This window comes from Siphateles boraxobius, unplaced genomic scaffold (assembly GCF_051911475.1).
Source record: "Siphateles boraxobius isolate OS27281-9 unplaced genomic scaffold, OSU_SipBor_1 19, whole genome shotgun sequence".
Lineage (NCBI taxonomy): Eukaryota > Metazoa > Chordata > Actinopteri > Cypriniformes > Leuciscidae > Siphateles > Siphateles boraxobius.
The window spans coordinates 3,926,789-4,069,804 of NW_027508799.1; the positions used below are offsets into that span (position 1 = coordinate 3,926,789).

The window sequence follows — 143,016 nt, forward strand, 5'->3', positions numbered from 1 at the left end:
TAATATATGTGGAATAAAACGAGATTGAAATTAAATAAAGCCCTTAAAGTGTTTTACCTGAGCCTCGTCGGAGAAACTGCTTCCAGTGTCAGATGGCTGTGACAACACTGAAGGGGCAGGGGCAAGTTGGTGTCCTTCTCTAGTTGATGTGGATGGCTCAGCCAGTGACCTACAGCCATTGATACATCAGCCAGTGATGCTGGGGACTGAGGCTGAGGCAAAGATGAGGGGCTGTTTGCGAGATCATGGCAGGGGTCATTCTCGTACAGCACTGGAACTGTGATGTCCTCCGTGATCTCTTCCTCAAACCCCTCATCTTGCAGGTCTTGGTCATCAATTTCCTCCACCAGCCTGTCTTCATCCTCTGGGTTCTGGAGCACTGGAGTCAGTGTTTTGCCAGTCTGGCTGTAAAGGTACTCTATTCCTAGCAATTCACCTACGAGAATAAAAGGGGAAAAAATATGTCTTAATATTTTGTCTAGTACATTTAAGGCTAAATTGATACTTAGTAGAGTATTACAAAATAACAAATTAATGAATGTCTTGCCTGTATATGCTCCAGGAGGGCGATAGCGCTCATCCCAGGGCTTCCCAAAGACTGTCTTGCTAAGCTGGTCCACAACCTCTCTCATGGCACTGCCATATGACCGGATGGAGGACGCTCCTTTTATGGCAACTTCCATCCGGTCATCATTCCAACGCATCAAGCCCTCAAGGAGATAGGCTTGAAAATGCGCATCACTGGCACTGGTTCCTAAAAGTAAAAAAAAAAAAAAAAAAAGGGTTTTATATGTCACATATGTACAATATATTTACTACACATGAGGTGCTATGAAGTAGCTGGTTACATGTAATAGAGTTATGTAATTACATAAAAAAAATATTGTCATTATAACCAGAGTTATTAGTGATTTGTGAGGCAAGACAGCTTTGTCAATGCTTTTATGACATCAGAAAAGAACTGTAAAAGTGTGACATTTATTAATGTGACATTAATTTAACGTAATGGAAGCAGTTACAGTGCTTATATTTTTTTACAGAAAAATTACTAATCCATATGTATGTAATACCTGGAATAAAACGGTTCAGGTGGAGGTGGAATGACTCCAAGGAGGTAGAGCCTCGAGCATACCTGTAGCAGCACAGCTCCACACCGCCTTTCTTCAGTGTCCCCTTCTTTATGTAGAGCGGAAAGTGCTCTGGGTCTTGGATACACTGTACATGCTTCCGCTGTTCTTTCCATATCTGCTGGATCCGTTCATGGTTCAGAAGTGGAACTCCCAGAGTATCCTTCCCGTCCGCACTGTCAAACTGATCAATCAGTGACCCAATCAATATGGTGGTCTCCTCCTCCCCCCTGGTCCTCCTCCGGCAGTGCAGTGCCAACTCCCTCCGGTTAATGCGAGCACTGACCGCCTTTTCTGAGATGTAGCCAGTCTTCTTTGCTGCCAGCTCACCCTCCTTTGCACGGCGAAGAGCAGCCACATCCTCTGAATCCCACTGGAATATGGACATGGATAGACGTGCCATGAAGATCCCATAGAGCGGATGAGCCTCTGTCGTGACACCTGCAGCAAATCGCCGCATGAAATGCCAGATGTCCAGGCGCACTTCAAGCTCATCCCACTCCGAAAACATGGCCTTCACCTGAGACTGGCCGTGTTGACTGCAGCAATCTCTGTCCACGTACATCACCTTTGGGGATGCCTCTCCTGCCTCTCGGTAGCGTTTCATTAGGCCAGCTGCCATGGGGTCCAGTGCATGTCCCTCGGCGGCTGTTAGGACAGAGACAAGGACTTGGCCGTGTTCGTTACCAACATTTGTGCACCAGGCAGCTGTTCCTGAAGCAGCACCGGCAAGTTTTTTTGTGACCTATTGAAGAAAAAAAAGATTTTTAAAAACAAAACAAAATAAAAACTCATAACTGTGCATTATGTACACACACACACACATATCCATATCTGGACAATTTCTGGATATAAACAGGGCTGTGATACCTTTTTTGTGGAGTCCATCTTGAGAACAGAGCCAAATACAGATGTTATTTTGGCCTTGACCTCGTCCAGTCGCCCCAGAACATCCCTGGCGTACACAGCTAACAGCCACTTATTATTATTATTATTATTATTATTAGACTTTATTGTCCACCTTGGTGGAAATTTGTCTTTGACTTCTCCAAACATATATGCATCAGTGACACAACAGTTAAAATGACAAAATACACACAGTTTAAAAGTATGACACTACCACCGTCAACATACAACAACAGAAAATGGAAAGCAGCGCAGCCGATTAGAAGTTATATAAAACACAAAGACGCTTTCAGTTTAAATTAAGTTCCTGTATGGCATGGGGAATAAAGGATCTCTTATAAATGTTCCGGCTCGCCCTTGGGACCCTGAATCTACGGCCAGATGGGAGCAACTCAAACTCTGAGTTGAGTGGGTGTAGGGTGTCTGCTGATATCTGTCTGGCCTTCCTGAGTACCGCCCTATCATACACATCCCCAAGCTGCCTTTGTGACTTGCCAATCACCTTCCCTGCAATATTAACAATTTTGGAAAGCTTGTTTTTGTCTTTCACATTCAGATTGCCATACCAAGCTGTTATATTGAACTGTAAAATGCTTTCTACCAGACCCCTATATGCCATCTCAAGAATGTGTTGACTGACCTTGAAGCTCCTCAGCTTTCTAATTAAAAACAATCGCTGGTTAGCTCTCTTAAAAATACTCTCTGAGTTAACATTAAAACTTAAAGTGCAATCAATGATTGTACCCAAGTACTTAAAATTTTCCACTACTTCCACAGGCCGGCTGTTAAGTACAACAGGGGTGATGTTACTGGCCCCTCTTGGTTTCGTTCGTATTATAAGTTCTTTTGTTTTAGTCACATTAATTTCCAGTTTAACAGTCTGACACCAGTCCTGCAGTAAAGTGACTTGGCTAAAATAAGCTTCCTCATGTGCTGCATTATTTTCTGTGAGAAGTCCTACCAAGGCCATGTCATCAGCATACTTAAGTAAACTAACATTGGTGCTGTGCACAGTCATGTCATTTATATAGATTGAAAACAACAGAGGTGACAACACGCAGCCTTGTGGTGCTCCAGTATTTATGACAAGCTCATCTGATACCCCTTTTCCACCAAGGCAGAGCTGGTGCTGGTTCGGAGCCAGAGCCTAGTTTCAATTCGGTTCTTTGGTTTTCCACACGCAAAGCACCAGCTCCGAACCAGGAAAAGTGGTTCTTAAGTAGCACCAAATCATTGCTGGTCTAGAACAGAGCCAAGTAAGAACCACTTGCGTCAGGGGCTGGGGGCGGGGTTACCGTGACCAACAAGACGAATAGAAACTTGTGACCGCCATTTTTAAATAGCAGCTAGTCGAGCTAATAGCAGCTCGATTATAAATATCCGTCTATGTAAGTTACGGCGAGCTGCACAAACGCGTTGGACTCCGATGTATTTTGTAAACCCATGAGCATCCATAGTATTGCAACGTCCGTTATTGTTGATGGCTTGTTCGAGATGCATCGGAGCGGCGCGGACCGATCGGAGCTGCGGGAGTGTTTGGAGAACATACGACTCCTTGTGCTTTTAGATCGCTATCGCAGTGCTTTGATGTCATGCGGAGATCGATCTGCGAGAAGCCGATGCATCTCGAACAAGCCTGGCGTACTGTTTGGCGCTACCGCACTAGCGTTGCTGGGCAACATGAGACGTATACAGTGACGTAAGATCTGGCTCTGTTGTGGCTCTCTAGCCGGTGGAAAGGCAAATCGGTTCTTATTAAGCTCGTCAGTCGAACCCACTCTGAACCAGCTTTGGCTCTGGCTCTGAACCAGCACCCGGTTCTTGTTGGTGGAAAAGGGGTATGAGTAGACCCCATTCATTAAGACTCTCTGAGGGCAGTCAGTTAATAAACTTCTAATCCAGTGAATGAGCCCACCATTCACATTCATCCTATGAAGTTGTTCTAAAAGAATATCAATTTGCATAGTATTAAAAGCAGATGTAAAATCAATAAAAAGAACCCGAGCAAGTGAATTTGGTTGTTGCAGATGTTTAGCTATTTGATTTACAAGAGTAAGAGTTGCGTCCTCTGTGCCCCTGTGTGACCTATAGGCAAATTGAAGGGGGTCAAGTTGATTCCCAACAGAAGCCATAAGATGGGTGCTGACCACTCTCTCCATACACTTGGCTAAGAGTGGAGTGAGTGCCACCGGTCTAAAGTCTCCAAGGTCTGTAGCCCTAGAGACCTTAGGCACAGGTATTATTGTGGACTTCTTCCATACGTTTGGAAAAACACCACAATTCAGCAAAATTTGGAACAGCTGAGTAAGAACCCCTTTAAGCTGTTGAGAGCATACCTTTAGCACCCTTCCTTGGAGGCCATCAGGCCCAGGGGCTTTGTTTGGTCTGATTTTAGAGAGACACATGGCTACTTCTTCTTCAGAAAGCTGTATATGTTCATAACTACCAATCTGATCACAGGTAATATTGCACCCTATTTTTGGGTCTCTCACATCGTATCTTCCATAGAAAATGTTTAATCATTAACAAATTTGCCACAATCTGCCACGTTTACACTTTGTTTTTTTCTTTCCCTACCCATTATTGTATTTAATCCCTCCCATGCTTGTTTTGCATTGCCTGTACAAAATCTTTGCTCAACCTTATTCTTAAAATCTATTTTTGCTGTAAAAGCTTTACGCTTGAAATCCTTCTCTTTCTCCTTTACTAAGTCAGCTTCTCCTCTCAAAAATGCAGCCCTTTTCTCATTCAGACACATTTTAAGATCCTTTGAGAGCCATGGCTTGTTATTACTAAACACTTGAACTATCTTGGAAGTGATAACAGTTTCTTCACAGAACTTGATATAGCATGTGATTGTGTCTGTCAATTCGTGATGATCAGAGCATGCGTCAAAAAACATGCGCCAATCTGTAGAGTCAAAACAATCTCTTAGCTCCTCCTCCCCATCCTCAGTCCATTGACGTACAGTTTTCAGGAGTGGTTTTTCACGCCTGACTTTCTGTCTGTATGTTGGAAGGAGATGAATGACATTGTGATCGGACTTACCAAGAGGAGGGCGACTCACTGCCTTATATGCGTCTGGGATGTTACCGAAGCACTGATCCAGTATGCGAGTGGAGTGAGTGGGCGTGGTGACATACTGCTGCAGAGTGGGTAGATGAGGTGACAGCTGACATGTGTTGAAATCCCCCAAAATAAACACCAGCTGATCTGCTGATCGGGAGAGAGCAGCATTGAAGCTGTCGGTTTTATTTCCGCAGCTTCTTTGTTATTAGGCCCTGGGACATAAACAAGAATAATGGTGATTTGCCCAAACTCCCGCGGAAGGTAAAACGGCCTGATAGATACAGACAGCAGCTCCTAGTCTCTAGTGCACACTCTCTTGAGTACTTTGAATTGTGAAGCCCAAGCGCTGTCAATAAACATACAGAGTCCTCCCCCGATGGATTTTTGAGATGACACCTTATCACGATCTGCTCTTATAACTGTAAATCCCTCCATATCAATGCAAGTGCTGTCCTCGTGAAGCCATGTCTCTGTGAAGCAGAGCAAATTACTCCTCCGAAAATCCTCATCAAATCGGAGACGTGTTGTGATCTCATCCAGTTTATTATTTAATGATCTGACGTTTGACAGAGTTATGATGGGAAGCGGGTGTCTGTTTCCTCGCCTTCTCAACCTGTTACGAACGCCCCCCCTCGAGCCTCTTTTTTTCGTTTTCCTACCTTGGGCTTTTCCATGAGGGGTTGATGATACGTGATTTAAGTCCACAGACACAGCTTTATTCCTTAGGGCAAGAAGAAATTCCCTCGAGTATGTAATCAGTGGCGACGTTCGTTCACTTCCTTCATTGTTCCCGGCTAGGGCAAAGTTCTCTCTAACGACAGCATATAGGATAAAAAAGATCACCACTGTGCGCAAGTAATCCATTTCCATGTTGCTTAACTCAAGGACGTGAACAAAACAAAAGTTTACAACACGATTAACGCCAAAAATTCACAAACAACAAACAAACGAACGGAGAAGCACAGGGTCAGCAGCCGTGCCGCGCCCCCTAGTTCCACTTAGGTTTAGGAAGGGCAGGTAAAAGGGGAGGCTTAGCAAACACAGGAGGCTGCACAAGGGAGGACCTTGTGAATGGTTCACAGGCAGTCAGGTACTGCAGGACACGCTGTGTCCATGCCTCACTGTGTTGTTCCATCAGCTTCTTGTAGAGCTGAGTCACACTGTTGCCCAGTGTCCTCTCCCTCATCATCCTCACCACCCGGTTGTCACATGAGTATCTAAAGAAACAACAGTATAATCATGCAAATGCTTTGGTTGGAAAAAATAACACAAATAAAAGCGCCTGATAATGAATGATTGTCATTATGAATTACCTGTATGTCAGCAAAGCTGGAAACTGACTGCGGTGGCCCATATCCAGCTGTCCTAAGATGTCCTCATTCCAAGCTGGATACTTCTTTTTGCAGCGTTTGCACTCCAGATACTCAGTGGCAAGGTCATACCACCCATCAATGTCCAAGACCTTGCGCACGGTACGGTAAAGTCCTGCCGCTGTAAGTCTGTGCTTACCACAGTCTGGGCGAACGCAGACAAGAGGAAACAACCACATCTTTAGCGGCATCCATAAGAAAATGGGCCGACAGAAGAAGAGGTCAGGTGAGGCGGGTGGCTGGGTGTTTATTAAAGGGGGCTGAGGAGGATACCACCAAAGCTTCAGCTGGGACACTATTTCTGGCTTTTCGGTTCGCATGTTGGCCTTAAACAGTGTGTTCCGGATCCACTCATGCTGGAAAGGTGGAAGATGATCTCTCCAGTGACTAGGAAGCTCAGCTGGTGGCTGATGATGAGGAAGAGCTGGTGTCTGTGCTGTTTCCGCTGATGGAGACGGACCGGCACAGGCCTCTGAGTGAACAGTAACATAAACAATATAAGGATGACTGTTATTTGATAGTAATATGCCATAAATTCAGTCCACAAACAGCCGGCGAAGCAGTAATTTTAAACAAGTATTAATAATAATTATGATTATATTTAGGAATAACAGTGAAGAAAATGGTATTAGTGTCAAGAAGCAAAGAACACAGTGTACACTTTATTGATGTAAGGAATATGGGATCAATATAGCTCTTTGAGAATGAGGATTAGATGGAATGAAAGAAGGAAAATGAGTCGTGATGAATTCAGTAAAAAAAAGTATGATGCCCACAGACATGAAGCATGCACACAGACACAATAAGGAAAAACTGTTCCTCTAATTATTAGAACAATGAATCTCCACCATCCTGTCTGCTCAGGTTGAGTGAGTGAGAAGAGCAAGCGGTGTGAAAAAGTTATCCAGTGATTGTTTAGCAACAGGTAAGTTCGGAAACGCAAATATATACACTGACACCTTTGGACATCCTTAAGGTTTGGAAGAAGTGCACTCAAAGAATGCCTCCCGCTTGAGGCATGATGTCACATAATTCTGTATTGTAAACAAAAAATATTTTAAAATGTTTATTTATTTTCAAAAATAATGATTCTCAGTGGGTTTCCACAAAACATTCTTATAATATTTGCATTTGTGTCATATGCCACACCTGTATTTAGCTGTGCTTCACATTGTGATGCAGCAAATACCAGCTCCTCATCATCATCTTCAGCAGTGGGAATGGAAGTGCCTGGAGCACAAATGTTAAAACTATTACTGTGATCAATACATGGAGACAAACATATGTAAGATGTTGCTTACTTACCAGTAGCGAAAAGCTGCTTTGGGACCAAATGTTTGGCTGGGGGTTCTGCTGCCGGAGGAGGTAAAGTGGACTGCAGTAATGGATCTGGAAACAACAAGTGGACAAGTTTGCCATGACGATAAATGAATACATGTAGAACTGCTGTAGGGAAAATTCTATATCTACACTCCTACTCACAGGGTTTAACTGGTGACATTAGTTTTTCTGCCAGCTGTGAAGGTGACAAATGTTTGCCACGCGCCAACAGTGCTTTCACAGTGGCGGTCTGCTGTAAACCAGTTTGGATGGCTGTAGGTGGACGTGCAGAGGCACTAGAGGTTGCAGGTGGACGTGCAGAGGTACTGGAGGCTGCAGGTGGACGTGCAGGCTGATGTACACTGGTGCCCATATCAGAAGCCCGTCTTTTCAGGACATACGCCTTGAAAATGGCCATGTTAGTGTTGGGCCTGGCATCTGCCTTAACCAAGTACCTGATGAGGGATTCGGCCTCATTGCTCTGGTCTTCATAAACATCCTTCATGGACCGGCCCTGAAAGTCACCAAACTCCACCATCAAGCAGCCCTGGTCTCCAGTTGCCCGGGCTTCTGCTTGCATTTCCTGCTTCCTCTTATACTTCTCTACTTCTTCTGCCATCTCTCTAATATGAGAAGTGTACTGTAGGAACAGTTGTTTATTTTCTGACAGGGGGGTTGTCTGCGCTTTCTCACTGGAAATTATGAGCACCAAATACACTGCGTACCCCAGAGAGTTTTCCAGGAGCCATCTAAATCTCTGACCCTGGTACATCCCAAACTGAAGTTTGCAGTGAGCCAGTACTAAAAACTGGTCACTGGGATCTCCATCGTTTGTGCAGACAAAAGTACTTGCCTCTGCCAGCACCTCCTCCTTCGATTTGGCCCTTCCAGACACCACATTTTGAAGTTGCTTCGCCTCCGCCGATGGCGCCATGAGGAGACGGTTTGATGTTGCTGACTGGCGACGAAAAACGGGGTATGCGTACATTTTCTGAAATGAAAATCAGAAAGAGACTATTACCTCTGTCAATCTAAAAGATACCTGTATGTTAAGTGTGTTACAATAATTTAGCAAACTACACAGCAGGACTTAAATCATGTTTTTCAGGCATTTTGGGTGACAATATGGAAAGAAATTATATGAAATATTAGATATTATTATGAAAATCTTGGCAATTACTACTAACTCCCATTATTACACTTCTTTTTTCATTACATGTTGCCCCAATAATACATTAATATGCAAATTAGATACATAGATACATTGTATAAAATGGGAAAACCCGCTTATGGCCATTTTACACACATATTGCATAAAGCAAAATGGAAGTCTATATCAAATCATTCTGTTATCTTTTATAACATAGTTGGGAATCATCTTCATACAAAGTTTGGTATATAAAATCCTGAAACCTAAACAATTTCAGGATATAAAACACTGATATAATTAAGCTATATCCTCCTGAGACCAAAAAAAGTTTAGTTAATTTAGTATTATGTGTGTCATTACATTGTTTAGAGCATAAGAAAGTTTTTTGCAAAAAGGTTTTTTTTTTTAATAATGTTCATATAGGTTATACTATGTCTTCTGTAGAGGACACTAGGACTCATTTTTTATTATTATTTTATTTAAAGACATGAATAGGCAAAAACAATGGTTTTTTTTTAGATCACGTCTTTTTAAATAAAATAATAATAAAAAAATGAGTCCTAGTAGTGTCCTATACAGAAGACATAGTATAACCTATATGAACATTATAAAAATAAAAATAAACATTTTTGCAAAAAACTTTCTTATGCTCTAAACAATGTAATGACACACAAAATACTAAATTATTAACTAAACTTTTTTTGGTCTCAGGAGGATATAGCTTAATTAGCGGCCGGCTAATTAACTTAACAGTAGCTACATGTTTTCTTTTCTGTATTTTATCATGGGAAAAGTTACAGGTTCACAGGTACTGAAGTAAACCTGTAATATACACGCTAGCTAGCTATATTGGCATGTCTAATTTTCCAAAAATACACAATGTATATGAATAAATATTAAACGATTATACAGTAATGAAGAATAGCCTTACCTGTTGCAAAGATGACAATAATAGGAGCCGCTGATTGGTCAAAAGTACGTCACAGAAGAGAAACACGATTGGTCAAAAGTAAGCCACAGGAGAGAAACGCGATTGGTCAAAAGTAAGCCACAGGAGAGAAACGCGATTGGTCAAAAGTAAGCCACAGCAGAGAAACGCGATTGGTCAAAAGTAAGCCACAGGAGAGAAACGCGATTGGTCAAAAGTAAGCCACAGGAGAGAAACGCGATTGGTCAAAAGTAAGCCACAGGAGAGAAACGCGATTGGTCAAAAGTAAGCCACAGCAGAGAAACGCGATTGGCTCACGTGGGCTTACTTTGGGCTTACTTTAGCTCAATCGGTAGGAAGCAGCAAGCGCAAGCGAGAGGTAGCGGGATCGATGCCTGCATTCTCCAGTGCTGTCCATCCTTTTTACGCCCCCCTTCAAGGGGCACTACCTAGATGAGCTCTTGCGGCTCAGTGCTGCCGAAAAAGTTTTTTCGAACGAGGTACTGCACACATTCCTGGCAAAAGCAGGTCCCACCGAGATTTGAACTCGGATCGCTGGATTCAGAGCCCAGAGTGCAAACCATTACACCGTGGAACCTTGGCGTGTGTCAACTTTTCCCATGAGCAGCAGAGATTTAAGTCATTGAGTCCAAAAGCACGATAGCAAGGAGCAAATGAAGCCTTTGCTTTTTAAGCCCATGTTTCCCCAATTCCGACTCTGTTTGAGAGTGCCAATTTCACTTTCACGTCAGCAGTTGCGCATCACCTCTGTTTTTTCCCACCCTTCCGCAAATAACCTGAAATGGTTCTACCGAGATTGGAACTTGGATCGCTGGATTCAAAGCCCAAAGTGCTAACCATTACACCATGGAACCAACACTCCCTGATAGCTGGCTGTCTGAGAGGCAGATAGCGATGAGGCTAGGTGGAATCAGGTAGACTAAAAGAGGCGGACGTGGTTCCTCTGCCGAAACCCGGGATATAAATATCCTGGTTGCCCTAATCAGGCTGAAGAGATTAAAAGCAAAGCCTAATAATGGGCTCGTCCGGGACTTGAACCCTAAGCGAGAATCATACCCCTATACCAATGAGCCGAAACATACATCCTCCCTGCTGCTGCCGGGCCGCAAACATTTCAGCTTGCATGGCTTAAAGCGCAATTTTTTGATTAAATCTACAATTAAAAGGTAGCCAGTGCAAAGTTTCCAGCACAGAGGAAATGCGGCCTCTTTTTTTGTGGTCATTGGAAATCACGCTGCAGCACCTGCACACGAATAATGAGAAGCTTACTTACAGGAGCCTGGTCTGCAACACTGGACCCAGTTGATGTTGCAGGAGCAGAGGCAGCACTTGGCTGGACAGAAGGCTGTGGAGGAGACTGCAGAGGAGGCTGAACAGGGCGCAGAGGAGGAGACTGCAGAGGAGGCTGGGCAGGGCGCAGAGGAGGAGACTGCAGAGGAGGCTGGGCAGGGCGCAGAGGAGGAGACTGCAGAGGAGGCTGGGCAGGGCGCAGAGGAGGAGACTGCAGAGGAGGCTGGGCAGGGCGCTGCAGTCCTGTGGGTGGCTGTAGTGAGGATGGTCCTGGTGCAGAGGGACAGGGGTTGAAGGCCTTGCTGGAAAGATGGAAGTTGCTCTTTCCAGTGGACAGGAAGCTCTGCAGGCGACTGGGACACCTGGCCAGGGGTCCACAATGCTGGAGGAGCAGGATAAGGGGCAGGAGCAGGGGCAGTAGCACGAGCCGGGGCAGGAGCAGGGCCTCTCGAGCCTGCAGTGGCTGGAGCGTAAAAAAACACAACAAAATTATCTTATTGTTTTAGACTTTCACTGCATGACTTTCTCAGCTCTGCTGGACAGCTACTGCGATTACAAGGTTTACTGCAAAGCATGTATGATTAGTAGAGAGATGACAAGATGATGAAAAGATGGAAGGAAGCAGTGAAAATCATCCTGTTTTTCATCCAAGCACCATTAGAAGAAATACAAGAAGAAAAAAAGATGGGATCAGCCAAGTGTGAAGCGAAGCAGACCAAACACTACAACAGCCACTTATTCCAAGGGGAGTAAGGGAACCCAGGCTGTTCGTGGTATTTTGCCCATTCATTTAAGTTGCCATTGTCAGCACCGACACTTCGAGGTCCGCGTGCTCGAAATGGACGTCACGAGCTGCTTATTCAGCGGTGCCGTGTCACTTTTCCAAAATCGCATATAAAGTGGCCGAGATTAGCATATATTACCATAGGCTCTCTGTGGACGCCTCTGGGGGTGCCATTGCACCGCATGGGAGTCCACCAAGTGCTTTTGGGGTCCGCCAACTACCTACTCTTCACCATAGTCCTCCTCAGTACCACGAAGTGCCTATTTTGACCCCTAACCACCTATTTTCTTCTTCATTGCCACGAAGTGCCTATGGGGTCCCCTAACCACCTAAACTTCACCATAGTCTTCCTCAGTGCCACGAAGTGCCTATTTTGACCCCTAACCACCTATTTTCTTCTTCATTGCCACGAAGTGCCTATGGGGTCCCCTAACCACCTAAACTTCACCGTAGTCTTCCTCAGTACCACGAAGTGCCTATTTTGACCCCTAACCACCTATTTTCTTCTCCATTGCCACAAAGTGCCTATGGGGTCCCCTAACCACCTAAACTTCACCGTAGTCTTCCTCAGTACCACGAAGTGCCTATTTTGACCCCTAACCACCTATTTTCTTCTCCATTGCCACGAAGTGCCTATGGGGTCCCTCGACCACCTAAACTTCACCGTAGTCTTCCTCGGTACCACAAAGTGCCTATTTTGACCCCTAACCACCTGTTTTTTGTCTCAAGTCACTGTGTCTCTAACTCTGAGCCGAAAAGTCACAGGGCCTCGAAATTCGGCGTGAGGGTAGCCCAGCGGGCCCCGGGGCGAGATCCTTAGTTTCAAGGTTCTACGTGGTTCCCAAGTGTGCGTTTCGGCGGTTCGGCCTGATCCACACATGGTTCAGCTTTCTCCATCCCCCAGGGTCTTTCTGGGCCCCAGTGACAGCAGGCAGATCAAGTTTGGGGCCGCCAGGGCCCCCGGGGGCCGAACGGCAAAGCGTCCCACGTACAACTTATCCCATTGATTTTCATAGGTGTTCTGTGGACATTGGGCCACAAGTGGTTTTTTTGTGTGACTAGACGCTCCCCTCTCTGTGTGCCTTCCGGGGCCGAGTGACGCAGCTTTCCAAGAAGTTTCATGCCCCTAGCACCTCCAGGGGCCGAACGAGGTTCAGTGACACGTGCAACTTATTCAATGCGATTTCACAGGTACTTGGTGGACGGTGGTCCGATCGGCCCGAAATTGACACGTACGTCCCGTCACGGGCCCCTGGGACGGGTTCTAGAGTTCCGCGTCCCTCTGACCTTTTTTCGCGCTAATTGGCCACCAACAGCCCCATGGAATAAGTTGCACGTGGGACGTCAAAAAAACAGGGGCCAAAAGGGGTCGAAAGGTCGCAGCGGCCCCAAATTCGGCACGACGGTTGTCCGGGGGCCCCCGGTTCTAGATCACGGGTTTGGTGGTTCTAGATCGGTTCTAAGTATGTGTTTCAGCAAAACGGTTCGAAGGAAACGCCCGACCGGCCCGAAACAGACATATGCGTCCCTTCACGGGCCCCGGGGACGGGTTCTAGAGTTCCGTGCCCAAAACTGCTCGTTTGGCCGAAAAAAGCCCCCCTTGACCTGGAAGCGCCTGTGAAGTTTAAACTGAATAAGTTGCACGTGGGAGGGCGGAAATACAGGGGTCGAAAGGTCGCACCGCCTCCAAATTCGCCGCCCTGGTAGTCGAGGGGCCCCCGGTTCTAGATCCCGGATCGCAGGGTTCTAGATCGGTTCCAAGCGTATCATTTTTTAGTGCAAAAATCTCCTCACTTTGGTTCTACTGAGCATATGTCTTTCTGTGTGTGCAAGAGGGCTGCCATTAATTGGGCCATGTGCTCGGTGAAGGGTGGACAGAAAGGTCCGATCGGCCCGAAACTGACGTATGCGTCCCGTCACGGGCCCCTGGGGCGGGTTCTAGAGTTCCGTGTCCCTCTGACCTTTTTTCACGCTAATTGGCCAGCAACAGCCCCATGGAATAAGTTGCACGTGGGACGTCAAAAAAACAGGGGCCAAAAGGGGTCGAAAGGTCGCAGCGGCCCCAAATTCGGCGCGGCGGTGGTCCGGGGGCCCCCGGTTCTAGATCACGGATTTGGTGGTTCTGGATCGGTTCTAAGTATGTGTTTCAGCCAAACGGTTTGAAGGAAACGCCCGATCGGCCCGAAACCGACACACGCGTCTCGTCACGGGCCCCGGGGACGGGTTCTAGAGTTCCGCGTCCCTCTGACCTTTTTTGGCGCAAATTGGCCACGAACAGCCCAGTGGAATAAGTTGCACGTGGGACGTCAAAAAAACAGGGGCCAAAAGGGGTCGGAAGGTCGCTGCGACCCCAAACTCGACACGGCGGTGGTCCGGGGGCCCAAGGTTCTAGATCCCGGGTCGCAGGGTTCTAGATCGGTTCCGAGTGTGTTTTCAGTTTGACCCTTCAAGAGGGAATGCCAGTCTATGAGCTGACTATGAGTGCAAGTGGCCTTTGAAGAGAAACTTGAACAAATTTGGAAAAAAAATTAGCTCTGAGTTCTAGAGACTCGTCCTCCTGATATGTCGTTCGGGGGCCCGAGGGGGCCCGGCACGCAGTGTTTGGGGCCCGTGGGACCTCCGGGGGCCGAACAGGGGCCACTGACACGTGTGACTTATCCCATTCATTTTCACAAGTGTTTGGTGGACGTGTGACAGAAAGGTCCGATCGGCCCGAAACTGCAAATGCGTCCCGTCACGGGCCCCTGGGACGGATTCTAGAGTTCCGCGTCCCTCTGACCTTTTTTGGCGCAAATTGGCCACCAACAGCCCAGTGGAATAAGTTGCACGTGGGACGTCAAAAAAACAGGGGCCAAAAGGGGTCGGAAGGTCGCTGCGACCCCAAACTCGACACGGCGGTGGTCCGGGGGCCCACGGTTCTATATCCCGGGTCGCAGGGTTCTAGATCGGTTCCGAGTGTGTTTTCGGTTTGACCCTTCAAGAGGGAATGTCAGTCTATGAGCTCACTATGAGTGCAAGTGACCTTTGAAGAGAAACTTGAACAAGGGTTGAAAAAAAATTAGCCCTGAGTTCTAGAGACCCGTCCTCCTGATATGTCGTTCGGGGGCCCGAGGGGGCCCGGCACGCAGTGTTTGAGGCCCGTGGGACCTCCGGGGGCCGAACAGGGGCCACTGACACGTGCGACTTATCCCATTCATTTTCACAGGTGTTTGGTGGCCGTGTGACAAAAAGGTCCGATCGGCCCGAAACTGACGTATGCGTCCCGTCACGGGCCCCTGGGACGGGTTCTAGAGTTCCGCGTCCCTCTGACCATTTTCACGCTAATTGGCCACCAACAGCCCCATGGAATAAGTTGCACGTGGGACGTCAAAAAAACAGGGGCCAAAAGGGGTCGAAAGGTCGCAGCGGCCCCAAATTCGGCACGGCGGGGGCCCGGGGGCCCCCGGTTCTAGATCGCGGATTTGGTGGTTCTAGATCGGTTCTAAGTATGTGTTTCAGCCAAACGGTTCGAAGGAAACGCCCGATCGGCCCGAAACCGACATATGCGTCCCTTCACGGGCCCCGGGGACGGGTTCTAGAGTTCCGTGCCCAAAACTGCCCGTTTGGCCGAAAAAAGCCCCCCTTGACCTGGAAGAGCCTGTGAAGTTTGAACTGAATAAGTTGCACGTGGGAGGGCGGAAATACAGGGGTCGAAAGGTCGCACCGCCTCCAAATTCGCCGCCCTGGTAGTCGGGGGGCCCCCGGTTCTAGATCCCGGATCGCAGGGTTCTAGATCGGTTCCGAGCGTATCATTTTTTAGTGCAAAAATCTCCTCACTTTGGTTCTACTGAGCATATGTCTTTCTGTGTGTGCAAGAGGGCTGCCATTAATTGGACCATGTGCTCGGTGAAGGGTGGACAGAAAGGTCCGATCGGCCCGAAACTGACGTATGCGTCCCGTCACGGGGCCCTGGGACGGGTTCTAGAGTTCCGCGTCCCTCTGACCATTTTTCACGCTAATTGGCCACCAACAGCCCCATGGAATAAGTTGCACGTGGGACGTCAAAAAAACAGGGGCCAAAAGGGGTCGAAAGGTCGCAGCGGCCCCAAATTCGGCACGGCGGGGGCCCGGGGGCCCCCGGTTCTAGATCGCGGATTTGGTGGTTCTAGATCGGTTCTAAGTATGTGTTTCAGCCAAACGGTTCGAAGGAAACGCCCGATCGGCCCGAAACCGACATATGCGTCCCTTCACGGGCCCCGGGGACGGGTTCTAGAGTTCCGTGCCCAAAACTGCCCGTTTGGCCGAAAAAAGCCCCCCTTGACCTGGAAGAGCCTGTGAAGTTTGAACTGAATAAGTTGCACGTGGGAGGGCGGAAATACAGGGGTCGAAAGGTCGCACCGCCTCCAAATTCGCCGCCCTGGTAGTCGGGGGGCCCCCGGTTCTAGATCCCGGATCGCAGGGTTCTAGATCGGTTCCGAGCGTATCATTTTTTAGTGCAAAAATCTCCTCACTTTGGTTCTACTGAGCATATGTCTTTCTGTGTGTGCAAGAGGGCTGCCATTAATTGGACCATGTGCTCGGTGAAGGGTGGACAGAAAGGTCCGATCGGCCCGAAACTGACGTATGCGTCCCGTCACGGGGCCCTGGGACGGGTTCTAGAGTTCCGCGACCCTCTGACCTTTTTTCACGCTAATTGGCCACCAACAGCCCCATGGAATAAGTTGCACGTGGGACGTCAAAAAAACAGGGGCCAAAAGGGGTCGAAAGGTCGCAGCGGCCCCAAATTCGGCACGGCGGGGGTCCGAGGGCCCCCGGTTCTAGATCACGGATTTGGTGGTTCTAGGTCGGTTCTAAGTATGTGTTTCAGCCAAACGGTTTGAAGGAAACGCCCGATCGCCCCGAAACCGACACACGCGTCTCGTCACGGGCCCCGGGGACGGGTTCTAGAGTTCCGCGTCCCTCTGACCTTTTTTGGCGCTTATTGGCCACCAACAGCCCCATGGAATAAGTTGCACGTGGGACGTCAAATAAACAGTCTCCTAAGGGGTCAAAAGGTCGTAGGACCTCGAGATTCGTCACGGACGACCGCCACGGGCCCCCGAATCGGGCCCCAGAGTATCGTGGCTCTAGATGCTTCCTGAGCCTAGTAGGCCCTCTAATCCTAACTGCTGAATTAACCCTAGCAGACACATGCTCCCATAGAGATCAATGGGAGACAGAGAGGTGCATAAAAAATAGCTAAAAATAAACTTGGCATGTCTCGACCTAGCCCGCTCGGTCTGTCGCAGAGGGCCACGCGACGCAACTTTATGCCGAGTTTGGGGCCCCTCGGACCCCCGGGGGCCGCGCGGGAGCCACTGACACGTGCAACTTATCCCATTCATTTTCATAGGCGTTGGGTGGACATCCGCACGTAACGGTCCCAATAGCTCCGAATGGCTCCAATTTGAAATCTGTGGCCCCTCAGGGTCCCCTCAGACGGTCCGCAAAGACTGGGGTCCGTAGTACCCCGTTAAGTGCGTTAGAGTCAAAAACAGCATCCCACCTGTAACCTATTTGACTGGTGCCCTAAATGCTGTCCGTGGACAGTCCATTTTTAGGCTAATTATGCATAATTAATAGCTTTAATGTACATCAGTGTGTTGTATTGTGGCCCCTGTGTGGTGTACAGTAGGTTTCACCTAATAAAACCACTGTAATTATGAAATATGACCTATTAATGCATTGACCACGGGCTGCCTATTTGGACCCCGTCAAATAAGTTGCAGGTGGGACTTCACCACATGTGATGAAATCGCCTAATCTTTACGGGGATTCACCCGCTGAAAATGTCTAAGTAAAAAACAGCATCCCACCTGTAGCTTATTCGACAGGGTCCAAATAGGCTGTTCATGGACAGTCCATTCGTGATCACATATGCGGTCAGTGGGACGAATAGGCTCTCTGTGGTCAGTGGTCAGTGGGCAGGGCCACGGGCTGTCACTTACATTGGCCGTGGACAAACAGGCCATTCAAATAAGTTGCAGGTGGGATGCTGTTTTATATTTTGATGTCATGACTGATAAAAATGAATAAAATTGATTAAATATCAATTTTACGTTCATCTCTGGGCCCCCCTGAGCGATTTGCAGCCTTCAGAACCCCGAAATTCCACTGTCCACGAACAGCCTAAATTTTTGAATGGGATAGATTGTACGTGGGACGTCCAGATCTCAGCCTCTGGACACAATTTGGAGCTGAAACCTGCGCTCCTGCACTCATCTGGACGTGCCCAGACAGTGCTGTGAATTTCAGGGAGTTTGGAGAAACTTGAAAATCCGACCCAAAAAATCTCAAAGATTTTGAGATTTTTTGGGTCGGATTTTCAAGTTTCTCCAATCTCTTTGAAATTCACACCATGGGCAGGGCATGTCCAGATGAGAACAGGAGCGCAGGTTTCATCTCCAAATTGTGTCCAGAGGCTGAGATCTGGACGTCCCACCTGCAACTTATCCCATTCAAAAATTTAGGCTGTTCGTGGACAGTGGAATTTCGGGGTTCTGAAGGCTGCAAATCGCTCAGTGGGGCCCATAGATTATCGTAAAATTGATATTTAATTATTTTTATGCATTTTTTAATCAATCATGACATTAAAATATAGAAAAGATCCCACCTGTAACTTATTCAACAGGGTCCAAATAGGCTGTTCGTGGACAGTCCATTTTTAAGCTAATTATGCATATTTAATAGCTTTAATGTACATCAGTGTGTTGTGTTGTGTCCCCAGTGTGGTTTACAGTAGGTCTGACCACATAAAACCACTGTAATTATGAATTATGACCTATTAATGCATTGACCACGGACAGCCTATTTGGACCCCGTCAAATAAGTTACAGGTGGGCCCTTACTTTGCCCACCTGTAACTTATTTGACAGGTTCCAAATAGGCTGTCTGTGGATAGTCCATTTTCAGTGGGCCCTTACTTTGCCCACCTGTAACTTATTTGACAGGGTCCAAATAGGCTGTTCGTGGACAGTCCATTCGTGGTCACATAGGCGGTCACATAGTGGGACGAATAGGCTGTCCGTGGTCAGTGGGCAGGGCCACGGGCTGTCACTTAGATTGGCCATGGACGAACAGGCCGTTCGTGGTCACTAGGCGGTCAGTGGGACGAATAGGCTGTCCATGGTCACTGGGCAGGGCCACGGGCTGTCACTTAGATTGGCCATGGACGAACAGGCCGTTCGTGGTCACTAGGCGGTCAGTGGGACGAATAGGCTGTCCATGGTCACTGGGCAGGGCCACGGGCTGTCACTTAGATTGGCCATGGACGAACAGGCCGTTCGTGGTCACTAGGCGGTCAGTGGGACGAATAGGTTGTCCATGGTCACTGGGCAGGGCCACGGGCTGTCACTTAGATTGGCCATGGACGAACAGGCCGTTCGTGGTCACATAGGCGGTCAGTGGGACGAATAGGCTGTCCATGGTCAGTGGGCAGGGCCACGGGCTGTCACTTAGATTGGCCGTGGACCTAACAGGCCGTTCGTGGTCACATAGGCAGTCAGTGGGATGAATAGGCTGTTCGTGGTCACATAGGCGGTCAGTGGGATGAATAGGCTGTCCGTGGTCAGTGGGCAGGGCCACGGGCTGTCACTTAGATTGGCCGTGGACGAACAGGCCGTTCGTGGTCACATAGGCGGTCAGTGGGACGAACAGGCTGTCCATGGTCACTGGGCAGGGCCACGGGCTGTCACTTAGATTGGCCGTGGACCTAACAGGCCGTTCGTCGTCACATAGGCAGTCAGTGGGACGAACAGGCCGTTCGTGGTCACATAGGCGGTCAGTGGGACGAATAGGCTGTCCATGGTCAGTGGGCAGGGCCACGGGCTGTCACTTAGATTGGCCGTGGACCTAACAGGCCGTTCGTGGTCACATAGGCAGTCAGTGGGATGAATAGGCTGTTCGTGGTCACATAGGCGGTCAGTGGGATGAATAGGCTGTCCGTGGTCAGTGGGCAGGGCCACGGGCTGTCACTTAGATTGGCCGTGGACGAACAGGCCGTTCGTGGTCACATAGGCGGTCAGTGGGACGAACAGGCTGTCCATGGTCACTGGGCAGGGCCACGGGCTGTCACTTAGATTGGCCGTGGACCTAACAGGCCGTTCGTCGTCACATAGGCAGTCAGTGGGACGAACAGGCCGTTCGTGGTCACATAGGCGGTCAGTGGGACGAATAGGCTGTCCATGGTCAGTGGGCAGGGCCACGGGCTGTCACTTAGATTGGCCGTGGACGAACAGGCCGTTCGTGGTCACACAGGCTGTCAGTGGGATGAATAGGCTGTTCGTGGTCACATATGCGGTCAGTGGGATGAATAGGCTGTTCGTGGTCACATAGGCGGTCAGTGGGATGAATAGGCTGTACGTGGTCAGTGGGCAGGGCCACGGGCTGTCATTTAGATTGGCCGTGGACGAACAGGCCGTTCGTGGTCAAATAGGCGGTCAGTGGGACGAATAGGCTGTCCATGGTCAGTGGGCAGGGCCACATGCTGTCACTTAGATTGGCCGTGGACCTAACAGGCCGTTCGTGGTCACATAGGCAGTCAGTGGGATGAAGAGGCTGTTCGTGGTCACATAGGCGGTCAGTGGGATGAATAGGCTGTCCATGGTCACTGGGCAGGGCCACGGGCTGTCACTTAGATTGGCCGTGGACCTAACAGGCCGTTCGTTGTCACATAGGCAGTCAGTGGGACGAACAGGCCGTTCGTGGTCACATAGGCGGTCAGTGGGACGAATAGGCTGTCCGTGGTCAGTGGGCAGGGCCACGGGCTGTCACTTAGATTGGCCGTGGACGAACAGGCCGTTCGTGGTCACACAGGCTGTCAGTGGGATGAATAGGCTGTTCGTGGTCACATATGCGGTCAGTGGGATGAATAGGCTGTTCGTGGTCACATAGGTGGTCAGTGGGATGAATAGGCTGTTCGTGGTCACATAGGCGGTCAGTGGGATGAATAGGCTGTACGTGGTCAGTGGGCAGGGCCACGGGCTGTCATTTAGATTGGCCGTGGACGAACAGGCCGTTCGTGGTCACATAGGCTGTCAGTGGGACGAATAGGCTGTCCTTGGTCACTGAGCAGGGCCACGGGCTGTCATTTAGATTGGCCGTGGACGAACAGGCCGTTCGTGGTCACACAGGCGGTCAGTGGGACGAATAGGCTGTCCGTGGTCACACAGGCGGTCATGGGGACGAATAGGCCGTTCGTGGTCACATAGGTGGTCAGTGGGATGAATAGGCTGTTCGTGGTCACACAGGCGGTCAGGGGGACGAATAGGCCGTTCGTGGTCACATAGGTGGTCGGTGGGATGAATAGGCTGTTCGTGGTCACACAGGCGGTCAGGGGGACGAATAGGCCGTTCGTGGTCACATAGGTGGTCGGTGGGATGAATAGGCCGTTCGTGGTCACACAGGCGGTCAGGGGGACGAATAGGCCGTTCGTGGTCACATAGGTGGTCGGTGGGATGAATAGGCCGTTCGTGGTCACATAGGTGGTTATGGGGACGAATAGGCTGTTCGTGTCAGTGGGCGGGGCCCCGCGCCGTCACTTTGGTTGGCCGTGGGCGAAAAGGCCGTTCGTGGTCACACAGGCGGTAAGGGGGACGAATAGGCTGTTCGTGTCAGTGGGCGTGGTCAGGGGGCGGTCCCAGGCTGTTCGCAGGTCACAGGTGGGACGAACGGGCGCTTCGTGGTCGGTGGGTGTGGTCAGGGAATTGCGCGAAAAGGCGGTCAGGGGGATGCGCGTGCGCTCCGTGGACGCCCGCCCGCAACCTGTTCGGCGCGCGTCGGATCGACTGCGGGTGGTCGGCGAGTCGCCCCCTTATGGCCGATGCCCGGATTGCGAGCGAGGGGGCCGGATTTCGTCGTCCTCCCGCGGGGCCCCCGAGGCCCCCGGGCACGAGGCGACGCCTCTGGCCCGCCCCGTCGGGCCCCCCCTGCGGCCTGGCGCCGTCGGCCGGGCCCCGAAAAATCATCTAGGGGGCGTCGCGCGGGGGTCCACTAACCTCCTACCACGAACTACCTTTTAAGCTGTCCGCGGACCCCTTCCCTAACGTGGTGGCCTAAAGAGAGTGGGGGAAGTTTGAGATGACAAGAATGAGCTAGTCAATGATTACGATAAAAAATGAAATAAAACCTTTTACATACACCTTTAAATTATCCTTTTTCCTTTGAGGATGTTCACTCAAAGAGTGAATGTAGATTGACACCTGAGAAGTGCCATTCCTCTGTGTTGTGAAATAAAATAATATGTCATTTAAAAAATAACTGTTTTGTTTTATTTGTAATTGTTTGTAAAATATTGTTTAAGATTTACATACCTTGAGGAAGTTGTTCCTCAGCTTGCGAGGCTACAGTTGCCATCTCCAGGTCATCTTCCTCCTCAAAAAAATCCGTAGCAGCAGAGTCTGTAAAATAACATAAAACACTAAGCACATGTCACCAACACACTTGTATGCGTTAAGTGATACTCACCACATGTAAAGAGCTGTCTCCGGACTGCGGACTCAGACGCAGGTGGTACACGTGGTCCTGCAGCTGTTGAACACGTATTTTCGTTAGACATATATACTGCATAATATATACTGTAATGATTTTAAAGCTTGCAAATCACTTACAGGGTTTGGCTGGAGACAAAATCTTTTGTGCCAGCTGTGAAGCAGATAAATGCTTCCCCCACGCCAACAGGGCCTTCACATTGGTCGCCAGCAGTGGGCTGTTCTTAGTGGCAGTAGGTGGAGGAGGAACAGACACAGTGGCAGTGGGCACAGCAGCAGTGAGGACAGATGCAGTGGGCAAAGTGGTGGTGGGCACGTGGGCTAGAGCCTGCCTCTTCAGCACGTATGGTTTGAAAATATCTTTTTTATTCTTATAATTTGTAGTATTATGTTTCATGTTGTATTTGTATATGTCCACTGGAAGCCTCAGTACCAAAACAAATTCCTTGTGTGTGCAAGCACACTTGGCAATAAAGCTCTTTCTGATTCTGATTCTGATTCTGATTCTGAAAAGGGCCATATTGGTGTTAGGCCTGGCCTTTGCCTTCTTCAGGTAGGTGATGAGAGCCTGGGCCTCCTTGCTTGGGTCCTCATACACCTCCTTCATTGACCTACCCTTAAAATCCCCAAACTCCACCATCAGACATCCAGAGTCTCCTGTCCTCTGGGCCTCCTGCAGCATGACCTGGTTTTTTCTGATACACCTCTACAGCCTCGCCTACCTCCCTGATCTGCGAGGTGTATCTGAGGAACAGGTGTTTGTTGTCCGACAGCGGGTTGTCCCTTTCCTCCTCCCCCAAAACGCTGCTGACCAGATAGCAGGCATACCACAGTGAGTTCTTCAGCAGCCACAGGAACCTCTGACCCTGGTGTTTCCCAAACTGGATCTTGCAGTGAGCCAGAACCAGGAACTGGTCTCCAGGATTCCCTCCATTCTGCCTCACAAAGGCAGTGGCCTCAGCCAGGACCTCCTCTTTACACCTGGCCCTCCCTGCCAACACGATCTTCCTCCTATTGGCCTCCTCAGTTGGCCCCATAAGGAGTCGACCCTCAGAGGTTCTTCGTAAAACCGGGTATGCATACATAATCTGAAAGGACACAGGCATAAACAGAACGTTACATAGCTGTCATATTCCAACTGAAAGTATTTTACTACAGCATTTTTTTATGTAATTAATTATTATAATATTATAATAATTAATGATTATTATTATTATGAGCATAAGCATTATTGTTTTTTATACAACTGTGAATCACTTTGAATTGCCTTGTGTACAAATTGTAATTAGTGTGATGAACTAATTAATAAGAAAATAAATAACACTTCTTGGTACAATCTTGCTGGTATCATGCCATGCTTAAATCGTTTTGTTTTGTTTAGCTTTTGTGGCAGAGATTACTAAGAAACACCAAATATAACATAAAGGCGTTTATGACAATTCATAATAATATGATCATCAAACAGATCTAAAACTTAAAATGGTATATCAAATCGTTTTGGTATATCTTTTATAACATAGTTGAGAATCATTTGTTGAAACAAAAAAACACTTGTTTTTGCCTATTCATGTATTTTTAAATATGTATAACATAGTATTTAAAAAGATAACATAAATATGTATACTGGTGTATAACATAGTATAGTATAACATATATGAATTCAACTTTTTTTTTAAAGGTTTTAGTAAAAATCTCCTTGTGCTCAAAATAATGTAATGAATGACACAAAAAATACTAAATTAACAACAACAAAAAAAATGGTTTAAGGAGGATATAGCTTAATTAGCGGTCGGCTAATTATCTTGACAGTAGTGGCATGTTTTTTACTGTATATCATGGTAAAGTTGCAGGTTCACATGTACAGAAGAAAACGTGTGCTATTACACGCTAGCTAGCTTTATTGGCATGTTTAATTGTCTAAAAACAAACACTGTTTATTAATAAATAATGATCGATTATACAGTCGTGAAGAATAGACTTACCTGTTGCAAAGATGACGATAATTACTACTGATGACGACTACTTTCTGCTCAGCTACTGTTCGGACGCTCTCGCTTACTGCTCCGCGCTTTGCTCTATCGCTTTTATATTTCTATAATTTATCTCCTTTTATCACCTAATTTTAACTTCAGCAAATCAGCACAGTGCTCAAACGCTTGGATTACTACAAAAAAAAAAAGCAGAATTATTTTATTCGACCAGCCTCCCACTGAAAGCTTACATTCCGGGGAAGAAAAAACACAACTGCCTACATTCATAAGGATAAGAAAATGCCTCCTCTGGAATCTACTTGCTGCTCCAACTGCCACAGACTTTTACAAAGGATTGCAATTCTTGAAACAAAGTTAATTGCGGGACCACCAAACCAGACGGAACACACAACAGAGCTTTGTCATGGACGTCCTCAGCATACTGCCGGTGAGTCCTATGAATCTAGTGCTTCTCGACAGGCCATACTGAGTGTAGAGAAACAAGCCGATCGTTTTACTAATCGATGGCACAAACAGGGTGCGAGACCCAAAGGCACTCGAGACATCAGATTGTCACGAGCATCACATATTACTGCAGTAGCATCCTCTACCCCAGATACGGCTCTGACAAGGACTGCAAACACTGGTCTCCTACCACCGCCTATACATCTTGAGAACAGATTTGAAGTATTAATGAATGAGGAATCCCCAAATTTGATGAATGTGATCGCACACAGACAGAATCAGCCAGTAGCTAACACTGATGCTAACTGGGGCTCAAGGTCGAGCAGACAGCGGCACTCAGCTCACAGTGCAGCCGAGCCCAGGACTCTGATAGTGGGTGACTCCGTAATCAGAAACATTAATAGCAGGGATACAACAACGTGCTGCCTTCCACAAGCAACAACTTCTGATGTAAACAGGGAACTTCAGAACATTCTGATGAAACATAAGACTGCAAATCGACTCATCATTCATGTGGGGAAGAATGATATTCATAAAGAGCAGTCGGAACTTCTTAAAAAGGATTTCAATGAACTTTTTGAAACACTTAAAAGACTGAAAGTTCAAACATTCATCAGTGGACCACTCCCAGCAAGAGGAACAAACAGGTTTTCACGGTTGCTTGGGCTTAATACATGGCTGCAAAAAACCTGCAATATAAAAGGAGTGAACTTTATTGACAACTTCAATCTTTTCTGGAGTCAAAGGCAACTGTTTCAACAGGATGGCCACCACCCAAACAAACTTGGTTCAAGAGTGCTAAAGGACAATATCTACTTCTCCCTCCGTCATCCTTCTGCAATGTGTGCCAATCCACTCAACCTGAATGGCACACACACACCTGGATACAGTATGAATGACCACAGGATTTCACTTCAGCACCTGCATGGACATGCGGTTGACACATCACACAAGGACAGTGATAACACCACTCAGCCACAACAACCTCTGCTCACGGACACAATCTCAGCTGAGCCCTGCCCACAGAGCTCACCACAGACAGACTGTGACATACCAGCACTGCTCCAAGATACAGCACCCATAGACGACTTTCTGGAAAACAGCCAGGGAAACCAGGACAGCATATTACAGCCTCCAATAACACCAGAGCAAAAATCCCTCTCACCGGAAACATTATCACTCTCTCCAGCATCTCCACTTCTGTGCTTCTCAGAGAAAATGGAACAACTGGTGCATGCTGGAACTAGACTATCCCACTCTTTTGCTGCGAGCCCCCAGATACCAACCAAAAAAACGCCAGGCCCCACAACCACCAAAGCCTGCGGGCCCAGCTCGCCCTCCCCCTCCTCCTGTGAGAGATCTTTGGCCTCAAATGGTAAATTAGCTCAAATGGTAGAGCGCTTGCTTAGCATGCGAGAGGTAGCGGGAATGATGCCTGCATTCTCCAGGGCTGTCCATCCTTTTTACGCCCCCCCTTCAAGGGGCACTACCTAGATGAGCTCTTGCGGCTCAGTGCTGCCGAAAAAGTTTTTTTGAACGAGGTACTGCACACATTCCTGGAAAAGCAGGTCCCACCGAGATTTGAACTCGGATCGCTGGATTCAGAGCCAAGAGTGCTAACCATTACACGATGGAACCTTGGCGTGTGTAAACTTTTCCCATGAGCAGCAGAGATTTAAGTCATTGAGTCCAGAAGCACGATAGCAAGGAGCAAATGAAGCCTTTGCTTTTAAGCCCATGTTTCCCCGATTCCGACTCGGTTTGAGAGTGCCAATTTCACCGCCACGTCAGCAGTTGCGCATCACCTCTGTTTTTTCCCTACCTTCCACAAAGAACCTAAAAAGGTTCCACCGAGATTTGAACTCGGATCGCTGGAGTCAAAACGCAATTTTTTGATTAAATCTACAATTAAAAGGTAGCCAGTGCAAAGTTGCCAGCACAGAGGAAATGCGGCCTGTTTTTTTGTGGTCATTGGAAATCACGCTGCAGCACCTGCACACGTGCTAGGGATCGCGCCTCGTCTTTGTCTTTGAGAGCGATGGACACCTCTTCTCCATCATCGAGGGGAGTTAGCTCAAATGGTAGAGCGCTCGCTTAGCATGTGAGAGGTAGCGGGATCGATGCCTGCATTCTCCAGTGCTGTCCATCCTTTTTACGCCCCCCTTCAAGGGGCACTACCTAGATGAGCTCTTGCGGCTCACTGCTGTCGAAAAAGTTTTTTTGAACGAGGTACTGCACACATTCCTGGCAAAAGCAGTGAAGCAAATTTATTTGCTGTGAAGCAAATAAATGCTTCCCCCGCGCCAACAGGGCCTTCACATTGGTCGCCAGCAGTGGCCTGTTCTTAGTGGCAGTAGGTGGAGGAGGAACAGTCACAGTGGCAGTGGGCACAGCAGCAGTGAGGACAGATGCAGTGGGCACAGTGGTGGTGGGCACGTGGGCTAGAGCCTGCCTCTTCAGCACGTATGCTTTGAAAAGGGCCATATTGGTGTTAGGCCTGGCCTTTGCCTTCTTCAGGTAGGTGATGAGAGCCTGGGCCTCCTTGCTTGGGTCCTCATACACCTCCTTCATTGACCTACCCTTAAAATCCCCAAACTCCACCATCAGACATCCAGAGTCTCCTGTCCTCTGGGCCTCCTGCAGCATGACCTGTTTTTTTCTGATACACCTCTACAGCCTCGCCTACCTCCCTGATCTGCGAGGTGTATCTGAGGAACAGGTGTTTGTTGTCCGACAGCGGGTTATCCCTCTCCTCCTCCCCCAAAACGCTGCTGACCAGATAGCAGGCATACCCCAGTGAGTTCTCCAGCAGTCACAGGAACCTCTGACCCTGGTGTTTCCCAAACTGGATCTTGCAGTGAGCCAGAACCAGGAACTGGTCTCCAGGATTCCCTCCATTCTGCCTCAAAAAGGCAGTGGCCTCAGCCAGGACCTCCTCCTTACACCTGGCCCTCCCTGCCAACACGATCTTCCTCCTATTGGCCTCCTCAGTTGGCCCCATAAGGAGTCGACCCTCAGAGGTTCTTCGTAAAACCGGGTATGCATACATAATCTGAAAGGACACAGGCATAAACAGAACGTTACATAGCTGTCATATTCCAACTGAAAGTATTTTGCTACAGCATTTGTTTTTTATGTAATTAATTATTATAATATTATAATAATTAATGAATATTATTATTATTATTATGAGCATAAGCATTATTGTTTTTTATACAACTGTGAATCACTATGAATTGCCTTGTGTACAAATTGTAAATAGTGTGATGAACTTATTAATAAGAAAATAAATAACACTTGTTGGTACAATCTTGCTGGTATCATGCCATGCTTAAATCGTTTTATTTTGTTTAGCTTTTGTGGCAGAGATTACTAAGAAACACCAAATATTACATAAAGGCGTTTATGACAATTCATAATAATATGATCATCAAACAGATCTAAAACTTAAAATGGTATATCAAATCGTTTTGGTATATCTTTTATAACATAGTTGAGAGTCATTTGTTGATACAAAAAAACACTTGTTTTTGCCTATTCATGTATTTTTAAATATGTATAACATAGTATTTAAAAAGATAACATAAATATGTATACTGGTGTATAACATAGTATAGTATAACATATATGAATTAAACTTTTTTTTTAAAAGGTTTTAGTAAACATCTTCTTGTGCTCAAAATAATGTAATGAATGACAAAAATGAGGATGGAGGAATCGAATGAAAGCTTTTTTATACATTGGAATACTTGATCACTCGAGCGTCACTTCATAGCGTCATCAGCAGCGCTCAAAGGATCTGCCCTCATGTTGTTGCAGTTTGTTTATTTAAGAAATTCATAATAAATAATAATAAAGCAAGATACCCTGTTGAAATATGTGTAATGTGTGGTTTATATAAACTGCAAAGGTAAAGTACACTTTAAAACAGATTGTGACCGATGTGAAGGGGGAGGAGAATGTATACGTGCGTCACGTTTAGTCAATAAAACCCTTCCGCATAGGATACACCTGTGTATCCTCGCTCATGACTCCTCTGAAAGCCTCCTCACTCCTCGATCCTCGCCTCCTCGCGGTGCAATTAGAGAATTGAGATGTCCTTCAAGATGGCTGAGCTCGATCGGTTTCCGGGTCATAGGATGGAGGACAGAGGAACGAGGAGACGAGGAGGGATATTGAGAAGCAGCCTATGTTTCCCCAATTCCGACTCGGTTTGAGAGTGCCAATTTCACCGCCACGTCAGCAGTTGCGCATCACCTCTGTTTTTTCCCTCCCTTCCGCGAAGAACCTAAAAAATGTTCTACCGAGATTTGAACTCGGATCGCTGGATTCAAAGCCCAGAGTGCTAACCATTACACCATGGAACCAACACACCCTCCCAGCAGTCTGTCTGAGAGGCAGATAGCGATGAGGCTAGGTGGAATCAGGTAGCCTAAAGGAGGCGGGCGTGGTTCCTCTGCCGAAACCCGAGATTGAACCAGGGACCTTTAGATCTTCAGTCTAACACTCTCCCAACTGAGCTATTTCGGCCAGATACTCGTGCTGTTTAGCCTGGCAAATGAAGGTCCCACCGAGATTTGAATTCGGATCACTGGATTCAGAGCCCAGAGTGCTAACCCTTACACCATGGAACCTCGGCGTGTGTCAACTTTTCCCATGAGGTGCAGAGATTTAAGTCATTCAGTCCAGAAGCGCGATAGCAAGGAGCAAAAGAAGCCTTTGCCTTTTAAGCCCATGTTTCCCCAATTCCGACTCGGTTTGAGAGTGCCAATTTCACCGCCACGTCAGCAGTTGCGCATCACCTCTGTTTTTCCCCTCCCTTCCGCAAAGATCCTAAAAAGGTTCCACCGAGATTTGAACTCGGATCGCTGGATTCAAAGCCCAGAGTGCTAACCATTACACCATGAAACCAAAACACCCTGCTAACTGGCTGTCTGAGAGGTGGAATAAGGTAGACTAAAAGAGGCGGAGGTTGTTCCTCTGCCGAAACCCGGGATTGAACCAGGGACCTTTAGATCTTCAGTCTAACGCTCTCCCAACTGAGCTATTTCGGCCAGGTACTTGTGTGGTTTAGCCAGCATGCAAGTATGGGAGACCGCCCGTCATTTTCGAGAAGAGCAGAACGAAGGTCACAGAGAGAAAATGAGTGGCCCGTACGGGGATCGAACCCGCGACCTTGGCGTTATTAGCACCACGCTCTAACCAACTGAGCTAACCGGCCTCTCTCTGGCACATTTTATCCCCAATTGCTCAGAAATATCCTGGTTGCCCTAATCAGGCTGAAGAGATTAAAAGCAAAGCCTAATAATGGGCTCGTCCGGGATTTGAACCCGGGACATCTCGCACCCTAAGCGAGAATCATACCCCTAGACCAACGAGCCGAAACATACATCCTCCGTGCTGCTGTCGGGCCCCAAACATTTCAGCTTCCATGGCTTAAAGCGCAATTTTCTTATTAAATCAACAATTAAAAGGTAGCCGGTGCAAAGTTTCCAGCACAGAGGAAATGGGGCCTCTTTTTTTGTGGTCATTGGAAATCACGCTGCAGGACCTGCACACGAATAATGAGAATCTTACTTACAGGAGCCTGGTCTGCAACACTGGACCCAGTTGATGTTGCAGGAGCAGAGGCAGCACTTGGCTGGACAGAAGGCTGTGTAGGAGACTGCAGAGGAGGCTGAGCAGGGCGCAGAGTAGGAGACTGCAGAGGAGGCTGGGCAGGGCGCAGAGGAGGAGACTGCAGAGGAGGCTGGGCAGGGTGCACAGGAGGAGACTGCAGAGGAGGCTGGGCAGGGTGCAGAGGAGGAGACTGCAGAGGAGGCTGGGCAGGGCGCTGCAGTCCTGTGGGTGGCTGTAGTGAGGATGGTCCTGGTGCAAAAGGACAGGGGTTGAAAGCCTTGCTGGAAAGATGGGAGATGCTCTTTCCAGTGGACAGGAAGCTCTGCAGGCGACTGGGACACCTGGCCAGGGGTCCACAATGCTGGAGGAGCAGGATAAGGGGCAGGAGCAGGGGCAGTAGCACGAGCCGGGCAGGAGCAGGGCCTCTCGAGCCTGCAGTGGCTGGAGAAAAAAGAAAAAACTTACCCACTTACAGGGTATGGCTGGAGACAAAATCTTTTGTGCCAGCTGTGAAGCAAATAATTGCTTCCCCCGCGCCAACAGGGCCTTCACATTGGTCGCCAGCAGTGGGCTGTTCTTAGTGGCAGTAGGTGGAGGAGGAACAGACACAGTGGCAGTGGGCACAGCAGCAGTGAGGACAGATGCAGTGGGCACAGTGGCGGTGGGCACGTGGGCTGGAGCCTGCCTCTTCAGCACGTATGCTTTGAAAAGGGCCATATTGGTGTTAGGCCCGGCCTTTGCCTTCTTCAGGTAGGTGATGAGAGCCTGGGCCTCCTTGCTTGGGTCCTCATACACCTCCATTATTGACCTACCCTTAAAATCCCCAAACTCCACCATCAGACACCAAGAGTCTCCTGTCCTCTGGGCCTCCTGCAGCATGGCCTGTTTTTTTCTGATACACCTCTACAGCCTCGCCTACCTCCCTGATCTGCGAGGTGTATCTGAGGAACAGGTGTTTGTTGTCCGACAGCGGGTTGTCCCTCTCCTCCTCCCCCAAAATGCTGCTGACCAGATAGCAGGCATACCACAGTGAGTTCTTCAGCAGCCACAGGAACCTCTGACCCTGGTGTTTCCCAAACTGGATCTTGCAGTGAGCCAGAACCAGGAACTGGTCTCCAGGATTCCCTCCATTCTGCCTCACAAAGGCAGTGGCCTCAGCCAGGACCTCCTCTTTACACCTGGCCCTCCCTGCCAACACGATCTTCCTCCTATTGGCCTCCTCAGTTGGCCCCATAAGGAGTCGACCCTCAGAGGTTCTTCGTAAAACCGGGTATGCATACATAATCTGAAAGGACACAGGCATAAACAGAACGTTACATAGCTGTCATATTCCAACTGAAAGTATTTTACTACAGCATTTTTTTAATGTAATTAATTATTATAATATTATAATAATTAATGATTATTATTATTATGAGCATAAGCATTATTGTTTTTTATACAACTGTGAATCACTTTGAATTGCCTTGTGTACAAATTGTAAATAGTGTGATGAACTAATTAATAAGAAAATAAATAACACTTCTTGGTACAATTTTGCTGGTATCATGCCATGCTTAAATCGTTTTGTTTTGTTTAGCTTTTGTGGCAGAGATTACTAAGAAACACCAAATATAACATAAAGGCGTTTATGACAATTCATAATAATATGATCATCAAACAGATCTAAAACTTAAAATGGTATATCAAATCGTTTTGGTATATCTTTTATAACATAGTTGAGAATCATTTGTTGAAACAAAAAAACACTTGTTTTTGCCTATTCATGTCTTTTTAAATATGTATAACATAGTATTTAAAAAGATAACATAAATATGTATACTGGTGTATAACATAGTATAGTATAACATATATGAATTAAACTTTTTTTTTAAAAGGTTTTAGTAAAAATCTTCTTGTGCTCAAAATAATGTAATGAATGACACAAAAAATACTACATTAACAACAACAAAAAAATGGTTTAAGGAGGATATAGCTTAATTAGCGGTCGGCTAATTATCTTGACCGTAGTGACATGTTTTTTACTGTATATCATGGTAAAGTTGCAGGTTCACATGTACAGAAGAAAACGTGTGCTATTACACGCTAGCTGGCTTTATTGCCATGTTTAATTGTCTAAAAACAAACACTGTTTATGAATAAATAATGATCGATTATAGAGTCGTGAAGAATAGACTTACCTGTTGCAAAGATTGCAAAGATGACGATAATAACAGCGGTCGCCGATTGGTCAAAAGTAGGCCACAGGAGCAGAGCCAGGAGAGAAACGCGATTGGTCAAAAGTAAGCCACAGGAGAGAAAGGCGATTGGTCAAAAGTAAGCCACAGGAGAGAAACACGATTGGTCAAAAGTAAGCCACAGGAGAGAACGCGATTGGTCAAAAGTAAGCCACAGCAGAGAAACACAATTGGCTCACGTGGGCTTACTTTGGGCTTACTTTGGCTCAATCGGTAGTAAGCAGTAGGCGCAAGCAAGAGGTAGTGGGATCGATGCCTGCATTCTCCAGTGCTGTCCATCCTTTTTACGCCCCACTTCAAGGGGCACTACCTAGATGAGCTCTTGCGGCTCAGTGCTGCCGAAAAAGTTTTTCCGAACGAGGTACTGCACACATTCCTGGCAAAAGCAGGTCCCACCGAGATTTGAACTCGGATCGCTGGATTCAGAGCCCAGAGTGCTAACCATTACAACATGGAACCTTGGCGTGTGTCAACTTTTCCCATGAGCAGCAGAGATTTAAGTCATTGAGTCCAGAAGCACGATAGCAAGGATTTAAGTCATTGAGTCCAGAAGCACGATAGCAAGGAGCAAATGAAGCCTTTGCTTTTTAAGCCCATGTTTCCCCAATTCAGACTCGGTTTGAGAGTACCAATTTCACCGCCACGTCAGCAGTTGCGCATCACCTCTGTTTTTTCCCTCCCTTCCGCAAAGAACCTAAAAAGGTTCCACCGAGATTTGAACTCGGATCGCTGGATTCAAAGCGCAATTTTTTGATTAAATCTACAATTAAAAGGTAGCCAGTGAAAAGTTGCCAGCACAGAGGAAATGCGGCCTGTTTTTTTGTGGTCATGGAAATCACGCTGCAGCACCTGCACACGTGCTAGGGATCGCGCCTCGTCTTTGTCTTTGAGAGCGATGGACACCTTCTCTCCATCATCGAGGGGAATTAGCTCAAATGGTAGAGCGCTTGCTTAGCATGCGAGAGGTAGCGGGATCGATGCCTGCATTCTCCAGTGCTATCCATCCTTTTTACGCCCCCCTTCAAGGGGCACTACCTAGATGAGCTCTTGCGGCTCTGTGCTGCCGAAAAAGTTTTTTCGAACGAGGTACTGCACACATTCCTGGCAAAAGCAGGTGCCACCGAGATTTGAACTCGGATCGCTGGATTCAAAGCCCAGAGTCCTAACCATTACATCATGGAACGAACACACCCTGCTAGCTGGCTGTCTGAGAGTCAGATAGCGATGAGGCTAGGTGGAATCAGGTAGATAGGAGCTGGCGTTTGGTCAATGGACCGCCTCGACTAAGAGAGGCGGACGTGGTTCCCCTGCCAAAAGCAGGGATTGAACCAGGTACCTTTAGATCTTCAGTCTAACGCTCTCCCAACTGAGCTATTTCGTCCAGGTTCTTGTGCACTTTAGTCACTGAGAGAAAATGAGTTGCCCGTACGGGGATCAAACCCTTGACCTTGGTGCTATTAGCACCACGCTCTAACCAACTGAGCTAACCGGCCTCTCTCTGGCTCTTTTTATCCCCAATTTCTCAGAAATATCCTGGTTGCCCTAATAAGGCTGAAGAGATTAAAGCAAAGCCTGAAAATGGGCTCGTCCGGGATTTGAACCCGGGACCTCTCGCACCCTAAGCGAGAATCATACCCCTATACCAACGAGCCGAAACATACATCCTCCCTGCTGCTGCCGGGCCGAAAACATTTCAGCTTGCATGGCCCAAAGCGCAATATTTTAATTAAATCTACAATTAAAAGGTAGCCAGTGCAAAGTTGCCAGCAGGAAAATGCTGCCTCTTTTTTGTGGTCATTGGAAATCACGCTGCAGCACCTGCACACGTGCTAGGGATCGCGCCTCGTCTTTGTCTTTGAGAGCGATGGACACCTCCTCTCCATCATCGAGGGGAATTAGTTAAAATGGTAGAGCGCTCACTTAGCATGCGAGAGGTAGTGGGATCGATGCCTACATTCTCCAGGGCTGTCCATCCTTTTTACGCCCCCTTTCAAGGGGCACTACGTAGAGAAACACAATTGGCTCACGTGGGCTTACTTTGGGCTTACTTTGGCTCAATCGGTAGTAAGCAGTAGGCGCAAGCGAGAGGTAGTGGGATCGATGCCTGCATTCTCCAGTGCTGTCCATCCTTTTTACGCCCCACTTCAAGGGGCACTACCTAGATGAGGGGTTACAAGGTTTACTGCAAAGCATGTATGATTAGTAGAGAGATGACATGATGATGAAAAGATGGAAGGAAGCAGTGAAAATCATCCTGTTTTTCATCCAAGCACCATTAGAAGAAATACAAGAAGAAAAAAAGATGGGATCAGCCAAGTGTGAAGCGAAGCAGACCAAACACTACAACAGCCACTTATTCCAAGGGGAGTGGGAGATGACAAGAATGAGCTTTAGTCAGTGATTACGATAAAAAATGAAATAAAACCTTTTACATACACCTTTAAATTATCTTTTTTCCTTTGAGGATGTTCACTCAAAGAGTGAATGTAGATTGACACCTGAGAAGTGCCATTCCTCTGTGTTGTGAAATAAAATAATATGTCATTTAAAAAATACTGTTTTGTTTTATTTGTAATTGTTTGTAAAATATTGTTTAAGATTTACATACCTTGAGGAAGTTGTTCCTCAGCTTGCGAGGCTACAGTTGCCATCTCCAGGTCATCTTCCTCCTCAAAAAAATCCGTAGCAGCAGAGTCTGTAAAATAACATAAAACACTAAGCACATGTCACCAACACACTTGTATGCGTTAAGTGATACTCACCACATGTAAAGAGCTGTCTCCGGGCTGCGGACTCAGACGCAGGATGTACACGTGGTCCTGCAGCTGTTGAACACGTATTTTCGTTAGACATATATACTGCATAATATATACTGTAATGATTTTAAAGCTTGCAAATCACTTACAGGGTTTGGCTGGAGCCAAAATCTTTTGTGCCAGCTGTGAAGCAAATAAATGCTTCCCCCGCGCCAACAGGGCCTTCACATTGGTCGCCAGCAGTGGCCTGTTCTTAGTGGCAGTAGGTGGAGGAGGAACAGACACAGTGGCAGTGGGCACAGCAGCAGTGAGGACAGATGCAGTGGGCACAGTGGTGGTGGGCACGTGGGCTGGAGCCTGCCTCTTCAGCACGTATGCTTTGAAAAGGGCCATATTGGTGTTAGGCCTGGCCTTTGCCTTCTTCAGGTAGGTGATGAGAGCCTGGGCCTCCTTGCTTGGGTCCTCATATACCTCCTTCATTGACCTACCCTTAAAATCCCCAAACTCCACCATCAGACATCCAGAGTCTCCTGTCCTCTGGGCCTCCTGCAGCATGGCCTGTTTTATATGATACACCTCCACAGCCTCGCCTACCTCCCTGATCTGCGAGGTGTATCTGAGGAACAGGTGTATGTTGTCCGACAGCGGGTTGTCCCTCTCCTCCTCCCCCAAAATGCTGCTGACCAGATTGCAGGCATACCCCAGTGAGTTCTCCAGCAGCCACAGGAACCTCTGACCCTGGTGTTTCCCAGACTGGATCTTGCAGTGAGCCAGAACAAGGAACTGGTCTCCAGGATTCCCTCCATTCTGCCTCACAAAGGCAGTGGCCTCAGCCAGGACCTCCTCCTTACACCTGGCCCTCCCTGCCAACACGATCTTCCTCCTATTGGCCTCCTCAGTTGGCCCCATAAGGAGTCGACCCTCAGAGGTTCTTCGTAAAACCGGGTATGCATACATAATCTGAAAGGACACAGGCATAAACAGAACGTTACATAGCTGTCATATTCCAACTGAAAGTATTTTACTACAGCATTTCTTTTTTATGTAATTAATTATTATAATATTATAATAATTAATGATTATTATTATTATGAGCATAAGCATTATTGTTTTTATACAACTGTGAATCACTTTGAATTGCCTTGTGTACAAATTGTAAATAGTGTGATGAACTTATTAATAAGAAAATAAATAACACTTCTTGGTACAATCTTGCTGGTATCATGCCATGCTTAAATCGTTTTGTTTTGTTTAGCTTTTGTGGCAGAGATTACTAAAAAACACCAAATATAACATAAAGGCGTTTATGACAATTCATAATAATATGATCATCAAACAGATCTAAAACTTAAAATGGTATATCAAATCGTTTTGGTATATCTTTTATAACATAGTTGAGAATCATTTGTTGAAACAAAAAAACACTTGTTTTTGCCTATTCATGTCTTTTTAAATATGTATAACATAGTATTTAAAAAGATAACATAAATATGTATACTGGTGTATAACATAGTATAGTATAACATATATGAATTAAACTTTTTTTTTTAAAGGTTTTAGTAAAAATCTTCTTGTGCTCAAAATAATGTAATGAATGACACAAAAAAATACTAAATTAACAACAACAAAAAAATGGTTTAAGGAGGATATAGCTTAATTAGCGGTCGGCTAATTATCTTGACAGTAGTGGCATGTTTTTTACTGTATATCATGGTAAAGTTGCAGGTTCACATGTACAGAAGAAAATGTGTGCTATTACACGCTAGCTAGCTTTATTGGCATGTTTAATTGTCTAAAAACAAACACTGTTTATGAATAAATAATGATCGATTATACAGTCGTGAAGAATAGACTTACCTGTTGCAAAGATGACGATAATTACTACTGATGACGACTACTTCCTGCTCAGCTACTGTTCGGACGCTCTCGCTTACTGCTCCGCGCTTTGCTCCATCGCTTTTATATTTCTATATTTTATCTCCTTTTATCACCTTATGTTAACTTCAGCAAATCAGCACGGTGCTCAAACGCTTGGATTACTACAAAAAAAAGCAGAATTATTTTATTCGACCAGCCTCCCACTGAAAGCTTACATTCCGGGGAAGAGAAAACACAACTGCCTACATTCATAAGGATAAGAAAATGCCTCCTCTGGAATCTACTTGCTGCTCCAACTGCCACAGACTTTTACAAAGGATTGCAATTCTTGAAACAAAGTTAATTGCGGGACCACCAAACCAGACGGAACACACAACAGAACTTCGTCATGGACGTCCTCAGCATACAGCCGGTGAGTCCCATGAATCTAGTGCTTCTCGACAGGCCATACTGAGTGTAGAGAAACAAGCCGATCGTTTTACTAATCGATGGCACAAACAGGGTGCGAAACCCAAAGGCACTCGAGACATCAGATTGTCATCAGACATCCTCTACCCCAAATACGGCTCTGACAAGGACTGCAAACACTGGTCTCCTACCACCGCCTGTCCATCTTGAGAACAGATTTGAAGTATTAATGAATGAGGAATCCCCAAATTTGATGAATGTGATCGCACACAGACAGAATCAGCCAGTAGCTAACACTGATGCTAACTGGGGCTCAAGGTCGAGCAGACAGCGGCACTCAGCTCACAGTGCAGCCGAGCCCAGGACTCTGATAGTGGGCGACTCCGTAATCAGAAACATTAATAGCAGGGATACAACAACGTGCTGCCTTCCACAAGCAACAACTTCTTATGTAAACAGGGAACTTCAGAACATTCTGATGAAACATAAGACTGCAAATCGACTCATCATTCATGTGGGGAAGAATGATATTCATAAAGAGCAGTTGGAACTTCTTAAAAAGGATTTCAATGAACTTTTTGAAACACTTAAAAGACTTAAAGTTCAAACATTCATCAGTGGACCACTCCCAGCAAGAGGAACAAACAGGTTTTCATGGTTGCTTGGGCTTAATACATGGCTGCAAAAAACCTGCAATATAAAAGGAGTGAACTTTATTGACAACTTCAATCTTTTCTGGAGTCAGAGGCAACTGTTTCAACAGGATGGCCACCACCCAAACAAACTTGGTTCAAGAGTGCTAAAGGACAATATCTACTTCTCCCTCCGTCATCCTTCTGCAATGTGTGCCAATCCACTCAACCTGAATGGCACACACACACCTGGATACAGTATGAATGACCACAGGATTTCACTTCAGCACCTGCATGGGCATGCGGTTGACACATCACACAAGGACAGTGATAACACCACTCAGCCACAACAACCTCTGCTCACGGACACAATCTCAGCTGAGCCCTGCCCACAGAGCTCACCACAGACAGACTGTGACATACCAGCACTGCTCCAAGATACAGCACCCATAGACGACTTTCTGGAAAACAGCCAGGGAAACCAGGACAGCATATTACAGCCTCCAATAACACCAGAGCAAAAATCCCTCTCACCGGAAACATTATCACTCTCTCCAGCATCTCCACTTCTGTGCTTCTCAGAGAAAATGGAACAACTGGTGCATGCTGGAACTAGACTATCCCACTCTTTTGCTGCGAGCCCCCAGATACCAACCAAAAAAACGCCAGGCCCCACAACCACCAAAGCCTGCGGGCCCAGCTCGCCCTCCCCCTCCTCCTGTGAGAGCTCTTCAGCCTCAAATGGTAAATTAGCTCAAATGGTAGAGCGCTTGCTTAGCATGCGAGAGGTAGCGGGATCGATGCCTGCATTCTCCAGGGCTGTCCATCCTTTTTACGCCCCCCCTTCAAGGGGCACTACCTAGATGAGCTCTTGCGGCTCAGTGCTGCCGAAAAAGTTTTTTTGAACGAGGTACTGCACACATTCCTGGGAAAGCAGGTCCCACCGAGATTTGAACTCGGATCGCTGGATTCAGAGCCAAGAGTGCTAACCATTACACCATGGAACCTTGGCGTGTGTCAACTTTTCCCATGAGCAGCAGAGATTTAAGTCATTGAGTCCAGAAGCACGATAGCAAGGAGCAAATGAAGCCTTTGCTTTTTAAGCCCATGTTTCCCCGATTCCGACTCGGTTTGAGAGTCCCAATTTCACCGCCACGTCAGCAGTTGCGCATCACCTCTGTTTTTTCCCTCCTTTCCACAAAGAACCTAAAAAGGTTCCACCGAGATTTGAACTCGGATCGCTGGAGTCAAAGCGCAATTTTTTGATTAAATCTACAATTAAAAGGTAGCCAGTGCAAAGTTGCCAGCACAGAGGAAATGCGGCCTGTTTTTTTGTGGTCATTGGAAATCACGCTGCAGCACCTGCACACGTGCTAGGGATCGCGCCTCGTCTTTGTCTTTGAGAGCGATGGACACCTTCTCTCCATTATCGAGGGGAATTAGCTCAAATGGTAGAGCGCTCGCTTAGCATGCGAGAGGTAGCGGGATCGATGCCTGCATTCTCCAGTGCTGTCCATCGTTTTTACGCCCCCCTTCAAGGGGCACTACCTAGATGAGCTCTTGCGGCTCACTGCTGCCGAAAATGTTTTTTCGAACGAGGTACTGCACACATTCCTGGCAAATGCAGGTCCCACCGAGATTTGAACTCGGATCGCTGGATTCAAAGCCCAGAGTGCTAACCATTACACCATGGAACAAACACAACCTGATAGCTGGCTGTCTGAGAGGCAGATAGCGATGAGGCTAGGTGGAATCAGGTAGATAAGAGCTGGCGTTTGGTCAATAGACCGCCTCGACTAAGAGAGGCGGACGTGGTTCTTCTGCCGAAACCCGGGATTTAACCAGGGACCTTTAGATCTTCAGTCTAACGCTCTCCCAACTGAGCTATTTCGGCCAGGTACTTGTGCGGTTTAGCCTGCAGGTATGTCTGGGAGACCGCCAGTCATTTTCGAGAAGAGCAGAGCGAAGGTCCCAGAGAGAAAATGAGTTGCCCGTATGGGGATCGAACCCTTGACCATGGCACTATTAGCACCACGCTCTAACCAACTGAGCTAACCGGCCTCTCTCTGGCTCATTTTATCCCCAATTTCTCAGAAATATCCTAGTTGCCCTATTCAGGCTGAAGAGATTAAAAGCAAAGCGTGATAATGGGCTCGTCCAGGATTTGAACCCGGGACCTCTCGCACACTAAGCGAGAATCATACCCCTAGACCAACGAGCCTAAACATACGCCCTCCCTGCTGCTGCCGGGCCGAAAACATTTCAGCTTGCATGGCTTAAAGTGCAATATTTTAATTAAATCTACAATTAAAAGGTAGCCAGTGCAAAGTTGCGAGCACAGAGGATATGCGGCCTCTTTTTTGTGGTCATTGGAAATCACGCTGCAGCACCTGCACACGTGCTAGGGATCGCGCCTCGTCTTTGTCTTTGAGAGCGATGGACACCTCTCCTCCATCATCAAGGGGAATTAGCTCAAATGGTAGAGCGCTCGCTTAGCATGCGAGAGGTAGCGGGATCGATGCCTGCATTCTCCAGTGCTGTCCATCCTTTTTACGCCCCCCTTCAAGGGGCACTACCTAGATGAGCTCTTGCGGCTCAGTGCTGCCGAAAATGTTTTTTCGAACGAGGTACTGCACACATTCCTGGCAAAAGCAGGTCCCACCGAGATTTGAACTCGGATCGCTGGATTCAGAGCCCAGAGTGCAAACTATTACACCGTGGAACCTTGGCGTGTGTCAACTTTTCCCATGAGCAGCAGAGATTTAAGTCATTGAGTCCAAAAGCACGATAGCAAGGAGCAAATGAAGCCTTTGCTCTTTAAGCCCATGTTTCCCCAATTCCGACTCTGTTTGAGAGTGCCAATTTCACTGCCACGTCAGCAGTTGCGCATCACCTCTGTTTTTTCCCACCCTTCCGCAAAGAACCTGAAAAGGTTCTACCGAGATTGGAACTTGGATCGCTGGATTCAAAGCCCAAAGTGCTAACCAGTACACCATGGAACCAACACTTACTGATAGCTGGCTGTCTGAGAGGCAGATAGCGATGAGGCTAGGTGGAATCAGGTAGACTAAAAGAGGCGGACGTGGTTCCTCTGCCGAAACCCGGGATATAAATATCCTGGTTGCCCTAATCAGGCTGAAGAGATTAAAAGCAAAGCCTAATAATGGGCTCGTCCGGGATTTGAACCCTGGACCTCGCGCACCCTAAGCGAGAATCTTACCCCTAGACCAACGAGCCGAAACATACATCCTCCTTGCTGCTGCCGGGCCGGAAACATTTCAGCTTCCATGGCTTAAAGCGCAATTTTTTGATTAAATCTACAATTAAAAGGTAGCCGGTGCAAAGTTTCCAGCACAGAGGAAATGCGGCCTCTTTTTTTGTGGTCATTGGAAATCACGCTGCAGGACCTGCACACGAATAATGAGAAGCTTACTTACTGGAGCCTGGTCTGCAACACTGGACCCAGTTGATGTTGCAGGAGCAGAGGCAGCACTTGGCTGGACAGAAGCCTGTGGAGGAGGCTGCAGAGGAGGCTGAGCAGGGCGCAGAGGAGGAGACTGCAGAGGAGGCTGGGCAGGGCGCAGAGGAGGAGACTGCAGAGGAGGCTGGGCAGGGCGCAGAGGAGGAGACTGCAGAGGAGGCTGGGCAGGGCGCAGAGGAGGAGACTGCAGAGGAGGCTGGGCAGGGCGCTGCAGTCCTGTGGGTGGCTGTAGTGAGGATGGTCCTGGTGCAGAGGGACAGGGGTTGAAGGCCTTGCTGGAAAGATGGGAGTTGCTCTTTCCAGTGGACAGGAAGCTCTGCAGGCGACTGGTACACCTGGCCAGGGGTCCACAATGCTGGAGGAGCAGGATAAGGGGCAGGAGCAGGGGCAGTAGCACGAGCCGGGGCAGGAGCAGGGCCTCTCGAGCCTGCAGTGGCTGGAGAAAAAAGAAAAAACTTACCCGCTTACAGGGTTTGGCTGGAGACAAAATCTTTTGTGCCAGCTGTGAAGCAAATAAATGCTTCCCCTGCGCCAACAGGGCCTTCACATTGGTCGCCAGCAGTGGCCTGTTCTTAGTGGCAGTAGGTGGAGGAGGAACAGACACAGTGGCAGTGGGCACAGCAGCAGTGAGGACAGATGCAGTGGGCACAGTGGTGGTGGGCACGTGGGCTAGAGCCTGCCTCTTCAGCACGTATGCTTTGAAAAGGGCCATATTGTTGTTAGGCCTGGCCTTTGCCTTCTTCAGGTAGGTGATGAGAGCCTGGGCCTCCTTGCTTGGGTCCTCATACACCTCCTTCATTGACCTACCCTTAAAATCCCCAAACTCCACCATCAGACATCCAGAGTCTCCTGTCCTCTGGGCCTCCTGCAGCATGACCTGTTTTTTTCTGATACACCTCTACAGCCTCGCCTACCTCCCTGATCTGCGAGGTGTATCTGAGGAACAGGTGTTTGTTGTCCGACAGCGGGTTGTCCCTCTCCTCCTCCCCCAAAACGCTGCTGACCAGATAGCAGGCATACCCCAGTGAGTTCTCCAGCAGCCACAGGAACCTCTGACCCTGGTGTTTCCCAAACTGGATCTTGCAGTGAGCCAGAACCAGGAACTGGTCTCCAGGATTCCCTCCATTCTGCCTCAAAAAGGCAGTGGCCTCAGCCAGGACCTCCTCCTTACACCTGGCCCTCCCTGCCAACCCGATCTTCCTCCTATTGGCCTCCTCAGTTGGCCCCATAAGGAGTCGACCCTCAGAGGTTCTTCGTAAAACCGGGTATGCATACATAATCTGAAAGGACACAGGCATAAACAGAACGTTACATAGCTGTCATATTCCAACTGAAAGTATTTTGCTACAGCATTTGTTTTTTATGTAATTAATTATTATAATATTATAATAATTAATGAATATTATTATTATTATTATGAGCATAAGCATTATTGATTTTTATACAACTGTGAATCACTTTGAATTGCCTTGTGTACAAATTGTAAATAGTGTGATGAACTAATTAATAAGAAAATAAATAACACTTCTTGGTACAATCTTGCTGGTATCATGCCATGCTTAAATCGTTTTGTTTTGTTTAGCTTTTGTGGCAGAGATTACTAAGAAACACCAAATATAACATAAAGGCGTTTATGACAATTCATAATAATATGATCATCAAACAGATCTAAAACTTAAAATGGTATATCAAATCGTTTTGGTATATCTTTTATAACATAGTTGAGAATCATTTGTTGAAACAAAAAAACACTTGTTTTTGCCTATTCATGTCTTTTTAAATATGTATAACATAGTATTTAAAAAGATAACATAAATATGTATACTGGTGTATAACATAGTATAGTATAACATATATGAATTAAACTTTTTTTTTAAAAGGTTTTAGTAAAAATCTTCTTGTGCTCAAAATAATGTAATGAATGACAAACAATGAGGATGGAGGAATCGAATGAAAGCTTTTTTATACATTGGAATACTTGATCACTCGAGCGTCACTTCATAGCGTCATCAGCAGCGCTCAAAGGATCTGCCCTCATGTTGTTGCAGTTTGTTTATTTAAGAAATTCATAATAAATAATAATAAAGCGAGATACCCTGTTGAAATATGTGTAATGTGTGGTTTATATAAACTGCAAAGGTAAAGTATACTTTAAAACAGATTGTGACCGATGTGAAGGGGGAGGAGAATGTATACGTGCGTCACGTTTAGTCAATAAAACACTTCCGCATAGGATACACCTTTGTATCCTCGCTCATGACTCCTCTGAAAGCCTCCTCACTCCTCGATCCTCGCCTCCTCGCGGTGCAATTAGAGAATTGAGATGTCCTTCAAGATGGCTGAGCTCGATCGGTTTCCGGGTCATAGGATGGAGGACAGAGGAACGAGGAGACGAGGAGGGATATTGAGAAGCACCCTATGTTTCCCCAATTCCGACTCGGTTTGAGAGTGCCAATTTCACCGCCACGTCAGCAGTTGCGCATCACCTCTGTTTTTTCCCTCCCTTCCGCGAAGAACCTAAAAAATGTTCTACCGAGATTTGAACTCGGATCGCTGGATTCAAATCCCAGAGTGCTAACCATTACACCATGGAACCAACACCCTCCCAGCTGTCTGTCTGAGAGGCAGATAGCGATGAGGCTAGGTGGAATCAGGTAGCCTAAAGGAGGCGGGCGTGGCTCCTCTGCCGAAACCCGAGATTGAACCAGGGACCTTTAGATCTTCAGTCTAACACTCTCCCAACTGAGCTATTTCGGCCAGGTACTTGTGCTGTTTAGCCTGGGATATGAAGGTCCCACCGAGATTTGAATTCGGATCACTGGATTCAGAGCCCAGAGTGCTAACCCTTACACCATGGAACCTCGGCGTGTGTCAACTTTTCCCATGTGGTGCAGAGATTTAAGTCGCACCCTAAGCGAGAATCATACCCCTAGACCAACGAGCAAACATTTCAGATTCCATGGCTTAAAGCGCAATTTTTTGATTAAATCAACAATTAAAAGGTAGCCAGTGCAAAGTTTCCAGCACAGAGGAAATGGGGCCTCTTTTTTTGTGGTCATTGGAAATCACGCTGCAGGACCTGCACACGAATAATGAGAAGCTTACTTACAGGAGCCTGGTCTGCAACACTGGACCCAGTTGATGTTGCAGGAGCAGAGGCAGCACTTGGCTGGACAGAAGGCTGTGGAGGAGACTGCAGAGGAGGCTGAGCAGGGCGCAGAGGAGGAGACTGCAGAGGAGGCTGGGCAGGGCGGAGAGGAGGAGACTGCAGAGGAGGCTGGGCAGGGTGCAGAGGAGGAGACTGCAGAGGAGGCTGGGCAGGGCGCTGCAGTCCTGTGGGTGGCTGTAGTGAGGATGGTCTTGGTGCAGAGGGACAGGGGTTGAAAGCCTTGCTGGAAAGATGGGAGTTGCTCTTTCCAGTGGACAGGAAGCTCTGCAGGCGACTGGGACACCTGGCCAGGGGTCCACAATGCTGGAGGAGCAGGATAAGGGGCAGGAGCAGGGGCAGTAGCACGAGCCGGGGCAGGAGCAGGGCCTCTCGAGCCTGCAGTGGCTGGAGAAAAAAGAAAAAAACTTACCCACTTACAGGGTTTGGCTGGAGACAAAATCTTTTGTGCCAGCTGTGAAGCAAATAAATGCTTCCCCCGCGCCAACAGGGCCTTCACATTGGTCGCCAGCAGTGGGCTGTTCTTAGTGGCAGTAGGTGGAGGAGGAACAGACACAGTGTCAGTGGGCACAGCAGCAGTGAGGACAGATGCAGTGGGCACAGTGGTGGTGGGCACGTGGGCTGGAGCCTGCCTCTTCAGCACGTATGCTTTGAAAAGGGCCATATTGGTGTTAGGCCCGGCCTTTGCCTTGTTCTGGTAGGTGATGAGAGCCTGGGCCTCCTTGCTTGGGTCCTCATACACCTCCTTTATTGACCTACCCTTAAAATCCCCAAACTCCACCATCAGACACCAAGAGTCTCCTGTCCTGTGGGCATCCTGCAGCATGGCCTGTTTTTTTCTGATACACCTCTACAGCCTCGCCTACCTCCCTGATCTGCGAGGTGTATCTGAGGAACAGGTGTTTGTTGTCCGACAGCGGGTTGTCCCTCTCCTCCTCCCCCAAAATGCTGCTGACCAGATAGCAGGCATACCACAGTGAGTTCTTCAGCAGCCACAGGAACCTCTGACCCTGGTGTTTCCCAAACTGGATCTTGCAGTGAGCCAGAACCAGGAACTGGTCTCCAGGATTCCCTCCATTCTGCCTCACAAAGGCAGTGGCCTCAGCCAAGACCTCCTCTTTACACCTGGCCCTCCCTGCCAACACGATCTTCCTCCTATTGGCCTCCTCAGTTGGCCCCATAAGGAGTCGACCCTCAGAGGTTCTTCGTAAAACCGGGTATGCATACATAATCTGAAAGGACACAGGCATAAACAGAACGTTACATAGCTGTCATATTCCAACTGAAAGTATTTTACTACAGCATTTCTTTTTTATGTAATTAATTATTATAATATTATAATAATTAATGATTATTATTATTTTGAGCATAAGCATTATTGTTTTTTATACAACTGTGAATCACTTTGAATTGCCTTGTGTACAAATTGTAAATAGTGTGATGAACTAATTAATAAGAAAATAAATAACACTTCTTGGTACAATCTTGCTGGTATCATGCCATGCTTAAATCGTTTTGTTTTGTTTAGCTTTTGTGGCAGAGATTACTAAGAAACACCAAATATAACATAAATGCGTTTATGACAATTCATAATAATATGATCATCAAACAGATCTAAAACTTAAAATGGTATATCAAATCGTTTTGGTATATCTTTTATAACATAGTTGAGAATCATTTGTTGAAACTAAAAAACACTTGTTTTTGCCTATTCATGTCTTTTTAAATATGTATAACATAGTATTTAAAAAGATAACATAAATATGTATACTGGTGTATAACAGTATAGTATAACATATATGAATTAAACTTTTTTTTTAAAGGTTTTAGTAAAAATCTTCTTGTGCTCAAAATAATGTAATGAATGACAAAAATGAGGATGGAGGAATCGAATGAAAGCTTTTTTATACATTGGAATACTTGATCACTCGAGCGTCACTTCATAGCGTCATCAGCAGCGCTCAAAGGATCTGCCCTCATGTTGTTGCAGTTTGTTTATTTAAGAAATTCATAATAAATAATAATAAAGCAAGATACCCTGTTGAAATATGTGTAATGTGTGGTTTATATAAACTGCAAAGGTAAAGTATACTTTAAAACAGATTGTGACCGATGTGAAGGGGGAGGAGAATGTATACGTGCGTCACGTTTAGTCAATAAAACACTTCCGCATAGGATACACCTGTGTATCCTCGCTCATGACTCCTCTGAAAGCCTCCTCACTCCTCGATCCTCGCCTCCTCGCGGTGCAATTCGATAATTGAGATGTCCTTCAAGATGGCTGAGCTCGATCGGTTTCCGGGTCATAGGATGGAGGACAGAGGAACGAGGAGACGAGGAGGGATATTGAGAAGCACCCTATGTTTCCCCAATTCCGACTCGGTTTGAGAGTGCCAATTTCACCGCCACGTCAGCAGTTGCGCATCACCTCTGTTTTTTCCCTCCCTTCCGCGAAGAACCTAAAAAGGTTCTACCGAGATTTGAACTCGGATCGCTGGATTCAAAGCCCAGAGTGCTAACTATTACACCATGGAACCAACACACCCTCCCAGCTGTCTGTCTGAGAGGCAGATAGCGATGAGGCTAGGTGGAATCAGGTAGCCTAAAGGAGGCGGGCGTGGTTCCTCTGCCGAAACCCGAGATTGAACCAGGGACCTTTAGATCTTCAGTCTAACACTCTCCCAACTGAGCTATTTCGGCCAGGTACTTGTGCTGTTTAGCCTGGCAAATGAAGGTCCCACCGAGATTTGAATTCGGATCACTGGATTCAGAGCCCAGAGTGCGAACCCTTACACCATGGAACCTCGGCGTGTGTCAACTTTTCCCATGTGGTGCAGAGATGTAAGCAGGGGTGGTAAAAGTACTCAAAAATTATACTCGAGTAAAAGTATATATACCTAAATAAAAAATTACTCCAGTAAAAGTAGAAAGTCCTCCATTCAAACATCACTTGAGTAAAAGTACAAAAGTATCCGATTTAAAACGTATTTAAGTACCGAAAGTAAAAAGTAAATATTCAAACTATAAATATAAATAATTAAACAGATCAATTGTTTTGGGAGTGATATGCAATGTTTTAATTGAACAAATTATTAGATACTGCAATTAAGAATTTGTTAGATTTGCAATCATAAGAGACAATGAAGCACCTTGCATCAATTCTAAACAATTTCATTAAGTTTAGTGACAGCATATTATGGTGCAATGACTGGTAGGCCATTCTTTGATACAAATTTTACAATTTCAATTCAATTATTGTGGTTTGATTCCGATCTTGATTCAATATAGATTCATTTTCATAAATATTTGGTACAGTAGATGCATGTTAATTTTTAAATTAAGAAAATCTCACCTAATTCTGTAAACATAGGCTACAGAGAGCCCTGTCAGCTGGTATTATTACATGTTAAAAATACATGTGATTTTTATTATAATAACAACTTTATAATATTTTAATGATATAAGTAAAAAATATAATAAATATATAGTGCACATATTTAGCAAAATACTAATTTATACTAATATTAAATATATTATAAAATACAAATTTTTCTAGCAAACTAACGTGCTATGGTCATTAAATGTTTTTTTTTTTTTCTGAGGTAAATGTAACGTTATGTAATATATTGTTCTCCAGCTGTTTTACTGACCTCTTCCTGCGGTTGAAAAACACTGATTTATTGATATTATGTATAAGGTATATACATTTCGGTAAGTTGTACTGTATCTTTCAACACAGGCTACCTATTATTGTTCATTTGCTTTTATTTACAATTAACTAGTAGTAAAGAGATTAACGGCACCCCATAGCAGGCGCTAGCTATCTGTCACGTCACATTTAAAAGCTCCAAAATGGTATTTATTGTTTGAATTTCGTAATAAAATTGACAGAATCTGAGAGCTGAGAATTTATTTCATATCAAAAGTAACCCACTCTGTCCTGTCTGTCGGTGTCAATGTCCTCTTTGCTTCGCGATTTTTCTCTGCGTGAGAAAATGGATGTGTGTCGTGAGAGCGTGTGGAAAGTGTCAATTGCGTGAGTCTCACACTGAATGAGTGAGAGTTGGCAGCTCTGCAATAGACATGTTCCATAACATTAGCTGCATCAAACAGAAGATGTGCAAGATACAAGGGATCTCAGGATCATTGCTGGGCAGAGCTGCACCTTCACCTGTTTCTGCGGTCATCTTCCACAATGGCGAACTGACTGCTAATGAGAGTGTATGCTTGCAAAGAGCTCGTGCGTTTTTTTTTTCAAAATAAAACCAAGTTTTTCATTGGTTTGGAAAGCCAGTGTATTAAATACTTGGAGCGAGCATTGGGAAATGTAACGGAGTAAAAAGTAAACTTTGTCTTTAATATTGTAGTGGAGTAAGAGTAAAAGTAGATGCAAATAAAACATACTCAAGTAAAGTACAGATCCCCGAAAAAAATACTTAAGTAAAGTAACGAAGTATTTCTACTTCGTTACTTACCACCACTGGATGTAAGTCATTCAGTCCAGAAGCGCGATAGCAAGGAGCAAAAGAAGCCTTTGCTTTTTAAGCCCATGTTTCCCCAATTCCGACTTGGTTTGAGAGTGCCAATTTCACCGCCACGTCAGCAGTTGCGCATCACCTCTGTTTTTCCCCTCCCTAACGCTCTCCCAACTGAGCTATTTCAGCCAGGTACTTGTGCGGTTTAGCCAGCATGGATGTATGGGAGACCGCCCGTCATTTTCGAGAAGAGCAGAGCGAAGGTCACAGAGAGAAAATCAGTGGCCCGTACGGGGATCGAACCCGCGACCTTGGCGTTATTAGCACCACGCTCTAACCAACTGAGCTAACCGGCCTCTCTCTGGCACATTTTATCCCCAATTGCTCAGAGATATCCTGGTTGCCCTAATCAGGCTGAAGAGATTAACAGCAAAGCCTAATAATGGGCTCGTCCGGGATTTGAACCCGGGACCTCTCGCACCCTAAGCGAGAATCATACACTTAGACCAACGAGCCGAAATATACATCCTCCCTGCTGCTGTCGGGCCGCAAACATTTCAGCTTCCATGGCTTAAAGCGCAATTTTTTGATTAAATCAACAATTAAAAGGTAGCCAGTGCAAAGTTTCCAGCACAGAGGAAATGGGGCCTCTTTTTTTGTGGTCATTGGAAATCACGCTGCAGGACCTGCACACGAATAATGAGAAGCTTACTTACAGGAGCCTGGTCTGCAACACTGGACCCAGTTGATGTTGCAGGAGCAGAGGCAGCACTTGGCTGGACAGAAGGCTGTGGAGGAGACTGCAGAGGAGGCTGAACAGGGCGCAGAGGAGGAGACTGCAGAGGAGGCTGGGCAGGGCGCAGAGGAGGAGACTGCAGAGGAGGCTGGGCAGGGCGCAGAGGAGGAGACTGCAGAGGAGGCTGGGCAGGGTGCAGAGGAGGAGACTGCAGAGGAGGCTGGGCAGGGCGCTGCAGTCCTGTGGGTGGCTGTAGTGAGGATGGTCTTGGTGCAGAGGGACAGGGGTTGAAAGCCTTGCTGGAAAGATGGGAGTTGCTCTTTCCAGTGGACAGGAAGCTCTGCAGGTGACTGGGACACCTGGCCAGGGGTCCACAATGCTGGAGGAGCAGGATAAGGGGCAGGAGCAGGGGCAGTAGCATGAGCCGGGGCAGGAGCAGGGCCTCTCGAGCCTGCAGTGGCTGGAGAAAAAAGAAAAAACTTACCCACTTACTGGGTTTGGCTGGAGACAAAATCTTTTGTGCCAGCTGTGAAGCATATAAATGCTTCCCCCGCGCCAACAGGGCCTTCACATTGGTCGCCAGCAGTGGGCTGTTCTTTGTGGCAGTAGGTGGAGGAGGAACAGACACAGTGGCAGTGGGCACAGCAGCAGTGAGGACAGATGCAGTGGGCACAGTGGTGGTGGGCACATGGGCTGGAGCCTGCCTCTTCAGCACGTATGCTTTGAAAAGGGCCATATTGGTGTTAGGCCTGGCCTTTGCCTTCTTCAGGTAGGTGATGAGAGCCTGGGCCTCCTTGCTTGGGTTCTCATACACCTCCTTCATTGACCTACCCTTAAAATCCCCAAACTCCACCATCAGACATCCAGAGTCTCCTGTCCTCTGGGCCTCCTGCAGCATGGCCTGTTTTATATGATACACCTCCACAGCCTCGCCTACCTCCCTGATCTGCGAGGTGTATCTGAGGAACAGGTGTTGGTTGTCAGACAGCGGGTTGTCCCTCTCCTCCTCCCCCAAAATGCTGCTGACCAGATAGCAGGCATACCCCAGTGAGTTCTCCAGCAGCCACAGGAACCTCTGACCCTGGTGTTTCCCAAACTGGATCTTGCATTGAGCCAGAACCAGGAACTGGTCTCCAGGATTCCCTCCATTCTGCCTCACAAAGGCAGTGGCCTCAGCCAGGACCTCCTCCTTACACCTGGCCCTCCCTGCCAACACGATCTTCCTCCTATTGGCCTCCTCAGTTGGCCCCATAAGGAGTCGACCCTCAGAGGTTCTTCGTAAAACCGGGTATGCATACATAATCTGAAAGGACACAGGCATAAACAGAACGTTACATAGCTGTCATATTCCAACTGAAAGTATTTTACTACAGCATTTCTTTTATGTAATTAATTATTATAATATTATAATAATTAATGATTATTATTATTATGAGCATAAGCATTATTGTTTTTTATACAACTGTGAATCACTTTGAATTGCCTTGTGTACAAATTGTAAATAGTGTGATGAACTTATTAATAAGAAAATAAATAACACTTCTTGGTACAATCTTGCTGGTATCATGCCATGTATCATGTATCATGGTAAAGTTGCAGGTTCACATGTACAGAAGAAAACGTGTGCTATTACTCGCTAGCTAGCTTTATTGGCATGTTTAATTGTCTAAAAACAAACACTGTTTATTAATAAATAATGATCGATTATACAGTCGTGAAGAATAGACTTACCTGTTGCAAAGATGACGATAATTACTACTGATGACGACTACTTCCTGCTCAGCTACTGTTCGGACGCTCTCGCTTACTGCTCCGCGCTTTGCTCTATCGCTTTTATATTTCTATATTTTATCTCCTTTTATCACCTAATTTTAACTTCAGCAAATCAGCACAGTGCTCAAACGCTTGGATTACTACAAAAAAAAAGCAGAATTATTTTATTCGACCAGCCTCCCACTGAAAGCTTACATTCCGGGGAAGAGAAAACACAACTGCCTACATTCATAAGGATAAGAAAATGCCTCCTCTGGAATCTACTTGCTGCTCCAACTGCCACAGACTTTTACAAAGGATTGCAATTCTTGAAACAAAGTTAATTGCGGGACCACCAAACCAGACGGAACACACAACAGAGCTTCGTCATGGACGTCCTCAGCATACAGCCGGTGAGTCCCATGAATCTAGTGCTTCTCGACCGGCCATACTGAGTGTAGAGAAACAAGCCGATCGTTTTACTAATCGATGGCACAAACAGGGTGCGAGACCCAAAGGCACTCGAGACATCAGATTGTCACGAGCATCACATATTACTGCAGTAGCATCCTTTACCCCAGATACGGCTCTGACAAGGACTGCAAACACTGGTCTCCTACCACCGCCTATACATCTTGAGAACAGATTTGAAGTATTAATGAATGAGGAATCCCCAAATTTGATGAATGTGATCGCACACAGACAGAATCAGCCAGTAGCTAACACTGATGCTAACTGGGGCTCAAGGTCGAGCAGACAGCGGCACTCAGCTCACAGTGCAGCCGAGCCCAGGACTCTGATAGTGGGCGACTCCGTAATCAGAAACATTAATAGCAGGGATACAACAACGTGCTGCCTTCCACAAGCAACAACTTCTGATGTAAACAGGGAACTTCAGAACATTCTGATGAAACATAAGACTGCAAATCGACTCATCATTCATGTGGGGAAGAATGATATTCATAAAGAGCAGTCGGAACTTCTTAAAAAGGATTTCAATGAACTTTTTGAAACACTTAAAAGACTGAAAGTTCAAACATTCATCAGTGGACCACTCCCAGCAAGAGGAACAAACAGGTTTTCACGGTTGCTTGGGCTTAATACATGGCTGCAAAAAACCTGCAATATAAAAGGAGTGAACTTTATTGACAACTTCAATCTTTTCTGGAGTCAGAGGCAACTGTTTCAACAGGATGGCCACCACCCAAACAAACTTGGTTCAAGAGTGCTAAAGGACAATATCTACTTCTCCCTCTGTCATCCTTCTGCAATGTGTGCCAATCCACTCAACCTGAATGGCACACACACACCTGGATACAGTATGAATGACCACAGGACATGCGGTTGACACATCACACAAGGACAGTGATAACACCACTCAGCCACAACAACCTCTGCTCACGGACACAATCTCAGCTGAGCCCTGCCCACAGAGCTCACCACAGACAGACTGTGACATACCAGCACTGCTCCAAGATACAGCACCCATAGACAACTTTCTGGAAAACAGCCAGGGAAACCAGGACAGCATATTACAGCCTCCAATAACACCAGAGCAAAAATCCCTCTCACCGGAAACATTATCACTCTCTCCAGCATCTCCACTTCTGTGCTTCTCAGAGAAAATGGAACAACTGGTGCATGCTGGAACTAGACTATCCCACTCTTTTGCTGCGAGCTCCCAGATACCAACCAAAAAACGCCAGGCCCCACAACCACCAAAGCCTGCGGGCCCAGCTCGCCCTCCCCCTCCCCCTCCCCCTCCCCCTCCCCCTCCCCCTCCTCCTCCTCCTCCCCCTCCTCCTGTGAGAGCTCTTCGGCCTCTGCCACAGTGCCAGGGCCCACACCCTCCTCCAGCGGCTCGAGGTGAACCAAAAACAACTGATACCAGCTCTCAGTGATATGTGTCGGGTCCCCGCTATGATAACAATAACTTTCTCAAATGTTTACAGAACAAGCGGGAACCCAGTGTGCCTGTATCTTTTTCTATTGCTGTTTGATTACATGATAGAAAGTCTAAGGCCTTCAAAAGCCGTACAGGAAACCCATCTAATCTGGTGCCTATTACACGATATACCAAGATTGCTGTGGGGACAAAAAGTAAGACGGTTAAGTTAGCACTTTTAAACATCCGCTCACTTAAAAATAAATCACTTTTAGTCAACGACTTAATAACCACATACAACCTGGATTTTATGTTGCTAAATGAAACTTGGCTAGAAGAAAGTTGCAGTGCAACAGTCCTCAATGAAACAGCCCCTCCTAACTTTACTTGTATGAGTGTCTGCAGAGCTGTCAGAAGAGGCGGAGGTTTAGCTGCTCTTTATAAAGATGTCTATCAATGTAAGCAAATATCATTTGGGAATTACCCGTCTTTCGAGTATCTGGGTATTGTGTTAAAAGGTGCTCCACGCATTTTACTTATCATTGTTTACAGGCCTCCAAAATACTCCCCAGCTTTTGCTGAGAACTTAACAGAACTGTTATCAACAATTTCCTCAGAGTTTGACTGCTTTGCCATTGCTGGAGATTTAACATTCACATAGATAATGCAGAAAACAATATGGCAAAAGAAATCAAAACTGTTTTAAAAACTTTTGATCTGACTCAGCATGTACATGGACCCACACATAATCGTGGACACACTCTAGATTTACTTATCAGTAAGGGTCTAAACATTTCATCAATTGTTATTAAGGATGTAGCACTGTCTGATCATTTTTGTATTTTCTTTGATATATTGATCTCTCCTGCCATTGAAGCTAGATCTGTGTCTGTCAAGAAGAGATGCTTAAATGAGAACACTAGTGTACTATTTATGAAGGCTATATCTTTAACACCAAGCATATCTGCTGACTCTGTTGATTTTCTCCTTGATTCTTTTAACTCAAAAGTTAAGAGTGTAATTGATGATATTGCTCCTGTGAAACTCAGGAAGAAGAGTGTCAGACAAAAAGCACCTTGGAGAAACTCAACAGCAGTGGAAAATATGAAAAGACAATGCAGAAAAGCAGAGCGCATGTGGCGGAAGACAAAACTTGTAGTCCATTATAACATCTACAAAGACAGCATCCATGCTTTCAATAAGGAACTAAGCAAAGCTAGACAGACTTTTTCTCGAATATTATAAACAGCAATATAAACAACACGCGCACTCTTTTTGCTACTGTAGAGAGACTGACAACCCCCCCAAGCCAGATTCCCAGTGAAATGCTCTCAGTGAGAAAGTGCAGTGAGTTTACTTCTTTCTTCTCTGAGAAAATCAATAATATCAGAAAGGTGATCAGCTCATCCTTGAGTTGCGCTGGGGTCAGGCAGATCAGACAACAGCACGAGAAAGTAGCCACTATGTCTGATTTCGAAGAAATTGATGGCAAAATTTTTGAAGAAACCGTACAGCAACTAAAAACATCAACCTGCGCCCTTGACGCACTTCCCACATCTTTTTTCAAAAATGTGTTACACAGCTTAGAAGCAGATCTCCTGGAAGTGGTAAATGCCTCACTTCTCTCTGGGAGTTTTCCGACCTCCCTGAAAACTGCTGTCGTCAAGCCCCTCCTGAAAAAGAGCAATCTGGATAAGACCATATTAAACAACTATAGACCGATATCAAATCTTCCTTTCATAGGCAAGATCATTGAAAAAGTTGTCTTCAATCAGCTGAACAAATTCTTAAGCTCGAATGGATACTTTGACCATTTTCAATCTGGTTTCCGACCGCACCACAGTACAGAGGCCGCGCTCATAAAGATAATAAATGATATTCGCTTAAATACTGATACAGGCAAATTATCAGTGCTGGTACTACTCGACCTCAGTGCTGCATTTGACACTGTCGATCACAAAATACTTCTTGACAGGCTGGAAAACTGGGTCGGGCTTTCTGGGATAGTCCTAAAATGGTTCAGGTCATACTTAGGAGGCAGAGGTTATTATGTGAGTATAGGAGACCATAAGTCTGAGTGGACATCCATGACATGCGGAGTCCCTCAAGGCTCAATTCTTGCGCCACTCCTATTCAACCTGTACATGCTCCCAATGAGCCAAATAATGAGAAAGAACCAAATCGCTTACCATAGCTATGCAGACGACACAGCTCTACTTATCCCTATCGCCTAACGATTACAGCCCCATTGACTCCCTTTGCCAATGCATTGATGAAGTAAACAATTGGATGTGCCAAAACTTTCTTCAGTTAAACAAATACAAAACTGAAGTCATTGCGTTTGGAAACAAAGATGGGTGTGTCTCTAGAGTCAGACCTTAGTTTCAGTAGTCATGTCAAAGGAATAACTAAATCAGCATATTATCACCTGAAAAATATTGCAAGAATTAGATGCTTTGTTTCCAGTCAAGACTTAGAAAAACTTGTGCATGCTTTCATCACCAGTAGGGTGGATTATTGTAATGGGCTTCTCACTGGCCTTCCCAAAAAGACCATAAGACAGTTGCAGCTCATACAGAACGCTGCTGCTAGGATTCTGAGCAGAACCAGAAAATATGAACACATCACACCAGTCCTCAGGTCTTTACACTGGCTGCCAGTTACATTTAGGATTGATTTTAAAGTATTATTACTGGTATATAAATCATTCAATGGCCTAGGATATGCTCAGTGAATATAAACCCAACAGATCACTCAGATCATTAGGATCACATCGGCTAGAAATACCAAGGGTTCACTCTAAGCATGGCGAGTCTGCTTTTAGCTACTATGCCAGCCGCAGCTGGAACCAGCTTCCAGAAGAGATCAGATGTGTTCCTACAGTAGTCACATTCAAATCCAGACTCAAAACACATCTGTTTAACTGTGCATTTACGGAATGAGCACTGTGCCACTGTTCGTCCGACTGTTTGCACTGTATTTTATTTTATGTTTTAATTATTCTGATTTCATTTGATTATTTCTGTATTTTATCTTTTATTCCAAACTGTTTTAATTATTCTGATTTCTTTTGATTATTTTAATTTCTTCTATGTAAAGCACTTTGAATTACCATTGTGTATGAAATGTGCTATATAAATAAACTTGCCTTGCCTTGCCTTGCCTAATAATAGCGGTCGCCGATTGGTCAAAAGTAAGCCACAGGAGCAGAGCCAGGAGAGAAACGCGATTGGTCAAAAGTAAGCCACAGGAGAGAAAGGCGATTGGTCAAAAGTAAGCCACAGGAGAGAAACACGATTGGTCAAAAGTAAGCCACAGGAGAGAACGCGATTGGTCAAAAGTAAGCCACAGCAGAGAAACACGATTGGCTCACGTGGGCTTACTTTGGGCTTAATTTGGCTCAATCGGTAGGAAGCAGTAGGCGCAAGGGAGAGGTAGTGGGATCGATGCCTGCATTCTCCAGTGCTGTCCATCCTTTTTACGCCCCCCTTCAAGGGGCACTACCTATATGAGCTCTTGCGGCTCAGTGCTGCCGAAAAAGTTTTTTCGAACGAGGTACTGCACACATTCCTGGCAAAAGCAGGTCCCACCGAGATTTGAACTCGGATCGCTGGATTCAGAGCCCAGAGTGCTAACCATTACACCATGGAACCTTGGCGTGTGTCAACTTTTCCCATGAGCAGCAGGATTTAAGTCATTGAGTCCAGAAGCACGATAGCAAGGATTTAAGTCATTGAGTCCAGAAGCACGATAGCAAGGAGCAAATGAAGCCTTTGCTTTTTAAGCCCATGTTTCCCCAATTCCGACTCGGTTTGAGAGTGCCAATTTCACCGCCACGTCAGCAGTTGCGCATCACCTCTGTTTTTTCCCTCCCTTCCGCAAAGCACCTAAAAAGGTTCCACCGAGATTTGAACTCGGATCGCTGGATTCAAAGCACAATTTTTTGATTAAATCTACAATTAAAAGGTAGCCAGTGCAAAGTTGCCAGCAGAGAGGAAATGCGTCCTGTTTTTTTGTGGTCATTGGAAATCACGCTGCAGCACCTGCACACGTGCTAGGGATCGCGCATCGTCTTTGTCTTTGAGAGCGATGGACACCTTCTCTCCATCATCGAGGGGAATTAGCTCAAATGGTAGAGCGCTTGCTTAGCATGCGAGAAGTAGCAGGATCGATGCCTGCATTCTCCAGGGCTGTCCATCCTTTTTGCACCCCCCCTTCAAGGGGCACTACCTAGATGAGCTCTTGCGGCTCAGTGCTGCCGAAAAAGTTTTTTTGAACGAGGTACTGCACACATTCCTGGAAAAGCAGGTCCCACCGAGATTTGAACTCGGATCGCCGGATTCAAAGCCCAGAGTGCTAACCATTACACCATGGAACAAACACACCCTGATAGCTGGCTGTCTGAGAGGCAGATAGCGATGAGGTTAGGTGGAATCAGGTAGATAAGAGCTGGCATTTGGTCAATAGACCGCCTCGACTCAGAGAGGCGGACGTGGTTCCTCTGCCGAAACCCGGGATTGAACCAGGGCCCTTTAGATCTTCAGTCTAACGCTCTCCCGACTGAGCTATTTCGGCCAGGTAGTTGTGAGGTCTAGCCAGCAGCCATGTCTGGGACACCGCCAGTCATTTTCGAGAAGAGCAGAGCGAAGGTCCCAGAGAGAAAATGAGTTGCCCGTACTGGGATTGAACCCTTGACCTTGGCACTATTAGCACCACGCTCTAACCAACTGAGCTAACCGGCCTCTCTCTGGCTCATTTTATCCCCAATTTCTCAGAAATATCCTGGTTGCCCTAATCAGACTGGAGAGATTAAAAGCAAAGCCTGATAATGGGCTCGTCCGGGATTTGAACCCGGGACCTCTCGGGATTCAAGAGATTTAAGTCATTGAGTCCAAAAGCACGATAGCAAGGAGCAAATGAAGCCTTTGCTTTTTAAGCCCATGTTTCCCCAATTCCGACTCGGTTTGAGAGTGCCAATTTCACCGCCACGTCAGCAGTTGCGCATCACCTCTGTTTCTTCCCTCCCTTCCGCAAAGAACCTAAAAAGGTTCCACCGAGATTTGAACTCGGATTTCTGGATTCAAAGCCCAGAGTGCTTATCATTACACCATGGAACCAACACACTCTGCTAGCTGGCTGTCTGAGAGGCAGATAGCGATGAGGCTAGGTGGAATCAGGTAGACTAAAAGAGGCGGACGTGGTTCCTCTGCCGAAACCCGGTATTGAACCAGGGACCTTTAGATCTTCATTCTAACGCTCTCCCAACTGAGCTATTTCAGCCAGATACTTGTATGGTTTAGCCAGCAGCGATGTCTGGGAGACCGCCCGTCATTTTCGAGAAGAGCAGAGCGAAGGTCCCAGAGAGAAAATGAGTGGCCCGTACGGGGATGAAAACCCGCCACCTTGGCGTTATTAGCACCACGCTCTAAGCAACTGAGCTAACCGGCCTCTCTATCTGGCACATTTTATCCCCAATTGCTCACAAATATCCTGGTTGCCCTAATCAGGCTGAAGAGATTAAAAGCAAAGCCTAATAATGGGCTCGTCTGGGATTTGAACCCGGGACCTCTCGCACCCTAAGCGAGAATCATACCCCTAGACCAACGAGCCGAAACATACATCCTCCCTGCTGCTGCCGGGCCGCAAACATTTCAGCTTCCATGGCTTAAAGCGCAATTTTTTGATTAAATCTACTATTAAAAGGTAGCCAGTGCAAAGTTTCCAGCACAGAGGAAATGCGGCCTCTTTTTTTGTGGTCATTGGAAATCACGCTGCAGGACCTGCACACGAATAATGAGAAGCTTACTTACAGGAGCCTGGTCTGCAACACTGGACCCAGTTGATGTTGCAGGAGCAGAGGCAGCACTTGGCTGGACAGAAGGCTGTGGAGGAGACTGCAGAGGAGGCTGAGCAGGGCGCAGAGGAGGAGACTGCAGAGGGGCTGGGCAGGGCGCAGAGGAGGAGACTGCAGAGGAGGCTGGGCAGGCCGCAGAGGAGGAGACTGCAGAGGAGGCTGGGCAGGGCGCTGCAGTCCTGTGGGTGGCTGTAGTGAGGATGGTCCTGGTGCAGAGGGACAGGGGTTGAAGGCCTTGCTGGAAAGATTGGAGTTGCTCTTTCCAGTGGACAGGAAGCTCTGCAGGCGACTGGGACACCTGGCCAGGGGTCCACAATGCTGGAGGAGCAGGATCAGGGGCAGGAGCAGGGGCAGTAGCACGAGCCGGGGCAGGAGCAGGGCCTCTCGAGCCTGCAGTGGCTGGAGAAAAAAGAAAAACTTACCCACTTACAGGGTTTGGCTGGAGACTAAATCTTTTGTGCCAGCTGTGAAGCAAATAAATGCTTCCCCGCGCCAACAGGGCCTACACATTGGTCGCCAGCAGTGGCCTGTTCTTAGTGGCAGTAGGTGGAGGAGGAACAGACACAGTGGCAGTGGGCACAGCATCAGTGAGGACAGATGCAGTGGGCACAGTGGTGGTGGGCACGTGGGCTGGAGTAATGTATATAATAATGTAATGAATGACACAAAAAAATACTAAATTAACAACAACAAAAAAATGGTTTAAGGAGGATATAGCTTAATTAGCGGTCGGCTAATTATCTTGACAGTAGTGGCATGTTTTTTACTGTATATCATGGTAAAGTTGCAGGTTCACATGTACAGAATAAAACGTGTGCTATTACACGCTAGCTAGCTTTATTGGCATGTTTAATTGTCCAAAAACAAACACTGTTTATGAATGAATAATGATCGATTATACAGTCGTGTAGAATAGACTTACCTGTTGGAAAGATTGCAAAGATGACGATAATAATAGCGGTCGCCGATTGGTCAAAAGTAAGCCACAGGAGCAGAGCCAGGAGAGAAACGCGATTGGTCAAAAGTAAGCCACAGGAGAGAAAGGCGATTGGTCAAAAGTAAGCCACAGGAGAGAAAAACGATTGGTCAAAAGTAAGCCACAGGAGAGAACGCGATTGGTCAAAAGTAAGCCACAGCAGAGAAACACGATTGGCTCACGTGGGCTTACTTTGGGCTTACTTTGGCTCAATCGGTAGGAAGCAGTAGGCGCAAGCGAGAGGTAGTGGGATCGATGCCTGCATTCTCCAGTGCTGTCCATCCTTTTTACGCCCCCCTTCAAGGGGCACTACCTAGATGAGCTCTTGCGGCTCAGTGCTGCCGAAAATGTTTTTTCGAACGAGGTACTGCACACATTCCTGGCAAATGCAGGTCCCACCGAGATTTGAACTCGGATCTACAATTAAAAGGTAGCCAGTGATCGCACCTCGTCTTTGTCTTTGAGAGCGATGGACACCTCCTCTCCATCATCGAGGGGAATTAGCTCAAATGGTAGAGCGCTCGCTTAGCATGCGAGAGGTAGCGGGATTGATGCCTGCATTCTCCAGTGCTGTCCGTCCTTTTTACGCCCCCCTTCAAGAGGCACTACCTAGATGAGCTCTTGCGGCTCAGTGCTGCCGAAAAAGTTTTTTCGAACGAGGTACTGCACACATTCCTGGCAAAAGCAGGTCCCACCGAGATTTGAACTCGGATCGCTGGATTCAGAGCCAAGAGTGCAAACCATTACACCATGGAACCTTGGCGTGTGTCAACTTTTCCCATGAGCAGGAGAGATTTAAGTCATTGAGTCCAAAAGCACGATAGCAAGGAGCAAATGAAGCCTTTGCTTTTTAAGCCCATGTTTCCCCAATTCCGACTCTGTTTGAGATTGCCAATTTCACTGCCACGTCAGCAGTTGCGCATCACCTCTGCTTTTTCCCACCCTTCCGCAAAGAACCTAAAAAGGTTCTACCGAGATTGGAACTTGGATCGCTGGATTCAAAGCCCAAAGTGCTAACCATTACACCATGGAACCAACACTTCCTGATAGCTGGCTGTCTGAGAGGCAGATAGGTATGAGGCTAGGTGGAATCAGGTAGACTAAAAGAGGCGGACGTGGTTCCTCTGCCGAAACCTGGGATATAAATATCCTGGTTGCCCTAATCAGGCTGAAGAGATTAAAAGCAAAGCCTAATAATGGGCTCATCCGGGATTTGAACCAGGGACCTCTCGCACCCTAAGCGAGAATCATACCCCTATACCAATGAGCCGAAACATACATCCTCCCTGCTGCTGCCGAGCCGCAAACATTTCAGCTTGCATGGCTTAAAGCGCAATTTTTTGATTAAATCTACAATTAAAAGGTAGCCAGTGCAAAGTTTCCAGCACAGAGGAAATGCGGCCTCTTTTTTTGTGGTCATTGGAAATCACGCTGCAGCACCTGCACACGAATAATGAGAAGCTTACTTACAGGAGCCTGGTCTGCAACACTGGACCCAGTTGATGTTGCAGGAGCAGAGGCAGCACTTGGCTGGACAGAAGGCTGTGGAGGAGACTGCAGAGGAGGCTGAACAGGGCGCAGAGGAGGAGACTGCAGAGGAGGCTGGGCAGGGCGCAGAGGAGGAGACTGCAGAGGAGGCTGGGCAGGGCGCTGCAGTCCTGTGGGTGGCTGTAGTGAGGATGGTCCTGGTGCAGAGGGACAGGGGTTGAAGGCCTTGCTGGAAAGATGGAAGTTGCTCTTTCCAGTGGACAGGAAGCTCTGCAGGCGACTGGGACACCTGGCCAGGGGTCCACAATGCTGGTGGAGCAGGATAAGGGGCCGGAGCAGGGGCAGTAGCACGAGCCGGGGCAGGAGCAGGGCCTCTCGAGCCTGCAGTGGCTGGAGCGTAAAAAAACACAACAAAATTATCTTATTGTTTTAGACTTTCACTGCATGACTTTCTCAGCTCTGCTGGACAGCTACTGCGATTACAAGGTTTACTGCAAAGCATGTATGATTAGTAGAGAGATGACAAGATGATGAAAAGATGGAAGGAAGCAGTGAAAATCATCCCGTTTTTCATCCAAGCACCATTAGAAGAAATACAAGAAGAAAAAAAGATGGGATCAGCCAAGTGTGAAGCGAAGCAGACCAAACACTACAACAGCCACTTATTCCAAGGGGAGTGGGGGAAGTGTGAGATGACAAGAATGAGCTTTAGTCAATGATTACGATAAAAAATGAAATAAAACCTTTTACATACACCTTTAAATTATCTTTTTTCCTTTGAGGATGTTCACTCAAAGAGTGAATGTAGATTGACACCTGAGAAGTGCCATTCCTCTGTGTTGTGAAATAAAATAATATGTCATTTAAAAAATACTGTTTTGTTTTATTTGTAATTGTTTGTAAAATATTGGTTAAGATTTACATACCTTGATGAAGTTGTTCCTCAGCTTGCGAGGCTACAGTTGCCATCTCCAGGTCATCTTCCTCCTCAAAAAAATCCGTAGCAGCAGAGTCTGTAAAATAACATAAAACACTAAGCACATGTCACCAACACACTTGTATGCGTTAAGTGATACTCACCACATGTAAAGAGCTGTCTCCGGGCTGTGGACTCAGACGCAGGTGGTACACGTGGTCCTGCAGCTGTTGAACACGTATTTTCGTTAGACATATATACTGCATAATATATACTGTAATGATTTTAAAGCTTGCAAATCACTTACAGGGTTTGGCTGGAGACAAAATCTTTTGTGCCAGCTGTGAAGCAGATAAATGCTTCCCCCACGCCAACAGGGCCTTCACATTGGTCGCCAGCAGTGGGCTGTTCTTAGTGGCAGTAGGTGGAGGAGGAACAGACACAGTGGCAGTGGGCACAGCAGCAGTGAGGACAGATGCAGTGAGCACAGTGGTGGTGGGCACGTGGGCTAGAGCCTGCCTCTTCAGCACGTATGGTTTGAAAAGGGCCATATTGGTGTTAGGCCTGGCCTTTGCCTTCTTCAGGTAGGTGATGAGAGCCTGGGCCTCCTTGCTTGGGTCCTCATACACCTCCTTCATTGACCTACCCTTAAAATCCCCAAACTCCACCATCAGACATCCAGAGTCTCCTGTCCTCTGGGCCTCCTGCAGCATGACCTGTTTTTTTCTGATACACCTCTACAGCCTCGCCTACCTCCCTGATCTGCGAGGTGTATCTGAGGAACAGGTGTTTGTTGTCCGACAGCGGGTTGTCCCTCTCCTCCTCCCCCAAAACGCTGCTGACCAGATAGCAGGCATACCACAGTGAGTTCTTCAGCAGCCACAGGAACCTCTGACCCTGGTGTTTCCCAAACTGGATCTTGCAGTGAGCCAGAACCAGGAACTGGTCTCCAGGATTCCCTCCATTCTGCCTCACAAAGGCAGTGGCCTCAGCCAGGACCTCCTCTTTACACCTGGCCCTCCCTGCCAACACGATCTTCCTCCTATTGGCCTCCTCAGTTGGCCCCATAAGGAGTCGACCCTCAGAGGTTCTTCGTAAAACCGGGTATGCATACATAATCTGAAAGGACACAGGCATAAACAGAACGTTACATAGCTGTCATATTCCAACTGAAAGTATTTTACTACAGCATTTTTTTATGTAATTAATTATTATAATATTATAATAATTAATGATTATTATTATTATGAGCATAAGCATTATTGTTTTTTATACAACTGTGAATCACTTTGAATTGCCTTGTGTACAAATTGTAAATAGTGTGATGAACTAATTAATAAGAAAATAAATAACACTTCTTGGTACAATCTTGCTGGTATCATGCCATGCTTAAATCGTTTTGTTTTGTTTAGCTTTTGTGGCAGAGATTACTAAGAAACACCAAATATAACATAAAGGCGTTTATGACAATTCATAATAATATGATCATCAAACAGATCTAAAACTTAAAATGGTATATCAAATCGTTTTGGTATATCTTTTATAACATAGTTGAGAATCATTTGTTGAAACAAAAAAAACACTTGTATTTGCCTATTCATGTCTTTTTAAATATGTATAACATAGTATTTAAAAAGTTAACATAAATATGAATACTGGTGTATAACATAGTATAGTATAACATATATGAATTAAACTTTTTTTTTAAAGGTTTTAGTAAAAATCTTCTTGTGCTCAAAATAATGTAATGAATGACAAAAATGAGGATGGAGGAATCGAATGAAAGCTTTTTTATACATTGGAATACTTGATCACTCGAGCGTCACTTCATAGCGTCATCAGCAGCGCTCACAGGATCTGCCCTCATGTTGTTGCAGTTTGTTTATTTAAGAAATTCATAATAAATAATAATAAAGCAAGATACCCTGTTGAAATATGTGTAATGTGTGGTTTATATAAACTGCAAAGGTAAAGTATACTTTAAAACAGATTGTGACCGATGTGAAGGGGGAGGAGAATGTATACGTGCGTCACGTTTAGTCAATAAAACACTTCCGCATAGGATACACCTGTGTATCCTCGTTAATGACTCCTCTGAAAGCCTCCTCACTCCTCGATCCTCGCCTCCTCGCGGTGCAATTAGATAATTGAGATGTCCTTCAAGATGGCTGAGCTCGATCGGTTTCCGGGTCATAGGATGGAGGACAGAGGAACGAGGAGACGAGGAGGGATATTGAGAAGCACCCTATGTTTCCCCAATTCCGACTCGGTTTGAGAGTGCCAATTTCACCGCCACGTCAGCAGTTGCGCATCACCTCTGTTTTTTCCCTCCCTTCCGCGAAGAACCTAAAAAGGTTCTACCGAGATTTGAACTCGGATCGCTGGATTCAAAGCCCAGAGTGCTAACCATTACACCATGGAACCAACACACCCTCCCAGCTGTCTGTCTGAGAGTCAGATAGCGATGAGGCTAGGTGGAATCAGGTAGCCTAAAGGAGGCGGGCGTGGTTCCTCTGCCGAAACCCGAGATTGAACCAGGGACCTTTAGATCTTCAGTCTAACATTCTCCCAACTGAGCTATTTCGGCCAGGTACTTGTGCTGTTTAGCCTGGCAAATGAAGGTCCCACCGAGATTTGAATTCGGATCACTGGATTCAGAGCCCAGAGTGCGAACCCTTACACCATGGAACCTCGGCGTGTGTCAACTTTTCCCATGTGGTGCAGAGATGTAAGTCATTCAGTCCAGAAGCGCGATAGCAAGGAGCAAAAGAAGCCTTTGCTTTTTAAGCCCATGTTTCCCCAATTCCGACTCGGTTTGAGAGTGCCAATTTCACCGCCACGTCAGCAGTTGCGCATCACCTCTGTTTTTCCCCTCCCTTCCGCAAAGATCCTAAAAGGTTCCACCGAGATTTTAACTCGAATCGCTGGATTCAAAGCCCAGAGTGCTAACTATTACACCATGGAACCAAAACACCCTGCTAACTGGCTGTCTGAGAGGTGGAATCAGGTAGACTAAAAGAGGCGGAGGTTGTTCCTCTGCCGAAACCCGGGATTGAACCAGGGACCTTTAAATCTTCAGTCTAACGCTCTCCCAACTGAGCTATTTCTGCCAGGTACTTGTGTGGTTTAGCCAGCATGGATGTATGGGAGACCGCCCGTCATTTTCGAGAAGACACAGCGAAGGTCACAGAGAGAAAATCAGTGGCCCGTACGGGGATGGAACCCGCGACCTTGGCGTTATTAGCACCACGCTCTAACCAACTGAGCTAACCGGCCTCTCTCTGGCACATTTTATCCCCAATTGCTCAGAGATATCCTGGTTGCCCTAATCAGGCTGAAGAGATTAACAGCAAAGCCTAATAATGGGCTCGTCCGGGATTTGAACCCGGGACCTCTCGCACCCTAAGCGAGAATCATACCCCTAGACCAACGAGCCGAAATATACATCCTCCCTGCTGCTGTCGGGCCGCAAACATTTCAGCTTCCATGGCTTAAAGCGCAATTTTTTGAATAAATCAACAATTAAAAGGTAGCCAGTGCAAAGTTTCCAGCACAGAGGAAATGGGGCCTCTTTTTTTGTGGTCATTGGAAATCACGCTGCAGGACCTGCACACGAATAATGAGAAGCTTACTTACAGGAGCCTGGTCTGCAACACTGGACCCAGTTGATGTTGCAGGAGCAGAGGCAGCACTTGGCTGGACAGAAGGCTGTGGAGGAGACTGCAGAGGAGGCTGAGCAGGGCGCAGAGGAGGAGACAGCAGAGGAGGCTGGGCAGGGCGCAGAGGAGGAGACTGCAGAGGAGGCTGGGCAGGGCGCAGAGGAGGAGACTGCAGAGGAGGCTGGGCAGGGTGCAGAGGAGGAGACTGCAGAGGAGGCTGGGCAGGGCGCTGCAGTCCTGTGGGTGGCTGTAGTGAGGATGGTCTTGGTGCAGAGGGACAGGGGTTGAAAGCCTTGCTGGAAAGATGGGAGTTGCTCTTTCCAGTCGACAGGAAGCTCTGCAGGCGACTGGGACACCTGGCCAGGGGTCCACAATGCTGGAGGAGCAGGATAAGGGGCAGGAGCAGGGGCAGTAGCACGAGCCGGGGCAGGAGCAGGGCCTCTCGAGCCTGCAGTGGCTGGAGAAAAAAGAAAAAACTTACCCACTTACAGGGTTTGGCTGGAGACAAAATCTTTTGTGCCAGCTGTGAAGCAAATAAATGCTTCCCCCGCGCCAACAGGGCCTTCACATTGGTCGCCAGCAGTGGGCTGTTCTTAGTGGCAGTAGGTGGAGGAGGAACAGACACAGTGGCAGTGGGCACAGCAGCAGTGAGGACAGATGCAGTGGGCACAGTGGCGGTGGGCACGTGGGCTGGAGCCTGCCTCTTCAGCACGTATGGTTTGAAAAGGGCCATATTGGTGTTAGGCCCGGCCTTTGCCTTCTTCAGGTAGGTGATGAGAGCCTGGACCTCCTTGCTTGGGTCCTCATACACCTCCTTTATTGACCTACCCTTAAAATCCCCAAACTCCACCATCAGACACCAAGAGTCTCCTGTCCTGTGGGCATCCTGCAGCATGGCCTGTTTTTTTCTGATACACCTCTACAGCCTCGCCTACCTCCCTGATCTGCGAGGTGTATCTGAGGAACAGGTGTTTGTTGTCCGACAGCGGGTTGTCCCTCTCCTCCTCCCCCAAAATGCTGCTGACCAGATAGCCGGCATACCACAGTGAGTTCTTCAGCAGCCACAGGAACCTCTGACCCTGGTGTTTCCCAAACTGGATCTTGCAGTGAGCCAGAACCAGGAACTGGTCTCCAGGATTCCCTCCATTCTGCCTCACAAAGGCAGTGGCCTCAGCCAAGACCTCCTCTTTACACCTGGCCCTCCCTGCCAACACGATCTTCCTCCTATTGGCCTCCTCAGTTGGCCCCATAAGGAGTCGACCCTCAGAGGTTCTTCGTAAAACCGGGTATGCATACATAATCTGAAAGGACACAGGCATAAACAGAACGTTACATAGCTGTCATATTCCAACTGAAAGTATTTTACTACAGCATTTTTTTTATGTAATTAATTATTATAATATTATAATAATTAATGATTATTATTATTATGAGCATAAGCATTATTGTTTTTTATACAACTGTGAATCACTTTGAATTGCCTTGTGTACAAATTGTAAATAGTGTGATGAACTAATTAATAAGAAAATAAATAACACTTCTTGGTACAATCTTGCTGGTATCATGCCATGCTTAAATCGTTTTGTTTTGTTTAGCTTTTGTGGCAGAGATTACTAAGAAACACCAAATATAACATAAAGGCGTTTATGACAATTCATAATAATATGATCATCAAACAGATCTAAAACTTAAAATGGTATATCAAATCGTTTTGGTATATCTTTTATAACATAGTTGAGAATCATTTGTTGAAACAAAAAAACACTTGTTTTTGCCTATTCATGTCTTTTTAAATATGTATAACATAGTATTTAAAAAGATAACATAAATATGTATACTGGTGTATAACATAGTATAGTATAACATATATGAATTAAACTTTTTTTTTTAAAGGTTTTAGTAAAAATCTTCTTGTGCTCAAAATAATGTAATGAATGACAAAAATGAGGATGGAGGAATCGAATGAAAGCTTTTTTATACATTGGAATACTTGATCACTCGAGCGTCACTTCATAGCGTCATCAGCAGCGCTCAAAGGATCTGCCCTCATGTTGTTGCAGTTTGTTTATTTAAGAAATTCATAATAAATAATAATAAAGCAAGATACCCTGTTGAAATATGTGTAATGTGTGGTTTATATAAACTGCAAAGGTAAAGTATACTTTAAAACAGATTGTGACCGATGTGAAGGGGGAGGAGAATGTATACGTGCGTCACGTTTAGTCAATAAAACACTTCCGCATAGGATACACCTGTGTATCCTCGCTCATGACTCCTCTGAAAGCCTCCTCACTCCTCGATCCTCGCCTCCTCGCGGTGCAATTAGATAATTGAGATGTCCTTCAAGATGGCTGAGCTCGATCGGTTTCCGGGTCATAGGATGGAGGACAGAGGAACGAGGAGACGAGGAGGGATATTGAGAAGCACCCTATGTTTCCCCAATTCCGACTCGGTTTGAGAGTGCCAATTTCACCGCCACGTCAGCAGTTGCGCATCACCTCTGTTTTTTCCCTCCCTTCCGCGAAGAACCTAAAAAGGTTCTACCGAGATTTGAACTCGGATCGCTGGATTCAAAGCCCAGAGTGCTAACCATTACACCATGGAACCAACACACCCTCCCAGCTGTCTGTCTGAGAGGCAGATAGCGATGAGGCTAGGTGGAATCAGGTAGCCTAAAGGAGGCGGGCGTGGTTCCTCTGCCGAAACCCGAGATTGAACCAGGGACCTTTAGATCTTCAGTCTAACACTCTCCCAACTGAGCTATTTCGGCCAGGTACTTGTGCTGTTTAGCCTGGCAAATGAAGGTCCCACCGAGATTTGAATTCGGATCACTGGATTCAGAGCCCAGAGTGCGAACCCTTACACCATGGAACCTCGGCGTGTGTCAACTTTTCCCATGTGGTGCAGAGATGTAAGTCATTCAGTCCAGAAGCGCGATAGCAAGGAGCAAAAGAAGCCTTTGCTTTTTAAGCCCATGTTTCCCCAATTCCGACTCGGTTTGAGAGTGCCAATTTCACCGCCACGTCAGCAGTTGCGCATCACCTCTGTTTTTCCCCTCCCTTCCGCAAAGATCCTAAAAAGGTTCCACCGAGATTTTAACTCGAATCGCTGGATTCAAAGCCCAGAGTGCTAACTATTACACCATGGAACCAAAACACCCTGCTAACTGGCTGTCTGAGAGGTGGAATCAGGTAGACTAAAAGCGGCGGAGTTTGTTCCTCTGCCGAAACCCGGGATTGAACCAGGGACCTTTAAAACTTCAGTCTAACGCTCTCCCAACTGAGCTATTTCGGCCAGGTACTTGTGTGGTTTAGCCAGCATGGATGTATGGGAGACCGCACGTCATTTTCGAGAAGAGCAGAGCGAAGGTCACAGAGAGAAAATCAGTGGCCCGTACGGGGATCGAACCCGCGACCTTGGCGTTATTAGCACCACGCTCTAACCAACTGAGCTAACCGGCCTCTCTCTGGCACATTTTATCCCCAATTGCTCAGAGATATCCTGGTTGCCCTAATCAGGCTGAAGAGATTAACAGCAAAGCCTAATTATGGGCTCGTCCGGGATTCGAACCCGGGACCTCTCGCACCCTAAGCGAGAATCATACCCCTAGACCAACGAGCCGAAATATACATCCTCCCTGCTGCTGTCGGGCCGCAAACATTTCAGCTTCCATGGCTTAAAGCGCAATTTTTTGATTAAATCAACAATTAAAAGGTAGCCAGTGCAAAGTTTCCAGCACAGAGGAAATGGGGCCTCTTTTTTTGTGGTCATTGGAAATCACGCTGCAGGACCTGCACACGAATAATGAGAAGCTTACTTACAGGAGCCTGGTCTGCAACACTGGACCCAGTTGATGTTGCAGGAGCAGAGGCAGCACTTGGCTGGACAGAAGGCTGTGGAGGAGACTGCAGAGGAGGCTGAGCAGGGCGCAGAGGAGGAGACTGCTGAGGAGGCTGGGCAGGGCGCAGAGGAGGAGACTGCAGAGGAGGCTGGGCAGGGCGCAGAGGAGGAGACTGCAGAGGAGGCTGGGCAGGGTGCAGAGGAGGAGACTGCAGAGGAGGCTGGGCAGGGCGCTGCAGTCCTGTGGGTGGCTGTAGTGAGGATGGTCTTGGTGCAGAGGGACAGGGGTTGAAAGCCTTGCTGGAAAGATGGGAGTTGCTCTTTCCAGTGGACAGGAAGCTCTGCAGGCGACTGGGACACCTGGCCAGGGGTACACAATGCTGGAGGAGCAGGATAAGGGGCAGGAGCAGGGGCAGTAGCACGAGCCGGGGCAGGAGCAGGGCCTCTCGAGCCTGCAGTAGCTGGAGAAAAAAGAAAAAACGTACCCACTTACAGGGTTTGGCTGGAGACAAAATCTTTTGTGCCAGCTGTGAAGCAAATAAATGCTTCCCCCGCGCCAACAGGGCCTTCACATTGGTCGCCAGCAGTGGGCTGTTCTTAGTGGCAGTAGGTGGAGGAGGAACAGACACAGTGGCAGTGGGCACAGCAGCAGTGAGGACAGATGCAGTGGGCACAGTGGCGGTGGGCACGTGGGCTGGAGCCTGCCTCTTCAGCACGTATGTTTTGAAAAGGGCCATATTGGTGTTAGGCCCGGCCTTTGCCTTCTTCAGGTAGGTGATGAGAGCCTGGGCCTCCTTGCTTGGGTCCTCATACACCTCCTTTATTGACCTACCCTTAAAATCCCCAAAATCCACCATCACACACCAAGAGTATCCTGTCCTGTGGGCATCCTGCAGCATGGCCTGTTTTTTTCTGATACACCTCTACAGCCTCGCCTACCTCCCTGATCTGCGAGGTGTATCTGAGGAACAGGTGTTTGTTGTCCGACAGCGGGTTGTCCCTCTCCTCCTCCCCCAAAATGCTGCTGACCAGATAGCAGGCATAATCTGAAAGGACACAGGCATAAACAGAACGTTACATAGCTGTCATATTCCAACTGAAAGTATTTTACTACAGCATTTTTTTAATGTAATTAATTATTATAATATTATAATAATTAATGATTATTATTATTATGAGCATAAGCATTATTGTTTTTTATACAACTGTGAATCACTTTGAATTGCCTTGTGTACAAATTGTAAATAGTGTGATGAACTAATTAATAAGAAAATAAATAACACTTCTTGGTACAATCTTGCTGGTATCATGCCATGCTAAACTTTTTTTTTCAAGGTTTTAGTAAAAATCTTCTTGTGCTCAAAATAATGTAATGAATGACACAAAAAATACTAAATTAACAACAACAAAAAATGGTTTAAGGAGGATATAGCTTAATTAGCGGTCGGCTAATTATCTTGACAGTAGTGACAATTTTTTTTACTGTATATCATGGTAAAGTTGCAGGTTCACATGTACAGAGGAAAACGTGTGCTATTACACGCTAGCTGGCTTTATTGCCATGTTTAATTGTCTAAAAACAAACACTGTTTATGAATAAATAATGATCGATTATAGAGTCGTGAAGAATAGACTTACCTGTTGCAAAGATTGCAAAGATGACGATAATAACAGCGGTCGCCGATTGGTCAAAAGTAAGCCACAGGAGCAGAGCCAGGAGAGAAACGCGATTGGTCAAAAGTAAGCCACAGGAGAGAAAGGCGATTGGTCAAAAGTAAGCCACAGGAGAGAACACGATTGGTCAAAAGTAAGCCACAGCAGAGAAACACAATTGGCTCACGTGGGCTTACTTTGGGCTTACTTTGGCTCAATCGGTAGGAAGCAGTAGGTGCAAGCGAGAGGTAGTGGGATCGATGCCTGCATTCTCCAGTGCTGTCCATCCTTTTTACGCCCCGCTTCAAGGGGCACTACCTAGATGAGCTCTTGCGGCTCAGTGCTGCCGAAAAAGTTTTTTCGAACGAGGTACTGCACACATTCCTGGCAAAAGCAGGTCCCACCGAGATTTGAACTCGGATCGCTGGATTCAGGGCCCAGAGTGCTAACCATTACACGATGGAACTTTGGCGTGTGTCAACTTTTCCCATGAGCAGCAGAGATTTAAGTCATTGAGTCCAGAAGCACGATAGCAAGGATTTAAGTCATTGAGTCCAGAAGCACGATAGCAAGGAGCAAATGAAGCCTTTGCTTTTTAAGCCCATGTTTCCCCAATTCCGACTCGGTTTGAGAGTGCCAATTTCACCGCCACGTCAGCAGTTGCGCATCACCTCTGTTTTTTCCCTCCCTTCCGCAAATAACCTAAAAAGTTTCCACCGAGATTTGAACTCAGATTTCTGGATTCAAAGCCCAGAGTGCTAATCATTACACCATGGAACCAACACACTCTGCTAGCTGGCTGTCTGAGAGGCAGATAGCGATGAGGCTAGGTGGAATCAGGTAGACTAAAAGAGGCGGACGTGGTTCCTCTGCCGAAACCCGGTATTGAAACAGGGACCTTTAGATCTTCAGTCTAACGCTCTCCCAACTGAGCTATTTCGGCCAGATACTTGTATGGTTTAGCCAGCAGGGATGTCTGGGAGACCGCCCGTCATTTTCGAGAAGAGCAGAGCGAAGGTCCCAGAGAGAAAATGAGTGGCCCGTACGGGGATGAAAACCCGCCACCTTGGCGTTATTAGCACCACGCTCTAAGCAACTGAGCTAACCGGCCTCTCTCTGGCACATTTTATCCCCAATTTCTCACAAATATCCTGGTTGCCCTAATCAGGCTGAAGAGATTAAAAGCAAAGCCTAATAATGGGCTCGTCTGGGATTTGAGCCCGGGACCTCTCGCACCCTAAGCGAGAATCATACCCCTAGACCAACGAGCCGAAACATACATCCTCCCTGCTGCTGCCGGGCCGCAAACATTTCAGCTTCCATGGCTTAAAGCGCAATTTTTTGATTAAATCTACTATTAAAAGGTAGCCAGTGCAAAGTTTCCAGCACAGAGGAAATGCGGCCTCTTTTTTTGTGGTCATTGGAAATCACGCTGCAGGACCTGCACACGAATAATGAGAAGCTTACTTACAGGAGCCTGGTCTGCAACACTGGACCCAGTTGATGTTGCAGGAGCAGAGGCAGCACTTGGCTGGACAGAAGGCTGTGGAGGAGACTGCAGAGGAGGCTGAGCAGGGCGCAGAGGAGGAGACTGCAGAGGGGCTGGGCAGGGCGCAGAGGAGGAGACTGCAGAGGAGGCTGGGCAGGCCGCAGAGGAGGAGACTGCAGAGGAGGCTGGGCAGGGCGCTGCAGTCCTGTGGGTGGCTGTAGTGAGGATGGTCCTGGTGCAGAGGGACAGGGGTTGAAGGCCTTGCTGGAAAGATTGGAGTTGCTCTTTCCAGTGGACAGGAAGCTCTGCAGGCGACTGGGACACCTGGCCAGGGGTCCACAATGCTGGAGGAGCAGGATAAGGGGCAGGAGCAGGGGCAGTAGCACGAGCCGGGGCAGGAGCAGGGCCTCTCGAGCCTGCAGTGGCTGGAGAAAAAAGAAAAAACTTACCCACTTACAGGGTTTGGCTGGAGACAAAATCTTTTGTGCCAGCTGTGAAGCAAATAAATGCTTCCCCCGCGCCAACAGGGCCTACACATTGGTCGCCAGCAGTGGCCTGTTCTTAGTGGCAGTAGGTGGAGGAGGAACAGACACAGTGGCAGTGGGCACAGCATCAGTGAGGACAGATGCAGTGGGCACAGTGGTGGTGGGCACGTGGGCTGGAGTAATGTATATAATAATGTAATGAATGACACAAAAAAATACTAAATTACCAACAACAAAAAAATGGTTTAAGGAGGATATAGCTTAATTAGCGGTCGGCTAATTATCTTGACAGTAGTGGCATGTTTTTTACTGTATATCATGGTAAAGTTGCAGGTTCACATGTACAGAATAAAACGTGTGCTATTACACGCTAGCTAGCTTTATTGGCATGTTTAATTGTCCAAAAACAAACACTGTTTATGAATGAATAATGATCGATTATACAGTCGTGAAGAATAGACTTACCTGTTGCAAAGATTGAAAAGATGACGATAATAATAGCGGTCACCGATTGGTCAAAAGTAAGCCACAGGAGCAGAGCCAGGAGAGAAACGCGATTGGTCAAAAGTAAGCCACAGGAGAGAAAGGCGATTGGTCAAAAGTAAGCCACAGGAGAGAAAAACGATTGGTCAAAAGTAAGCCACAGGAGAGAACACGATTGGTCAAAAGTAAGCCACAGCAGAGAAACACGATTGGCTCACGTGGGCTTACTTTGGGCTTACTTTGGCTCAATCGGTAGGAAGCTGTAGGCGCAAGCGAGAGGTAGTGGGATCGATGCCTGCATTCTCCAGTGCTGTCCATCCTTTTTACGCCCCCCTTCAAGGGGCACTACCTAGATGAGCTCTTACGGCTCAGTGCTGCCGAAAATGTTTTTTCGAACGAGGTACTGCACACATTCCTGGCAAATGCAGGTCCCACCGAGATTTGAACTCGGATCTACAATTAAAAGGTAGCCAGTGATCGCACCTCATCTTTGTCTTTGAGAGCGATGGACACCTCCTCTCCATCATCGAGGGGAATTAGCTCAAATGGTAGAGCGCTCGCTTAGCATGCGAGAGGTAGCGGGATCGATGCCTGCATTCTCCAGTGCTGTCCATCCTTTTTACGCCCCCTTTCAAGAGGCACTACCTAGATGAGCTCTTCCGGCTCAGTGCTGCCGAAAATGTTTTTTCGAACGAGGTACTGCACACATTCCTGGCAAAAGCAGGTCCCACCGAGATTTGAACTCGGATCGCTGGATTCAGAGCCAAGAGTGCAAACCATTACACCATGGAACCTTGGCGTGTGTCAACTTTTCCCATGAGCAGCAGAGATTTAAGTCATTGAGTCCAAAAGCACGATAGCAAGGAGCAAATGAAGCCTTTGCTTTTTAAGCCCATGTTTCCCCAATTCCGACTCTGTTTGAGATTGCCAATTTCACTGCCACGTCAGCAGTTGCGCATCACCTCTGCTTTTTCCCACCCTTCCGCAAAGAACCTAAAAAGGTTCTACCGAGATTGGAACTTGGATCGCTGGATTCAAAGCCCAAAGTGCTAACCATTACACCATGGAACCAACACTTCCTGAGAGCTGGCTGTCTGAGAGGCAGATAGCGATGAGGCTAGGTGGAATCAGGTAGACTAAAAGAGGCGGACGTGGTTCCTCTGCCGAAACCCGGGATATAAATATCCTGGTTGCCCTAATCAGGCTGAAGAGATTAAAAGCAAAGCCTAATAATGGGCTCATCCGGGATTTGAACCGGTGGACAGGAAGCTCTGCAGGCGACTGGGACACCTGGCCAGGGGTCCACAATGCTGGAGGAGCAGGATAAGGGGCAGGAGCAGGGGCAGTAGCACGAGCCGGGGCAGGAGCAGGGCCTCTCGAGCCTGCAGTGGCTGGAGCGTAAAAAAACACAACAAAATTATCTTATTGTTTTAGACTTTCACTGCATGACTTTCTCAGCTCTGCTGGACAGCTACTGCGATTACAAGGTTTACTGCAAAGCATGTATGATTAGTAGAGAGATGACATGATGATGAAAAGATGGAAGGAAGCAGTGAAAATCATCCTGTTTTTCATCCAAGCACCATTAGAAGAAATACAAGAAGAAAAAAAGATGGGATCAGCCAAGTGTGAAGCGAAGCAGACCAAACACTACAACAGCCACTTATTCCAAGGGGAGGGGGGGAAGTGTGAGATGACAAGAATGAGCTTTAGTCAGTGATTACGATAAAAAATGAAATAAAACCTTTTACATACACCTTTAAATTATCTTTTTTCCTTTGAGGATGTTCACTCAAAGAGTGAATGTAGATTGACACCTGAGAAGTGCCATTCCTCTGTGTTGTGAAATAAAATAATATGTCATTTAAAAAATACTGTTTTGTTTTATTTGTAATTGTTTGTAAAATATTGTTTAAGATTTACATACCTTGAGGAAGTTGTTCCTCAGCTTGTGAGGCTACAGTTGCCATCTCCAGGTCATCTTCCTCCTCAAAAAAATCCGTAGCAGCAGAGTCTGTAAAATAACATAAAACACTAAGCACATGTCACCAACACACTTGTATGCGTTAAGTGATACTCACCACATGTAAAGAGCTGTCTCCGGGCTGCGGACTCAGACGCAGGATGTACACGTGGTCCTGCAGCTGTTGAACACGTATTTTCGTTAGACATATATACTGCATAATATATATATACTGTATTGATTTTAAAGCTTGCAAATCACTTACAGGGTTTGGCTGGAGCCAAAATCTTTTGTGCCAGCTGTGAAGCAAATAAATGCTTCCCCCGCGCCAACAGGGCCTTCACATTGGTCGCCAGCAGTGGCCTGTTCTTAGTGGCATTAGGTGGAGGAGGAACAGACACAGTGGCAGTGGGCACAGCAGCAGTGAGGACAGATGCAGTGGGCACAGTGGTGGTGGGCACGTGGGCTGGAGCCTGCCTCTTCAGCACGTATGCTTTGAAAAGGGCCATATTGGTGTTAGGCCTGGCCTTTGCCTTCTTCAGGTAGGTGATGAGAGCCTGGGCCTCCTTGCTTGGGTCCTCATACACCTCCATCATTGACCTACCCTTAAAATCCCCGAACTCCACCATCAGACATCCAGAGTCTCCTGTCCTCTGGGCCTCCTGCAGCATGGCCTGTTTTATATTATACACCTCCACAGCCTCGCCTACCTCCCTGATCTGCGAGGTGTATCTGAGGAACAGGTGTTTGTTGTCCGACAGCGGGTTGTCCCTCTCCTCCTCCCCCAAAATGCTGCTGACCAGATAGCAGGCATACCCCAGTGAGTTCTCCAGCAGCCACAGGAACCTCTGACCCTGGTGTTTCCCAAACTGGATCTTGCATTGAGCCAGAACCAGGAACTGGTCTCCAGGATTCCCTCCATTCTGCCTCACAAAGGCAGTGGCCTCAGCCAGGACCTCCTCCTTACACCTGGCCCTCCCTGCCAACACGATCTCCCTCCTATTGGCTTCCTCAGTTGGCCCCATAAGGAGTCGACCCTCAGAGGTTCTTCGTAAAACCGGGTATGCATACATAATCTGAAAGGACACAGGCATAAACAGAACGTTACATAGCTGTCATATTCCAACTGAAAGTATTTTACTACAGCATTTCTTTTTTATGTAATTAATTATTATAATATTATAATAATTAATGAATATTATAATTATTATTATGAGCATAAGCATTATTGTTTTTTATACAACTGTGAATCACTTTGAATTGCCTTTTGTACAAATTGTAAATAGTGTGATGAACTTATTAATAAGAAAATCAATAACACTTCTTGGTACAATCTTGCTGGTATCATGCCATGCTTAAATCGTTTTGTTTTGTTTAGCTTGTGGCAGAGATTACTAAGAAACACCAAATATAACATAAAGGCGTTTATGACAATTCATAATAATATGATCATCAAACAGATCTAAAACTTAAAATGGTATATCAAATCGTTTTGGTATATCTTTTATAACATAGTTGAGAATCATTTGTTGAAACAAAAAAACACTTGTTTTTGCCTATTCATGTCTTTTTAAATATGTATAACATAGTATTTAAAAAGATAACATAAATATGTATACTGGTGTATAACATAGTATAGTATAACATATATGAATTAAACTTTTTTTTTAAAGGTTTTAGTAAAAATCTTCTTGTGCTCAAAATAATGTAATGAATGACACAAAAAAATACTAAATTAACAACAACAAAAAAATGGTTTAAGGAGGATATAGCTTAATTAGCGGTCGGCTAATTATCTTGACAGTAGTGGCATGTTTTTTACTGTATATCATGGTAAAGTTGCAGGTTCACATGTACAGAAGAAAACGTGTGCTATTACACGCTAGCTAGCTTTATTGGCATGTTTAATTGTCTAAAAACAAACACTGTTTATGAATAAATAATGATCGATTATACAGTCGTGAAGAATAGACTTACCTGTTGCAAAGATGACGATAATTACTACTGATGACGACTACTTCCTGCTCAGCTACTGTTCGGACGCTCTCGCTTACTGCTCCGCGCTTTGCTCTATCGCTTTTATATTTCTATAATTTATCTCCTTTTATCATCAGCATAATTTTAACTTCAGCAAATCAGCACAGTGCTCAAACGCTTGGATTACTACAAAAAAAAGCAGAATTATTTTATTCGACCAGCCTCCCACTGAAAGCTTACATTCCGGGGAAGAGAAAACACAACTGCCTACATTCATAAGGATAAGAAAATGCCTCCTCTGGAATCTACTTGCTGCTCCAACTGCCACAGACTTTTACAAAGGATTGCAATTCTTGAAACAAAGTTAATTGCGGGACCACCAAACCAGACGGAACACACAACAGAGTTTCGTCATGGACGTCCTCAGCATACAGCCGGTGAGTCCCATGAATCTAGTGCTTCTCGACAGGCCATACTGAGTGTAGAGAAACAAGCCGATCGTTTTACTAATCGATGGCACAAACAGGGTGCGAGACCCAAAGGCACTCGAGACATCAGATTGTCACGAGCATCACATATTACTGCAGTAGCATCCTCTACCCCAGATACGGCTCTGACAAGGACTGCAAACACTGGTCTCCTACCACCGCCTATACATCTTGAGAACAGATTTGAAGTATTAATGAATGAGGAATCCCCAAATTTGATGAATGTGATCGCACACAGACAGAATCAGCCAGTAGCTAACACTGATGCTAACTGGGGCTCAAGGTCGAGCAGACAGCGGCACTCAGCTCACAGTGCAGCCGAGCCCAGGACTCTGATAGTGGGCGACTCCGTAATCAGAAGCATTAATAGCAGGGATACAACAACGTGCTGCCTTCCACAAGCAACAACTTCTGATGTAAACAGGGAACTTCAGAACATTCTGATGAAACATAAGACTGCAAATCGACTCATCATTCATGTGGGGAAGAATGATATTCATAAAGAGCAGTCGGAACTTCTTAAAAAGGATTTCAATGAACTTTTTGAAACACTTAAAAGACTGAAAGTTCAAACATTCATCAGTGGACCACTCCCAGCAAGAGGAACAAACAGGTTTTCACGGTTGCTTGGGCTTAATACATGGCTGCAAAAAACCTGCAATATAAAAGGAGTGAACTTTATTGACAACTTCAATCTTTTCTGGAGTCAGAGGCAACTGTTTCAACAGGATGGCCACCACCCAAACAAACTTGGTTCAAGAGTGCTAAAGGACAATATCTACTTCTCCCTCCGTCATCCTTCTGCAATGTGTGCCAATCCACTCAACCAGAATGGCACACACACACCTGGATACAGTATGAATGACCACAGGATTTCATTTCAGCACCTGAATGGACATGCGGTTGACACATCACACAAGGACAGTGATAACACCACTCAGCCACAACAACCTCTGCTCACGGACACAATCTCAGCTGAGCCCTGCCCACAGAGCTCACCACAGACAGACTGTGACATACCAGCACTGCTCCAAGATACAGCACCCATAGACGACTTTCTGGAAAACAGCCAGGGAAACCAGGACAGCATATTACAGCCTCCAATAACACCAGAGCAAAAATCCCTCTCACCGGAAACATTACCACTCTCTCCAGCATCTCCACTTCTGTGCTTCTCAGAGAAAATGGAACAACTGGTGCATGCTGGAACTAGACTATCCCACTCTTTTGCTGCGAGCCCCCAGATACCAACCAAAAAACGCCAGGCCCCACAACCACCAAAGCCTGCGGGCCCAGCTCGCCCTCCCCCTCCTCCTGTGAGAGCTCTTCGGCCTCTGCCACAGCGCCAGGGCCCACACCCTCCTCCAGCGGCTCGAGGTGAACCAAAAACAACTGATACCAGCTCTCAGTGATATGTGTCGGGTCCCCGCTATGATAACAATAACTTTCTCAAATGTTTACAGAACAAGCGGGAACCCAGTGTGCCTGTATCTTTTTCTATTGCTGTTTGATTACATGATAGAAAGTCTAAGGCCTTCAAAAGCCGTACAGCAAACCCATCTAGTCTGGTGCCTATTACACGACATACCAAGATTGCTGTGGGGACAAAAAGTAAGACTGTTAAGTTAGCACTTTTAAACATCCGCTCACTTAAAAATAAATCACTTTTAGTCAACGACTTAATAACCACATACAACCTGGATTTTATGTTGCTAAATGAAACTTGGCTAGAAGAAAGTTGCAGTGCAACAGTCCTCAATGAAACAGCCCCTCCTAACTTTACTTTTATGAGTGTCTGCAGAGCTGTCAGAAGAGGCGGAGGTTTAGCTGCTCTTTATAAAGATGTCTATCAATGTAAGCAAATATCATTTGGGAATTACCCGTCTTTCGAGTATCTGGGTATTGTGTTAAAAGGTGCTCCACGCAATTTACTTATCATTGTTTACAGGCCTCCAAAATACTCTCCAGCTTTTGCTGAGAACTTAACAGAACTGTTATCAACAATTTCCTCAGAGTTTGACTGCTTTGCCATTGCTGGAGATTTTAACATTCACATAGATAATGCAGAAAACAATATGGCAAAAGAAATCAAAACTGTTTTAAAAACTTTTGATCTGACTCAGCATGTACATGGACCCACACATAATCGTGGACACACTCTAGATTTACTTATCAGTAAGGGTCTAAACATTTCATCAATTGTTATTAAGGATGTAGCACTGTCTGATCATTTTTGTATTTTCTTTGATATATTGATCTCTCCTGCCATTGAAGCTAGATCTGTGTCTGTCAAGAAGAGATGCTTAAATGAGAACACTAGTGTACTATTTATGAAGGCTATATCTTTAACACCAAGCATATCTGCTGACTCTGTTGATTTTCTCCTTGATTCTTTTAACTCAAAAGTTAAGAGTGTAATTGATGATATTGCTCCTGTGAAAGTCAGGAAGAAGAGTGGCAGACAAAAAGCACCTTGGAGAAACTCAACAGCAGTGCAAAATATGAAAAGACAATGGAGAAAAGCAGAGCGCATGTGGCGGAAGACAAAACTTGTAGTCCATTATAACATCTACAAAGACAGCATCCATGCTTTCAATAAGGAACTAAGCAAAGCTAGACAGGCTTTTTTCTCGAATATTATAAACAGCAATATAAACAACACGCGCACTCTTTTTGCTACTGTAGAGAGACTGACAACCCCCCCAAGCCAGATTCCCAGTGAAATGCTCTCAGTGAGAAAGTGCAGTGAGTTTACTTCTTTCTTCTTGGAGAAAATCAATAATATCAGAAAGGTGATCAGCTCATCCTTGAGTTGCGCTGGGGTCAGGCAGATCAGACAACAGCACGAGAAAGTAGCCACTATGTCTGATTTCGAAGAAATTGATGGCAAAATTTTGGAAGAAACCGTACAGCAACTAAAAACATCAACCTGCGCCCTTGACGCACTTCCCACATCTTTTTTCAAAAATGTGTTACACAGCTTAGAAGCAGATCTCCTGGAAGTGGTAAATGCCTCACTTCTCTCTGGGAGTTTTCCGACCTCCCTGAAAACTGCTGTCGTCAAGCCCCTCCTGAAAAAGAGCAATCTGGATAAGACCATATTAAACAACTATAGACCGATATCAAATCTTCCTTTCATAGGCAAGATCATTGAAAAAGTTGTCTTCAATCAGCTGATCAAATTCTTACGCTCGAATGGATACTTTGACCATTTTCACTCTGGTTTCCGACCGCACCACAGTACAGAGACCGCGCTCATAAAGATAATAAATGATATTCGCTTAAATACTGATACAGGCTAATTATCAGTGCTGGTACTACTCGACCTCAGTACTGCATTTGACACTGTCGATCACAAAATACTTCTTGACAGGCTGGAAAACTGGGTCGGGCTTTCTGGGATAGTCCTAAAATGGTTCAGGTCATACTTACGAGGCAGAGGTTATTATGTGAGTATTGGAGACCATAAGTCTGAGTGGACATCCATGACATGCGGAGTCCCTCAAGGCTCAATTCTTGCGCCACTCCTATTCAACCTGTACATGCTCCCAATGAGCCAAATAATGAGAAAGAACCAAATCGCTTACCATAGCTATGCAGACGACACACAGCTCTACTTATCCCTATCGCCTAACGATTACAGCCCCATTGACTCCCTTTGCCAATGCATTGATGAAGTAAACAATTGGATGTGCCAAAACTTTCTTCAGTTAAACAAATACAAAACTGAAGTCATTGCGTTTGGAAACAAAGATGAAGTTCTCAAGGTGAAAGCATACCTTCAGTCTAGGGGTCAAACAACTAAAAATCAAGTCAGGAATCTGGGTGTGTCTCTAGAGTCAGACCTTAGTTTCAGTAGTCATGTCAAAGCAATAACTAAATCAGCATATTATCACCTGAAAAATATTGCAAGAATTAGATGCTTTGTTTCCTGTCAAGACTTAGAAAAACTTGTGCATGCTTTCATCACCAGTAGGGTGGATTATTGTAATGGACTTCTCACTGGCCTTCCCAAAAAGACCATAAGACAGTTGCAGCTCATACAGAACGCTGCTGCTAGGATTCTGAGCAGAACCAGAAAATATGAACACATCACACCAGTCCTCAGGTCTTTACACTGGCTGCCAGTTACATTTAGGATTGATTTTAAAGTATTATTACTGGTATATAAATCATTCAATGGCCTAGGACCTCAATACATTCCAGATATGCTCAGTGAATATAAACCCAACAGATCACTCAGATCATTAGGATCACATCGGCTAGAAATACCAAGGGTTCACTCTAAGCATGGCGAGTCTGCTTTTAGCTACTATGCCAGCCGCAGCTGGAACCAGCTTCCAGAAGAGATCAGATGTGCTCCTACAGTAGTCACATTCAAATCCAGACTCAAAACACATCTGTTTAACTGTGCATTTACTGAATGAGCACTGTGCCACTGTTCGTCCGACTGTTTGCACTGTATTTTATTTTATGTTTTAATTATTCTGATTTAATTTGATTATTTCTGTATTTTATCTTTTATTCCAAACTGTTTTAATTATTCTGATTTCTTTTGATTGTTTTAATTTCTTCTATGTAAAGCACTTTGAATTACCATTGTGTATGAAATGTGCTATATAAATAAACTTGCATTGCCTTGCCTTGCCTAATAATAGCGGTCGCCGATTGGTCAAAAGTAAGCCACAGGAGCAGAGCCAGGAGAGAAATGCGATTGGTCAAAAGTAAGCCAAAGGAGAGAAAGGCGATTGGTCAAAAGTAAGCCACAGGAGAGAAACACGATTGGTCAAAAGTAAGCCACAGGAGAGAACGCGATTGGTCAAAAGTAAGCCACAGCAGAGAAACACGATTGGCTCACGTGGGCTTACTTTGGGCTTACTTTGGCTCAATCGGTAGGAAGCAGTAGGCGCAAGTGAGAGGTAGTGGGATCGATGCCTGCATTCTCCAGTGCTGTCCATCCTTTTTACGCCCCCCTTCAAGGGGCACTACCTAGATGAGCTCTTGCGGCTCAGTGCTGCCGAAAAAGTTTTTTCAAACGAGGTACTGCACACATTCCTGGCAAAAGCAGGTCCCACCGAGATTTGAACTCAGATCGCTGGATTCAGAGCCCAGAGTGCTAACCATTACACCATGGAACCTTGGCGTGTGTCAACTTTTCCCATGAGCAGCAGGATTTAAGTCATTGAGTCCAGAAGCACGATAGCAAGGATTTAAGTCATTGAGTCCAGAAGCACGATAGCAAGAAGCAGATGAAGCCTTTGCTTTTTAAGCCCATGTTTCCCCAATTCCGACTCGGAATTGAGAGTGCCAATTTCACCGCCACGTCAGCAGTTGCGCATCACCTCTGTTTTTTCCCTCCCTTCCGCAAAGAACCTAAAAAGGTTTCACCGAGATTTGAACTCGGATCGCTGGATTCAAAGCGCAATTTTTTGATTAAATCTACAATTAAAAGGTAGCCAGTGCAAAGTTGCCAGCAGAGAGGAAATGCGTCCTGTTTTTTTGTGGTCATTGGAAATCACGCTGCAGCACCTGCACACGTGCTAGGGATCGCGCCTCGTCTTTGTCTTTGAGAGCGATGGACACCTTCTCTCCATCATCGAGGGAAATTAGCTCAAATGGTAGAGCGCTTGCTGCGCAAAAGAAGGGGCCCAATCTTTGCGCCCCCGCACACAAGCCAAAAAGACGCGAAAAACGAGAACTTGCCCACAAATTTCCCCTGCAACATTATTAGGGCTATATTCCTGTGCGTTATGAAGGAGTTTTAGTCACATTTGAAACAAGTCACCCTCCGCGGGCTGGATTCGAACCCGTGTTCTGCGTGTGATCAACTGCGCCTGCGTCTTCATTTATCTATGACATCATTATATTGATTTATATTTTTGTTGTGTGTATTATTATTATTTTTAAATATTGCACATTACATGTAGTTGATTATTTAATAAAATGAATAAAAATGGAGGGATATGATTTGATTGACATGATTTATCAGATTTGTTTTAAGACACTTCAAATGTTTTATTAAATGTTTTTTTTTGTGTATATTATTTTTTAAAAATTGCATATTACATGTTGTTTATGATTGAATAAAATGAATACAAATGTTTCTTCAAATATGTGTGTTTTTTGTGAGGGATATGATTTGATTGATATGATTTATTAGATTACTTTAAGACACTTTAAATGTTTTATTAAAATGAATACACACAAATATTTCAATGACACTTAAAATGTTTTATTAAAATGAATACACAAATATTTCAATGACACTTTAAATGTAAAAAAACAAATATTAAAATGAATACACACAAATAATGAAATGAGTACACAGACACAAACACACATATATACATATATATATATATATATATATATAGGACAATATGAAAGACTGGGTGGAACCATGTACAGTAATATATACAAAATATATACAGGAAAAAAGCAAATTGTTTATTGAGGAGGTGGAGTTTGGCTTGTATTTTGCTGGCGCTGTTCTGCCAACCAGTCATCTAAAGATTTTCCATTTGAGGCACGCAAGCAAAATGTGGCATTACCATATCGGCTATGGCCAAACTCTTTGGTTTTGGGCTGCCCACATTTGCTGCACATGTTAAAGGTTACCCCTCGCACATACTTCCTCTTATGCACTCCGCTTTCCGTCTCCTGGGCCCGCCGGCGCCTGTTCCTCTGGGTGTAACGGGCTGGGCCTGCACCGGATGTTGAAGCACCAGAAGGTGGAATCACCATTGACACGGTCATGTCTGGGTTAAGGACTAGTGACAATGACCCAGGTGCTGAAATGGGCTGCACAACTCCTGATGCTGTGGGGGCATTTGCAATGGGGCACACCATGGTGGTGGCAGCAGCAGGCCGTCGACCTGGTCGCAGAAGAGGAGCCTGTCCTTCTCGATTTGGCGGAAGGGTAAATGTATGTTTTGGGCGTGAGGTCGATGCCGCTTCATCCAATTTTTCCCTCGGTGGAGGAAGCTGCGTATCAGCCACAGGAATTGGGTCAGGTGGAGTCAGTCCCTGAGCGAGGACACTCATTTCCTGTTTTTTCTGCTGCCGTTGAAACCTGAAAATAAATTACATGTATTATAAATATGTTTAAAAAAGTATTCAGTTAATTTGAAGAAAATAATGTGCCTTGCTTACCACTGAATGAGTGTCTTCTGGTTTAGCTCAAACAGCTGGATCATTGTTTCATCCATCAGCCTGTGATTGTTAAGCACCAGCTCTCGGATGTGGTGGTAATCCGAGAGGATTTTAGACCACCTGGGGCGGCAAACTCCAGCCTTCTTGGTCGGCGACTTGTGTAAAGCACACAGCTTTGTACAAATGGCCTCAACCAAGCGGCTGGTGCTGGGCCACTGTGCTGGTCCCCCGGGATGTCCAATCAGACACCGTTTTACACTCTCCACACCCGGAGTGACTCCGGACCGCTTTGGTGCCTTAAAGCGTCCATGTGTCAGCTGAGGCTGATGTCGAGGCTGATAGTTGACCCGCTGTTTGTCTATGTCATGGAGAGCTGTCCACAGCTGAATGGCCTCTGTCACCTGCAGGTCAGTGAGGTAAGGAGCCTCACGAAGAACAACCAGGTAACCTGCCATATCCTGGACCTTGTCCCACCCAGCAATGCCATCGGGCCCAATGACTGCTCCCTAGTAAATTCAGATTAATGTTAATATATGTGGAATAAAACGAGATTGAAATTAAATAAAGCCCTTAAAGTGTTTTACCTGAGCCTCGTCGGAGAAACTGCTTCCAGTGTCAGATGGCTGTGACAACACTGAAGGGGCAGGGGCAAGATGGTGTCCTTCTCTAGTTGATGTGGATGGCTCAGCCAGTGACACGTCAGCCATTGATACATCAGCCAGTGATGCTGGGGACTGAGGCTGAGGCAAAGATGAGGGGCTGTTTGCGAGATCATGGCAGGGGTCATTCTCGTACAGCACTGGAACTGTGATGTCCTCCGTGATCTCTTCCTCAAACCCCTCATCTTGCAGGTCTTGGTCATCAATTTCCTCCACCAGCCTGTCTTCATCCTCTGGGTTCTGGAGCACTGGAGTCAGTGTTTTGCCAGTCTGGCTGTAAAGGTACTCTATTCCTAGCAATTCACCTACGAGAATAAAAGGGGAAAAAATATGTGTTAATATTTTGTCTAGTACATTTAAGGCTAAATTGATACTTAGTAGAGTATTACAAAATAACAAATTAATGAATGTCTTGCCTGTATATGCTCCAGGAGGGCGATAGCGCTCATCCCAGGGCTTCCCAAAGACTGTCTTGCTAAGCTGGTCCACAACCTCTCTCATGGCACTGCCATATGACCGGATGGAGGACGCTCCTTTTATGGCATCTTCCATCCGGTCATCATTCCAACGCATCAAGCCCTCAAGGAGATAAGCTTGAAAATGCGCATCACTGGCACTGGTTCCTAAAAGTAAAAAAAAAAAAAAAAAAAGGGTTTTATATGTCACATATGTACAATATATTTACTACACATGAGGTGCTATGAAGTAGCTGGTTACATGTAATAGAGTTATGTAATTACATAAAAAAATTATTGTCATTATAACCAGAGTTATTAGTGATTTGTGAGGCAAGACAGCTTTGTCAATGCTTTTATGACATCAGAAAAGAACTGTAAAAGTGTGACATTTATTAATGTGACATTAATTTAACGTAATGGAAGCAGTTACAGTGCTTATATTTTTTTACAGAAAAATTACTAATCCATATGTATGTAATACCTGGAATAAAACGGTTCAGGTGTAGGTGGAATGACTCCAAGGAGGTAGAGCCTCGAGCACACCTGTAGCAGCACAGCTCCACACCGCCTTTCTTCAGTGTCCCCTTCTTTATGTAGAGCGGAAAGTGCTCTGGGTCTTGGATACACTGTACATGCTTCCGCTGTTCTTTCCATATCTGCTGGATCCGTTCATGGTTCAGAAGTGGAACTCCCAGAGTATCCTTCCCGTCCGCACTGTCAAACTGATCAATCAGTGACCCAATTAATATGGTGGTCTCCTCCTCCCCCCTGGTCCTCCTCCGGCAGTGCAGTGCCAACTCCTTCCGGTTAATGCGAGCACTGACCGCCTTTTCTGAGATGTAGCCAGTCTTCTTTGCTGCCAGCTCACCCTCCTTTGCACGGCGAAGAGCAGCCACATCCTCTGAATCCCACTGGAATATGGACATGGATAGACGTGCCATGAAGATCCCATAGAGCGGATGAGCCTCTGTCGTGACACCTGCAGCAAATCGCCGCATGAAATGCCAGATGTCCAGGCGCACTTCAAGCTCATCCCACTCCGAAAACATGGCCTTCACCTGAGACTGGCCGTGCTGACTGCTGCAATCTCTGTCCACGTACATCACCTTTGGGGATGCCTCTCCTGCCTCTCGGTAGCGTTTCATTAGGCCAGCTGCCATGGGGTCCAGTGCATGTCCCTCGGCGGCTGTTAGGACAGAGACAAGGACTTGGCCGTGTTCGTTACCAACATTTGTGCACCAGGCAGCTGTTCCTGAAGCAGCACCGGCAAGTTTTTTTGTGACCTATTGAAGAAAAAAAAGATTTTTAAAAACAAAACAAAATAAAAACTCATAACTGTGCATTATGTACACACACACACACACATATCCATATCTGGACAATTTCTGGATATAAACAGGGCTGTGATACCTTTTTTGTGGAGTCCATCTTGAGAACAGAGCCAAATACAGATGTTATTTTGGCCTTGACCTCGTCCAGTCGCCCCAGAACATCCCTGGCGTACACAGCTAACAGCCACTTATTATTATTATTATTATTATTAGACTTTATTGTCCACCTTGGTGGAAATTTGTCTTTGACTTCTCCAAACATATATGCATCAGTGACACAACAGTTAAAATGACAAAATACACACAGTTTAAAAGTATGACACTACCACCGTCAACATACAACAACAGAAAATGGAAAGCAGCGCAGCCGATTAGAAGTTATATAAAACACAAAGACGCTTTCAGTTTAAATTAAGTTCCTGTATGGCATGGGGAATAAAGGATCTCTTATAAATGTTCCGGCTCGCCCTTGGGACCCTGAATCTACGGCCAGATGGGAGCAACTCAAACTCTGAGTTGAGTGGGTGTAGGGTGTCTGCTGATATCTGTCTGGCCTTCCTGAGTACCGCCCTATCATACACATCCCCAAGCTGCCTTTGTGACTTGCCAATCACCTTCCCTGCAATATTAACAATTTTGGAAAGCTTGTTTTTGTCTTTCACATTCAGATTGCCATACCAAGCTGTTATATTGAACTGTAAAATGCTTTCTACCAGACCCCTATATGCCATCTCAAGAATGTGTTGACTGACCTTGAAGCTCCTCAGCTTTCTAATTAAAAACAATCGCTGGTTAGCTCTCTTAAAAATACTCTCTGAGTTAACATTAAAACTTAAAGTGCAATCAATGATTGTACCCAAGTACTTAAAATTTTCCACTACTTCCACAGGCCGGCTGTTAAGTACAACAGGGGTGATGTTACTGGCCCCTCTTGGTTTCGTTCGTATTATAAGTTCTTTTGTTTTAGTCACATTAATTTCCAGTTTCACAGTCTGACACCAGTCCTGCAGTAAAGTGACTTGGCTAAAATAAGCTTCCTCATGTGCTGCATTATTTTCTGTGAGAAGTCCTACCAAGGCCATGTCATCAGCATACTTAAGTAAACTAACATTGGTGCTGTGCACAGTCATGTCATTTAAATAGATTGAAAACAACAGAGGTGACAACACGCAGCCTTGTGGTGCTCCAGTATTTATGACAAGCTCATCTGAGTAGACCCCATTCATTAAGACTCTCTGAGGGCAGTCAGTTAATAAACTTCTAATCCAGTGAATGAGCCCACCATTCACATTCATCCTATGAAGTTGTTCTAAAAGAATATCAATATGCATAGTATTAAAAGCAGATGTAAAATCAATAAAAAGAACCCGAGCAAGTGATTTTGGTTGTTGCAGATGTTTAGCTATTTGATTTACAAGAGTAAGAGTTGCGTCCTCTGTGCCCCTGTGTGACCTATAGGCAAATTGAAGGGGGTCAAGTTGATTCCCAACAGAAGCCATAAGATGGGTGCTGACCACTCTCTCCATACACTTGGCTAAGAGTGGAGTGAGTGCCACCGGTCTAAAGTCTCCAAGGTCTGTAGCCCTAGAGACCTTAGGCACAGGTATTATTGTGGACTTCTTCCATACGTTTGGAAAAACACCACAATTCAGCAAAATTTGGAACAGCTGAGTAAGAACCCCTTTAAGCTGTTGAGAGCATACCTTTAGCACCCTTCCTTGGAGGCCATCAGGCCCAGGGGCTTTGTTTGGTCTGATTTTAGAGAGACACATGGCTACTTCTTCTTCAGAAAGCTGTATATGTTCATAACTACCAATCTGATCACAGGTAATATTGCACCCTATTTTTGGGTCTCTCACATTGTATCTTCCATAGAAAATGTTTAATCATTAACAAATTTGCCACAATCTGCCACGTTTACACTTTGTTTTTTTCTTTCCCTACCCATTATTGTATTTAATCCCTCCCATGCTTGTTTTGCATTGCCTGTACAAAATCTTTGCTCAACCTTATTCTTAAAATCTATTTTTGCTGTAAAAGCTTTACGCTTGAAATCCTTCTCTTTCTCCTTTACTAAGTCAGCTTCTCCTCTCAAAAATGCAGCCCTTTTCTCATTCAGACACATTTTAAGATCCTTTGAGAGCCATGGCTTGTTATTACTAAACACTTGAACTATCTTGGAAGTGATAACAGTTTCTTCACAGAACTTGATATAGCATGTGATTGTGTCTGTCAATTCGTGATGATCAGAGCATGCGTCAAAAAACATGCGCCAATCTGTAGAGTCAAAACAATCTCTTAGCTCCTCCTCCCCATCCTCAGTCCATTGACGTACAGTTTTCAGGAGTGGTTTTTCACGCCTGACTTTCTGTCTGTATGTTGGAAGGAGATGAATGACATTGTGATCGGACTTACCAAGAGGAGGACGACTCACTGCCTTATATGCGTCTGGGATGTTACCGAAGCACTGATCCAGTATGCGAGTGGAGCGAGTGGGCGTGGTGACATACTGCTGCAGAGTGGGTAGATGAGGTGACAGCTGACATGTGTTGAAATCCCCCAAAATAAACACCGGCTGATCTGCTGATCGGGAGAGAGCAGCATTGAAGCTGTCGGTTATTATTTCCGCAGCTTCTTTGTTATTAGGCCCTGGGACATAAACAAGAATAATGGTGATTTGCCCAAACTCCCGCGGAAGGTAAAACGGCCTGATAGATACAGACAGCAGCTCATAGTCTCTAGTGCACACTCTCTTGAGTACTTTGAATTGTGAAGCCCAAGCGCTGTCAATAAACATACAGAGTCCTCCCCCGATGGATTTTTGAGATGACACCTTATCACGATCTGCTCTTATAACTGTAAATCCCTCCATATCAATGCAAGTGCTGTCCTCGTGAAGCCATGTCTCTGTGAAGCAGAGCAAATTACTCCTCCGAAAATCCTCATCAAACCGGAGACGTGTTGTGATCTCATCCAGTTTATTATTTAATGATCTGACGTTTGACAGAGTTATGATGGGAAGCGGGTGTCTGTTTCCTCGCCTTCTCAACCTGTTACGAACGCCCCCCCTCGAGCCTCTTTTTTTCGTTTTCCTACCTTGGGCTTTTCCATGAGGGGTTGATGATACGTGATTTAAGTCCACAGACACAGCTTTATTCCTTAGGGCAAGAAGAAATTCCCTCGAGTATGTAATCAGTGGCGACGTTCGTTCACTTCCTTCATTGTTCCCGGCTAGGGCAAAGTTCTCTCTAACGACAGCATATAGGATAAAAAAGATCACCACTGCGCGCAAGTAATCCATTTCCATGTTGCTTAACTCAAGGACGTGAACAAAACAAAAGTTTACAACACGATTAACGCCAAAAATTCACAAACAACAAACAAACGAACGGAGAAGCACAGGGTCAGCAGCCGTGCCGCGCCCCCTAGTTCCACTTAGGTTTAGGAAGGGCAGGTAAAAGGGGAGGCTCAGCAAACACAGGAGGCTGCACAAGGGAGGACCTTGTGAATGGTTCACAGGCAGTCAGGTACTGCAGGACACGCTGTGTCCATGCCTCACTGTGTTGTTCCATCAGCTTCTTGTAGAGCTGAGTCACACTGTTGCCCAGTGTCCTCTCCCTCATCATCCTCACCACCCGGTTGTCACATGAGTATCTAAAGAAACAACAGTATAATCATGCAAATGCTTTGGTTGGAAAAAATAACACAAATAAAAGCGCCTGATAATGAATGATTGTCATTATGAATTACCTGTATGTCAGCAAAGCTGGAAACTGACTGCGGTGGCCCATATCCAGCTGTCCTAAGATGTCCTCATTCCAAGCTGGATACTTCTTTTTGCAGCGTTTGCACTCCAGATACTCAGTGGCAAGGTCATACCACCCATCAATGTCCAAGACCTTGCGCACGGTACGGTAAAGTCCTGCCGCTGTAAGTCTGTGCTTACCACAGTCTGGGCGAACGCAGACAAGAGGAAACAACCACATCTTTAGCGGCATCCATAAGAAAATGGGCCGACAGAAGAAGAGGTCAGGTGAGGCGGGTGGCTGGGTGTTTATTAAAGGGGGCTGAGGAGGATACCACCAAAGCTTCAGCTGGGACACTATTTCTGACTTTTCGGTTCGCATGTTGAGCTTAAACAGTGTGTTCCGGATCCACTCATGCTGGAAAGGTGGAAGATGATCTCTCCAGTGACTAGGAAGCTCAGCTGGTGGCTGATGATGAGGAAGAGCTGGTGTCTGTGCTGTTTCCACTGATGGAGACGGACCGGCACAGGCCTCTGAGTGAACAGTAACATAAACAATATAAGGATGACTGTTATTTGATAGTAATATGCCATAAATGCAGTCCACAAACAGCCGGCGAAGCAGTAATTTTAAACAAGTATTAATAATAATTATGATTATATTTAGGAATAACAGTGAAGAAAATGGTATTAGTGTCAAGAAGCAAAGAACACAGTGTACACTTTATTGATGTAAGGAATATGGGATCAATATAGCTCTTTGAGAATGAGGATTAGATGGAATGAAAGAAGGAAAATGAGTCGTGATGAATTCAGTAAAAAAAAGTATGATGCCCACAGACATGAAGCATGCACACAGACACAATAAGGAAAAACTGTTCCTCTAATTATTAGAACAATGAATCTCCACCATCCTGTCTGCTCAGGTTGAGTGAGTGAGAAGAGCAAGCGGTGTGAAAAAGTTATCCAGTGATTGTTTAGCAACAGGTAAGTTCGGAAACGCAAATAAATACACTGACACCTTTGGACATCCTTAAGGTTTGGAAGAAGTGCACTCAAAGAATGCCTCCCGCTTGAGGCATGATGTCACATAATTCTGTATTGTAAACAAAAAATATTTTAAAATGTTTATTTTTTTTTCAAAAATAATGATTCTCAGTGGGTTTCCACAAAACATTCTTATATTATTTGCATTTGTGTCATATGCCACACCTGTATTTAGCTGTGCTTCACATTGTGATGCAGCAAATACCAGCTCCTCATCATCATCTTCAGCAGTGGGAATGGAAGTGCCTGGAGCACAAATGTTAAAACTATTACTGTGATCAATACATGGAGACAAACATATGTAAGATGTTGCTTACTTACCAGTAGCGAAAAGCTGCTTTGGGACCAAATGTTTGGCTAGGGGTTCTGCTGCCGGAGGAGGTAAAGTGGACTGCAGTAATGGATCTGGAAACAACAAGTGGACAAGTTTGCCATGACGATAAATGAATACATGTAGAACTGCTGTAGGGAAAATTCTACATTTACACTCCTACTCACAGGGTTTAACTGGTGACATTAGTTTTTTTGCCAGCTGTGAAGGTGACAAATGTTTGCCACGCGCCAACAGTGCTTTCACAGTGGCGGTCTGCTGTAAACCAGTTTGGATGGCTGTAGGTGGACGTGCAGAGGCACTAGAGGTTGCAGGTGGACGTGCAGAGGTACTGGAGGCTGCAGGTGGACGTGCAGGCTGATGTACACTGGTGCCCATATCAGAAGCCCGTCTTTTCAGGACATACGCCTTGAAAATGGCCATGTTAGTGTTGGGCCTGGCATCTGCCTTAACCAAGTACCTGATGAGGGATTCGGCCTCATTGCTCTGGTCTTCATAAACATCCTTCATGGACCGGCCCTGAAAGTCACCAAACTCCACCATCAAGCAGCCCTGGTCTCCAGTTGCCCGGGCTTCTGCTTGCATTTCCTGCTTCCTCTTATACTTCTCTACTTCTTCTGCCATCTCTCTAATATGAGAAGTGTACTGTAGGAACAGTTGTTTATTTTCTGACAGGGGGGTTGTCTGCGCTTTCTCACTGGAAATGCTGAGCACCAAATACACTGCGTACCCCAGAGAGTTTTCCAGGAGCCATCTAAATCTCTGACCCTGGTACATCCCAAACTGAAGTTTGCAGTGAGCCAGTACTAAAAACTGGTCACTGGGATCTCCACCGTTTGTGCAGACAAAAGTACTTGCCTCTGCCAGCACCTCCTCCTTCGATTTGGCCCTTCCAGACACCACATTTTGAAGTTGCTTCGCCTCCGCCGATGGCGCCATGAGGAGACGGTTTGATGTTGCTGACTGGCGACGAAAAACGGGGTATGCATACATTTTCTGAAATGAAAATCAGAAAGAGACTATTACCTGTGTCAATCTAAAAGATACCTGTATGTTAAGTGTGTTACAATAATTTAGCAAACTACACAGCAGGACTTAAATCATGTTTTTCAGGCATTTTGGGTGACAATATGGAAAGAAATTATATGAAATATTAGATATTATTATGAAAATCTTGGCAATTACTACTAACTCCCATTATTACACTTCTTTTTTCATTACATGTTGCCCCAAGAATACATTAATATGCAAATTAGATACATAGATACATTGTATAAAATGGGAAAACCCGCTTATGGCCATTTTACACACATATTGCATAAAGCAAAATGGAAGTCTATATCAAATCATTCTGTTATCTTTTATAACATAGTTGGGAATCATCTTCATACAAAGTTTGGTATATAAAATCCTGAAACCTAAACAATTTCAGGATATAAAACACTGATATAATTAAGCTATATCCTCCTGAGACCAAAAAAAGTGTAGTTAATTTAGTATTATGTGTGTCATTACATTGTTTAGAGCATAAGAAAGTTTTTTGCAAAAAGGTTTTTTTTTTTATTATAATGTTCATATAGGTTATACTATGTCTTCTGTAGAGGACACTAGGACTCATTTTTTATTATTATTTTATTTAAAGACATGAATAGGCAAAAACAATGGTTTTTTTTAGATCACGTCTTTTTAAATAAAATAATAATTAAAAAATGAGTCCTAGTAGTGTCCTATACAGAAGACATAGTATAACCTATATGAACATTATAAAAATAAAAATAAACGTTTTTGCAAAAAACTTTCTTATGCTCTAAACAATGTAATGACACACAAAATACTAAATTATTAACTAAAATTTTTTTGGTCTCAGGAGGATATAGCTTAATTAGCGGCCGGCTAATTAACTTAACAGTAGCAACATGTTTTCTTTTCTGTATTTTATCATGGGAAAAGTTACAGGTTCACAGGTACTGAAGTAAACCTGTAATATACACGCTAGCTAGCTATATTGGCATGTCTAATTTTCCAAAAATACACAATGTATATGAATAAATATTAAACGATTATACAGTAATGAAGAATAGCCTTACCTGTTGCAAAGATGACAATAATAGGAGCCGCTGATTGGTCAAAAGTACGTAACAGAAGAGAAACACGATTGGTCAAAAGTAAGCCACAGGAGAGAAACGCGATTGGTCAAAAGTAAGCCACAGGAGAGAAACGCGATTGGTCAAAAGTAAGCCACAGCAGAGAAACGCGATTGGTCAAAAGTAAGCCACAGGAGAGAAACGCGATTGGTCAAAAGTAAGCCACAGGAGAGAAACGCGATTGGTCAAAAGTAAGCCACAGCAGAGAAACGCGATTGGCTCACGTGGGCTTACTTTGGGCTTACTTTAGCTCAATCGGTAGGAAGCAGCAAGCGCAAGCGAGAGGTAGCGGGATCGATGCCTGCATTCTCCAGTGCTGTCCATCCTTTTTACGCCCCCCTTCAAGGGGCACTACCTAGATGAGCTCTTGCGGCTCAGTGCTGCCGAAAAAGTTTTTTCGAACGAGGTACTGCACACATTCCTGGCAAAAGCAGGTCCCACCGAGATTTGAACTCGGATCGCTGGATTCAGAGCCCAGAGTGCAAACCATTACACCGTGGAACCTTGGCGTGTGTCAACTTTTCCCATGAGCAGCAGAGATTTAAGTCATTGAGTCCAAAAGCACGATAGCAAGGAGCAAATGAAGCCTTTGCTTTTTAAGCCCATGTTTCCCCAATTCCGACTCTGTTTGAGAGTGCCAATTTCACTGCCACGTCAGCAGTTGCGCATCACCTCTGTTTTTTCCCACCCTTCCGCAAAGAACCTGAAAAGGTTCTACCGAGATTGGAACTTGGATCGCTGGATTCAAAGCCCAAAGTGCTAACCATTACACCATGGAACCAACACTTCCTGATAGCTGGCTGTCTGAGAGGCAGATAGCGATGAGGCTAGGTGGAATCAGGTAGACTAAAAGAGGCGGATGTGGTTCCTCTGCCGAAACCCGGGATATAAATATCCTGGTTGCCCTAATCAGGCTGAAGAGATTAAAAGCAAAGCCTAATAATGGGCTCGTCCGGGATTTGAACCCGGGACCTCTCGCACCCTAAGCAAAATCATACCCCTATACCAATGAGCCGAAACATACATCCTCCCTGCTGCTGCCGGGCCGCAAACATTTCAGCTTGCATGGCTTAAAGCTCAATTTTTTGATTAAATCTACAATTAAAAGGTAGCCAGTGCAAAGTTTCCAGCACAGAGGAAATGCGGCCACTTTTTTTGTGGTCATTGGAAATCACGCTGCAGCACCTGCACACGAATAATGAGAAGCTTACTTACAGGAGCCTGGTCTGCAACACTGGACCCAGTTGATGTTGCAGGAGCAGAGGCAGCACTTGGCTGGACAGAAGGCTGTGGAGGAGACTGCAGAGGAGGCTGAACAGGGCGCAGAGGAGGAGACTGCAGAGGAGGCTGGGCAGGGCGCAGAGGAGGAGACTGCAGAGGAGGCTGGGCAGGGCGCAGAGGAGGAGACTGCAGAGGAGGCTGGGCAGGGCGCAGAGGAGGAGACTGCAGAGGAGGCTGGGCAGGGCGCTGCAGTCCTGTGGGTGGCTGTAGTGAGGATGGTCCTGCTGCAGAGGGACAGGGGTTGAAGGCCTTGCTGGAAAGATGGGAGTTGCTCTTTCCAGTGGACAGGAAGCTCTGCAGGCGACTGGGACACCTGGCCAGGGGTCCACAATGCTGGAGGAGCACGATAAGGGGCAGGAGCAGGGGCAATAGCACGAGCCGCGGCAGGAGCAGGGCCTCTCGAGCCTGCAGTGGCTGGAGCGTAAAAAAACAACAAAATTATCTTATTGTTTTAGACTTTCACTGCATGACTTTCTCAGCTCTGCTGGACAGCTACTGCGATTACAAGGTTTACTGCAAAGCATGTATGATTAGTAGAGAGATGACATGATGATGAAAAGATGGAAGGAAGCAGTGAAAATCATCCTGTTTTTCATCCAAGCACCATTAGAAGAAATACAAGAAGAAAAAAAGATGGGATCAGCCAAGTGTGAAGCGAAGCAGACCAAACACTACAACAGCCACTTATTCCAAGAGGAGTGGGGGAAGTGTGAGATGACAAGAATGAGCTTTAGTCAGTGATTACGATACAAAATGAAATAAAACCTTTTACATACACCTTTAAATTATCTTTTTTCCTTTGAGGATGTTCACTCAAAGAGTGAATGTAGATTGACACCTGAGAAGTGCCATTCCTCTGTGTTGTGAAATAAATTAATATGTAATTTAAAAAATACTGTTTTGTTTTATTTGTAATTGTTTGTAAAATATTGTTCAAGATTTACATACCTTGAGGAAGTTGTTCCTCTGCTTGCGAGGCTACAGTTGCCATCTCCAGGTCATCTTCCTCCTCAAAAAAATCCGTAGCAGCAGAGTCTGTAAAATAACATAAAACACTAAGCACATGTCACCAACACACTTGTATGCGTTAAGTGATACTCACCACATGTAAAGAGCTGTCTCCGGGCTGCGGACTCAGACGCAGGATGTACACGTGGTCCTGCAGCTGTTGAACACGTATTTTCGTTAGACATATATACTGCATAATATATACTGTAATGATTTTAAAGCTTGCAAATCACTTACAGGGTTTGGCTGGAGCCAAAATCTTTTGTGCCAGCTGTGAAGCAAATAAATGCTTCCCCCGCGCCAACAGGGCCTTCACATTGGTCGCCAGCAGTGGCCTGTTCTTAGTGGCAGTAGGTGGAGGAGGAACAGACACAGTGGCAGTGGGCACAGCAGCAGTGAGGACAGATGCAGTGGGCACAGTGGTGGTGGGCACGTGGGCTGGAGCCTGCCTCTTCAGCACGTATGCTTTGAAAAGGGCCATATTGGTGTTAGGCCTGGCCTTTGCCTTCTTCAGGTAGGTGATGAGAGCCTGGGCCTCCTTGCTTGGGTCCTCATACGCCTCCTTCATTGACCTACCCTTAAAATCCCCAAACTCCACCATCAGACATCCAGAGTCTCCTGTCCTCTGGGCCTCCTGCAGCATGGCCTGTTTTATATGATACACCTCCACAGCCTCGCCTACCTCCCTGATCTGCAAGGTGTATCTGAGGAACAGGTGTTTGTTGTCCGACAGCGGGTTGTCCCTCTCCTCCTCCCCCAAAATGCTGCTGACCAGATAGCAGGCATACCCCAGTGAGTTCTCCAGCAGCCACAGGAATATCTGACCCTGGTGTTTCCCAAACTGGATCTTGCAGTGAGCCAGAACCAGGAACTGGTCTCCAGGATTCCCTCCATTCTGCCTCACAAAGGCAGTGGCCTCAGCCAGGACCTCGTCCTTATGTAGAAGATTTTATTATTTAGAAAACAAGTAATTTTGCTATATATTTGGACACAATTATTTCTTCTGTCTGTGACTTTGGATTTCCTCTGTGTATGTGAAAGACCTTGAATGGAATGTTGTTTGCTGCAGAAAATTCTATTCTGAGAAGTCACATGGTAAAAGACCTTTACCCAAAACTATCTATAGGGTGTGTTACCTTCTTTGGAAGAAGAAGTATGTATATAACTCTGAACCAAAATGTACTCGGGAGCGCACTGGAAGGCCAGAGGGCCAGAGAGCGTTAGAGCGCCATTCTATGGAACGGGACGGCGTTCGAAAATAAAGTCTAATTATTTCTGGCATCAAAGATCTCTGTGAAGTTATTTTTCAGAAAGATTGAAAACCAAAACATTTGGCGACCCCGGCAGGACTTGGGTTGAGGCTGAAGGAACCACGAAAGGCAACACTGGTGACCGACACAGACAACAGTGGCCACTGTAATTTGAGGTGAGCAATTTTTGCTTTTGAAAAAGTATGTGTTGTCACCAGTGAGCCAGAGTGGTAAGACCCTTTAAAATGCTTCTCCAAGTTTAAAGAACTAAAAAATTGAAAAGAGGATCTTTGATTATAGAAATAAGTGTCTATTGTTGTTGATGATATCAAGTACTGTGTTATAGCGCGGCGGAGCTCCCGTTAGTGTTTGCCAGTGTTTATATAATCTGATGCAGGTTGTATGAATATTGGTACTGCTGACGTGCCGCTAAAGGTTTTGTCGTACGTATGTAAGAATCTGTGTTTGCTAAATCAAGAGGGCCTGGATGAATGATTAGCAAGAGTTTGAGTTTATTGGTAAAGGTTACCAACTTATTGTAGATTTTAATGGTATTGGGTATCATTAAGTATACTGGTAAAGGTTACCAACTTATTGTAGATTTTAATGGTATTGGGTATCATTAAGTATACTGGTAAAGGTTACCAGAACTCTGTGTTACTTATTAAGAGGGCCTTGAGGATAATAAGTTAATTGCATGTGCACAGATTAAGTTTGGTTTATTGTTACCGCCTTGTTATAGGTTAACAAGGGACTGGGTAAGTTTTATGTGGATTTCGCCAAGAGGGCCTGGAAGGATGGCGAATATTGCACAGATAAGTTTAGCTTTTGGTTACCGCCTTGTTATAGGTTAACAAGGGACTGTACGGAAAAGCTATGTAGTATATGACTCTGTTGTGTCGGAGGAAGTGAATCGCAGAGGTCTTATAGTTTAAAGTTATTGTATTGTCAATGTGTTGTGTGAGTAGAGTGAATGTAGGATCCTGTCCTGTGTGTCTGCTTGACTGTGACTGTGGTTAAAAATAGGTGACAAGGAATGTGTGAATGTGCTTGAGAGACAAGTACTTTATAAATGAGTATTAAAAGTAAAGGAAATAGTAAAAGAAAACAATTGTTTCAAGATATTAGTCTTGCAGATTATTGTAGTATAAATAAGTTAAAGTATAAAATATATATTAATAAATGGACTGATATATATTAATGGATAAATAAATAAGAATGCACGTGCTTAATATATTATATCTTATATCTGAAGACGTCTAAAATTTGTATCTCATTATCCCTGAAGACAAAGTGAGAAAAATGATTCCATTGTAGATAATTAAGGTTGTGCTAAGAAAAAATAACTTGTGCAGTGTGCTAAAAGTGAACAAGATTGAGTGACAAAGTTTCAACAGTCATAAATAATTTACAGCAATCTTAGAATTGTAGTAAATGGGAATTGTTGGGAATGGGTGAGGAAAAATGTATTCACCATGTTAGATTATTTTGAGCACAGCATGCAAATACAGAAGAACGATTGAAGGCTGATTTTATGATAGGGAAAATTATTTAATTGTATTATACTCAGAAAATCAAAGTTAGATTATTGCTGATATTGCAATGAAGAAATAGCTTGCTTTTTCCTGCAACGAAGAACTTGCTTTACTAAAAATAGAATGGGAGAACTGCTGTTGTCAACCAGTGATTATTATATAGTAAAAAAGAACTAGGAAAAAGATGGTTAAAAGTGGAATTTAGATAAAGAGCTAATAGCTCAGGAACAAATATTTATAAAGACTAATTTGATCTATGCAGCTCTCTGAGTGTTCAAGTTTCAGATGGCTTCAGTGTCGAATGGAAGAGGTGAAAGGTCAAAGACGACTGCAGAGAGAAGAAGAAGAGAGGGTGAGGGGCTTTCAGCTCCCCTTCTGAAGATGACCACTTTCTGGCATGGAGAAAGACTGATTTAATGCTGGAAAAGGTGAAACGTTCACTATTTCACTGGAGACTTTTTCCTGAGGACAAGAGGAAAATCCTGAGATGCAAAGCTGTGGCAAATTCTATCAAAGCCCAAACTGAGAAGGGGCAGAGAAACAACAGAGCCTATATTCCTGTTTACACCAAGCCTTGAGTGACAGCTACGCTGACGACACATGCAGAGCGACAGCCAAGAAGCTTCAACAGACTGATCATCTAAAAACAGAAGAACTGACCGAAACCCTTCCCTTACGGGCAACACAGGTGTGGCAACTACAATGATCACTCTAGAGACTGCTTCAAATTTAGTTATTATATTAACTTTATTCATTCTGATTATTCACTGGTCTCATAAGCAATTCTTTATATTCTCTGCTAAACTAACCCTCTTTGCTTTTCCAGTAGGTTCAAGTCCAGCCATATAAAAAAGAAAGAGAATACACTGAAAGAGAGAAGTGGGTGCTCAACTCACTAGTTCAAACTGAGGCTGGATTTGTTATAGTGAGGGCTATTATATTAAACAATTATAGGGCTAAAAGCATGAAAAATTATTCTGTAGCAAAGAAAAAGATAGACACAAAATGTCAAAGAATTATTATTATTGTTTGCAAAACAATGATACTGGTCACTCCATTTTGTTTTGCTAAGTTTTTAGAGATATAGATTGGAGAAAAAATTACTCCAAAAGTCCAAGCTTATGAAATCGCAAAAAATGCTGTCAGAACTGGGATAATGAGATGGAAATGTTGTTGGCCATGGATCCAAGATTACGCAGAGATCTCCAATTTCTTAAAGCAGCTCATGAGCAAAAAAACAAAACAAAAAAGATTAGGAAAAATCAGAAAAACAAATGACAAAATGTATTTGAAAAATTACAATTGGCAGGCTTATTATTCTAAAATACTTAGTCTATTAGAATTTGTAAAAAGAAAAAAAGGATTATAACAACGGTGTTAAACTAAACCTTATGATCATTGACACTTCACAGTAGTGTTTGAGATAGCTGTGTTGACCTGATCAACCCTTGGCTAAAATTATAGGATGCCACATTTAGAGCACAACCTGTAAGAGTGTATGCTGGCCAGCGTGTGTGAGAGAGACACTGAGTGTGAATGAGTGAGAGATGGTGTCTGAAGAGACACTAAGGCAAATCAATTATTTTGCCAATACAGCTGTATTTAAAATTTAACATGTGGGCCCACAGGGCAAATTCTGCCCAATAAAATAATGACCATGGATGCATATGGTTAAATTTCCTGGTCAGGAACTGAAGTAACAATATGAAAAAACAAAGGAATAAAAAGAGAAAAATAAAAATAGAAAAAACAGTGCCACATTTGCGCAGCGCATAACATATCTGACTTCCTTTGCAGCATAACACGTCTGCCTTTCTTTTCAGCATATCATGATGGAGCTGATCTTTGTCAAAAGTATGAAATATTGTCTTGTAACTTTTGTCAAAGTGGGTTGAGTATTGTCCAAGATGCCTAATAAATAATGTGCTTATAGTGGAACTCAAGACAAAGAGATAACTGAGTTGAATTGCCTAATTATAAGAGTACATTGAAATTTATTGTGAGAAAAATGCAAAAAGTTGCAAATAATGATCAAAAGTCAAATTTATGAAAAACAAATGAGAATATATGGATTAAAGTCCTGCTGTTAATGAAGGCAGAAAGGACACCACTCAGCCCACATGACCTTTCTACAGGTACCATCGAGAAGGACAATGGGACAGATGAGCAGATGATTGAAATTATATGTTGTTGTCACTAACAAAAATAATTAAGCTTTAATTTACAGATAGCAGCAGCTCAATTCCAGGAAGGATTCTGGGACGAGTCTGACAAAAAGAACCAGTAACTATGCTTTGTAATTTCAGAAGAAGTGATCAACAGTGTGACATTTGAGTCCATGCCTCTCAACTTAAAATAAACCAACTGACTTCAGCAAGCCCCCACAACTGAAGTGAGGGATCAAGGACATGCTGACAATGAGAGAAAGAGTCCATTGCAACGAACGACTCACTGGAGACACCCTGGTGAAAGATGTAATGATTGATGACAAGGTTAACAGAATAATCAAATCATGAATGGAAGAAAAGACAAACTTAACCAGAAACACAGGAATGAGAAGAACTGTGCAAAAGAGAGACTCAACAGAGATGAGTACAAGCTCAAACAATAGTCAACATCAACCAACTTTCCTATGATTGAATGTTCAGCCCTTGAATAGATTCAGTAGCAACTTAATAATAACCCCACCATAACAAAAATGATTGAAAGTAAAAATATATTAAAGCAACATAGAAAACAATGATAATGAAAAAAAGAAAAGAAACTAAAATAATGTTAACAATTAATTTAAGAAATTGATATAGCATAATGGGAATTAAGACAATACATGAAGGAAAATTTTAGAACTAAAAATAACTTTAAAATAAATCTTAATGGGTACTCAGATGTAACTTGTCAATACAAGGATATACTTAATTAATTTAAGGCTACAGTTGAAATTAAAGCAAGTATTAACACTGGGTATTAACAAATATTCAATGTCAAAATTGAATTTATAAGATTTGATTCAATATGCAATTGACTAATATTAAGTAGTACTTATAGAAAGTTTATAGACTTACAAGAAGTTATTGAAATTCAGTAACAAACAAGCCCTTGTGAACAATCTAAATGGCACCAGAGGGGGGTCAAAAATAGATATTTGGCATTTCACATGAAGGACAGATTGTCGAACCAATGAATACTTTTGAATATTCTCAGTCCAGATGCGCAATGGTTTTAAACCAGTGCGCAAAGGGGGGAGTAAGATAAGGAAATTAAAAATTAAAATGAAGATAAAATTAAAGGCATTTTAAATTAAAAGGCATTTTTGCAAAGTTTTGTGAAATTTGTGGCAAAAACAAAGTTAAGAAAAGAACAGCGACAAAAATAGGCCATATATCAGTATACCATTTGGACATGATATAGATGGGTAAAAGCAATGAAATCAACAGAGGAGGGCAGGAACAGAAATTAAATCTCTGACAGAGAAGTAATCCTTAGATTGGAAGTCTAAGCAAAAATAACGTCAGATAATGGGTCAACTAAACAGAAGTATTGAAGATTGAAAATAAATTGCATACGAATACAAGGAAGTTTTAATAATAATTATTATTTTATTAGTTATAATGCTAATGGTTTAAAAGGATGATAGACAAACTTTTAGATTGTTAGATATAAAGAAAAAGAAATGTACATATAAGGAATATGTAAGAGTGCAAAAAGTTGTTCTCTAGAGTTATTTTTCTAATTGTCTAATAAGTTTATTGAATGACTTTTATGAGATAAATGTAAAATTGCTCTGAAGCTTTCTTAGTTAGAGTGATTACATGACACATAATTAGTTTATTCATGATAGTTTATTTAGAAATTAGTAGAAACGAAGAAAATGTATTCAGTTTAGTCTTGAACTGAGGAGCTACAATGAGAATGAGAAGCAACACGCAAGATTAAAAAGGTCAAAATGGAATTTATTGTTTAAATTTGGTAATAAAATAGAAAGTAAGTGAAATGTATTGCAATTTATTAGATGGGTGTAAAGTGTTCTGTTCACTAAAATTGACTGACTAAAAGATGGATTCTTCGAATCTAAGAAATGATATTCTCTCATAAGAAGTGATAAAAATGAGAGAGTTATGTTTACCCAGCCATATTTTGAATTAATAGTCATATGGATCAAGTAGAACAAAAATGCATAATAAATCAATTAGACTACTATAATAAGCAGATATTTATTATAATGCTTTGTCTGCATTAGGAGAAAAACAATTATATGAAAAAAGTAGAATGACTTATTTTTGGTGATCAGTGTTGCACTTTTACTAAATAATATTGCGCAGGGAGGAAAATTTAGCGATTATGATCATGTTAAAAAACCTTAAGAGCAAAAGTTAAGGAAAACTTAATGTAAAGTCTGGAAAATTATGATTTTCTCAATTAGAGATATTGAAAGTGGGTTATTATTCTGTTGTGTACTTTGTATATTAAGATCACTAGTTGGAAAACCACGGTTAAACGAATGAAAATGCGGAAAAAAGATAATGAAAACTAATTTGAGAGGGCAACCAAATTGATATTTACAAACCCTGGATGTTGATTCCATTAAATGAGGAATTGAGGACGAAGAAGATAATTGATGAGCCAGACCCTAGAGGACATCTGCACCGCAAGAAAACTTTCAATAGTATAAGAGACTTTTATGTTTGATATAGTCTACATAACTGTGACAATAACATGCAATGCAAGAACAAAGGTATACACACACTTATAACAATGTTTCAGTTTGTCTGACTAGGAGACCTCGATTCTTTTACTTTTTCCAATAAACAAAAAAGAAAGAACAACTAAAAGAAATAAAATGTATGGAAGAAGATGTTTGGCTCGAGTGCTCCTCCGGAGTGTGGTTGCTTAATCCAGTAATTGGAAAGGAGAATGAGTGACTCAAATTGAGTCACCAGGTAGCATAACTGAGGGAGCTGGATTTTGAAATTACACTCTGGAAAAAGCTAGTGAAAGTGAGGCTTAGATAAGCCTCAGAGGAGGGAATGTAGAAGATTTTATTATTTAGAAAACAAGTAATTTTGCTATATATTTGGACACAGTTATTTCTTCTGTCTGTGACTTTGGATTTCCTCTGTGTATGTGAAAGACCTTGAATGGAATGTTGTTTGCTGCAGAAAATTCTATTCTGAGAAGTCACATGGTAAAAGACCTTTACCCAAAACTATCTATAGGGTGTGTTACCTTCTTTGGAAGAAGAAGTATGTATATAACTCTGAACCAAAATGTACTCGGGAGCGCACTGGAAGGCCAGAGGGCCAGAGAGCGTTAGAGCGCCGTTCTATGGAATGGGACGGCGTTCGAAAATAAAGTCTAATTATTTCTGGCATCAAAGATCTCTGTGAAGTTATTTTTCAGAAAGATTGAAAACCACAACATTGGCCCTCCCTGCCAACACGATCTTCCTCCTATTGGCCTCCTCAGTTGGCCCCATAAGGAGTCGACCCTCAGAGGTTCTTCGTAAAACCGGGTATGCATACATAATCTGAAAGGACACAGGCATAAACAGAACGTTACATAGCTGTCATATTCCAACTGAAAGTATTTTGCTACAGCATTTGTTTTTTATGTAATTAATTATTATAATATTATAATAATTAATGAATATTATTATTATTATTATGAGCATAAGCATTATTGTTTTTTATACAACTGTGAATCACTTTGAATTGCCTTGTGTACAAATTGTAAATAGTGTGATGAACTTATTAATAAGAAAATAAATAACACTTCTTGGTACAATCTTGCTGGTATCATGCCATGCTTAAATCGTTTTGTTTTGTTTAGCTTTTGTGGCAGAGATTACTAAGAAACACCAAATATTACATAAAGGCGTTTATGACAATTCATAATAATATGATCATCAAACAGATCTAAAACTTAAAATGGTATATCAAATCGTTTTGGTATATCTTTTATAACATAGTTGAGAGTCATTTGTTGAAACAAAAAAACACTTGTTTTTGCCTATTCATGTCTTTTTAAATATGTATAACATAGTATTTAAAAAGATAACATAAATATGTATACTGGTGTATAACATAGTATAGTATAACATATATGAATTAAACTTTTTTTTTTAAAGGTTTTAGTAAAAATCTTCTTGTGCTCAAAATAATGTAATGAATGACAAAAATGAGGATGGAGGAATCGAATGAAAGCATTTTTATACATTGGAATACTTGATCACTCGAGCGTCACTTCATAGCATCATCAGCAGCGCTCAAAGGATCTGCCCTCATGTTGTTGCAGTTTGTTTATTTAAGAAATTCATAATAAATAATAATAAAGCAAGATACCCTGTTGAAATATGTGTAATGTGTGGTTTATATAAACTGCAAAGGTAAAGTATACTTTAAAACAGATTGTGACCGATGTGAAGGGGGAGGAGAATGTATACGTGCGTCACGTTTAGTCAATAAAACACTTCCGCATAGGATACACCTGTGTATCCTCGCTCATGACTCCTCTGAAAGCCTCCTCACTCCTCGATCCTCGCCTCCTCGCGGTGCAATTAGGTAATTGAGATGTCCTTCAAGATGGCTGAGCTCGATCGGTTTCCGGGTCATAGGATGGAGGACAGAGGAACGAGGAGACGAGGAGGGATATTGAGAAGCACCCTATGTTTCCCCAATTCCGACTCGGTTTGAGAGTGCCAATTTCACCGCCACGTCAGCAGTTGCGCATCACCTCTGTTTTTTCCCTCCCTTCCGCGAAGAACCTAAAAAGGTTCTACCGAGATTTGAACTCAGATCGCCACCTAGCCCAGAGTGCTAACCATTACACCATGGAACCAACACACCCTCCCAGCTGTCTGTCTGAGAGGCAGATAGCAATGAGGCTAGGTGGAATCAGGTAGCCTAAAGGAGGCGGGCGTGGTTCCTCTGCCGAAACCCGAGATTGAACCAGGGACCTTTAGATCTTCAGTCTAACACTCTCCCAACTGAGCTATTTCGGCCAGGTACTTGTGCTGTTTAGCCTGGCAAATGAAGGTCCCACCGAGATTTGAATTCGGATCACTGGATTCAGAGCCCAGAGTGCGAACCCTTACACCATGGAACCTCGGCGTGTGTCAACTTTTCCCATGTGGTGCAGAGATGTAAGTCATTCAGTCCAGAAACGCGATAGCAAGGAGCAAAAGAAGCCTTTGCTTTTTAAGCCCATGTTTCCCCAATTCCGACTCGGTTTGAGAGTGCCAATTTCACCGCCACGTCAGCAGTTGCGCATCACCTCTGTTTTTCCCCTCCCTTCCGCAAAGATCCTAAAAAGGTTCCACCGAGATTTTAACTCGAATCGCTGGATTCAAAGTCCCAGGAGTCCTGTGGGTGGCTGTAGTGAGGATGGTCTTGGTGCAGAGGGACAGGGGTTGAAAGCCTTGCTGGAAAGATGGGAGTTGCTCTTTCCAGTGGACAGGAAGCTCTGCAGGCGACTGGGACACCTGGCCAGGGGTCCATAATGCTGGAGGAGCAGGATAAGGGGCAGGAGCAGGGGCAGTAGCACGAGCCGGGGCAGGAGCAGGGCCTCTCGAGCCTGCAGTGGCTGGAGAAAAAAGAAAAAACTTACCCACTTACAGGGTTTGGCTGGAGACAAAATCTTTTGTGCCAGCTGTGAAGCAAATAAATGCTTCCCCCGCGCCAACAGGGCCTTCACATTGGTCGCCAGCAGTGGGCTGTTCTTAGTGGCAGTAGGTGGAGGAGGAACAGACACAGTGGCAGTGGGCACAGCAGCAGTGAGGACAGATGCAGTGGGCACAGTGGCGGTGGGCACGTGGGCTGGAGCCTGCCTCTTCAGCACGTATGCTTTGAAAAGGGCCATATTGGTGTTAGGCCCGGCCTTTGCCTTCTTCAGGTAGGTGATGAGAGCCTGGGCCTCCTTGCTTGGGTCCTCATACACCTCCTTTATTGACCTACCCTTAAAATCCCCAAACTCCACCATCAGACACCAAGAGTCTCCTGTCCTGTGGGCATCCTGCAGCATGGCCTGTTTTTTTCTGATACACCTCTACAGCCTCGCCTACCTCCCTGATCTGCGAGGTGTATCTGAGGAACCGGTGTTTGTTGTCCGACAGCGGGTTGTCCCTCTCCTCCTCCCCCAAAATGCTGCTGACCAGATAGCAGGCATACCACAGTGAGTTCTTCAGCAGCCTGAGGAACCTCTGACCCTGGTGTTTCCCAAACTGGATCTTGCAGTGAGCCAGAACCAGGAACTGGTCTCCAGGATTCCCTCCATTCTGCCTCACAAAGGCAGTGGCCTCAGCCAAGACCTCCTCTTTACACCTGGCCCTCCCTGCCAACACGATCTTCCTCCTATTGGCCTCCTCAGTTGGCCCCATAAGGAGTCGACCCTCAGAGGTTCTTCGTAAAACCGGGTATGCATACATAATCTGAAAGGACACAGGCATAAACAGAACGTTACATAGCTGTCATATTCCAACTGAAAGTATTTTACTACAGCATTTTTTTTATGTAATTAATTATTATAATATTATAATAATTAATGATTATTATTATTATGAGCATAAGCATTATTGTTTTTTATACAACTGTGAATCACTTTGAATTGCCTTGTGTACAAATTGTAAATAGTGTGATGAACTAATTAATAAGAAAATAAATAACACTTCTTGGTACAATCTTGCTGGTATAATGCCATGCTTAAATCGTTTTGTTTTGTTTAGCTTTTGTGGCAGAGATTACTAAGAAACACCAAATATAACATAAAGGCGTTTATGACAATTCATAATAATATGATCATCAAACAGATCTAAAACTTAAAATGGTATATCAAATCGTTTTGGTATATCTTTTATAACATAGTTGAGAATCATTTGTTGAAACAAAAAAACACTTGTTTTTGCCTATTCATGTCTTTTTAAATATGTATAACATAGTATTTAAAAAGATAACATAAATATGTATACTGGTGTATAACATAGTATAGTATTACATATATGAATTAAACTTTTTTTTTTAAAGGTTTTAGTAAAAATCTTCTTGTGCTCAAAATAATGTAATGAATGACACAAAAAATACTAAATTAACAACAACAAAAAAATGGTTTAAGGAGGATATAGCTTAATTAGCGGTCGGCTAATTATCTTGACAGTAGTGACATTTTTTTTTACTGTATATCATGGTAAAGTTGCAGGTTCACATGTACAGAAGAAAACGTGTGCTATTACACGCTAGCTGGCTTTATTGCCATGTTTAATTGTCTAAAAACAAACACTGTTTATGAATAAATAATGATCGATTATAAAGTCGTGAAGAATAGACTTACCTGTTGCAAAGATTGCAAAGATGACGATAATAACAGCGGTCGCCGATTGGTCAAAAGTAAGCCACAGGAGCAGAGCCAGGAGAGAAACGCGATTGGTCAAAAGTAAGCCACAGGAGAGAAAGGCGATTGGTCAAAAGTAAGCCACAGGAGAGAAACACGATTGGTCAAAAGTAAGCCACAGGAGAGAACACGATTGGTCAAAAGTAAGCCACAGCAGAGAAACACAATTGGCTCACGTGGGCTTACTTTGGGCTTACTTTGGCTCAATCGGTAGGAAGCAGTAGGCGCAAGCGAGAGGTAGTGGGATCGATGCCTGCATTCTCCAGTGCTGTCCATCCTTTTTACGCCCCACTTCAAGGGGCACTACCTAGATGAGCTCTTGCGGCTCAGTGCTGCCGAAAAAGTTTTTCCGAACGAGGTACTGCACACATTCCTGGCAAAAGCAGGTCCCACCGAGATTTGAACTCGGATCGCTGGATTCAGAGCCCAGAGTGCTAACCATTACACCATGGAACCTTGGCGTGTGTCAACTTTTCCCATGAGCAGCAGAGATTTAGGTCATTGAGTCCAGAAGCACGATAGCAAGGATTTAAGTCATTGAATCCAGAAGCACGATAGCAAGGAGCAAATGAAGCCTTTGCTTTTTAAGCCCATGTTTCCCCAATTCCGACTCGGTTTGAGAGTGCCAATTTCACCGCCACGTCAGCAGTTGCGCATCACTTCTGTTTTTTCCCTCCCTTCCGCAAAGAACCTATAAAGGTTCCACCGAGATTTGAACTCAGATTTCTGGATTCAAAGCCCAGAGTGCTAATCATTACACCATGGAACCAACACACTCTGCTAGCTGACTGTCTGAGAGGCAGATAGCGATGAGGCTAGGTGGAATCAGGTAGACTAAAAGAGGCGGACGTGGTTCCTCTGCCGAAACCCGGTATTGAACCAGGGACCTTTAGATCTTCAGTCTAACGCTCTCCCAACTGAGCTATTTCAGCCAGATACTTGTATGGTTTAGCCAGCAGGGATGTCTGGGAGACCGCCCATCATTTTCGAGAAGAGCAGAGCGAAGGTCCCAGAGAGAAAATGAGTGGCCCGTACGGGGATGAAAACCCGCCACCTTGGCGTTATTAGCACCACGCTCTAAGCAACTGAGCTAACCGGCCTCTCTCTGGTACATTTTATCCCCAATTTCTCACAAATATCCTGGTTGCCCTAATCAGGCTGAAGAGATTAAAAGCAAAGCCTAATAATGGGCTCATCTGGGATTTGAACCCGGGACCTCTCGCACCCTAAGCGAGAATCATACCCCTAGACCAACGATTCGAAACATACATCCTCCCTGCTGCTGCCGGGCCGCAAACATTTCAGCTTCCATGGCTTAAAGCGCAATTTTTTGATTAAATCTACTATTAAAAGGTAGCCAGTGCGAAGTTTCCAGCACAGAGGAAATGCGGCCTCTTTTTTTGTGGTCATTGGAAATCACGCTGCAGGACCTGCACACGAATAATGAGAAGCTTACTTACAGGAGCCTGGTCTGCAACACTGGACCCAGTTGATGTTGCAGGAGCAGAGGCAGCACTTGGCTGGACAGAAGGCTGTGGAGGAGACTGCAGAGGAGGCTGAGCAGGGCGCAGAGGAGGAGACTGCAGAGGGGCTGGGCAGGGCGCAGAGGAGGAGACTGCAGAGAAGGCTGGGCAGGCCGCAGAGGAGGAGACTGCAGAGGAGGCTGGGCAGGGCGCTGCAGTCCTGTGGGTGGCTGTAGTGAGGATGGTCCTGGTGCAGAGGGACAGGGGTTGAAGGCCTTGCTGGAAAGATTGGAGTTGCTCTTTCCAGTGGACAGGAAGCTCTGCAGGCGACTGGGACACCTGGCCAGGGGTCCACAATGCTGGAGGAGCAGGATAAGGGGCAGGAGCAGGGGCAGTAGCACGAGCCGGGGCAGGAGCAGGGCCTCTCGAGCCTGCAGTGGCTGGAGAAAAAAGAAAAAACTTACCCACTTACAGGGTTTGGCTGGAGACAAAATCTTTTGTGCCAGCTGTGAAGCAAATAAATGCTTCCCCCGCGCCAACAGGGCCTACACATTGGTCGCCAGCAGTGGCCTGTTCTTAGTGGCAGTAGGTGGAGGAGGAACAGACACAGTGGCAGTGGGCACAGCATCAGTGAGGACAGATGCAGTGGGCACAGTGGTGGTGGGCACGTGGGCTGGAGTAATGTATATAATAATGTAATGAATGACACAAAAAAATACTAAATTAACAACAACAAAAAATGGTTTAAGGAGGATATAGCTTAATTAGCGGTCGGCTACTTATCTTGACAGTAGTGGCATGTTTTTTACTGTATATCATGGTAAAGTTGCAGGTTCACATGTACAGAATAAAACGTGTGCTATTACACGCTAGCTAGCTTTATTGGCATGTTTAATTGTCCAAAAACAAACACTGTTTATGAATGAATAATGATCGATTATACAGTCGTGAAGAATAGACTTACCTGTTGCAAAGATTGCAAAGATGACGATAATAATAGCGGTCGCCGATTGGTCAAAAGTAAGCCACAGGAGCAGAGCCAGGAGAGAAACGCGATTGGTCAAAAGTAAGCCACAGGAGAGAAAGGCGATTGGTCAAAAGTAAGCCACAGGAGAGAAAAACGATTGGTCAAAAGTAAGCCACAGGAGAGAACGCGATTGGTCAAAAGTAAGTCACAGCAGAGAAACACGATTGGCTCACGTGGGCTTACTTTGGGCTTACTTTGGCTCAATCGGTAGGAAGCAGTAGGCGCAAGCGAGAGGTAGTGGGATCGATGCCTGCATTCTCCAGTGCTGTCCATCCTTTTTACGCCCCCCTTCAAGGGGCACTACCTAGATGAGCTCTTACGGCTCAGTGCTGCCGAAAATGTTTTTTCGAACGAGGTACTGCACACATTCCTGGCAAATGCAGGTCCCACCGAGATTTGAACTCGGATCTACAATTAAAAGGTAGCCAGTGATCGCACCTCGTCTTTGTCTTTGAGAGCGATGGACACCTCCTCTCCATCATCGAGGGGAATTAGCTCAAATGGTAGAGCGCTCGCTTAGCATGCGAGAGGTAGCGGGATCGATGCCTGCATTCTCCAGTGCTGTCCATCCTTTTTACGCCCCCTTTCAAGAGGCACTACCTAGATGAGCTCTTCCGGCTCAGTGCTGCCGAAAAAGTTTTTTCGAACGAGGTACTGCACACATTCCTGGCAAAAGCAGGTCCCACCGAGATTTGAACTCGGATCGCTGGATTCAGAGCCAAGAGTGCAAACCATTACACCATGGAACCTTGGCGTGTGTCAACTTTTCCCATGAGCAGCAGAGATTTAAGTCATTGAGTCCAAAAGCACGATAGCAAGGAGCAAATGAAGCCTTTGCTTTTTAAGCCCATGTTTCCCCAATTCCGACTCTGTTTGAGATTGCCAATTTCACTGCCACGTCAGCAGTTGCGCATCACCTCTGCTTTTTCCCACCCTTCCGCAAAGAACCTAAAAAGGTTCTACCGAGATTGGAACTTGGATCGCTGGATTCAAAGACCAAAGTGCTAACCATTACACCAATGGAACCAACACTTCCTGATAGCTGGCTGTCTGAGAGGCAGATAGCGATGAGGCTAGGTGGAATAAGGTAGACTAAAAGAGGCGGACGTGGTTCCTCTGCCAAAACCCGGGATATAAATATCCTGGTTGCCCTAATCAGGCTGAAGAGATTAAAAGCAAAGCCTAATAATGGGCTCATCCGGGATTTGAACCAGGGACCTCTCGCACCCTAAGCGAGAATCATACCCCTATACCAACGAGCCGAAACATACATCCCCCCTGCTGCTGCCGAGCCGCAAACATTTCAGCTTGCATGGCTTAAAGCGCAATTTTTTGATTAAATCTACAATTAAAAGGTAGCCAGTGCAAAGTTTCCAGCACAGAGGAAATGCGGCCTCTTTTTTTGTGGTCATTGGAAATCACGCTGCAGCACCTGCACACGAATAATGAGAGGCTTACTTACAGGAGCCTGGTCTGCAACACTGGACCCAGTTGATGTTGCAGGAGCAGAGGCAGCACTTGGCTGGACAGAAGGCTGTGGAGGAGACTGCAGAGGAGGCTGAACAGGGCGCAGAGGAGGAGACTGCAGAGGAGGCTGGGCAGGGCGCAGAGGAGGAGACTGCAGAGGAGGCTGGGCAGGGCGCAGAGGAGGAGACTGCAGAGGAGGCTGGGCAGGGCGCAGAGGAGGAGACTGCAGAGGAGGCTGGGCAGGGCGCTGCAGTCCTGTGGGTGGCTGTAGTGAGGATGGTCCTGGTGCAGAGGGACAGGGGTTGAAGGCCTTGCTGGAAAGATGGGAGTTGCTCTTTCCAGTGGACAGGAAGCTATGCAGGCGACTGGGACACCTGGCCAGGGGTCCACAATGCTGGAGGAGCAGGATAAGGGGCAGGAGCAGGGGCAGTAGCACGAGCCGGGGCAGGAGCAGGGCCTCTCGAGCCTGCAGTGGCTGGAGCGTAAAAAAACACAACAAAATTATCTTATTGTTTTAGACTTTCACTGCATGACTTTTTCAGCTCTGCTGGACAGCTACTGCGATTACAAGGTTTACTGCAAAGCATGTATGATTAGTAGAGAGATGACATGATGATGAAAAGATGGAAGGAAGCAGTGAAAATCATCCTGTTTTTCATCCAAGCACCATTAGAAGAAATACAAGAAGAAAAAAAGATGGGATCAGCCAAGTGTGAAGCGAAGCAGACCAAACACTACAACAGCCACTTATTCCAAGGGGAGTGGGGGAAGTGTGAGATGACAAGAATGAGCTTTAGTCAGTGATTACGATAAAAAATGAAATAAAACCTTTTACATACACCTTTAAATTATCTTTTTTCCTTTGAGGATGTTCACTCAAAGAGTGAATGTAGATTGACACCTGAGAAGTGCCATTCCTCTGTGTTGTGAAATAAAATAATATGTCATTTAAAAAATACTGTTTTGTTTTATTTGTAATTGTTTGTAAAATATTGTTTAAGATTTACATACCTTGAGGAAGTTGTTCCTCAGCTTGCGAGGCTACAGTTGCCATCTCCAGGTCATCTTCCTCCTCAAAAAAATCCGTAGCAGCAGAGTCTGTAAAATAACATAAAACACTAAGCACATGTCACCAACACACTTGTATGCGTTAAGTGATACTCACCACATGTAAAGAGCTGTCTCCGGGCTGCGGACTCAGACGCAGGTGGTACACGTGGTCCTGCAGCTGTTGAACACGTATTTTCGTTAGACATATATACTGCATAATATATACTGTAATGATTTTAAAGCTTGCAAATCACTTACAGGGTTTGGCTGGAGACAAAATCTTTTGTGCCAGCTGTGAAGCAGATAAATGCTTCCCCCACGCCAACAGGGCCTTCACATTGGTCGCCAGCAGTGGCCTGTTCTTAGTGGCAGTAGGTGGAGGAGGAACAGACACAGTGGCAGTGGGCACAGCAGCAGTGAGGACAGATGCAGTGGGCACAGTGGTGGTGGGCACGTGGGCTGGAGCCTGCCTCTTCAGCACGTATGCTTTGAAAAGGGCCATATTGGTGTTAGGCCCGGCCTTTGCCTTCTTCAGGTAGGTGATGATAATAGCCTGGGCCTCCTTGCTTGGGTCCTCATACACCTCCTTCATTGACCTACCCTTAAAATCCCCAAACTCCACCATCAGACATCCAGAGTCTCCTGTCCTCTGGGCCTCCTGCAGCATGGCCTGTTTTATATGACACACCTCCACAGCCTCGCCTACCTCCCTGATCTTCGAGGTGTATCTGAGGAACAGGTGTTTGTTGTCAGACAGCGGGTTATCCCTCTCCTCCTCCCCCAAAATGCTGCTGACCAGATAGCAGGCACACCCCAGTGAGTTCTCCACTAGCCACAGGAACCTCTGACCCTGGTGTTTCCCAAACTGGATCTTGCAGTGAGCCAGAACCAGGAACTGGTCTCCAGGATTCCCTCCATTCTGCCTCACAAAGGCAGTGGCCTCAGCCAGGACCTCCTCCTTACACCTGGCCCTCCCTGCCAACACGATCTTCCTCCTATTGGCCTCCTCAGTTGGCCCCATAAGGAGTCGACCCCAGAGGTTCTTCGTAAAACCGGGTATGCATACATAATCTGAAAGGACACAGGCATAAACAGAACGTTACATAGCTGTCATATTCCAACTGAAAGTATTTTACTACATCATTTCTTTTTTATGTAATTAATTATTATAATATTATAATAATTAATGATTATTATTATTATGCGCATAAGCATTATTGTTTTTATACAACTGTGAATCACTTTGAATTGCCTTGTGTACAAATTGTAAATAGTGTGATGAACTTTTTAATAAGAAAATCAATAACACTTCTTGGTACAATCTTGCTGGTATCATGCCATGCTTAAATCGTTTTGTTTTGTTTAGCTTTTGTGGCAGAGATTACTAAGAAACACCAAATATAACATAAAGGCGTTTATGACAATTCATAATAATATGATCATCAAACAGATCTAAAACTTAAAATGGTATATCAAATCGTTTTGGTATATCTTTTATAACATAGTTGAGAATCATTTGTTGAAACAAAAAAACACTTGTTTTTGCCTATTCATGTCTTTTTAAATATGTATAACATAGTATTTAAAAAGATAACATAAATATGTATACTGGTGTATAACATAGTATAGTATAACATATATGAATTAAACTTTTTTTTTAAAAGGTTTTAGTAAAAATCTTCTTGTGCTCAAAATAATGTAATGAATGACACAAAAAATACTAAATTAACAACAACAAAAAAAGTGGTTTAAGGAGGATATAGCTTAATTAGCGGTCGCCTAATTATCTTGACAGTAGTGGCATGTTTTTTACTGTATATCATGGTAAAGTTGCAGGTTCACATGTACAGAAGAAAACGTGTGCTATTACACGCTAGCTAGCTTTATTGGCATGTTTAATTGTCTAAAAACAAACACTGTTTATTAATAAATAATGATCGATTATACAGTCGTGAAGAATAGACTTACCTGTTGCAAAGATGACGATAATTACTACTGATGACGACTACTTCCTGCTCAGCTACTGTTCGGACGCTCTCGCTTACTGCTCCGCGCTTTGCCCTATCGCTTTTATATTTCTATAATTTATCTCCTTTTATCACCTAATTTTAACTTCAGCAAATCAGCACAGTGCTCAAACGCTTGGATTACTACAAAAAAAAAGCAGAATTATTTTATTCGACCAGCCTCCCACTGAAAGCTTACATTCCGGGGAAGAAAAAACACAACTGCCTACATTCATAAGGATAAGAAAATGCCTCCTCTGGAATCTACTTGCTGCTCCAACTGCCACAGACTTTTACAAAGGATTGCAATTCTTGAAACAAAGTTAATTGCGGGACCACCAAACCAGACGGAACACACAACAGAGCTTCGTCATGGACGTCCTCAGCATACAGCCGACGAGTCCTATTAATCTAGTGCTTCTCGACAGGCCATACTGAGTGTAGAGAAACAAGCCGATCGTTTTACTAATCGATGGCACAAACAGGGTGCGAGACCCAAAGGCACTCGAGACATCAGATTGTCACGAGCATCACATATTACTGCAGTAGCATCCTCTACCCCAGATACGGCACTGACAAGGACTGCAAACACTGGTCTCCTACCACCGCCTATACATCTTGAGAACAGATTTGAAGTATTAATGAATGAGGAATCCCCAAATTTGATGAATGTGATCGCACACAGACAGAATCAGCCAGTAGCTAACACTGATGCTAACTGGGGCTCAAGGTCGAGCAGACAGCGGCACTCAGCTCACAGTGCAGCCGAGCCCAGGACTCTGATAGTGGGCGACTCCGTAATCAGAAACATTAATAGCAGGGATACAACAACGTGCTGCCTTCCACAAGCAACAACTTCTGATGTAAACAGGGAACTTCAGAACATTCTGGTGAAACATAAGACTGCAAATCGACTCATCATTCATGTGGGGAAGAATGATATTCATAAAGAGCAGTCGGAACTTCTTAAAAAGGATTTCAATGAACTTTTTGAAACACTTAAAAGACTGAAAGTTCAAACATTCATCAGTGGACCACTCCCAGCAAGAGGAACAAACAGGTTTTCACGGTTGCTTGGGCTTAATACATGGCTGCAAAAAACCTGCAATATAAAAGGAGTGAACTTTATTGACAACTTCAATCTTTTCTGGAGTCAGAGGCAACTGTTTCAACAGGATGGCCACCACCCAACCAAACTTGATTCAAGAGTGCTAAAGGACAATATCTACTTCTCCCTCCGTCATCCTTCTGCAATGTGTGCCAATCCACTCAACCTGAATGGCACACACACCTGGATACAGTATGAATGACCACAGGATTTCACTTCAGCACCTGAATGGACATGCGGTTGACACATCACACAAGGACAGTGATAACACCACTCAGCCACAACAACCTCTGCTCACGGACACAATCTCAGCTGAGCCCTGCCCACAGAGCTCACCACAGACAGACTGTGACATACCAGCACTGCTCCAAGATACAGCACCCATAGACGACTTTCTGGAAAACAGCCAGGGAAACCAGGACAGCATATTACAGCCTCCAATAACACCAGAGCAAAAATCCCTCTCACCGGAAACATTATCACTCTCTCCAGCATCTCCACTTCTGTGCTTCTCAGAGAAAATGGAACAACTGGTGCATGCTGGAACTAGACTATCCCACTCTTTTGCTGCGAGCCCCCAGATACCAACCAAAAAACGCCAGGCCCCACAACCACCAAAGCCTGCGGGCCCAGCTCGCCCTCCCCCTCCTCCTGTGAGCTCTTCGGCCTCTGCCACAGCGCCAGGGCCCACACCCTCCCCCAGCGGCTCGAGGTGAACCAAAAACAACTGATACCAGCTCTCAGTGATATGTGTCGGGTCCCCGCTATGATAACAATAACTTTCTCAAATGTTTACAGAACCAGCGGGAACCCAGTGTGCCTGTATCTTTTTCTATTGCTGTTCGATTACATGATAGAAAGTCTAAGGCCTTCAAAAGCCGTACAGCAAACCCATCTAATCTGGTGCCTATTACACGACATACCAAGATTGCTGTGGGGACAAAAAGTAAGACTGTTAAGTTAGCACTTTTAAACATCCGCTCACTTAAAAATAAATCACTTTTAGTCAACGACTTAATAACCACATACAACCTGGATTTTATGTTGCTAAATGAAACTTGGCTAGAAGAAAGTTGCAGTGCAACAGTCCTCAATGAAACAGCCCCTCCTAACTTTACTTTTATGAGTGTCTGCAGAGCTGTCAGAAGAGGTGGAGGTTTAGCTGCTCTTTATAAAGATGTCTATCAATGTAAGCAAATATCATTTGGGAATTACCCGTCTTTCGAGTATCTCGGTATTGTGTTAAAAGGTGCTCCACGCATTTTACTTATCATTGTTTACAGGCCTCCAAAATACTCTCCAGCTTTTGCTGAGAACTTAACAGAACTGTTATCAACAATTTCCTCAGAGTTTGACTGCTTTGCCATTGCTGGAGATTTTAACATTCACATAGATAATGCAGAAAACAATATGGCAAAAGAAATCAAAACTGTTTTAAAAACTTTTGATCTGACTCAGCATGTACATGGACCCACACATAATCGTGGACACACTCTAGATTTACTTATCAGTAAGGGTCTAAACATTTCATCAATTGTTATTAAGGATGTAGCACTGTCTGATCATTTTTGTATTTTCTTTGATATATTGATCTCTCCTGCCATTGAAGCTAGATCTGTGTCTGTCAAGAAGAGATGCTTAAATGAGAACACTAGTGTACTATTTATGAAGGATATATCTTTAACACCAAGCATATCTGCTGACTCTGTTGATTTTCTCCTTGATTCTTTTAACTCAAAAGTTAAGAGTGTAATTGATGATATTGCTCCTGTGAAAGTCAGGAAGAAGAGTGGCAGACAAAAAGCACCTTGGAGAAACTCAACAGCAGTGCAAAATATGAAAAGACAATGCAGAAAAGCAGAGCGCATGTGGCGGAAGACAAAACTTGTAGTCCATTATAACATCTACAAAGAGAGCATCCATGCTTTTGTGGTGGAATTTTCCTTTTTCCTAATGCTAACCTATAATCTGACTATCCGCTTTCCCTAAAATGCTCACTCTGTAATACTCCAGCTCCCTGCGTCTACAATCGACAACCGCTGAGTTTTTCTTCTAATCCTACCCTACTCAAGCTCTCTTGCGTCTACAGTCGACATCTTAGCTTCGAGTTTGCTAAACTACTCTACTCAAGCTCTCTTACGTCCCCAATCGACGTCTTAGCTTCGAGTTTTTCCTTTACCTAACAACTCCTATGCTGCGCAGCTTAAATGACAGACAGACTTCAGTAGATGTCCCTTGAATGCTCTTTATTACGGCCAGGAGTTCTCGAGCATTTCTCAGAGAATCTCCCAAGAATAAAGAAGGCCGGAGGATCTCAGACAATTTCCATTGAGAATCCCACCGAAAACACGGAAACAACAGTTTTTATACAATAGGGAGGTATGGCATAATGACATTAATTTGATTGGTTATTCATTTACAGTCTCTTCTGTTACTGGGTAGAGAAGAATATGTTTTGACGATTACTTCATTGATCACAAGTTCTAACTTAGTCATCTGTCTAGTTTCATTTCCCATATTTGTTATTTATACACACAGTCAGGGGTTCGACACACACACATTCATGTAAAATACAGAAAGTCTTAGGACATGGTTTTTAGAGATTTAGCAGGTTAAACAAGGTCAAATATTAAAACATGGTTTTCTTAATATTCAGTTTAAATTTTCCACCACATTCCACTCTCTGGCCATAAAACAATGGCCAATATTAAATTTAATTCTTCTAATCAATTGTCCATACCTGCATTATTTACCTGCTCCACCGAATCATCACATTATAAGTCAGTGACTTTAACACCACCCGTTATCTCTAATCATTTTCATCAACATCTTTTACTACATTTCGAATCACATTGATCTATTAGGCCTTAACAGGCCGATACTGTTGTTAACTATTTTCCTTAATCATATTTTGTTAGCTTTTAATTCAAGCAGGCGATTGTTTTACCTAGTCAGATCTATTTAAGGATCTGTGTAATAAAATCTAGCCAAAAAGGTTCTATAATCTTTCATTTTTATCCGTAACACAAATTTCCATAATTGTATTATTTTGTTTCAAATATTTCTCTTTCTCTAGGTTTCAACTGTGTCCCCTACATAATTTGTTTTAACACATGGAAGACCTTTCTCAACAAAACAATAACAACACAATATTTAATTTCTGGAAGCCGAGCTAAATAAGCAAGCACTGTTGCTGTATTCCTAGCCTAGACTAGACCCGCAGTCACCTCTCAGATATCAAATACAGACATTAGACAATACATTAAAGGAACATTTCAGTAATCACACTGGTAACTTCTTCAACTAATAATTAATCCATAAATTAAATATGTTTCCCAAAATCAATCCCCTTTTGAAGGTTTTTCTCTATTTTAGCAATTGGAAACATCTAAAATATATATATAATGTAGTCATTAGTTCATCACTATAGAAGTTTACCTAATTATCTATTCAGACCTAATCCGGCAAAGTAACTTATCACCTATTCTCTCTTACTAGAGAACAACTATTGCTATTAATATTTTTTGTAATGTCTTCATTATAATTGTAAAACCCTCAAGTTTCTTCAAAAGTAATCCCTAGATTATTTATTTTTCAGTAATGTACCTAGTTAGAGTCCCTATAATCTACAAAATTAAAAGATTTTCTTCTTCTTAATTTATATGTACCTAAAATATTTTCAAATTAATCAGTAATTGTTCAAATCTCAGCCCTATATTTAAATTCTCGGTCCTACAGTTTGATTGAACCAAATAAAACATCAATAAATATCACATTATTGCTTCCTAAGCAAAAGCATTGCGGAAGGCATCAGTGATCCAATCTAACCCCCCATCCTGTTGGTTTGTTCTTTGCCTGTTCATCCTGCCATAGATCATCCCGCACCTCTGTCATATCGTCCAGTATTTTGAGATGGAACTCCCATCCTCATCATAAGCTGGAATGAAAGTACAACATTCTTTTCCACGTTTAACACAAAACTCCCCTTTCTCCGCAAGAGTTCTAAAACCAATTGGGTGTCGTTTGCAAATTGGAATAATTCATAATGGATTCTATTAATCCAGTTCATTTAGTCAGTTACAGCATTATGGATAAGGAAAACCTTCCAAAACTGAGATGTTTTGGCAATTACACGGCTTTCCTCATAACAAATTTAACCCATAGTGATTTCTTTCATTGTCAGATGAGTAGTCACGATGAACAGGCAAACTTCCCTTCTCTTTCTACCCTGGTCACATCCTGGAGGAAATTCAAACAGAAACAGCAATATGATCAAAAGCATCACTTATGAATATAAAAACACACATGCTGCACTTGAACACTCAGTTAGACCACATTTGCTCCCAGGTGTGCTGGTCGTCGCGTTGTTGTTGGTGTTTGGGGTTGCTTAGGGCTGGTTCCTGGTTGGTGTAGTTTAAAGGTTAGATGCTTGCACAGAGGTGTCACCGCACCCCAGATAGGACCTTGTTTGTGGAGTGAGCCATTTCCTGGCTGCTTTGACCTGTTAAGGGAGACCTTAACTATTTTTGTTAGTGACAACATGTATTAACATAATCTGCTTGTCTCGCTGGTCGTCCTTTCTGATCAGACCTGTGCAATTTCATGATAAACAGTAACAAGACAATATTTTATACATTTGGAACAGAATCAGTTCTGTTCGATTGGATCCATCATGACATCCTGTAAAAGGAAGAAGTTAACGTGGGGTGGACAGGGCAAGCATCCTTGCTCTCTGCCTTCCCAGAGTTATATGCTGCGCAGGTGTGGCACTGTTTCTTTCTGCCACAACAATAACCCATCTCAGGATAATTAGCCAAAATCATCCATGGCCATTATTTTATTGGGCATAATTTACTCTGTTAGTGACATCAGCAAAAAAATATCCTGTATCTTCAAAAAAACATTGTAAGGGGTTAATATTTCAGTCAATCATTTCTCAATACAGTCAAAGAACAGAACGTTTAGTCCATTTTCAAAGTTCCATTGACCAAGGTTACATTGAGTCAAAAGTTTCTTAGATGGTTAGATCATATCGAAAGTTTGTCTGAAAGCTACATCCTAAATAAAAGGAAGTAAGATTTATTTTGTTCTATTGTTGGATCTAGAATGGAAAGTTAGTCACCATCAGACCTGAAAATGGGAAGTATGATAAAGTTTACCATAAGATAGAAATATAAAATCAGAGTTTTATGGTTAGCACCATAATTAATCTTATCTATTAAAATTTCTATTCATTCACATTCACACACTTTCTCACACACACACCCCTCTCTGGCCAGAGAATCATACCTTTTTGTCTGCCATAGCAGTTTATGAACTGAATGAGGAATATATATTTTATTAGGAGTGGAATACCACCAAATCCGAACGGTAACAACTTTTACGACAGAAGCTACTGAACGTAGAAACACTGTGGCATTCCCCTTGCGACAGTGTCTAAACGTTAGGATATTAATTCTCAATTGTCCGTTGCAGTCACAATGTGTTTTAGTTTAAACACAGTGAACGTAAACCTCAAAATCAAATAGATTAAACACTTTAAAATAATAATAATATAGACCTTCAGTTGCAGTTGAGAGATTCAGCTTCAATCCCTCAAATGCAATTTGTCATTAAATTACACAATTTCAATTTCTCTAAACTTTTTGTTGTTGCTCCTAAGCTATTTAAAAGAAGATTTGGAAATCTTCACACAATTTTCAATCTTTGGACAAAAATAAAACATACATTTATATCTCCTACCCCTGGTGATGACAGCATGTGATTTCAAAAGTTTAAAATTTTAGATTCATTATTCTTATTGAATCCAGAGAATTACCTTTAAATGAAATGGAGTGACCAATATTGTTGCTTTTCTAGCCATGTCTTTTTAGACACCCTATGCCCTATATTTCCCTTTCCAGATAATTCTGCATAGTCAATAACCTATTCATACTTTTACCACTAGTTGGTTAGAGTGATAACCCTCACTGTGCCAAATCCAGCCCCAGTGTTTTAACTGATTGGTGAGTCAATCTCTCACTTCTGCTATTGCTATTGAACTTACTGTAGTAGGGCAGCTGGACTGGTCCTATTGGAAGCAGATTCAAAGTGTTAGTTTAAGAAATATGAAGAATTGCTGAAACCAGTGGATAATCAAAAACAATAATCAAGCTAATATGATAATTAACTAAATTTGAAACGTTCTCTGTAGTGATCATTGAAAATTCAGCACCTGGCCCACAAGTGAGGGGATGGAGGTCTTTCTTTTCTGTGTGGATTGTCGTTCAGTTGACTTGTTGGGCTGATACGTTTGATCATCAGGCTGCGATGGCACTCTCGGTCTGGCTTTTGATTCACCCTGGCACAAAATTCCATAATGTATGGCAAAATTGTCTTTAGGAAAAGTCTCAAGTGAATTGTCACCTCAAGTGAACTGTCTTGAGTTGACCCCCCAGAAGGGTCCACTTCCTCTTTCAGGAGCTGGGGAGCTGAGGGCACCACTTCCTCTTTCTCTCTCCACAGTCATCCAACTGTTCAAGGCTGGTGTCTGAAATTCTTGAACACTCAAGAGAACCGCAAAACTCAAAGTAAACTTATAGTTTAATAACTAAAAATCTCATCTGGTTATCAAGACAGCAGTTCCTCATTTTATCAAAAAGCGTACTTCATTGCGGGAAAAAGCAAGCGTTTCTTCGTTGCAAAGACGCAGGAAAAAAGCAAGAAAACTACTCTTCAGAATACAGTGTATATTGTAAAGAGAATTTCTTTTTTCTTTTCTTCTTTCTTTTTCTTCAAGAAACCAAAATAAAATGACTATATGATGCCTGTTATGTGCTTGTTCAAATCACAATTTATATTTAAATTGGTCACCCAATCTCATTCTCATATAATGCTCAATGCACAAAAATTCTCTTAGTTAAACATAAACCATTTGCTCTTAGAATCTCTGCAATGGATCAATTTTTTTTTTTCAAGTTCTTTCACACTGTCTCCCAGGAATAACGGGATACAAATTCTAAACACCTTCAGATAGAAAGTATAATATTTAAACACGTGTTCTTAATATCTTATTATTTATTTATTACTTTAAGAGCACCTAATTGCTCAGTCTTATATATCTCATCAACATAAATAAATCAAAGTTTAACTCACAAAAGTTTCTTTATGATTCAAAATTTCCTAATTATCTCAGAATGTTTCACGGGTGCATATTCCTATTATTATGATTTATAACTTTAACAATTTCTGTAATTTTTTCAAAATGTAAAAATTCATAAATGTTAACAATATTGATCCATGTATCTTGTCTCAACTCTTTCAACTGCATCTTTATATTCTCTCAGAATTAAACCTTTATTCAAACAAAACTTCAAACAAAAAGCAAATTGCAGCTCTACAGCATCTCGGGGCATTTTTCCCTCCCGGATCTGATTTCCAGCATGACAAAGTTGCTCTCTTTGGAAGTTTTATTGACACAACAAATACAATACTCAACAAATACCAATTTGGTTGAATTTAACCATAATCATTGCTCATTGCCCTTAATAGACAAGGTAAAAACTTTTTTTTTTTTTTTTTTTAAATGTGATCACCAATTTCCTTCAAATATTTTTTCTATCTGGCCACTTAATCTCAATTCTATATGTCGTCGTACATATGTAGCCTATATATTGTTAAATAGGTAAATTTAGTTGACTTTCGTCTTCTCCATAGGATAATGGGATACACCGTTTAAACCTGGGCTCAGCCAGTTTTTTCTCTTCTCTTTTTTTTTTTTCTCAACAGATCTGGAACATTTTAATTTCAAAACACGTTCCAAAATCTTATCTTAAAAAAATAAAATTTCATACGCACAAAAATGTTTTACTTTACACATCAAAAGGAAAACAAAAACTGAAGTCTGTATATCCTACCTTCCTAAGTTCTTTTTTCTCTGCCCGTCCAGGATGGTCCCTCCTTCGGTGTAGGATCTGCTGCAAATTTGGCAGAAATTAAATCAAAATAATGAGAGATACAAGTTCCTTTTTTCAGAACCTATATCTTGTCCGCTCTTCCGGAACGTCCTTCTCGCCGATGGAGGGACCAATCCTTAAACTCCTGGCTGGCTCGCCAAATTGTGGTGGAATTTTCCTTTTTCCTAATGCTAACCTATAATCTGACTATCCGCTTTCCCTAAAATGCTCACTCTGTAATACTCCAGCTCCCTGCGTCTACAATCGACAACCGCTGAGTTTTTCTTCTAATCCTACCCTACTCAAGCTCTCTTACGTCCCCAATCGACGTCTTAGCTTCGAGTTTTTCCTTTACCTAACAACTCCTATGCTGCGCAGCTTAAATGACAGACAGACTTCAGTAGATGTCCCTTGAATGCTCTTTATTACGGCCAGGAGTTCTCGAGCATTTCTCAGAGAATCTCCCAAGAATAAAGAAGGCCGGAGGATCTCAGACAATTTCCATTGAGAATCCCACCGAAAACACGGAAACAACAGTTTTTATACAATAGGGAGGTATGGCATAATGACATTAATTTGATTGGTTATTCATTTACAGTCTCTTCTGTTACTGGGTAGAGAAGAATATGTTTTGACGATTACTTCATTGATCACAAGTTCTAACTTAGTCATCTGTCTAGTTTCATTTCCCATATTTGTTATTTATACACACAGTCAGGGGTTCGACACACACACATTCATGTAAAATACAGAAAGTCTTAGGACATGGTTTTTAGAGATTTAGCAGGTTAAACAAGGTCAAATATTAAAACATGGTTTTCTTAATATTCAGTTTAAATTTTCCACCACACTTTCAATAAGGAACTAAGCAAAGCTAGACAGACTTTTTTCTCGAATATAAACAGCAATATAAACAACACGCGCACTCTTTTTGCTACTGTAGAGAGACTGACAACCCCCCCAAGCCAGATTCCCAGTGAAATGCTCTCAGTGAGAAAGTGCAGTGAGTTTACTTCTTTCTTCTCTGAGAAAATCAATAATATCAGAAAGGTGATCAGCTCATCCTTGAGTTGCGCTGGGGTCAGGCAGATCAGACAACAGCACGAGAAAGTAGCCACTATGTCTGATTTCGAAGAAATTGATGGCAAAATTTTGGAAGCAACTAAAAACATCAACCTGCGCCCTTGACGCACTTCCCACATCTTTTTTCAAAAATGTGTTACACAGCTTAGAAGCAGATCTCCTGGAAGTGGTAAATGCCTCACTTCTCTCTGGGAGTTTTCCGACCTCCCTGAAAACTGCTGTCGTCAAGCCCCTCCTGAAAAAGAGCAATCTGGATAAGACCATATTAAACAACTATAGACCGATATCAAATCTTCCTTTCATAGGCAAGATCATTGAAAAAGTTGTCTTCAATCAGCTGAACAAATTCTTAAGCTCGAATGGATACTTTGACCATTTTCAATCTGGTTTCCGACCGCACCACAGTACAGAGGCCGCGCTCATAAAGATAATAAATGATATTCGCTTAAATACTGATACAGGCAAATTATCAGTGCTGGTACTACTCGACCTCAGTGCTGCATTTGACACTGTCGATCACAAAATACTTCTTGACAGGCTGGAAAACTGGGTCGGGCTTTCTGGGATAGTCCTAAAATGGTTAAGGTCATACTTAGGAGGCAGAGGTTATTATGTGAGTATAGGAGACCATAAGTCTGAGTGGACATCCATGACATGCGGAGTCCCTCAAGGCTCAATTCTTGCGCCACTCCTATTCAACCTGTACATGCTCCCAATGAGCCAAATAATGAGAAAGAACCAAATGGCTTACCATAGCTATGCAGACGACACACAGCTCTACTTATCCCTATCGCCTAACGATTACAGCCCCATTGACTCCCTTTGCCAATGCATTGATGAAGTAAACAATTGGATGTGCCAAAACTTTCTTCAGTTAAACAAAGACAAAACTGAAGTCATTGCGTTTGGAAACAAAGATGAAGTTCTCAAGGTGAACGCATACCTTCAGTCTAGGGGTCAAAAAACTAAAAATCAAGTCAGGAATCTGGGTGTGTCTCTAGAGTCAGACCTTAGTTTCAGTAGTCATGTCAAAGCAATAACTAAATCAGCATATTATCACCTGAAAAATATTGCAAGAATTAGATGCTTTGTTTCCAGTCAAGACTTAGAAAAACTTGTGCATGCTTTCATCACCAGTAGGGTGGATTATTGTAATGGACTTCTCACTGGCCTTCCCAAAAAGACCATAAGACAGTTGCAGCTCATACAGAACGCTGCTGCTAGGATTCTGAGCAGAACCAGAAAATATGAACACATCACACCAGTCCTCAGGTCTTTACACTGGCTGCCAGTTACATTTAGGATTGATTTTAAAGTATTATTACTGGTATATAAATCATTCAATGGCCTAGGACCTCAATACATTGCAGATATGCTCAGTGAATATAAACCCAACAGATCACTCAGATCATTAGGATCACATCGGCTAGAAATACCAAGGGTTCACTCTAAGCATGGCGAGTCTGCTTTTAGCTACTATGCCAGCCGCAGGTGGAACCAGCTTCCAGAAGAGATCAGATGTGCTCCTACAGTAGTCACATTCAAATCCAGACTCAAAACACATCTGTTTAACTGTGCATTTACTGAATGAGCACTGTGCCACTGTTCGTCCGACTGTTTGCACTGTATTTTATTTTATGTTTTAATTATTCTGATTTCATTTGATTATTTCTGTATTTTATCTTTTATTCCAAACTGTTTTAATTATTCGGATTTCTTTTGATTATTTTAATTTCTTCTATGTAAAGCACTTTGAATTACCATTGTGTATGAAATGTGCTATATAAATAAACTTGCCTTGCCTAATAATAGCGGTCGCCGATTGGTCAAAAGTAAGCCACAGGAGCAGAGCCAGGAGAGAAACGCGATTGGTCAAAAGTAAGCCACAGGAGAGAAAGGCGATTGGTCAAAAGTAAGCCACAGGAGAGAAACACGATTGGTCAAAAGTAAGCCACAGGAGAGAACGCGATTGGTCAAAAGTAAGCCACAGCAGAGAAACACGATTGGATCACGTGGGCTTACTTTGGGCTTACTTTGGCTCAATCGGTAGGAAGCAGTAGGCGCAAGCGAGAGGTAGTGGGATCGATGCCTGCATTCTCCAGTGCTGTCCATCCTTTTTACGCCCCCCTTCAAGGGGCACTACCTAGATGAGCTCTTGCGGCTCAGTGCTGCCGAAAAAGTTTTTTCAAACGAGGTACTGCACACATTCCTGGTAAAAGCAGGTCCCACCGAGATTTGAACTCGGATCGCTGGATTCAGAGCCCAGAGTGCCAACCATTACACCATGGAACCTTGGCGTGTGTCAACTTTTCCCATGAGCAGCAGGATTTAAGTCATTGAGTCCAGAAGCACGATAGCAAGGATTTAAGTCATTGAGTCCAGAAGCACGATAGCAAGGAGCAAATGAAGCCTTTGCTTTTTAAGCCCATGTTTCCCCAATTCCGACTCGGTTTGAGAGTGCCAATTTCACCGCCACGTCAGCAGTTGCGCATCACCTCTGTTTTTTCCCTCCCTTCCGCAAAGAACCTAAAAAGGTTCCACCGAGATTTGAACTCGGATCGCTGGATTCAAAGCGCAATTTTTTGATTAAATCTACAATTAAAAGGTAGCCAGTGCAAAGTTGCCAGCAGAGAGGAAATGCGTCCTGTTTTTTTGTGGTCATTGGAAATCACGCTGCAGCACCTGCACACGTGCTAGGGATCGCGCCTCGTCTTTGTCTTTGAGAGCGATGGACACCTTCTCTCCATCATCCAGGGGAATTAGCACACAAGCCAAAGCACACAAGCCAAAAAGCACACAAGCCAAAAAGACGCGAAAAACGAGAATTTGCCCACAAATTTCCCCTGCAACATTATTAGGGCTATATTCCTGTGCGTTATAGTCACATTTGAAACAAGTCACCCTCCGCGGGCTGGATTCGAACCCGTGTTCTGCGTGTGATCAACTGCGCCTGCGTCTTCATTTATCTATGACATCATTATATTGATTTATATTTTTTTGTGTGTATTATTATTATTTTTAAATATTGCACATTACATGTTGTTGATTATTTATTAAAATGAATAAAAATGGAGGGATATGATTTGATTGACATGATTTATCAGATTTGTTTTAAGACACTTCAAATGTTTTATTAAATGTTTTTTTTGTGTATATTATTTTTAAAAAATTGCATATTACATGTTGTTTATGATTGAATAAAATGAATAAAAATGTTTCTTCAAATATGTGTGTTTTTTGTGAGGGATATGATTTGATTGATATGATTTATTAGATTACTTTAAGACACTTTAAATGTTTTATTAAAATGAATACACACAAATATTTCAATGACACTCAAAATGTTTTATTAAAATGAATACACAAATATTTAAATGACACTTTAAATGTAAAAAAACAAATATTAAAATGAATACACACAAATAATGAAATGAGTACACAGACACAAACACACATATATACATATATATATATATATATATATATATATATATATATATATATATATATAGGACAATATGAAAGACTGGGTGGAACCATGTACAGTAATATATACAAAATATATACAGGAAAAAAGCAAATTGTTTATTGAGGAGGTGGAGTTTGGCTTGTATTTTGCTGGCGCTGTTCTGCCAACCAGTCATCTAAAGATTTTCCATTTGAGGCACGCAAGCAAAATGTGGCATTACCATATCGGCTATGGCCAAACTCTTTGGTTTTGGGCTGCCCACATTTGCTGCACATGTTAAAGGTTACCCCTCGCACATACTTCCTCTTATGGACTCCGCTTTCCGTCTCCTGGGCCCGCCGGCGCCTGTTCCTCTGGGTGTAACGGGAAACAGGAGCAGCAGACACAGAATCAGGTGGAGCTGGGCCTGCACCGGATGTTGAAGCACCAGAAGGTGGAATCACCATTGACACGGTCATGTCTGGGTTAAAGACTAGTGACAATGACCCAGGTGCTGAAATGGGCTGCACAACTCCTGATGCTGTGGGGGCAGGTGCAATGGGGCACACCATGGTGGTGGCAGCAGCAGGCCGTCGACCTGGTCGCAGAAGAGGAGCCTGTCCTTCTCAATTTGGCGGAAGGGTAAATGTATGTTTTGGGCGTGAGGTCGATGCCGCTTCATCCAATTTTTCCCTCGGTGGAGGAAGCTGCGTATCAGCCACAGCAATTGGGTCAGGTGGAGTCAGTCCCTGAGCGAGGACACTCATTTCCTGTTTTTTCTGCTGCCGTTGAAACCTGAAAATAAATTACATGTATTATATATATATGTTTAAAAAAGTATTCAGTTAATTTGAAGAAAATAATGTGCCTTGCTTACCACTGAATGAGTGTCTTCTGGTTTAGCTCAAACAGCTGGATCATTGTTTCATCCATCAGCCTGCGATTGTTAAGCAACAGCTCTCGGATGTGGTGGTAATCCGAGAGCATTTTAGACCACCTGGGGCGGCAAACTCCAGCCTTCTTGGTCGGCGACTTGTGTAAAGCACACAGCTTTGTACAAATGGCCTCAACCAAGCGGCTGGTGCTGGGCCACTGTGCTGGTCCCCCGGGATGTCCAATCAGACACCGTTTTACACTCTCCACACCCGGTGTGACTCCGGACCGCTTTGGTGCCTTAAAGCGTCCATGTGTCAGCTGAGGCTGATGTCGAGGCTGATAGTTGACCCGCTGTTTGTCTATGTCATGGAGAGCTGTCCACAGCTGAATGGCCTCTGTCACCTGCAGGTCAGTGAGGTAAGGAGCCTCACGAAGACCAACCAGGTAACCTGCCATATCCTGGACCTTGTCCCACCCAGCAATGCCATCGGGCCCAATGACTGCTCCCTAGTAAATTCAGATTAATGTTAATATATGTGGAATAAAACGAGATTGAAATTAAATAAAGCCCTTAAAGTGTTTTACCTGAGCCTCGTCGGAGAAACTGCTTCCAGTGTCAGATGGCTGTGACAACACTGAAGGGGCAGGGGCAAGTTGGTGTCCTTCTCTAGTTGATGTGGATGGCTCAGCCAGTGACACGTCAGCCATTGATACATCAGCCAGTGATGCTGGGGACTGAGGCTGAGGCAAAGATGAGGGGCTGTTTGCGAGATCATGGCAGGGGTCATTCTCGTACAGCACTGGAACTGTGATGTCCTCCGTGATCTCTTCCTCAAACCCCTCATCTTGCAGGTCTTGGTCATCAATTTCCTCCACCAGCCTGTCTTCATCCTCTGGGTTCTGGAGCACTGGAGTCAGTGTTTTGCCAGTCTGGCTGTAAAGGTACTCTATTCCTAGCAATTCACCTACGAGAATAAAAGGGGAAAAAATATGTCTTAATATTTTGTCTAGTACATTTAAGGCTAAATTGATACTTAGTAGAGTATTACAAAATAACAAATTAATGAATGTCTTGCCTGTATATGCTCCAGGAGGGCGATAGCGCTCATCCCAGGGCTTCCCAAAGACTGTCTTGCTAAGCTGGTCCACAACCTCTCTCATGGCACTGCCATATGACCGGATGGAGGACGCTCCTTTTATGGCATCTTCCATCCGGTCATCATTCCAACGCATCAAGCCCTCAAGGAGATAGGCTTGAAAATGCGCATCACTGGCACTGGTTCCTAAAAGTAAAAAAAAAAAAAAAAAAAGGGTTTTATATGTCACATATGTACAATATATTTACTACACATGAGGTGCTATGAAGTAGCTGGTTACATGTAATAGAGTTATGTAATTACATAAAAAAATTATTGTCATTATAACCAGAGTTATTAGTGATTTGTGAGGCAAGACAGCTTTGTCAATGCTTTTATGACATCAGAAAAGAACTGTAAAAGTGTGACATTTATTAATGTGACATTAATTTAACGTAATGGAAGCAGTTACAGTGCTTATATTTTTTTACAGAAAAATTACTAATCCATATGTATGTAATACCTGGAATAAAACGGTTCAGGTGGAGGTGGAATGACTCCAAGGAGGTAGAGCCTCGAGCACACCTGTAGCAGCACAGCTCCACACCGCCTTTCTTCAGTGTCCCCTTCTTTATGTAGAGCGGAAAGTGCTCTGGGTCTTGGATACACTGTACATGCTTCCGCTGTTCTTTCCATATCTGCTGGATCCATTCATGGTTCAGAAGTGGAACTCCCAGAGTATCCTTCCCGTCCACACTGTCAAACTGATCAATCAGTGACCCAATCAATATGGTGGTCTCCTCCTCCCCCCTGGTCCTCCTCCGGCAGTGCAGTGCCAACTCCCTCCGGTTAATGCGAGCACTGACCGCCTTTTCTGAGATGTAGCCAGTCTTCTTTGCTGCCAGCTCACCCTCCTTTGCACGGCGAAGAGCAGCCACATCCTCTGAATCCCACTGGAATATGGACATGGATAGACGTGCCATGAAGATCCCATAGAGCGGATGAGCCTCTGTCGTGACACCTGCAGCAAATCGCCGCATGAAATGCCAGATGTCCAGGCGCACTTCAAGCTCATCCCACTCCGAAAACATGGCCTTCACCTGAGACTGGCCGTGCTGATCTCTGTCCACGTACATCACCTTTGGGGATGCCTCTCCTGCCTCTCGGTAGCGTTTCATTAGGCCAGCTGCCATGGGGTCCAGTGCATGTCCCTCGGCGGCTGTTAGGACAGAGACAAGGACTTGGCCGTGTTCGTTACCAACATTTGTGCACCAGGCAGCTGTTCCTGAAGCAGCACCGGCAAGTTTTTTTGTGACCTATTGAAGAAAAAAAAGATTTTTAAAAACAAAACAAAATAAAAACTCATAACTGTGCATTATGTACACACACACACATATCCATATCTGGACAATTTCTGGATATAAACAGGGCTGTGATACCTTTTTTGTGGAGTCCATCTTGAGAACACAGCCAAATACAGATGTTATTTTGGCCTTGACCTCGTCCAGTCGCCCCAGAACATCCCTGGCGTACACAGCTAACAGCCACTTATTATTATTATTATTATTGTTAGACTTTATTGTCCACCTTGGTGGAAATTTGTCTTTGACTTCTCCAAACATATATGCATCAGTGACACAACAGTTAAAATGACAAAATACACACAGTTTAAAAGTATGACACTACCACCGTCAACATACAACAACAGAAAATGGAAAGCAGCGCAGCCGATTAGAAGTTATATAAAACACAAAGACGCTTTCAGTTTAAATTAAGTTCCTGTATGGCATGGGGAATAAAGGATCTCTTATAAATGTTCCGGCTCGCCCTTGGGACCCTGAATCTACGGCCAGATGGGAGCAACTCAAACTCTGAGTTGAGTGGGTGTAGGGTGTCTGCTGATATCTGTCTGGCCTTCCTGAGTACCGCCCTATCATACACATCCCCAAGCTGCCTTTGTGACTTGCCAATCACCTTCCCTGCAATATTAACAATTTTGGAAAGCTTGTTTTTGTCTTTCACATTCAGATTGCCATACCAAGCTGTTATATTGAACTGTAAAATGCTTTCTACCAGACCCATATATGCCATCTCAAGAATGTGTTGACTGACCTTGAAGCTCCTCAGCTTTCTAATTAAAAACAATCGCTGGTTAGCTCTCTTAAAAATACTCTCTGAGTTAACATTAAAACTTAAAGTGCAATCAATGATTGTACCCAAGTACTTAAAATGTTCCACTACTTCCACAGGCCGGCTGTTAAGTACAACAGGGGTGATGTTACTGGGCCCTCTTGGTTTCGTTCGTATTATAAGTTCTTTTGTTTTAGTCACATTAATTTCCAGTTTAACAGTCTGAAACCAGTCCTGCAGTAAAGTGACTTGGCTAAAATAAGCTTCCTCATGTGCTGCATTATTTTCTGTGAGAAGTCCTACCAAGGCCATGTCATCAGCATACTTAAGTAAACTAACATTGGTGCTGTGCACAGTCATGTCATTTATATAGATTGAAAACAACAGAGGTGACAACACGCAGCCTTGTGGTGCTCCAGTATTTATGACAAGCTCATCTGAGTAGACCCCATTCATTAAGACTCTCTGAGGGCGGTCAGTTAAGAAACTTCTAATCCAGTGAATGAGCCCACCATTCACATTCATCCTATGAAGTTGTTCTAAAAGAATATCAATTTGCATAGTATTAAAAGCAGATGTAAAATCAATAAAAAGAACCCGAGCAAGTGCTTTTGGTTGTTGCAGATGTTTAGCTATTTGATTTACAAGAGTAAGAGTTGCGTCCTCTGTGCCCCTGTGTGACCTATAGGCAAATTGAAGGGGGTCAAGTTGATTCCCAACAGAAGCCATAAGATGGGTGCTGACCACTCTCTCCATACACTTGGCTAAGAGTGGAGTGAGTGCCACCGGTCTAAAGTCTCCAAGGTCTGTAGCCCTAGAGACCTTAGGCACAGGTATTATTGTGGACTTCTTCCATACGTTTGGAAAAACACCACAATTCAGCAAAATTTGGAACAGCTGAGTAAGAACCCCTTTAAGCTGTTGAGAGCATACCTTTAGCACCCTTCCTTGGAGGCCATCAGGCCCAGGGGCTTTGTTTGGTCTGATTTTAGAGAGACACATGGCTACTTCTTCTTCAGAAAGCTGTATATGTTCATAACTACCAATCTGATCACAGGTAATATTGCACCCTATTTTTGGGTCTCTCACATCGTATCTTCCATAGAAAATGTTTAAATCATTAACAAATTTGCCACAATCTGCCACGTTTACACTTTGTTTTTTTCTTTCCCTACCCATTATTGTATTTAATCCCTCCCATGCTTGTTTTGCATTGCCTGTACAAAATCTTTGCTCAACCTTATTCTTAAAATCTATTTTTGCTGTAAAAGCTTTACGCTTGAAATCCTTCTCTTTCTCCTTTACTAAGTCAGCTTCTCCTCTCAAAAATGCAGCCCTTTTCTCATTCAGACACATTTTAAGATCCTTTGAGAGCCATGGCTTGTTATTACTAAACACTTGAACTATCTTGGAAGTGATAACAGTTTCTTCACAGAACTTGATATAGCATGTGATTGTGTCTGTCAATTCGTGATGATCAGAGCATGCGTCAAAAAACATGCGCCAATCTGTAGAGTCAAAACAATCTCTGAGCTCCTCCTCCCCATCCTCAGTCCATTGACGTACAGTTTTCAGGAGTGGTTTTTCACGCCTGACTTTCTGTCTGTATGTTGGAAGGAGATGAATGACATTGTGATCGGACTTACCAAGAGGAGGGCGACTCACTGCCTTATATGCGTCTGGGATGTTACCGAAGCACTGATCCAGTATGCGAGTGGAGCGAGTGGGCATGGTGACATACTGCTGCAGAGTGGGTAGATGAGGTGACAGCTGACATGTGTTGAAATCCCCCAAAATAAACACTGGCTGATCTGCTGATCGGGAGAGAGCAGCATTGAAGCTGTCGGTTATTATTTCCGCAGCTTCTTTGTTATTAGGCCCTGGGACATAAACAAGAATAATGGTGATTTGCCCAAACTCCCGCGGAAGGTAAAACGGCCTGATAGATACAGACAGCAGCTCATAGTCTCTAGTGCACACTCTCTTGAGTACTTTGAATTGTGAAGCCCAAGCGCTGTCAATAAACATACAGAGTCCTCCCCCGATGGATTTTTGAGATGACACCTTATCACGATCTGCTCTTATAACTGTAAATCCCTCCATATCAATGCAAGTGCTGTCCTCGTGAAGCCATGTCTCTGTGAAGCAGAGCAAATTACTCCTCCGAAAATCCTCATCAAACCGGAGACGTGTTGTGATCTCATCCAGTTTATTATTTAATGATCTGACGTTTGACAGAGTTATGATGGGAAGCGGGTGTCTGTTTCCTCGCCTTCTCAACCTGTTACGAACGCCCCCCCTCGAGCCTCTTTTTTTCGTTTTCCTACCTTGGGCTTTTCCATGAGGGGTTGATGATACGTGATTTAAGTCCACAGACACAGCTTTATTCCTTAGGGCAAGAAGAAATTCCCTCGAGTATTTAATCAGTGGCGACGTTCGTTCACTTCCTTCATTGTTCCCGGCTAGGGCAAAGTTCTCTCTAACGACAGCATATAGGATAAAAAAGATCACCACTGCGCGCAAGTAATCCATTTCCATGTTGCTTAACTCAAGGACGTGAACAAAACAAAAGTTTACAACACGATTAACGCCAAAAATTCACAAACAACAAACAAACGAACGGAGAAGCACAGGGTCAGCAGCCGTGCCGCGCCCCCTAGTTCCACTTAGGTTTAGGAAGGGCAGGTAAAAGGGGAGGCTCAGCAAACACAGGAGGCTGCACAAGGGAGGACCTTGTGAATGGTTCACAGGCAGTCAGGTACTGCAGGACACGCTGTGTCCATGCCTCACTGTGTTGTTCCATCAGCTTCTTGTAGAGCTGAGTCACACTGTTGCCCAGTGTCCTCTCCCTCATCATCCTCACCACCCGGTTGTCACATGAGTATCTAAAGAAACAACAGTATAATCATGCAAATGCTTTGGTTGGAAAAAATAACACAAATAAAAGCGCCTGATAATGAATGATTGTCATTATGAATTACCTGTATGTCAGCAAAGCTGGAAACTGACTGCGGTGGCCCATATCCAGCTGTCCTAAGATGTCCTCATTCCAAGCTGGATACTTCTTTTTGCAGCGTTTGCACTCCAGATACTCAGTGGCAAGGTCATACCACCCATCAATGTCCAAGACCTTGCGCACGGTACGGTAAAGTCCTGCCGCTGTAAGTCTGTGCTTACCACAGTCTGGGCGAACGCAGACAAGAGGAAACAACCACATCTTTAGCGGCATCCATAAGAAAATGGGCCGACAGAAGAAGAGGTCAGGTGAGGCGGGTGGCTGGGTGTTTATTAAAGGGGGCTGAGGAGGATACCACCAAAGCTTCAGCTGGGACACTATTTCTGGCTTTCCGGTTCGAATGTTGGCCTTAAACAGTGTGTTCCGGATCCACTCATGCTGGAAAGGTGGAAGATGATCTCTCCAGTGACTAGGAAGCTCAGCTGGTGGCTGATGATGAGGAAGAGCTGGTGTCTGTGCTGTTTCCGCTGATGGAGACGGACCGGCACAGGCCTCTGAGTGAACAGTAACATAAACAATATAAGGATGACTGTTATTTGATAGTAATATGCCATAAATTCAGTCCACAAACAGCCGGCGAAGCAGTAATTTTAAACAAGTATTAATAATAATTATGATTATATTTAGGAATAACAGTGAAGAAAATGGTATTAGTGTCAAGAAGCAAAGAACACAGTGTACACTTTATTGATGTAAGGAATATGGGATCAATATAGCTCTTTGAGAATGAGGATAAGATGGAATGAAAGAAGGAAAATGAGTCGTGATGAATTCAGTAAAAAAAAGTATGATGCCCACAGACATGAAGCATGCACACAGACACAATAAGGAAAAACTGTTCCTCTAATTATTAGAACAATGAATCTCCACCATCCTGTCTGCTCAGGTTGAGTGAGTGAGAAGAGCAAGCGGTGTGAAAAAGTTATCCAGTGATTGTTTAGCAACAGGTAAGTTCGGAAACGCAAATAAATACACTGACACCTTTGGACATCCTTAAGGTTTGGAAGAAGTGCACTCAAAGAATGCCTCCCGCTTGAGGCATGATGTCACATAATTCTGTATTGTAAACAAAAAATGTTTAAAAATGTTTATTTATTTTCAAAAATAATGATTCTCAGTGGGTTTCCACAAAACATTCTTATAATATTTGCATTTGTGTCATATGCCACACCTGTATTTAGCTGTGCTTCACATTGTGATGCAGCAAATACCAGCTCCTCATCATCATCTTCAGCAGTGGGAATGGAAGTGCCTGGAGCAAAAATGTTAAAACTATTACTGTGATCAATACATGGAGACAAACATATGTAAGATGTTGCTTACTTACCAGTAGCGAAAAGCTGCTTTCGGACCAAATGTTTGGCTGGGGGTTCTGCTGCCGGAGGAGGTAAAGTGGACTGCAGTAATGGATCTGGAAACAACAAGTGGAAAAGTTTGCCATGACGATAAATGAATACATGTAGAACTGCTGTAGGGAAAATTCTATATTTACACTCCTACTCACAGGGTTTAACTGGTGACATTAGATTTTTTGCCAGCTGTGAAGGTGACAAATGTTTGCCACGCGCCAACAGTGCTTTCACAGTGGCGGTCTGCTGTAAACCAGTTTGGATGGCTGTAGGTGGACGTGCAGAGGCACTAGAGGTTGCAGGTGGACGTGCAGAGGTACTGGAGGCTGCAGGTGGACGTGCAGGCTGATGTACACTGGTGCCCATATCAGAAGCCCGTCTTTTCAGGACATACGCCTTGAAAATGGCCATGTTAGTGTTGGGCCTGGCATCTGCCTTAACCAAGTACCTGATGAGGGATTCGGCCTCATTGCTCTGGTCTTCATAAACATCCTTCATGGACCGGCCCTGAAAGTCACCAAACTCCACCATCAAGCAGCCCTGGTCTCCAGTTGCCCGGGCTTCTGCTTGCATTTCCTGCTTCCTCTTATACTTCTCTACTTCTTCTGCCATCTCTCTAATATGAGAAGTGTACTGTAGGAACAGTTGTTTATTTTCTGACAGGGGGGTTGTCTGCGCTTTCTCACTGGAAATGCTGAGCACCAAATACACTGCGTACCCCAGAGAGTTTTCCAGGAGCCATCTAAATCTCTGACCCTGGTACATCCCAAACTGAAGTTTGCAGTGAGCCAGTACTAAAAACTGGTCACTGGGATCTCCACCGTTTGTGCAGACAAAAGTACTTGCCTCTGCCAGCACCTCCTCCTTCGATTTGGCCCTTCCAGACACCACATTTTGAAGTTGCTTCGCCTCCGCCGATGGCGCCATGAGGAGACGGTTTGATGTTGCTGACTGGCGACGAAAAACGGGGTATGCGTACATTTTCTGAAATGAAAATCAGAAAGAGACTATTACCTCTGTCAATCTAAAAGATACCTGTATGTTAAGTGTGTTACAATAATTTAGCAAACTACACAGCAGGACTTAAATCATGTTTTTCAGGCATTTTGGGTGACAATATGGAAAGAAATTATATGAAATATTAGATATTATTATGAAAATCTTGGCAATTACTACTAACTCCCATTATTACACTACTTTTTTCATTACATGTTGCCCCAAGAATACATTAATATGCAAATTAGATACATAGATACATTGTATAAAATGGGAAAACCCGCTTATGGCCATTTATGGTTCAAGAGTGCTAAAGGACAATATCTACTTCTCCCTCCGTCATCCTTCTGCAATGTGTGCCAATCCACTCAACCTGAATGGCACACACACACCTGGATACAGTATGAATGACCACAGGATTTCATTTCAGCACCTGAATGGACATGCGGTTGACACATCACACAAGGACAGTGATAACACCACTCAGCCACAACAACCTCTGCTCACGGACACAATCTCAGCTGAGCCCTGCCCACAGAGCTCACCACAGACAGACTGTGACATACCAGCACTGCTCCAAGATACAGCACCCATAGACGACTTTCTGGAAAACAGCCAGGGAAACCAGGACAGCATATTACAGCCTCCAATAACACCAGAGCAAAAATCCCTCTCACCGGAAACATTACCACTCTCTCCAGCATCTCCACTTCTGTGCTTCTCAGAGAAATTGGAACAACTGGTGCATGGTGGAACTAGACTATCCCACTCTTTTGCTGCGAGCCCCCAGATACCAACCAAAAAACGCCAGGCCCCACAACCACCAAAGCCTGCGGGCCCAGCTCGCCCTCCCCCTCCTCCTGTGAGAGCTCTTCGGCCTCTGCCACAGCGCCAGGGCCCACACCCTCCTCCAGCGGCTCGAGGTGAACCAAAAACAACTGATACCAGCTCTCAGTGATATGTGTCGGGTCCCCGCTATGATAACAATAACTTTCTCAAATGTTTACAGAACAAGCGGGAACCCAGTGTGCCTGTATCTTTTTCTATTGCTGTTCGATTACATGATAGAAAGTCTAAGGCCTTCAAAAGCCGTACAGCAAACCCATCTAATCTGGTGCCTATTACACGACATACCAAGATTGCTGTGGGGACAAAAAGTAAGACTGTTAAGTTAGCACTTTTAACCATCCGCTCACTTAAAAATAAATCACTTTTAGTCAACGACTTAATAACCACATACAACCTGGATTTTATGTTGCTAAATGAAACTTGGCTAGAAGAAAGTTGCAGTGCAACAGTCCTCAATGAAACAGCCCCTCCTAACTTTACTTTTATGAGTGTCTGTAGAGCTGTCAGAAGAGGCGGAGGTTTAGCTGCTCTTTATAAAGATGTATATCAATGTAAGCAAATATCATTTGGGAATTACCCGTCTTTCGAGTATCTGGGTATTGTGTTAAAAGGTGCTCCACGCAATTTACTTATCATTGTTTACAGGCCTCCAAAATACTCTCCAGCTTTTGCTGAGAACTTAACAGAACTGTTATCAACAATTTCCTCAGAGTTTGACTGCTTTGCCATTGCTGGAGATTTTAACATTCACATAGAAAATGCAGAAAACAATATGGCAAAAGAAATCAAAACTGTTTTAAAAACTTTTGATCTGACTCAGCATGTACATGGACCCACACATAATCGTGGACACACTCTAGATTTACTTATCAGTAAGGGTCTAAACATTTCATCAATTGTTATTAAGGATGTAGCACTGTCTGATCATTTTTGTATTTTCTTTGATATATTGATCTCTCCTGCCATTGAAGCTAGATCTGTGTCTGTCAAGAAGAGATGCTTAAATGAGAACACTAGTGTACTATTTATGAAGGCTATATCTTTAACACCAAGCATATCTGCTGACTCTGTTGATTTTCTCCTTGATTCTTTTAACTCAAAAGTTAAGAGTGTAATTGATGATATTGCTCCTGTGAAAGTCAGGAAGAAGAGTGGCAGACAAAAAGCACCTTGGAGAAACTCAACAGCAGTGCAAAATATGAAAAGACAATGCAGAAAAGCAGAGCGCATGTGGCGGAAGACAAAACTTGTAGTCCATTATAACATCTACAAAGACAGCATCCATGCTTTCAATAAGGAACTAAGCAAAGCTAGACAGACTTTTTTCTCGAATATTATAAACAGCAATATAAACAACACGCGCACTCTTTTTGCTACTGTAGAGAGACTGACAACCCCCCCAAGCCAGATTCCCCAGTGAAATGCTCTCAGTGAGAAAGTGCAGTGAGTTTACTTCTTTCTTCTCTGAGAAAATCAATAATATCAGAAAGGTGATCAGCTCATCCTTGAGTTGCGCTGGGGTCAGGCAGATCAGACAACAGCACGAGAAAGTAGCCACTATGTCTGATTTCGAAGAAATTGATGGCAAAATTTTGGAAGAAACCGTACAGCAACTAAA

The 143,016-nt window shown here is 44.4% G+C and overlaps 35 non-coding genes across 35 annotated transcripts; all 35 read right to left on the reverse strand.

The window, feature by feature from the left end:
* Positions 1-29,362: 29,362 nt before the first annotated feature.
* trnaf-gaa (transfer RNA phenylalanine (anticodon GAA)) lies at positions 29,363-29,435 on the reverse strand. Its single transcript has one exon. It is a non-coding gene; the product is annotated as a tRNA-Phe (tRNA).
* A 309-nt stretch (positions 29,436-29,744) lies between these two features.
* Positions 29,745-29,816, reverse strand: trnaq-uug (transfer RNA glutamine (anticodon UUG)). Its single transcript has one exon. It is a non-coding gene; the product is annotated as a tRNA-Gln (tRNA).
* Positions 29,817-29,886: 70 nt separating this feature from the next.
* trnaf-gaa (transfer RNA phenylalanine (anticodon GAA)) lies at positions 29,887-29,959 on the reverse strand. Its single transcript has one exon. It is a non-coding gene; the product is annotated as a tRNA-Phe (tRNA).
* Positions 29,960-30,052: 93 nt separating this feature from the next.
* trnai-aau (transfer RNA isoleucine (anticodon AAU)) lies at positions 30,053-30,126 on the reverse strand. Its single transcript has one exon. It is a non-coding gene; the product is annotated as a tRNA-Ile (tRNA).
* Positions 30,127-30,214: 88 nt separating this feature from the next.
* On the reverse strand, positions 30,215-30,286 carry trnap-agg (transfer RNA proline (anticodon AGG)). Its single transcript has one exon. It is a non-coding gene; the product is annotated as a tRNA-Pro (tRNA).
* A 2,862-nt stretch (positions 30,287-33,148) lies between these two features.
* On the reverse strand, positions 33,149-33,220 carry trnaq-cug (transfer RNA glutamine (anticodon CUG)). The gene has a single exon. It is a non-coding gene; the product is annotated as a tRNA-Gln (tRNA).
* A 1,121-nt stretch (positions 33,221-34,341) lies between these two features.
* On the reverse strand, positions 34,342-34,413 carry trnap-agg (transfer RNA proline (anticodon AGG)). The gene has a single exon. It is a non-coding gene; the product is annotated as a tRNA-Pro (tRNA).
* A 4,957-nt stretch (positions 34,414-39,370) lies between these two features.
* On the reverse strand, positions 39,371-39,442 carry trnaq-cug (transfer RNA glutamine (anticodon CUG)). The gene has a single exon. It is a non-coding gene; the product is annotated as a tRNA-Gln (tRNA).
* Positions 39,443-40,060: 618 nt separating this feature from the next.
* On the reverse strand, positions 40,061-40,132 carry trnaq-uug (transfer RNA glutamine (anticodon UUG)). The gene has a single exon. It is a non-coding gene; the product is annotated as a tRNA-Gln (tRNA).
* Positions 40,133-40,256: 124 nt separating this feature from the next.
* trnaf-gaa (transfer RNA phenylalanine (anticodon GAA)) lies at positions 40,257-40,329 on the reverse strand. The gene has a single exon. It is a non-coding gene; the product is annotated as a tRNA-Phe (tRNA).
* A 255-nt stretch (positions 40,330-40,584) lies between these two features.
* Positions 40,585-40,656, reverse strand: trnat-agu (transfer RNA threonine (anticodon AGU)). Its single transcript has one exon. It is a non-coding gene; the product is annotated as a tRNA-Thr (tRNA).
* Positions 40,657-41,600: 944 nt separating this feature from the next.
* On the reverse strand, positions 41,601-41,672 carry trnap-agg (transfer RNA proline (anticodon AGG)). The gene has a single exon. It is a non-coding gene; the product is annotated as a tRNA-Pro (tRNA).
* Positions 41,673-44,600: 2,928 nt separating this feature from the next.
* trnaf-gaa (transfer RNA phenylalanine (anticodon GAA)) lies at positions 44,601-44,673 on the reverse strand. Its single transcript has one exon. It is a non-coding gene; the product is annotated as a tRNA-Phe (tRNA).
* Positions 44,674-47,709: 3,036 nt separating this feature from the next.
* On the reverse strand, positions 47,710-47,782 carry trnaf-gaa (transfer RNA phenylalanine (anticodon GAA)). Its single transcript has one exon. It is a non-coding gene; the product is annotated as a tRNA-Phe (tRNA).
* A 2,057-nt stretch (positions 47,783-49,839) lies between these two features.
* trnai-aau (transfer RNA isoleucine (anticodon AAU)) lies at positions 49,840-49,913 on the reverse strand. Its single transcript has one exon. It is a non-coding gene; the product is annotated as a tRNA-Ile (tRNA).
* An 88-nt stretch (positions 49,914-50,001) lies between these two features.
* Positions 50,002-50,073, reverse strand: trnap-agg (transfer RNA proline (anticodon AGG)). Its single transcript has one exon. It is a non-coding gene; the product is annotated as a tRNA-Pro (tRNA).
* A 7,438-nt stretch (positions 50,074-57,511) lies between these two features.
* trnaq-cug (transfer RNA glutamine (anticodon CUG)) lies at positions 57,512-57,583 on the reverse strand. The gene has a single exon. It is a non-coding gene; the product is annotated as a tRNA-Gln (tRNA).
* Positions 57,584-58,432: 849 nt separating this feature from the next.
* Positions 58,433-58,505, reverse strand: trnaf-gaa (transfer RNA phenylalanine (anticodon GAA)). The gene has a single exon. It is a non-coding gene; the product is annotated as a tRNA-Phe (tRNA).
* Positions 58,506-58,975: 470 nt separating this feature from the next.
* On the reverse strand, positions 58,976-59,047 carry trnaq-uug (transfer RNA glutamine (anticodon UUG)). The gene has a single exon. It is a non-coding gene; the product is annotated as a tRNA-Gln (tRNA).
* A 421-nt stretch (positions 59,048-59,468) lies between these two features.
* On the reverse strand, positions 59,469-59,540 carry trnap-agg (transfer RNA proline (anticodon AGG)). The gene has a single exon. It is a non-coding gene; the product is annotated as a tRNA-Pro (tRNA).
* Positions 59,541-65,516: 5,976 nt separating this feature from the next.
* trnaq-uug (transfer RNA glutamine (anticodon UUG)) lies at positions 65,517-65,588 on the reverse strand. Its single transcript has one exon. It is a non-coding gene; the product is annotated as a tRNA-Gln (tRNA).
* A 613-nt stretch (positions 65,589-66,201) lies between these two features.
* trnaf-gaa (transfer RNA phenylalanine (anticodon GAA)) lies at positions 66,202-66,274 on the reverse strand. Its single transcript has one exon. It is a non-coding gene; the product is annotated as a tRNA-Phe (tRNA).
* Positions 66,275-66,366: 92 nt separating this feature from the next.
* Positions 66,367-66,440, reverse strand: trnai-aau (transfer RNA isoleucine (anticodon AAU)). The gene has a single exon. It is a non-coding gene; the product is annotated as a tRNA-Ile (tRNA).
* Positions 66,441-66,528: 88 nt separating this feature from the next.
* trnap-agg (transfer RNA proline (anticodon AGG)) lies at positions 66,529-66,600 on the reverse strand. The gene has a single exon. It is a non-coding gene; the product is annotated as a tRNA-Pro (tRNA).
* A 2,758-nt stretch (positions 66,601-69,358) lies between these two features.
* Positions 69,359-69,430, reverse strand: trnaq-uug (transfer RNA glutamine (anticodon UUG)). The gene has a single exon. It is a non-coding gene; the product is annotated as a tRNA-Gln (tRNA).
* A 90-nt stretch (positions 69,431-69,520) lies between these two features.
* On the reverse strand, positions 69,521-69,593 carry trnaf-gaa (transfer RNA phenylalanine (anticodon GAA)). The gene has a single exon. It is a non-coding gene; the product is annotated as a tRNA-Phe (tRNA).
* A 451-nt stretch (positions 69,594-70,044) lies between these two features.
* On the reverse strand, positions 70,045-70,117 carry trnaf-gaa (transfer RNA phenylalanine (anticodon GAA)). Its single transcript has one exon. It is a non-coding gene; the product is annotated as a tRNA-Phe (tRNA).
* Positions 70,118-70,210: 93 nt separating this feature from the next.
* trnai-aau (transfer RNA isoleucine (anticodon AAU)) lies at positions 70,211-70,284 on the reverse strand. The gene has a single exon. It is a non-coding gene; the product is annotated as a tRNA-Ile (tRNA).
* An 88-nt stretch (positions 70,285-70,372) lies between these two features.
* Positions 70,373-70,444, reverse strand: trnap-agg (transfer RNA proline (anticodon AGG)). Its single transcript has one exon. It is a non-coding gene; the product is annotated as a tRNA-Pro (tRNA).
* A 2,742-nt stretch (positions 70,445-73,186) lies between these two features.
* On the reverse strand, positions 73,187-73,259 carry trnaf-gaa (transfer RNA phenylalanine (anticodon GAA)). The gene has a single exon. It is a non-coding gene; the product is annotated as a tRNA-Phe (tRNA).
* An 11,008-nt stretch (positions 73,260-84,267) lies between these two features.
* On the reverse strand, positions 84,268-84,339 carry trnaq-cug (transfer RNA glutamine (anticodon CUG)). The gene has a single exon. It is a non-coding gene; the product is annotated as a tRNA-Gln (tRNA).
* A 23,727-nt stretch (positions 84,340-108,066) lies between these two features.
* trnaf-gaa (transfer RNA phenylalanine (anticodon GAA)) lies at positions 108,067-108,139 on the reverse strand. The gene has a single exon. It is a non-coding gene; the product is annotated as a tRNA-Phe (tRNA).
* Positions 108,140-110,904: 2,765 nt separating this feature from the next.
* trnaq-cug (transfer RNA glutamine (anticodon CUG)) lies at positions 110,905-110,976 on the reverse strand. The gene has a single exon. It is a non-coding gene; the product is annotated as a tRNA-Gln (tRNA).
* Positions 110,977-111,379: 403 nt separating this feature from the next.
* Positions 111,380-111,452, reverse strand: trnaf-gaa (transfer RNA phenylalanine (anticodon GAA)). Its single transcript has one exon. It is a non-coding gene; the product is annotated as a tRNA-Phe (tRNA).
* Positions 111,453-129,878: 18,426 nt separating this feature from the next.
* Positions 129,879-129,950, reverse strand: trnaq-cug (transfer RNA glutamine (anticodon CUG)). Its single transcript has one exon. It is a non-coding gene; the product is annotated as a tRNA-Gln (tRNA).
* Between the last annotated feature and the right edge of the window lie 13,066 nt (positions 129,951-143,016).